The sequence below is a fragment of the Porites lutea genome, chromosome 4, assembly GCF_958299795.1.
Source record: "Porites lutea chromosome 4, jaPorLute2.1, whole genome shotgun sequence".
In the NCBI taxonomy this organism is placed as follows: Eukaryota; Metazoa; Cnidaria; class Anthozoa; order Scleractinia; family Poritidae; genus Porites; species Porites lutea.
This window is the reverse complement of record NC_133204.1, coordinates 49,254,785-49,397,578: the sequence shown is the minus strand read 5'-3', so window position 1 is coordinate 49,397,578 and position 142,794 is coordinate 49,254,785. Positions and strand designations below refer to the sequence as shown.

The 142,794-nt window shown below is 38.2% G+C and overlaps 10 protein-coding genes, 1 long non-coding RNA gene and 1 pseudogene across 13 annotated transcripts in view; 2 read left to right on the top strand and 10 right to left on the bottom strand.

The window, feature by feature from the left end:
• The window catches only part of LOC140933943 (uncharacterized), a 15,067-nt gene extending 257 nt beyond the window's left edge, over positions 1-14,810 (bottom strand). Inside the window, exons 1-12 of the mRNA XM_073383617.1 lie at positions 14,434-14,810; positions 12,786-12,866; positions 8,847-8,931; positions 8,523-8,596; positions 8,012-8,118; positions 6,335-6,426; positions 5,916-6,047; positions 4,319-4,438; positions 3,887-4,004; positions 3,440-3,591; positions 2,211-2,254; positions 1-1,998 (exon numbers count right to left, since the gene is read on the bottom strand). The exon at positions 1-1,998 is cut by the window's left edge and continues 257 nt beyond it. Of these exons, the coding sequence (XP_073239718.1) occupies positions 283-1,998; positions 2,211-2,254; positions 3,440-3,591; positions 3,887-4,004; positions 4,319-4,438; positions 5,916-6,047; positions 6,335-6,426; positions 8,012-8,118; positions 8,523-8,596; positions 8,847-8,931; positions 12,786-12,866; positions 14,434-14,529 (2,817 nt within the window). The 5' untranslated portion in view covers positions 14,530-14,810 and the 3' untranslated portion in view covers positions 1-282. The remainder of the gene's footprint in view (positions 1,999-2,210; positions 2,255-3,439; positions 3,592-3,886; positions 4,005-4,318; positions 4,439-5,915; positions 6,048-6,334; positions 6,427-8,011; positions 8,119-8,522; positions 8,597-8,846; positions 8,932-12,785; positions 12,867-14,433) is intronic.
• A 1,605-nt stretch (positions 14,811-16,415) lies between these two features.
• Positions 16,416-24,331, bottom strand: LOC140934821 (uncharacterized). The gene is made up of 8 exons (XM_073384383.1): positions 24,207-24,331; positions 23,793-23,918; positions 22,747-22,864; positions 22,093-22,271; positions 21,737-21,783; positions 19,612-21,208; positions 18,912-18,964; positions 16,416-17,864 (listed from the first exon to the last, which is right to left on the bottom strand). Exons 1-8 carry the CDS (start codon positions 24,295-24,297, stop codon positions 16,926-16,928), a joined length of 3,150 nt encoding a protein of 1,049 aa, XP_073240484.1. The 5' UTR covers positions 24,298-24,331; the 3' UTR covers positions 16,416-16,925.
• Positions 24,332-26,392: 2,061 nt separating this feature from the next.
• LOC140934017 (uncharacterized) lies at positions 26,393-28,595 on the bottom strand. Its single transcript, XR_012165105.1, has 3 exons — positions 28,525-28,595; positions 27,928-27,988; positions 26,393-26,574 (listed from the first exon to the last, which is right to left on the bottom strand). It is a non-coding gene; the product is annotated as an uncharacterized lncRNA (long non-coding RNA).
• Positions 28,596-37,301: 8,706 nt separating this feature from the next.
• On the bottom strand, positions 37,302-43,283 carry LOC140933942 (RING finger protein 145-like). The gene is made up of 2 exons (XM_073383615.1): positions 43,150-43,283; positions 37,302-39,738 (listed from the first exon to the last, which is right to left on the bottom strand). The coding sequence occupies exons 1-2, from the start codon at positions 43,277-43,279 to the stop codon at positions 38,174-38,176; spliced, it is 1,695 nt and encodes a 564-aa protein (XP_073239716.1). The 5' UTR covers positions 43,280-43,283; the 3' UTR covers positions 37,302-38,173.
• A 143-nt stretch (positions 43,284-43,426) lies between these two features.
• On the top strand, positions 43,427-53,820 carry LOC140933941 (poly(U)-binding-splicing factor PUF60-like). Of its 2 annotated transcripts, none has more exons than XM_073383613.1 (12): positions 43,427-43,523; positions 45,688-45,781; positions 47,406-47,614; positions 47,886-47,977; positions 48,384-48,504; positions 48,953-49,045; positions 49,593-49,720; positions 50,084-50,376; positions 50,947-51,111; positions 51,532-51,881; positions 52,577-52,766; positions 53,133-53,820. In XM_073383613.1, the coding sequence occupies exons 1-12, from the start codon at positions 43,473-43,475 to the stop codon at positions 53,240-53,242; spliced, it is 1,896 nt and encodes a 631-aa protein (XP_073239714.1). In that variant the 5' UTR covers positions 43,427-43,472; the 3' UTR covers positions 53,243-53,820. The 2 variants fall into 2 exon arrangements, with proteins under 2 accessions (XP_073239714.1, XP_073239715.1); XM_073383614.1 differs by lacking the exon at positions 43,427-43,523 and adding an exon at positions 46,347-46,416 and having other exon boundaries at positions 45,705-45,781.
• A 758-nt stretch (positions 53,821-54,578) lies between these two features.
• Positions 54,579-65,782, bottom strand: LOC140934820 (allene oxide synthase-lipoxygenase protein-like). Its single transcript, XM_073384382.1, has 11 exons — positions 65,776-65,782; positions 64,538-64,617; positions 63,127-63,551; positions 62,228-62,416; positions 61,080-61,558; positions 60,199-60,465; positions 58,211-58,704; positions 57,457-57,717; positions 56,585-56,907; positions 55,585-56,023; positions 54,579-54,841 (listed from the first exon to the last, which is right to left on the bottom strand). The coding sequence occupies exons 1-11, from the start codon at positions 65,780-65,782 to the stop codon at positions 54,662-54,664; spliced, it is 3,144 nt and encodes a 1,047-aa protein (XP_073240483.1). The 3' UTR covers positions 54,579-54,661.
• Positions 65,783-74,217: 8,435 nt separating this feature from the next.
• On the bottom strand, positions 74,218-83,987 carry LOC140933940 (glutaredoxin 3-like). The gene is made up of 13 exons (XM_073383612.1): positions 83,863-83,987; positions 82,067-82,175; positions 81,585-81,659; positions 80,741-80,863; positions 79,812-79,896; positions 79,068-79,157; positions 78,565-78,647; positions 78,025-78,086; positions 77,475-77,532; positions 76,897-76,952; positions 76,483-76,522; positions 75,440-75,532; positions 74,218-75,023 (listed from the first exon to the last, which is right to left on the bottom strand). Exons 1-13 carry the CDS (start codon positions 83,922-83,924, stop codon positions 74,979-74,981), a joined length of 981 nt encoding a protein of 326 aa, XP_073239713.1. The 5' UTR covers positions 83,925-83,987; the 3' UTR covers positions 74,218-74,978.
• A 1,607-nt stretch (positions 83,988-85,594) lies between these two features.
• On the bottom strand, positions 85,595-113,773 carry LOC140933938 (uncharacterized). 2 transcript variants are annotated; one of them, XM_073383610.1, is made up of 15 exons: positions 113,402-113,773; positions 106,839-106,958; positions 106,372-106,529; positions 104,242-104,351; positions 101,214-101,274; positions 100,997-101,125; positions 99,304-99,488; positions 98,532-98,737; positions 93,603-93,851; positions 92,310-92,375; positions 90,005-90,183; positions 88,635-88,972; positions 87,558-87,688; positions 86,598-86,657; positions 85,595-86,041 (listed from the first exon to the last, which is right to left on the bottom strand). In XM_073383610.1, exons 1-15 carry the CDS (start codon positions 113,439-113,441, stop codon positions 85,911-85,913), a joined length of 2,163 nt encoding a protein of 720 aa, XP_073239711.1. In that variant the 5' UTR covers positions 113,442-113,773; the 3' UTR covers positions 85,595-85,910. The 2 variants fall into 2 exon arrangements, with proteins under 2 accessions (XP_073239711.1, XP_073239712.1); XM_073383611.1 differs by lacking the exon at positions 92,310-92,375 and having other exon boundaries at positions 113,402-113,772.
• A 1,773-nt stretch (positions 113,774-115,546) lies between these two features.
• Positions 115,547-120,055, bottom strand: LOC140936033 (zinc metalloproteinase nas-15-like). Its single transcript, XM_073385610.1, has 7 exons — positions 119,898-120,055; positions 119,246-119,401; positions 118,829-118,840; positions 118,375-118,488; positions 117,730-117,945; positions 117,189-117,314; positions 115,547-115,716 (listed from the first exon to the last, which is right to left on the bottom strand). The coding sequence occupies exons 1-7, from the start codon at positions 120,034-120,036 to the stop codon at positions 115,712-115,714; spliced, it is 768 nt and encodes a 255-aa protein (XP_073241711.1). The 5' UTR covers positions 120,037-120,055; the 3' UTR covers positions 115,547-115,711.
• Positions 120,056-120,907: 852 nt separating this feature from the next.
• LOC140936032 (zinc metalloproteinase nas-6-like) lies at positions 120,908-125,758 on the bottom strand (annotated as a pseudogene).
• Positions 125,759-128,345: 2,587 nt separating this feature from the next.
• Positions 128,346-129,296, top strand: LOC140934819 (tachykinin-like peptides receptor 99D). The gene has a single exon (XM_073384380.1). It carries the CDS (start codon positions 128,346-128,348, stop codon positions 129,294-129,296), a length of 951 nt encoding a protein of 316 aa, XP_073240481.1.
• An 814-nt stretch (positions 129,297-130,110) lies between these two features.
• Positions 130,111-140,414, bottom strand: LOC140934818 (DNA polymerase nu-like). Its single transcript, XM_073384379.1, has 25 exons — positions 140,184-140,414; positions 139,185-139,327; positions 138,745-138,854; positions 138,401-138,516; positions 138,013-138,093; positions 137,870-137,930; positions 137,480-137,544; positions 137,327-137,362; positions 136,982-137,029; positions 136,743-136,835; positions 135,748-135,804; positions 135,358-135,411; positions 135,217-135,236; positions 135,037-135,082; positions 134,596-134,659; positions 134,057-134,134; positions 133,688-133,802; positions 133,136-133,218; positions 132,871-132,942; positions 132,514-132,573; positions 132,172-132,282; positions 131,781-131,859; positions 131,586-131,653; positions 130,432-130,493; positions 130,111-130,307 (listed from the first exon to the last, which is right to left on the bottom strand). The coding sequence occupies exons 1-25, from the start codon at positions 140,307-140,309 to the stop codon at positions 130,242-130,244; spliced, it is 1,914 nt and encodes a 637-aa protein (XP_073240480.1). The 5' UTR covers positions 140,310-140,414; the 3' UTR covers positions 130,111-130,241.
• Between the last annotated feature and the right edge of the window lie 2,380 nt (positions 140,415-142,794).

The following is a 142,794-nucleotide window of genomic DNA, read 5'->3' as shown; positions in this document are numbered from 1 at the left end:
TCTAAAATGACTTATGTCTAACACTAAGTCCTTCACAGCTAACAGTAGAATAAAATATCAAGTAAAATCAGCTAAACAGCTTGATCAGACAATATGTGTTATTACACAATCATATAACAGCACTTGCTATTGACTCAAAATTAATGCTCTTTTTTTTGTAGCATTGGGTAATGATTAATGTGCTTTCAAGGTAAAATGAGATTTGACTTCTCGATGACTTTTGTTCTTTCCGTGGTTTATGATGTACAGCAGGGCTAAATTCGACTTTTTTGAACAAGCTGATTAATCAGCGTCATAAGATTCTTCGCTGCCGACCATTTCTAAGTAGTTTGAAGGAGCCCAGCCAATTTCTCCAGTCGTGTTATTACGCACACACCACCATCCACTCTCATTTCTGAAAATTATTTCCATGACATCTCCCTCGTAGATGTCTATCTCTTCGCTATCGTCGTCAGCTTCATAGTCACAAATCACACGACAAAACATTTGTTGATGGTGTTCATCGTCATCCTCTTTTCCTCTGTCTTCCTCTTCTGGTGAATTGCTTTCCTCATTTGCGTTAACCTGATGAGCAGGGACAAAGTGTCCTGAAAAAGACCAGCCACGCAAACCGTCCTTATTCTGTATCAGCCAATAACCTGTAGACGCCTTTTCAATGACCGTGACAAAATCACCCTTGTTGAGGTAAATCTCTGCATCAACTTCGTGTGAATCAGCTGCGTAGTAGAGATTAGTTGAACCGTCCTCGTCACGTGGGGACACGGTGTTACTTTGTAGGTTGACTTCAATTTCAAAACTCTCTGTTGACCGCGCGTCATCATCCCTTAAAGTAGAAAGTCTCCCTTTGTCAGTGAGCTGGTCGTGCAACTCGTCGATCACAATCGCTGGTGAATTAGGAGAGTCGGGGTGAATAATTCGATTTGAATATAACTGCTCTTCATCGGATTCCGATTCGTCACTTGAACACCAAACTTGAATTTGCTCATTAAGTTCCTGCGCTGTTTCTGTTTCCAGAGAATTCTGGAAGATTATCTTTCGGTCGAAGTTGGACTTTGGAATTGTATGATTCTTACTCTGCTCATCTTCCGCAGATGTCTGTCTCTGGCCTCTAGGGTACGTATTTGGGGAAGGAGGGTTTCTTGAGGGAGGTCCCATTCTTGGGGAGTCGATGTTAGAGGCATTAGAAAGATTGGATGGGGAAGGGGGGCTTCTTCTTGGTGGCTGAAAATTAGCCATATCTTCGTCTATGGATGTTTTCTTGTAGTAGACATAATCACCAACAGGCTGCTTGCAGAATCCATCCAGGCATTCCATAAGATCAGTAAGTGTAGTGGTTTCTGACGAAATATCACACGAACCAGTGTCACTATCTTCTGCGTCTCCCAGAGTTGCAGTGGCCTCGATGTCGTCAGCAATCTCGTCCCGCGAGGTAGAAAGTCCGTTAGAGAGGTTTGGTGGTGCAAGCTGTGTATTGTATTCTTCTTCAATCTTAATGTGGTCTGACTCAGGAACTTCATGTAAGCAAGAAAGTGACGAGGACAAAGTGTTGCTTTTTTCAGGTTTCCAGTTTGATTCTGCACTCTGAGCTGCGTTCCTAGAGAGTAGGGACTCTAAACTTCGACTTTTGGATTTCTTTGCCTCTATATCCTCCTTAGAGTCGGCTTCATGGTTTCCAGCAGTTGCTTCCATATGGTGGGTAGATAGAGCCAAAGTGCTTATTGCTCGACGCTCCACAGTAGGCCTTGTGGAGTTCTTTGGCGATGGTTGAGAAGTTTTTCTTTTTCTCTCTTCTGAACTTGCGTCGGACGACCTTTGTTCGGATTGATTCAGCTGTAAGAAAGCGTTACTCATTTCAATCATATTGCCAATGGTTTTCTTTCTGGATGCATCCTCTGTAGCTTCTTTATCCTTGGCAAAAGATACTGCCTTTGGATCCTTTTTTCCCATTGTAGAGAAAACATTTTTCGATATCTTCCTTGGAAGAGACATTCTCTTGTCCTACAAGAAACAAGTATGGTTCATGAGATTAGATGGTGTTCTTCGGTGCATATTGAACTCAATCTCTATTACGCCGGGGTCGATATACTGATTCCTTATAAATTTTTCGTAACATTTAACATCAAAATTTTGGTCGGGATATTACTAAAAGCTGCGAGAGGCGGCAAATAACATCAGGTAATTTTATGAGATAGTTATGAAATATTACCAACCTCTTTATTTGTGTTGTATGGCTCAGTCTTTTCTTCTGGTATTTCTACATCAACAAAACGACAACAATTTATTATTACAATTCATCATTACATAAATATGCAGTGAAACCTGGAAAAAGCGGACACTCACAGGTTGGGCCTTGGCCAGCGTCCGCCTTAGAATACATTCTTGTTATGAAATTGCACAAAAAGGCGAAAAAGTAGGGTACTTTCAAAACGTTCTAATACTTTGCTGTTTGCTTGATACAGTTTTCACATTGACTCACTATTCCCAGTGGCGGATTAAGATCTTTAAGTAAGTGCGGGCGCTGCTCATCCAGTGCCTAAGATAAGAGGGGGGCCTGCCTTAAAAAATAATTTTCTTGACCCTGCGGGGCTCACTTTGGCCTAAGAGTAAGGTTTGGTTACCCTATATCCGCCACTGATTCAAAACCAACGATAATACCATAAAGCAAATCAGGGCTGTGAGACATGGCTTATAGTAGTAGCCTTTGAAGTGGGCAAGTCGTCTCGATATTTTGTGATTTGATGCAAGAAGACATTTTTAATGAGAACTCAATACTGACTACAACACTAGTACTAACAGTGGCGGGTATCTCGCTAGACGGACCCAACCGCATATAACGGACAATTAACAATTATTGGACGAGGTTGAGCAAAATATGGTGACTTGTCTGTGGCGAGCAGATCAATTATTTGCCTCAGCCTTCGGCTTCGGCAAATAATTGATCTGCGAGACAAAAACTGACAAATCACGATATTTTGCGATAACCTAGTTGAATAATTGTTATATCATTCGATCACCGAGTTTGTTTTTTTAATGAATATCCTTGGGAAGCGAAGCGATCTGCCATTTTCACGCAAGAACGATCGCAAGAAGGAGAAAGGCACGGTTTCCTTTACGCATGAGCAGAATATTATTTGCAGCCAAACACTGTTGGACGGCATTGCACATAAGCAGACCATTATTTGTAGGCAGTTATTTGCAGGTCACGTGGTGGGCTCTCGGCCAATGAAAAGAAAGAACAATTTGCTTCGAATGATAATTATGTTTGTCCCGACGAAAAGCTTTTATTTTTTCGCTAAAATTAATCAGCTTGATACAAACATCCGGAAAATACAGACACCATGGCATCTTCCCTTGGTGTCCATTTTAGCCGTTTTCACTGAACAATAACTTTTGAATTGAAGTCATGCACATTCCGATAATGGGATCTCAGGTTTCTTACCTTGAATCACGTCTTCTTCTTCCTCTATGGGGCTCCTCAGTTCAGTTCTAGAAATAATCCTTGATTTTCGTCTTGCTGTTCTTGAACCTCTTCGCTCGTTGCCCAACTTTCTGAGGTACAATTGTGGCACCCAGCCTTCTCTTCCAAGGTATCTGACGAAAACAGTGGGTATTTTGTACTAAGTACCAAACCAACACCCATTTTTAGTCACATTACTTAGGACTGAGATGGAAATACAGGCGCTAGAATGTCTTGCTGGTATCAACGATTAATTATTATTATCGTTATCATTATAATTATAATTTTTATTTGTTATTAGTATTTTTTTTCAGAAATGAGAAAGTATACGTAAGGTTGAAAATAGAAGTTTACAAAAAGTTATGAATTACAAAAAAAATAATTATTATAATATTTCGCTCATAACCCTAATAAGACGACTTCACTTACGAAGCTTTCCACCATCCATCCATGTTCTTTTCCAGAATTTGCAAATTGACACCAATATCAAACGACAACTCATCATCTTCAACAGCGACATAACGTTTGGTGGTGACGAATACTTCTCCTATGTAAATGAAGATTAAGTTCAAATCCCTTAATAACAAGACTCTTGGCAAAATCTAAGAGTTGAGATCCAGAAAAGGTCTATACGTAAGTTAAGGGAGGGAGGGGGTAACACTAATTTAAAAGAGGTTTGATTCAAATACACTTTTACTTGGATAGGTTTCTACCAGGGGCTGATTGTATCGTATCTTGATAATCCGCTGTTGTTTCCTTGCTAAAAGTTGGTCATGTAGAGTTTTCCATCGTTTGGTAAAAGCAATAAGTCCCTTGAAAGCAACGGTAACAAGTGTTCTTTCTCTGTGATATGATACGTACCCTTGCTAATAGGGAATCTTTGCACGTTTGATAGCTCAGTGTCCGACATTTCGTCTGCTGGTTCGAGATACAGAGCTGGAGCCCAACCCACTTCACCATCAGCATCTACCAGCCACCAACCTGTAAAGTCAATTTATGATACTCAACTTGATTATTCAGTGTTATACTGAGATACCTCAATAGGTTTAGACTGAAGGAGATGTGACTTGCGGTAAATGTATGTTTAAAAATCCAGTTCTATCAACTTTCTTTGAATACAAATAGCAAAACAAGTCATCAGCCTAAATGAAAAAGCTCCATTTTCAGCATAAAGTAGAGAGTTTGATTATAACGTACTTTCGCAAAATCTTGTCATTTTCGAATAATGCGAAAATTCGGCTTACTCCTTTTAAATGGTAATAGTACGTAATACTAATCAAGTAATGATAATAATAATAATAATAATAATGATAATAATAATAATGAATACATAAGCTTGAACTATTAACTTTAAGAAATGTGTGTTAATGTTTTTATATACATATTGTCATGATCATTATTATTATTATATACATATTGAGAAATACTCACCAAAAAGCTATGTCGAAAATTTTCGTACGCAAATTAGTTCTAGCCAATCAGAGGAGCGAACGATGGTTTTCACACGTGAAAAAAATGATACGTCCAATCAGAAGCCACAGAGATGTGCGAGTTTCGTGCCAAAATTCCCGCCTTTTATTGCAGCTTGTAGCGCCGCTTCGCACACATTCAACGAGAAAAATTTTACTCAGAGTTTTTCTCGCTAAAAAAGTGAAAAATATTTCGGAAATGGAGTGGAATAGTTTCGTTTGTTTCACTGTTGATAAAGAAGACGGTAGAGAGCCAGCGAAACAACAGCAGAAAGGGAAAAACAGAACGAGACGTAAGCTTTCGTGCTTTTTGTCGGAGCTACTTTGCCTTTAATTTACGCTTATATTGAAACCGGCCATTTTACTTAAATTCACTCATTTTCAATTGTGCATTGAGGACAAACAGTTAAGATTACTTATAGTTCTTGGATTACCTCATATCCTTTCCGTCACTTATGTTTTTAACAAACGTTTTTACCAAAAAGCTGATAATTCGTTTTCGTTGTCATTTTGCGGTAAGTGCGTAGCGGCGAATTTTAGCATTTTTGAAAGATTTAAAATAAAAAGGCCACCAAAATGATGAATGTCTCAGTATGTATATAATAAACACAATACCACATGGAAAGTGCTTTGTACGGTATTTACGCACTCGTTGTTTTTGTATCAGAAATCTTACTCGTTCGCTGCGCTCACTCGCTCGATATCTGATACGTCAACAACTCGTGCGTAAATACCGTACGCCAGCACTTTCCATGAAGTATCCTTTATATATTTAATTGTAAAGTTGTGGTTCTAAGTTCGAGAGTTATTCCACGTTCAAGGAGTTTTAACGTTGCTTAGTTATTGTTTAGGGGAATAGAGAGCCTGTCCATGACCAGATTCCTTATAGCTCGTGTGGTTTTAAGGCAACAAGTTTGTTGTTTGAATATTTATTTATTCATATATAGTAAGTGATATTTGTAACATACTAAATTTTTAGAATAACTCACCGCATTCTCTCTTCTCGATGACGTCCACAATTTTTCCTTTCTTCAAATTAATATCAGTCTTGGCTTGTTTTTTATAGTCTTCCATAACAACGAAATGTTCCAAGACAATAGGTGAACTTATGTTGTTACCGACTGGAAAATAAATTATGATGGTTACTTCCGATAATACGTAGAGTCAGAAACTGATGTAAAGCCTTACCTTGATAAGACCTTAATTTTATCTTCCCTATTCCCAGAGAAGCAATTGAACTAAAAATCTTTCGCGCTCCTCCAGCCATTTTAATCTGGCAGAGCTGGACGAGATAGATCTCCTTTTTAGCCTGTTTGTGTCAGATGTAGAGATAAATCTCAAACCAAGAGAGAATGAATAGTAACTTTGTATTCCAAGAAAAGGTAAAACGGTAAAAAATATCACTTACATATTTTGGTCGTCTTTCCAAACTTTTGCAGTCGCCCTTTCATTGTCTGCGAAAAGTTACTACTTCTTCTTCTGCCTCTATTTTTCTTTCCGCTAAATTTCCGTAAAATATAAACAAAACAGGAGAACTGCCTTACAGTTAAACAAGTATTTGGCATGCAAACTTAAGGTAACATGCACTGATGTTGAAGTCAGTTTCAATTTCCCATGACTATTGTTGCGTAATTATACGTCTTGCCAACTTTATTGTAACTGTAACATTTAGCTACAAAAAAAATTGCGAGAAACTTTTCTGAAAAACATTAAGGAAATTTTAAAAAAGTTAAAACCTTACGACGTTTCGACGTTTTCGGACGTCATTATCACGTACAAAAAAATACAGTGTGAATGTTCTATAAATACAAAAAAAGCAATAGTTCATTAGCTAATAGTGGCCGTGAGAACGCGAAATTGACCCTAATTCAGAAGATTTTTGTCACCGTGCAATTCTAAATTAAAAATGTTCACCGATAGCTGAATACTTTATGTTCAGCAATGCGTTGATGAAGGTGTCGGGCTGTGTAGCCAACATAATCCGCATCACACAGAACACATGCAAATTTATAAACAACGCAATGCTGACTTACAATACTCGGCTTAATTTTTTTCGGCTCGAGATCTTGCTCCAATTTTTGCTCACAAAAATAGGCTGTGAAGCTAATCTTACATGTTGAAGGTAATCTTACATGTTACACTGATCGCGCCTATGCTCTGTTCACCTGCGACAGAGGCTTTTAATGAGGAATGTGCCAAGTAACGTTCTATCTTCTGCCGACTTGATTATCCATTTGGCCTCATAAATTTCACCATTTTAAATATGTTAACTAAAAATATTACAACTAAGCCAGAAATGAAAACCGATGATGGCAACACGATAGTTCTTCCCTTCAAAGATCAGATAGCCGCTAATGCAGCCCGTAGGCAATTGCGTGATCTCAGCAGTAAGATTAATTGCCGTCACTTAACAGCCTACTATTGTGTGCAAAAAATTGGAGCAAAATCTTAAGCCGAAAGAAATTAAGCTGAGTATTGTAAGTCAGCATTTTGTTGTGTGAATTTGTATGTGACCTGTGTGATGCGGATTATGTTGGCTACACAGCCCGACACCTTCATCAACGCATTGCTGAACACAAGTATTGAGCTATCGATAAACATTTTTTAAAAGGGCACGGTGACAAAAATCTTCTGAATGAGCATCAATTTCGCGTTCTCATGAAGTGCCAAGGGAAAATTCGATTGCTTCGTTTACGAAATGTTATTCATCAAAGAACTAAGGCCTTAACACTCAGAGTGACTCCATCATTGCTAAACTACTTTGTTAAACTTGAAACATATGCTTTTCTTTTTAATGAACTTAAGATTGTTTTTCTTTTATTTATAGAACATTCACCATGTATTTTTTTAAATTTGTAAAAAATTTCCTAAATGTTTGTAAGAAAAGTTTTTTCGCAATTGTTTATGGCTAGAATGTTCAGAAAAAGTAGCTTCTTTTTAACTGTAACGTTACCAAGGATTTTGACGAGCTTTCATGGCTTCTTTCTTTGATCAATAGACGAAATACTATGACCAACTTTTTTTTTTCATAAACTGTTCTGGATTCGTTGAATATAATGGTTTCATGCCTTATCTTTTTACTTACCGAGGGGGCTGGCGTTTCGGTTCTGGCTCTAAGTCCTCCGGTCTTGGGGTCAAAAAACTCTTGATATGCTTTGACTGTGCCACTTTAGTGTCAAGCCCCACAATCTCCTACAACAAGAAAAGGAAACAACCAAACTTATTCAACTTGAACCAAAAAACAGAGTCCGCAAAATATACATCGCCCTCTCAAGAAACAATGCCACTAACTAGGGGAGTTTCATACTGCCTTATCAAATTAAGCGTCGCATTGCTTCGAATATTCCAGATTTCTAGTGCGGGGCACATTGCCATAGGCGTCAGGCCGATAAAGGTTGGGCGATACGCTCGTGCCAGTCCTACTCCCCATCACAAATGGCTTGAAGGGCGGAGTGCTGGCTTCATCGCCCAGCCGTCCTGGCCGACAACCAAGAAGAAGCCGAGTGCTTTTGTCAGAGGGCTACAGTTCTGATAATTTTTGATGGTGATCTATTTCGGCTCTTTAGCGGTACGTGAAGTCGCCACCTACTTCTTACCTTCAAGAAAGAGTTGACTTGCTCCATTCTCCTAAATATAGCTTCACCAACATTCATGCGGGTAGAAAGCGTATCTAAAAGGTACAATAGTGGCACAACAAAACTTAGGAAACAGTCGCTATAAATTCCAAAGAATTAATAAGAAGCTTATATATTTGCTTTGAAAAGTTCTGTAGAGCACTTTCTAATATAACTTTGATTGATTTTTAATATAGGTTCCAACAAAGAAATACTTATCACTTACAAAGGAATTGATGAGATGAATTTGCGATAAAATGGCTGAAGAATAGGCCAGCGGGAAAACGAATTTTTATTGCGACTCACCTGGAAGTGGAGTGAAGTGATTATGTTTTGAACATGTTGCGCCAGGCCTGCCAAGGGACTCAGGAAACGCTTGGTACAAAATAGTCTAGGAAAATGCAAGTAAAGTATCTCCTGTTTAAGTAAGGAATGAACACCAACAAGGAATGAAATGGTAACTTTTAGCTTTATTGACTGCTAACAATTATTGGACGAGTTGAGCAAAATATCGTGATTTGTCAGTGGCGAGTAGGTCAGTTATTTGCCGAGACCGAAGGATGAGGTAAATAATTGAAACGGGACACTGGCAAATCATGATATTTTACGATAACCGAGTTCAATAACTGTTTAATCATTCGATCACCGAGTTTACTTTTTAATGAATATCTTCGGGAAGCTTTCATTTTCACGCAAGAGCGATCGCAGAAAGGAGAAAAGCGTGGTTTAATTTCATTTACTCATAAGCAGGACATTATTTCGAGCCAAACACAGTTCAATGACATTGCGCATGAGCAGATAATTTTTTGTTAGCAGTTATTTGCAGGTCACGTGATGGGCTCTTGGCAAATGAAAAGGAAGAAAAATTTGCATCGAATGATAGTGCAGTGCCATTTGTTTTCATTCAATAACTCGCCAGATTTCAAAGAAAAAAAGTAAATACCGGTACTTCAACCATAGCCCTTCCAGTGACTCAATCTCTCGAGTTTTTCTCACTTCAACATTTGCACATCTCCCATAGCACATTTTGTTTACCCCCCAATCATTTGCAGAAGCATTGTCTTCCATTTTTTTTTGGTAGGACTGCTATACCCAGGAGAAATAAAAAACAAAGGTTATGCAAAATTGGGGGGGGGGGGGGGGGGGTGGGGGGGGCAAAACAACTTGCGTTATGGGTGATGTGTAAATTTGAATGACAAAGGATAAGGAGATTCAGTCGGGTTGGGGGGAGGGTACCAGCCTTTTCTTGCAGCTCATTGATATTTTCGCTTAATCCTGAGAGCAAAAGTCAATGCATTGCTGCAGTTTCTTTCGTTAAAAATGTCGTTAAGTTTTTTCCTGTTGCGCTATTTCAAACCAATGGACTTGATATTTACAAGGCAGTCGAATCAGCGGGCACAGTCTCAGCAAAGCGTGAACAAGGGTTTCAATCCCTCATCCCTTGGATTTTTCTTGGTTGGAGTATTTCCATTTTTTAAAAAAATTGCGTTCAGTTAATAGCCTACTCTATCGTCGTAAGACCCGGCCAAGTAAAGACGCCTGCCCAAACTTAAGTTCGTATTTCGAGCTATTCCAAATAGCGGTCGTGAGAGTTTATTTCTTTAAACGTAAGCTTTTGAATTCTTTGAAATGGTCACCCGAATCCTGTTGCCCTACTTGCTATTCTCAAACGTATGACTCTAGCGCTCATTGTTATTGATTTTTTTTTCCTGTGAAACCTCCCGATTGCGACAGGTGAGCAAAGAGAGGCGACTGTGTTGATCAGAATACCTTTCCTAACCCGCATAAATAAGCCGTATGGCAATAAAAGACGAACGGTTAAAATAATAAATATTCTTCACAACAATTTCAATGACAGTTCATAAAAGCAGATAAAATTAGTCGTATGTTTGACCGTAATTTCTGATAGTAACCTTAAACAATCTTTGACGCAGTTAATTACCAAGACTACGTTAGTAACTGACGATATAGGCCCTCCCAGTTTACACATTTTAATAAGTTTCCGCTTATGATTTCAAGTTATTTTTTAATTTGAACTGCTTGTATCTTCAATCGTGCTTCAAGTCAGGTAATCTGAAACTTTGTCAGACCAGACTTTGTAAATCTAGATTCTGCAAGGGGCAAAACCCGACTTGACGCGTGAAAGATGCGTCTCTAAATCGGCACAGCTTTCAAGCTCCCTAGAATTATTTTATTAATCAATTAAAAAAAGATGAATGGAAAAATAACATTCTTTTGATGTTCTATTAACAGCTATTCAAGTGATCTTATTCTTATCAGCAATTGTTTTTGAAAATCACTTGTAGTTGTTCCAAGACATTATGTTTGTGAGCCAATACTTACAAGTGCTCTTTTGAACGTTAAAGATCAATTCAAAACGGAAGGATGTGTTCAACCAACAGATACAGACATAAACAAAAGAGCAATAAACTTATCAGGCACATAAAGGAACAAAAAAGTTTATATGAATTATGGCGCCTTACTACAGGACTCTTTAGAGGATCCTACGTTAATGATCCAGAAGAAAAGTTTTGGCATTGCCTTCTGTATTTAAAGAAATGATATTCACTATTCGCGTCAGTTTTTGTGGAAGTGGGCTGGCATCAACGAGCACGAATGCAAGCACACGGGGCTATGATACTGGCTTATGTGTTGTTTTAAAACGTAAGCACTGTTTTCTGGTTAGCCTTTTTAAATTCGAGAGGGCTTTTTTGGGGTACCGACAGAAATTAAACGTGATGAATTGACTGAAATCCGGGATGAAACACTTTTCTTTAGATCACCGCAATAAATTGAACAACATTAAGTAACTCATGCCAATCCAGAGGAAATGGGTTGCCGGAATTACCGTCGTTTTAATAGTGCCATGGGGCTATAGACCAACCACTAGCTCTTGCTTTATTGTGAGAAGGCGGGAAACTTTATAACAGTTTTATATTTCCTCTGTCTCACTTCACTATGAATAAAATCTTCAAGGTGTTAAGAAATAGCTATAATAGTGATAGAATCTTGCTCTGCTGATTTATTTTTGTCTGTGAATGAGGCAAAGGTGAAAACGGTGAATGGTGTGATGTATACAGATACAAATACAGTCTCTTTGTCAGACAGTCAACTGCGGATGGTTTTTAGCCAGGGCTTTTAGATCTTTTTTGTCTTGTAGCTCCAGTCTTCCAAAGTAGGTCACCACCAAATATAATTTTCGGTGCATTAAACAACATTTAAAAGATTCTGTGGAGGGATTTCAGAACAGACAGGAAGAACCAGGGGCACCCAACGTCAATTTTCGGAAAATATCTGTTCTCAAGACGACTTGAGATCTAGAATTTTCGGAACATTTGTTGTAAAATCTCTTGCTTGTCTGCCTCTCCTAGGATTTTCGAACATCTAAAAGATGGTATAATTGTCCATTTTTAACGGATTTTTATCCTAGAAAGATCACCTAGAATCTTCTGGAGCCTTTTTTCTGGCTGAAATTTCGAAAGGGTAAGTTTTGATCCCTATAATTTTCGGAACACCAAACTTTCTGTTAGGAAATCCGAACAGATAAAAAATTTTTAGGGGATAAAAATGTGCCTATATCTACCGTTTAAATACTAAAATACTTTAAACAACAATTCTCGTTGGGTGCCCCTTAAGAACTCGTAACTCAGTGACAGTAGAACTGACAAAACTCGCTGTCTCCTACCAGTGTACGTTTTGATTTACTCACATCCGGCAGTGCATATCATTGGCTGGGCTTATTCTTAAGATTCAGCAAAGCGTATTAATTTATAGCAGATTTAAGCAGCATCCTCCACAATGATTTGTCGGTCAAAAAGATTGTTGAATCGTTTCTCAATTTCTTCAGATTGTCAAGTACAACCTGACTCAATATTATCTACTTCAGTGGACCCTCGATACAACGAAGGGTCAAGGTACTGGCAAGTTCGCCATTGATAACGAAGTTTCGTTATATCGAGGTTCTTTTCCAATGTTTTACTATTACTGGGGTGAAGAAAATCATTCGATATACCGGGCACTTCATTATACAGAGGATCGTTATATCAAGGTTCCACTGTACTTGAAAGTACGGGTTGCTTATCATGTGCGTTTTACAGACAAGATGGAGGTTTTATCCTTACAGGGCGGTGGTGTATTTCTACACTGAAAACCTGTGGTTCGAGCGCAAAACATTTTAGATACGTTTGAAAAACTGCGCATGCCCCGCTCTGCTACTTACAGCCCCTATAATTTTGAATAGCTTACCTGCAAGTGTAAAAATTCGCTGTACCTTCGATAAACCAAGTTGACAGTTCCATCAGACCATGTAGCCTTCACGCAAAACATCTAGACAAATGAAAAGACACGTGTTTTGTTCAATAATCAACTTCTGGAATACGAGTAGGGAGAGATCAAAGCACTCTAACAGCTTAATTTGGCCGATTTGAAGCTGAGTCTGGCCGCTGAAAACTCGGTCAGTATGAACCTAGCACAGATACATGCCATTGCTTAAAATTATTACTAGTTAAAAAGTTCAACGGTTCAATTACGTATCAAAAATACACAAATAGCTAAAATTATCATTATATAAGGATCGCCCTTTGCACTGTTTGAAAAACCCTTAAGCAATTTTTTTTTTTAAAAAAAAAACACCTTTTTACGAAATAATAAGGTATCTGGAATGTAAAAACTATGGTACTCATTTTTGTCAATATTTTGTTCAAAAGATTATGTTTCTCGGGATTGTTTCTAAAAAGTCTGTGACATGAGTCTCTTAGCATTGAACATCATGACACCGGTTTTTTTTGAAGCTACGGGAATACGTGATTTTACATTGTATCCTTTAACTCATTTTCGTTATTTACAAAATAGTAAAATTAGCATTATTGAAGTGGATTGTGATTGAATAAACAAAATTGTAAATTCTGGTTTCGGTAATTAGAAATTCAAATGCACATGAATCAAGCCTTGTAAATACTTGAACCTCGACGTCATTTTCGAGCGAAGAAACACAATTTAATAAGGTGGTAACAAAAGTCATATCAAATTTGCATTTACTTCGATGTACCGTTTAGAAAACGGGCGTCGACACTCCCTTCAGCCTTTTGATATGATACATCGTCGAGTTCTTCATTTCAGTAGCCTAACAGCGATGACGCGCATTTTTGGAAAAGCGCATCACTTTGAAGGAATCTTAGTGAAGCTATTCTTAGTGATTAATAACTGAGCTCACGCATTCCCTCTCACGGTTCTACTGAAATATTACTGATGCGGATCACTGATGGTGATCATCTCCGTTATTCTCCTAACCTCTGTTATTGATATACAGTATTGATACATTAGGTGAAAATTTACACTGATCACGTCTGAGTTTACGGGGCGGCTGAGGACAGGTAAAACCGTCTTGAAACTATCTTCAAAATGTTAAGCAAAAATTAGTTTTTCTAAATTTAAAGCTGTATTTCAAGCAAGCAAAATCTGCTTTTTCGTTCCTCTTCCCTAGTGAGAATTTGAGACAGTTGTCGTAACAATTTCATCGCGTTTTCCTGTGGAAAGAATGATGTCCCTTGCAAACTACCGAGACGTGTTTTCCGTCTTTGAAATAACATCTTAAACAGCCTTTCCGTCTCTAATTTAAACTCGACTATTTTCTTTAAACTAGGGTCAGACGGCGATGTAAATACTACCAACGGTAAAGTAGTCGTGTTAAAACTTGAAAGGAATTTACGGAATGATCTCTGGACACCAGTTTTGTCGAACGCAAGTCAATACTCAACCAGTGAATTCTCTTTACTTTTGGTACACGATTAATTCTTCGTTTACAACGGATTTTAAAGCACCAAGAATTATTTCCTGTCAATCTCAAATGTTCAAAGTTTGATCAGTTACAACACACAAATAACGTCAAACTTACGAAGTGTTTCTTTGGTTTTGTCCTTCGCTGAACTCCTTCAACGGAAGCCTCTTTCACACTCCTGAACTCCATACCCAACGACTGCTGATTGTCCATGAAGTCTTTGCGCGACGGCTTTCAATTTTATATTCACTTCGATTAAGTAAAGTAACCGCGGTCTTTCAGTAGCAATATTAAAACAAGGCATGCGGAAAGATCTTGTGGCGAAGACATGCAAAGCTCCTCATTAACAAAACAAAACCATTCGTCCTATCTATGCTTGGCTGAACAATTCGATACTCAACGAAGCAATGGCGTAAATTCACAGCATAAACAGGGCTTAATTTAAGGCATGCATTTCTAATTCTTCGATTGAAATGAAATTCGTCTTCGCCTCTCTGAAAAAAAAAAACAGTAAGGGAAACGCCTGATATGGCAATGCCATTCATTCTTTTGATTGGAGCACGGATAGTGTCCTGAGACTCTCATGGGATTAATCAGTTTAAAAGAAGCGTACCGAAACAACATAACAGTTATTTGATTTCTTTGTGACTGGTTAGGGGAGTTTTTCTGTCAGTATGAAAAATTTTTGTGGAACCTCGCGTGCGTCAGCATAAATATTTACTTACAATTGTTTGCGTGAATCAATATCCTCACGCACGTCAAAAAGAAAAGATATACAAAGAGACTAATCATGGGTAGGGATGTACTATCATGCTAATCAGATATTGATGTTATTAGTTTGCTATTGTGAAAACACGACAGAAGTATCCATAATGGTAACAGCACGAAGGTTTAATCGCTCTAGCGTTACTAAAGGTGCTCTGTTATCGTCAATTTTAAGCCATATAATCGTTCTTAAGGCGAGCATCAAGAGAAGTCGCAGCTTAGCCCTTGTGACCTTGAGCGGTTTAGCTGGGGTCTTCTGACACAAACCACAATGTTGGTGACATTGATATATTATTGTAGCTTATTTCGTACATGTCTTTTACTTTGCATAACAGTTAACTAGTAAATATAATACTTAAAAACACAATGCGTTTAGTTGTGCACAATACCAAAGAGCACGCAATGTATTGCTCTATTGCTTAATTTAACGGACAGTTTCCTTAGTAAAGTCTTGCGTCAGTGTTGCTAACTGACTGAAGTGAATCAAACCGTCTGAACTTAGCACTTTCAGTGAGTCGTTTGTTACAAGGCTTATTTTAATTTTTTCTTATCTCCGCCCACAAAAATTTCGCAGTCGGTCTTCTTTGTGAGCGGAACTGGTAATTTGTTTTATTGACAGTAAGCACGTGATTTTTAGAGAATGGCATTCACGTGCAAAAGTATGCGCTAACGCATATGGTGTTTGTCCTGTTCGGTCACATGACTTGTCATGTGATAACATCTTGAGTAAAAAAGATAGTGGTTTTCAGTGTCGCCTTTTCTCGCGTGAGGTGATTTTCACGCGCGCTCGCGTTCCGCTCGCTCTACCATCCCTAAGGAAAAATGGGGGACTACTCGTAGTCTATTTTCAGTGGGGCCAGTAGAAAACAGTGCAGAAAAATTGTAAAGCTTGAGCCTCATCCAAATGAGTCTCCTTGAGGCTTAAAACCAATTTTTTTTTACGCTCCTTTCTCAGCTAGCCTCCTATGCAGAGACGTCCTTAAGGCTTCGTCACGAACCAAAGGAACCTCTGCGTGGGAGGCTACTTCTCGCCCTTTTGAGCGGTAATCACCCCTTCCCCCCAACCCCAGGGTTGTTGCATGTATGTCGACACTGATATTGTTGCTATCAGACAGACGTATGCATGAATAACGGGTTTAAACACGTGATAGTAGATGGCACGTATTGGAATATTAATGTTCTTGCCTGGAAATAATTGACCTGAAAGACTTCCATGAACTGCTACTGTCTGAAAGAAACACTAGTCTTGTAAAGACAAAACCACAACAACAAACCAGTGAGGATCTGCCGGATCTTAAGTAGACCTGGATCAGTAAACTGATCCTTACGGCAGGCAGAGTGATAGAAAAAATAAAGAAAACAAAAATTAAATGGTGAATTATATTTCCCCGTTATTTCGGTTTGAAACACAAACCTTCAACGGGGGCTATAAAAGTAAAATGAAAACTTTTCAACTGACTATTCACAAATAAGATTAAAGAGTATAACTAAATTGTTTAATAAGTGACCCTTCGCAGTTGAGTAAATCCATCACTGTGCATGAAAAAATTTGAAAACTTACTTTTGTACCAGTAAACTGAATTATAAAGAAGCGATTCAAAAAATGGCTATAAAAATAGCGATAGAATATTGCTTAAAAATATTTTAAAAAATTTTATCAAACGTTAATATGACGACGTTTCGACGTTCTTGGACGTCATTATGGTTAAACGAAAATAGCGACTTGTTCTATAATGTCATTGCCATGTGATGGCAGGCGTTTGGATAATAGGTACAAGTTTTCTAGTCATTCGGGTATGGTCATTCCACACCGATGACAGGTGGCCCCTGGAACAGCCTCAAGATTATTTGCCACACCACGGAATTGGTTTCAGGAAGTTTGACGGTGCCCAGCCTTCTTCATGATCAATATTCACGTACCACCAACCACTCCTGCTTTTACGAATAACTTTTACTTTATCTCCTTCATAAAGATCAATCTCGTTTTCCGACATAGCTTGATACATGGCCATGGCTTGATAAGCACTTCTATGTCTGCGTCCTCGAGTGAGGTGTCCTGAGTTGTTTGGGGTGGCTTTGGGTTTATATCGATTTTGGTGACAATTTGTTCTTGTCCTCGTTTCCCTCCTCTCTCGAAGATTATACGGGGGAACTTCAAAATCACCGCACCAAGAATCACTTCGGCTGATTTCGTCAAACACTTCGTCATCTGAAGATTCACAGGCATTCAAATCCGGTGTAAACCAATTTCTGACAGCATAACCATCTGTAGTGAGAGTTCGACATTTTCTGCATAATGCCGGATGCCGCATCTTACTGCTGACCATAGCACTACTTTGCGAGACAGACTGTTTAATCGTCTTGAGTCCCTTTCTTCTCTCGTCTTCTGCGGGATATCCAGAATCATATGAAGCCACTCTTTGCTGTTTTATTAACGGAGATCTTTTCTTGCCACCCTTCCCTTTAGAGGCTGAATAGCCCTTGGCTTCAGGAAGCATAAAACCTTCCTCCCTGTTCGGTCTCAACGAGTCGAAACGGCGTCTCCCCTGACTCACTTCTCTCTTCTTATAACGTAGATTGTTATCGAAGAAGGCTCTGTATTGTCTACTATCTCTTCTTCTTGGCCTCGTACTATTGTTAGAGGAACTCTCTGTCTCGGATGAGCTTCTGATGACAGTACGGCCCCTGTAACTTGTTGGCTCAGGCCAAAAGTGGTTACTAGGGGCCCATCTCGAGGCACGTGTTTTCTTGTAAGAATCGGCCAAACATCCTCGCTTTTGAACCTTTGAAAGTTGGAAAAATATATATATATCAATAACCACTACAACGGACTAACAAGATGACATATTTTCATTCGTATTTTTCGTGGCCCTAATAAACGTTATGATGTATTTGAAAAGGATACATAGGACTGGGAACTCAGAATGAATAATCACTAGGTACACACCAAGATCCGTGGAAATGACTCTTTAAAATAGGGTGGCGATTTAAATATAACTTCAATACTTTTATATGGCACCAATACCTCCTTTTTTAAATTGGGGAGGTGGGAAATTGCAGTTTTTCTCAATTTTGTTCACTTTTAGGGGTTAAAGGTTTAAAACTGATGCAAGAAATTCTATTAGCACTGGCCCGAAAGAGCAGGATGAGGCGACTCCTGTGCTGACTGGCTAGCCGATTTGCCTTAATCTTGTCTACTAGGGATTTCTCGCGAGGAAAAAGTTGCCTCGGTGACCATATAAAAAATCCTTTATTGACCTAACTTGCCACCGTTCAGTCAAGGTAGAGACTAGATATTGGCTTATTATATGTTTCAGGGAAACTGCCCACCTACCCCTTCCCTTAAGCCAACATTTTGCCCTAAGTGAGAAGTAAGTGTTAATGTTGGCTTAGGGAGGAGTAGCTGGGTACTGTTCATAAAAATGTAAAAGGACTTTTTAGCCAGCCATCTTTACCCCACGCTAGGTCAGTAACGCATATCTCACATTAGTTTGTGCACTGTTTTTCTCGAATTTATAACTGACTATGGCTGGTAAAATTTCAAATTTTAATTGCGTCGTACAGGAAGGAAGGTTGGAGAAGTGATTTTATTGCATGTTCAGTCTGGTAAATCAGCTACGGCACAAAATAGATATCAGTTCTTGGCCCTGAAAAAAGAGTTGTGCAGGGACAGGCTTAATCATGTGGCATTAAAAACAAGGACGCTATTAGGATTTGCTCCCTATTCGGAGGGAAATAACCCTTAGTGTCTAGCGGGTCTGTTTATGATAATTACACAATTTAGAGGTAAAAACGCAATGGATATACTCTATTGGATGTTTTACACTTACAGCCGAAAATTGTCGCTGCTTCCAGGCGGCCAACCTCCGAATGTGTGCTCTTCCTTAAACAAATTCAAAAACACAGGACTTAGCAGATGAGTAATATTCAGTCATGAAATTTCAAGGGTTTTGTTCACGACGCAATACATATTAAGAATATTTAGCGGGTTGAATTGATTTAATAAAACCCACATACAACTCAAATCATGCAAATATGAACTGACATTACAAAAACTGAGACAATTTGACGGGGCTGGGTTTAAAAAAGGGTGGAATACACAATCACAGAACTAAAGCATTTCTCATTATTTTTGGCAATATTTTTACTACCCATCTACACATACTGATTAGACCAGAGACCACAAACTGCAGAAATGCTTTCAAATGCAATCAAGATGAAAATATCCCTTAATACATGAATTGCCTGCGAACGTTTAAGCAATGCAGTTTACACCTTTTTCACTAACATAAGGTGCAGACAACACCTCTGTTCGTGTTTTTAGGGAAATTTCTTGGGTCATTCAACTATTGTTAGCTACTTAAACAACTCATTTTAAGAGCTTCCTTGTTGGCTCCATGTGTTTAATGCCTCATGATACATAAAAAAGTATATATGAAAATGATACTAAAGACAATTTTTATGTTGAAAGGTTATTTTCAGGGGAAAATTACGGAACGAGTAAAAAATAAAATCATTTCTAAAACTTACTGCTGTCAAAGACGTTATCATCATTATCAGCATCATTATCATCATCATCATCATCGTCACATCTATCGCTGTCATTGCTATTCTTATCGTCATGACTATCGTATTCATCATCGTCGTCGTCTTCGTATTGACTGCCATCATCGTACTCACCACCACCACCACCACCACCATCATCATCATCATCATCATCATCATCATCATCATCATCAGCGCAAACAGCAGCATCATAACCGACGCCACGATCAACATTGTCATCTTCGTTACCATCACTGCTTTCGTACTCACTGCCGTCACAGTCTGGCTGCTTTCTTCCTTGATTGACGCCTGATTCATCATTCACAGGGCTATCCTCATTCTGATATGTGCTTGTTACGTCAGCCAGGAAATTAGAAGGTGCCCATCCAACTGCTTCATTTACCCGTACTAACCACCATCCATTGCGAGCTTTCTTTTCCACTTTTACCTCATCTCCTTTGTAGAGTGTTATTTCCCAGGGTCCCCGAGCTTCGTAAGGGCTGACAGCGTAATGGGTGATGTGATTTGCTTGGAATGAATCTTTCGAACCCGAATTTCTTGCTTCGTTCAATAAAAACTTCTCTGCTTGTACAGGAGTCTCCACGTCTCTCTCATCATCAGCGGTGCTTCTCCTCTGACCTAGCTCCATTCCATGTATTCCTTTCTTTAGCTCTCTTATTTCACAAAAATCCTCAAACGGTTCCTCAGCTTTTACTTCTTGAATATCGGAACGCTTGCTTACTTGCTCTTGTTTCTCTGTTGAATGATGTTTATTGTGTTTCTTCATATTCTCACAGGCTTTCAATTCAAGCAACCGCTTATTTCGAAACTCTTCATCTGGGGTATCATTTCTCTTCTCGTCTCCTCTATCAACCTGAATGACCGAGTTCTCACTAAAAAAATCAACTAACGTTTGGCATTCTTCATCACCCTGCATGCACGAAGTAACTGGGACATCTTCGGTATCACTATGGGACGGTGTTACACAAATTTTTGGCAGGGGAAACTTCATGCTGGGTTCTTCATAAGATTCATTTTTCAACTTCTGGACTGGGCTTAACGCAAAAGAACGTCTTCTCACAATTGGGCTTGATACCAAAGGTCTCGTTGGTAATTCTAGAAACGGTGCGATATTGTTGGTGGCATCTACGGTGTCACTAATTCCAGCTGCAACATTTTCCGCCCGCTTTTCTTTATTAGAAAGGTCCTTGATATTCCTCGAGAAAAAACTAAAGGAGGGACTGCGTGGACGGTGTTTTTCGTCCTTAACCTCTGCTTTGAGTAAACCACACTCGGACTGGGTAGAACTTTTCCTTAAGTTTAATGAGGTTAAAGATTTACAGAGCTGTTCTTCTGCTTTCTTTTTGCTTGCAAACTCCTTGAGGCCAACTGACGCAAAGCTTAATGAGCGACTTTGTTTCTTACAGCTTCCTTTTTCTTGAAGATCTGCAACGCGCAGGTCTTGCTCTGAAATATAGAGCCCGCGATTGGGCAGCGCGTCTCTTATGTCATTATAACTCATTGAACGACGATTTGACGCTCTGGTTTCTCGGAACTTTTCTGCTGATGAAAACAGCTCCACCTAGGATATAAAGAAGTTTAACGTTGGAATAATCCGAATAGTCAGCATTCTGCGGTATGTAATTTGACATTGCGTTGGACTCACTTTTTTTAGGTGCAAAATGAAATAAAACAGCATTAAAACAGAATTATAAGGGCGAGAACCCTAATGTTTAAGAATTCCACTAAATTGAAGCCCTGGCCCTGTTTAGGACAAAAAATTCCTAAAATTCACACCCTGTTAAGGACAAAACCCTCAATTTTATGACCCTGTTTAGGACAGACTCGCACTAAATTATATACCCTATTTTGGGAGGTGGCCTAATGTATTCAGCAGCGATAAAAACTGAAGTCCGTTGTTACTCGCGTTTTCCAATAACGTGTAAACCAACCTCTTCACATTTATAAATGGTGGGAAAAACAGTTCAAGTGGTTACCTCTGCCGTGGTGCTTAATCTTTCTAATACCTACTTCTTCAAGACCCTGAGTATTACACCTTCTCTAGAAATCAAACTCAAGACTAAGCTTCCTGGCCAGCTAATCAGCTTACCTCACTTGAACTGTGTCGTCGAGATCCATTCCAGACAGGTACTAAAACTGAAATCAAAACAGTTAAATCGTGCTAAACTTTTTACAAGAGATATATAGGCATTAACTGTTATTCGCGTTTTCTTATATCATTCGGCGCCGACGATTTTTAAGACACAAGCAGTAGGAAATGTATAGATTCCTCCCCGCACTGACTAGACATTCCATATCTAAGAATTTAACTTCTTCTGTGGGGTCGAGGCAGATAACTTACTCCTCTTAGAATGATTATTACGGTCACTCGGGACACGAACTAGTTTTTCAATATTAGTCACTGCTATTTCATGAAAGCAAACTATCCAATCACTTATTACTTACGGTTTGATGTACCAGCCATGACTCCGTTGGTTGAATGAGTCTCATCAATGTCGCCTGTGTTCTCTCTAAGCCACATGCTCATGCCAGACTTTCGCCGTAAACCCACTTGAGCAGTGCCGGCTGTGGAACCAAGCCTCTTCAGGTACAAAGCAGGTGCTAGGCCCTCCTTATCCATATAACTGATAAAGATCGATAATTAGAGATAGTTAAAAGAGACGAGTATGTCATATTGAATGTTTACTTGGCTTCCTTTAAACTCATGTTTGCAAAAGACAAGGTTAAAGTAATGACCCTTAATTTACAGCTCGTGTTGAATATGATCTCGCTGTTTCTGTCGTGTTAACCAAACTGAATGTCTCGTTTATGTATTCCAGTAGGCGATTTGCTTACGCAAAGTTTCAATACCGTTGTCTGTTGCATGAGTTAAGGTCACGATAAGCACTTCAAAGCGAAGCAAGAATACAAAAGTGAAAAAAAAATTGGAAGCAAATGACGGGCCATGAAAAATGAAAGACGAAAGCGAATAAGAGAGACCGGGGGGAACCTCCCTTAGCTATTACAATACTTTATTTCAATGCCTTGGGTACGCTTTAAAGATCGAGTTTCTGTTTAGAGTAAAGATTAACCTGTTAGTGCAATTTTAATCATTCTTACATTGCTCTCCACCACCCATCCAGGGTTTTTTCGATCACTTCAAGGTGTACGCCTATGTCAAAGCTTAGTTCGTCCTCATTCTTTGCCTCGTACGACTGAGTTGTCATGTGCAGTTCGCCTGCGAAATAAAGGAAAAAAAGGAAAGAATAGGAGACATGGAATCATGATGGTACTTTTGATATAAATGGTATCTTTTTATTCCAAGTCATATTTTACAATAACTGACCGATTACTCGCACGATGATTGGTCGAGAGCTACGGTCGATAAGAGTACAGACCGTGGAAATGACGTGATGGTGGCGCAGTTTGTTTTTCTCTTTCTTCGCGCACGATTTCCCGAGAAACTGCAACCTAAATGGACGTCAAAAACTGTAAATGCAGTTGTAAAAAACAAATCGACAACAATATTTCCAAGGTCTGTACTCTTATCGACCATAGAAATGAAGTCAAAATGTTGAAAACTTTGCTGTGAAACCACTCGTCTGTGGCTCGTGGTTCCACTTGAGTTTTAAAAGTTTTGAAGTCATTTCTATGGTCGATAAGAGCACAGTCCGAGGAAAATTGTTATCGATTTGTTAAACTTAACACAAATATATAGCCCTTTTCCTTTTTGGACTTAGTCGACGTCTTAGCTTGCATGGCAACCATTCATAAGTAGTCTGCCTGTAACCTCTTATTATTCAAGCTTGGCTGTATTGTTTTGACACAGCGCTAGCCTCATACTGATTTGTTTGAACGAGACTAGCTCAACCTCTCAGAGATGTGCGCATTGCATAATGGGTAGGTGGTCGTCCATGGCATTGCGGCGGTTGCCGCGCTGGATTCATACGCCTGTCGATGCCGGCTTTGGTCGACTCAGCTCTCAAGTTGTTTTATTCATATATGAAAAAACAGATTTTGGACAGATACTTCAAATTCTACTGTTATCCCACCCACTTACCCTCTACAGCACGAGATATAGAGTAAGAAGTTTATTGTACACTCCCCTGCGGAGCTTTTCAGTGATACCGTTTTGTCCTACAAGGAAATTATTAGTGAAATCCTACCTCGTCCTGGAGGAAAAGACTCAGTAATGATGTCGTCGTCATTATTGTTAGTTCCACCGGCTGTAGGCTGTATAAATGAAGCTGGTACCCATCCTATATCACCATCGCAATCTACAAGCCACCAGCCTGCAATAAAGAACACAACCAAACAAGTACTTAATTGACTATTTACATTTCTAGCCAGAGCAGGTTAGTTGTGATGTCTGCAACGATTTGTTTTAGATATTTTAGCATCTGACATTATCTCAACAAGTACTAAGCATTGTTGTCTTGCTTTAAGGTCCGGTCTCGGATAAGAGGATAATAAGAAGACAGCTCTAAAGTCAATAAAGAGCATTTCTGCGTGCATGATTAACTTGTTTGTTAAAGGAAGTTAATTCTCTCTTATGATTACAATTTTAAAAATATCCTTACCACTTTCATGCTTTTCAATAACATCCACTGTGAAACCATTAGTAAGTTTAATGTCGTTGTGGTACTGCTTCTTGTAATTTTTGAGAGCCATATATTGCTCCAGAAGCGCAGGCTCCCCAATGTTGCCTGAGGTTTAAAATAAAAAACAGAAAGGAACGAAGCGTTACCAAGTTATAAGGGTAAAATGGGAGTGTGACGTCTACTTGGAAATCGCCTTTTTATGTAGTAGGTATTTGGTTCATAAAAAGGCTTTTCTTTCAAATTAAAAGCGTAATTTGTTTTGGAATAATAATAGTGCATGACATAGCCCCTGGCAATCCAGATAAGAAAATTTACTACAACTAAACTGTGCTCAAGCCACTGAGACTACTTAGCATCTCCGTAGTATACATTGGGCTGCGCGTATTTTTTACTAGACAATAAGAAGAAGATAGAAGATGTCTTCAAAACCGACAAATTTGGCTGACCAGTAACCGAAAGATGTTACAATCACAAAAGACGGATCGAAATGCACCCAACATATTAAGAACCTTCACAGTCAATGACATCATCGCTTGCCTTATAGATGGCCAATATACTTATTGAACATTCAGATCAACAACTAGTCTAAGAGTTTTATTATTGAATTATCTGATTGTGACTTCTGCAAAGACTGTCAGTCATCGCCAAAAGACAGTTCTCGCGGTGCGTTTTCTGTACACTCCCAGGGGAAAATTCTAAATCGACGTAACCTTTCTTACCTGCTTTTAAAGATTTCCTTGTAGCTGAAATCTTTCTGACGAAATTCCGCCTTGATTTGGACTTCGCCTTTTTTTGATCCCTGCGGGTAATTATTAAGTACAGGAATGTTTCATATAATTTCTTCAGGAGGAGTGGGATTTCAAGGCTCGTAAAGGTCGACAAAAGAGTGCATGGTCGGCACCGGTGAAAACAGCAGAAATTCTTCGCGCTTAATCTAAATGAAGTTGCTTTATGCACCTGGGTTACACATCAGAGGGGGGAGTGTTAAATAATTGACCATTCTCTTAGCCTTCAAAGGCCATCTTATCTGAGTGACTGATCTTCCAAGACTAGCCTGCGAGCAAGCTCTCCGCGGTGTTCTGGCGGCGTGGCTTGAAAGGAAAGAGAGAGCTTGCAACTACGTCACTGGATTTTAAATATCTGCATAAAAAAATTCGATGCGAAATGCTGATTGGACGGAGATGACATTAGTAATGACGTCATTACCCTTGGCACTTTCTTTTCAATGTTTGTTTTCATTCGCGCTCGTTTCCGCTTCGCGCTGATTGGCAGAAATCTGACAGCTCACTCGACGGGGAGCCACAGGGGAATTCAAATTCCAGAGAGAGACGTACTTCCAAACTCTCCCTCCTTTTCCTCCCCGCCGCCAGAGCGTCCCGGAGAGCTTGCTCGCAGGCTATTCCAAGACTGAAAAAATGTAGCATCGCCATTTTACAGCTTAATTGCCTAGGATCCTAGTTTTATGACATTCCGCCTAACATGATATTGGCGGAAGCCTCAAATGGTCAGAAAGATTTCTTTTTCGTTCTAAAATGTTAAAAATATCCCCCACTTTCTGCGCGGCTTTGGTGGAAGGGATAGCTTAAGAGGCTACAAAGCCTTCCTTTTAATTGTGCCTTATCAGAAGAATAATGCTCTCTCATGGACGTCGGTTCATGTTGTGTCTTACCTTTTTAACACACCTCTCGTTGTTTTGATACTTTAGTGAGACACTCTTTCTCGTATTTGAATAAATACACGAAGAGCACGAAGGTCCTTTATGAACACCTTCACACACATAAACAAAAAATTTAACTTACTTAGTGCGATCAGATTCTTGCCACTCTAAATCTTCAATTCTTGGTGTAAACAATCTTATCACCGGCTGTGACTGGGAGATTTCGTCAGGAAAAGCCATCAGCTTCTTTAAAGTAATAAATAAAACTGAATTTCAAGAGAAGTGCCCACTCTGCCAGCAACTGTTTAAATGTAGTTAAAAGTCCAAGAATTAGACTACGTTCACTCTGTACCGTATAAAACTCCTATCCGATATGTGACCCTCCACCTTAAAGATCGGCGCGTCGCAGCTTCGCTTTGTCACAAAAATTGAGGCGCCACAACCGTTCTTTTGTGTGATCAGAATCCCTATCCTGTATGATTTTCGTGGCAGCACACTAGTTATCCGATGTAGTGTAAACACAGCCTTAAGCGCCAACAAATGTGAACATTTTCATTTCTCACAACCTCGTCTTTTGAATTTGTAGATCTCAAAAGAAGTAATGAGCTTGGACTTGCTAACTTACTGATATAAAATTCTTGATTTTTTCCTCCTTTTTTCGAACACTTGTTGGGTTAATCTTTCTCCTCTCTAAAACAGAAGGTTAGAAATGCTTTTAAAAATTAGCGGAACAAAATGTAACTATGGTCTGGCACATAAGGGGGCACTGAAGAAAACACAGTCTTAGGAAGAGACAATGATGCTGCTTGCTGCTGAATTTTAACAAAGTGCTGACATTCGAATGAAAATCCCTCTTCTATTTTCTCCAATGATCCCTTCTCATCTTGAGAGCTAGGCACTGGTCACTGATTGGTCACTTAATATAACAAAGATATGGACCAATGTATACCGTGAGAGAATGTCACAAGAATCTTCGTACGAAGGAAAGAGATGGGGGAACATGAAAATAAGGAGAACGAGAAGAAGAAACTATACAAAACCTTTTTCGGCATATCATTTAACTTCGGTAATGAAGATCATGGAAAGTGTTGGCAGTGGTGTGCAAACGGCTGAGCAACAACTCCCAACAATGTTAAGAATTGCAGTGCATTATGCCATCAATATTGATAAATTAAAATAATTCGATCGACAATACTTTACACACGTGAATGATTCGGAAAATTTTCGCGCTTGCTTTGCCCCAAAAATAAGGAAGGAGCTGTGTAAACGAATCTAACAATGTTACGCTACGCTTCGGGGATGTTTTTTAGTACTGGTATAGGTAATAGCATGATTTGTAGTGATATTTGGCATAAATACCACGAGTGATATTTCGAATTTGTTATACGTAATTTCACGAGCCGTTAGGCGAGTGAAATTTGAGATAATTTTGAAATATCATGAGTGGTATTTATGCCTAATATCACATACAAATCAAGCTATTATTTGTTTATACTACTACCCGCAAACAATTTTCACATGTAGGTATTTCAAATTAAGCTGAAATATCACTGCTTTAAGCCAATCAGATTGCAGAAATTTCCCATGTGGTAGTATAACAGACGTAATACTACTACATGAGAAAGGCAGGCAGCAACGCGCAAAAACACGCAGGAACATGTAACAAGGAGTGCAAACGTCGCCGGACTCAATGTAACATGTAATATCCAACAATGTTGGGAGTTGTTGGCCAACATTGTTGCTTCCGATTACATGGAGGTTTTGTTTTTGTCCACTCGTAGTGCTTTTCAACAAATCGTTTCCGATTTAAGCTACCCTTTTTAATGTAGCAGTGCAAAACGCCATTGCATTTTTATAAGCGCATAACTGCTAAATGAAATGCAGCCTTTCAGTGTCCAATCATTGGAGTTACAAAACGAAAAAGGGCTTTAAAAGGTAGAACATTTCTGTATTATATCCACCCTAATTACATGGGTTAAATACGTACAATGTGATTGAAGATCTAAATGATGCAGATTGTCATCATTACTCGTCTCTACTAACCTTGGAGTGAAGACGAAATTATTTCTTTCTTATAGCTTGGAAACTCTTCCAGGAGAGAAAGCTGTATTATTGAGAAGAAACAACATAACACAAGTAAGTTAAATTATGTTACATAACCGTACATAGTGGACTTCGGCTTTACACCCACCTCTTTCAAACTGAAAAACGCCTCGTTATTGCGACCTGCACTATTTTGAGCCAATTTTCAAGACAGCCAGTCATTTTATTTTCTGAAAAACTCTTTAATACAACCACACTTTCTGTAATCAGGGTTTAATTGCCCATAGTGGCGATCATATTAACGGGTTTCCCTCAGGCTGTACCAAGAAAAAATTTAATGCTCTGCCGGAAAACTGCTGGGCACGATCTCACCAAACCAAAGACATTGTAAAGAAAACTTATCGAACAATTCAATAGCCTCAGTGTTCCAGGCGTTCATATCGTGGGGACAGCGCACTCCACTATCCGAACGCCTGGAACAGGCTAACAATTCAATCAATAAACAACTCTATTTATTCAACAACTCCTGACGTATCAACTGTTTATTCCGCTCAGTACACTCTTGGAGCCAGTACCATTTTATAGGTTCAACTTCACCTCAAGTTCTTTAACTTCGCTGTATCTTCGATAGATAACATTTGCAGATTTATCCGACCATGTGACGCTGACTGAATAAACCTACAACGTAAGGAAAAAATGCCTGAGTCACGTTTGAACATTTTTTTTTCACAAACAAAGCAATAATTATTCGTCCTTACCACTCGATTGCTTGGTTTCTTTCGCAGAAAACCTTCAACAGAAATGTCCTTGATAGTCCTTCTTTGCATAGTCGATCCTGGAAGATGTCCTTTCGAAAATATCAGAAATAAGGCAAACCAGATTTTCAGCAGTACTTTCAGTACTTGCTAAACAAGCAAGTAATGCAACGAACAGGAACTTTAAACATTGAGAAGTCAGGGTAATTATCTATTGACTTAAAAATGCGTTTGATTCCAGGAACGTAATTAGAATACTAGTTAACACCTGTTTAGCACTTATGCAGTGTAACGAAAAATCAGTTTTCTTAATAGGTAGCGAAGGAAAACTGTGCAAACCTTATCAGCAATATCATTTTAACAAGGCTTACTATGGTTGGAAGCTTTCACTTATACCTGACTTTCGAGATCAATTTTTGTTAAGACCACATAAGTCATTTGGACAAAATAAGCTCTTTTGTGAAGTTAGAAAAAGAAGAATACAATGCCAATTGTGAACAGACTTTAATGGTCCAATTAACAGCTCAATTAACGATAACACTATATCAAGTAAATCGAATAAAATTTCATCATACAATGACAGACTTTTAAGCTTTTCGTTGGGCATTGTTTACTACTGTTACAGGCACAAAAGAGAACTGAAAAAATAATTATGATCAAGATTTTAATACAGGTTTGACGAATACTATGCGCACCAAAATAAAACTGACATACTATCCAAGCCTACGTAAGAGAAGCGGATGATTGAAGAGATGGATCACGTCCTGAAGGCGAACGGCAAACGTCAATTCGTAGCACGTGACCGAGGTTTATTGACAAATATATCTAATTTAGTTTTCGCACTGAGCTCATGCGCAGTAAGTTAGGAATTTCAAGAATCTTAGGGCCAGTTATTAAACGGAGTTTAGCCAGTGCAGTGTCAAAAGGTGTTCTAAGCCATTTTCAGTTTTTTTTGTCCGACACTTTTATCTAAACACCATTTTATCGTGAACAATTTTAAAAAAAAGCATATGGCGTAGACTGGAAAAGCACTTATTTTTTAAATTTTAAAATCCATTAAGGAAGAGATCTAGAGGTCCAATGATTTCTTAAACCGCGGCCTAAGTTAAAACCTTTGATAACTAACCGTCAGAGTTTGACTTGTTGGAGCGGGAGGGTAATCAGCAGGCTCTGAGAATGCTCATGACGGCCTACAGTCCAAGAAAAGGATATGCGAATCATCATTTAATAATCTAATAACCTAGCACACGCACGATGTAGTAGAAAAAAGAATAGAAAGAAGGATACAGATTAAAAGGTGTGAAGAAGACCGGAGCGAAACCCGGCATTGGGCTGATAGATTAAGACTTCCCTATAAGAACTAATTATAAATTAATATTAAATTAAACTGTGCTGCTGTGGCAGTTCTTCAGCCAACTGAACTGGTTTAATTAGTTATCATGAATAGATTTTGCAATTATACTGTATTTGTTAGATTCATGCAAATAAAGCTTTTGTCGTTGTTGTCACGGTTGTTTTCGAAAGCAAGTATCTCTTTAATTGAAGGACAGGGTCTAGGGAAGAGATGAAACAATAATTAAAAAATGAACGAAAACCTTCGAGTAATTAGGCAACACCATTTAGAGTTAAAGAATGATTATCATAGAAAAGAAATCCGCAAAAGGACCTAGTTTATACGGCCTTAGTCTCCGCGTGTGTAGGTCTAATATGTACTAACAGTACTAACCCCCTCCCCCCCCCCCCCCGGCTGGACGAGGTAGGGGTGCTGCTGAGTTTACTTGATCAAGTGAGGGATTTTAAAACTGATCCTTAACCGTGAGTCTTCCAGATCTAGGTTTCTGGTCCGAAAGAACAGAGGAGAACAAAATCTACAGATGGGAGAACTTTTGGGATGGGATTTTTAATTGTTAGCTACAAGGATATAAAATTCATTATGGTATAGGCGTGGGAAAAATGAAAATGAGCTGAGTCCCCGTCGGGCATTAAACACATGACGTCTCGGACACATTGTGGCTAGCAATGCAGGACCATTTAGCCCCAAATTGGGCTGATTTCGCAACGAATTGTTCAAAAAATAGCTAAGCATTTGTTTGAAGTTCCATTCAGAAAAATGCCTTGTTCATTTGCTTTCTTTTGCGTATGCCTGTAATTATCTGTTGCTCGTCATCGTCGAGATCAATAAAAGAATTGAACGTAATATCAAGCTTCTGGCACAGCAAAAAGACTGCATCTCAGTATTAAAGGATTAATTAAGGCAAGTAAACAAAAGCAATTAAGCGTTAGGCTTTATTTGCATTTAAATGGTGCAATATTTGAGTATCATTATCGTTTGCTATCCTCTTGGGAACATATCAGTTCATTTCGCAAACCAACCAATTATTCTTACGAGAGTTCTGTATTAGCATAGGAGGCCACAGGATCACGTACTATGTGTTTATACCAATAAGTATTCGACTGCTATTTAATGAAAACTGGCGGGGGACCTTAATAGGTAAGGGGCACGGCATGAATACATAATTTGTGAACACAAGAGGATGTAATGCATTGCTCAAACAACTTGGATAATCAGAAGCTGCTTGGCTGCAAATAGAAAGAAATCAGTAACTCTGGCATTGTTAAAACAGAAGCGTTAACGATACAAGCGACTTAATCCACGAGGAACCCAGCGAAGAAGTGCCATTTATTTGCTTTTCGGGTTGTTGGGCTGAAGCAGTTGGGACAGTGACACCTATACCCAAAGCTGGACGAACTTTGTTTAGCTCCCTTTTGTGCTACAGAGGACAAGTTCGCATAAGTGGTTACCACAGTGTTGAGAGCGGTTGATTAGCGCGCCCTGCAAGCATAACTGCAGGAAAGGAAACATTTTACAGAGACCCACGTTAAGAAGTCTACTAAAGAGGTCAAAGTTTGTTTTTATTGATTCTTTATTGCGTCATTTTGAGAAGAGAACTCAAACAAAAAAGGCAGATTACTCAGAAGTCCACAAATATATCTAAGCGAGAGAGAGTACTTCTTTGTGTGGGTCTCTGAAATCAAGCAGATTTAGACATTAGTGATTTTATCGCTTGAAGTCGCTTTTGGCTTGTCAGCGTCTCGGAGTTCTTAGAGTTATTCAAACTTTTATTCAAACTTTTATTGGATTAACAGTTTGTTTGCGCGGCAACCAAAACAAGCGGCTATATATGACGATAACCAGAAAACAAACTCCAGTGTGCCGGATTTAAGCAATACCACGACAGAAAGCTCAGATATTCCAAGAAATCAAGTGCATTGGTATACTACATAAACACTGGCTCTCTTTTAGTGGGTTACAGAAGGTTTGAACACAGAGTAAATAGCCTGTCTGTTTATTTGCATTGATCAGTGCCAGTATTAATTTAAAACTGATCATTTGTTATACTCGACCAGAAACTTTCTAGCTCTTGAACACGCCGCTGTTAGCAATGATGCATGCACGAAACACCCATCAAGACTGCGAAGCAACTGTGATCAAGGCAAACAGAAAACATCAGATTATTTTAAACTTGGAGGTCAAACGGATCGAGATGGAAAAGAAGATGCGAGAAAGGTATTTCTGCTTTGAAATGAGCCTCATAAGAGCTCGTAGGCTCAAGATAGTTGACCGACAAAAATCTCTAGGAATTTATCGTCCACAAACACTGGATGGAAAAGAAAAGAGGAAAGGAACACTGCAGGCGACGTCATTTTTCTTTACGGCGCGACCTGTTGCCATGGAAACCAACATCAAACTCCCGTCTTTGTTTCAAGACAGCCAGACTTGTCCTAAATTGCCAACTAAACTCTCAGAAAACTCCAAAATGCTTCAATTTTTAACGCATAAGAAGAAAAACAAATTAATTATGGATAAGGAGAAAACGAAGAGCTTTCCAAAGCAAACGATGAGAGCTAGGGATAAAGAAACGGGTAACAATCAATTTAAAGCTCAGTTCCTTATGAAACAAGGGTCACAAAAACTCGATGGAAGTAAAGTAGACTATCAGGAAAGAGGTAATGAGGTGAACCAAGGTGATACTTACAGTTCTAATCATCAAGATGAATTTGTAAAACAGTTGGATGCACTAAGCTTAATCAGCAAAGACGATGAGCATGACAGAACCAAAGGAGGAGTGTCTTCTGAAGATAAAGCTAAAGAGAGCAAACAGAACAATGCCAGTTTCGAAGACAGCAATTTAGTTCAACGTACCGCACGAGGAAGTCAAGTTACTGAGATTTCGATGGCAATGGCAAAGTCGGAAAATACTGTCAAAATTTTGCCGCTAATTGACCCGATTTGTTCAGAAAACACTTCAACGAGAGCTCAAATCAGTAGCTTAACAACTGTTCAGGAGTTACAAACTTGGCGTAAAAGTTTTAAGACCTTCTCAGGCTTCGATCCTTGTGATAACTTAAAGGGCCTAACTAGGACAAAGTCGGCAACGGTGTATCGAAAAGACAATGAAGTTTATAGTTTTAAGGTCAGACCACAGACGGCCTTTTCAAAACTGACAACATTTCCCACCGAGGAAAATCTAACCTGAAACTTGGATTGTTTGGCGTTCTCTGAAAAACACCTACTGCATGTTCAAAAAATGGTGATATATTTCTGATATTCTACCATCGATAGCACTTTGGCGCCAGCACCATGTTTTATTGTTTGCAAATAATACGGATCAATTTAGGGTTCTGGGAAACTGCCCACCTATCCCTTCCCTAAGCCAACAGTTTCCCTAAGCAGGAAGTAAGTGATAATGTTGACTTAAGGGAAGGGTTTGCTAGACACCTAAATTGATCTAATAATACTTCCTATCCTGTTATTGAGTAGCAAACTGAGGCAAATTATTTTCTAAGTAAAGCTAAAATGATAGTTCCTCTTAAACGATTGAAAAAAAAACAATTTGAATTGTCAATCTAAATTCAAAAGGTGGACTCATATCGAAAAGTTGAGTAAGTACTCCCAATATGGCATTGTTAATTGACCATTTTACAGTTAATACGATTAATTACTATGATTTTTTTATGTTCATAGTCCTTCATGACCATTTTACAGTTGTGCAGGGCTTTGTTTCCTGGCTCGGAAGTAAGAAAGGTTGGTTTTCGTCGGAGTGTCGCAACATTTTTGCAATTGGTTGTGCAAAAGGCTATCGCTTCGTAAACCACGCCGTGTTACTTAGTTCAGTGGTACGAGTCTTCACCTGAGCAAGTCAAATTAAATTCGTCGTCTAAATTGGACAGCACGTCACGTCGACGTATCGACGAATTTAGTGTAAATTAGATTAGACTGAATTACATTTGACGTATAAAACAGCCCTTGGTTATCTCCAGATTACCTACTGTTCAAATAATGATTATATGTTTTGCATTCTCCCATCGACTACACTTTGGCGGCACCACTACGTTTTAATTGTAAGCAAATAATAATTCCTCCTGACTGCATGTGTTTCGGTGTAAGGTTGTTAAGTTACACTTTTAAAGCTATTAACTTTGTATCCTGTCATTGATTAGCAAACTGAGGCAAATTATTATGTAAGGAAAGCTGTAATATATAGTTCCTTCAAAACCGCCGACTGATCATGATCAATTTTTAGAATTGTCAATTAAAATCCAATGAATGGACCCATACAAAAACATTGAATGAACTTCTTCCAATAAGCGTTGTAACTAACCTGCTCATTTGCTGAAATTTCATTAGATGATTCTGTCTCTGTAAAGCGCCGAAATATTGGACAACTATTTCTAACTGTAGTGAGACAATAAAATGGTTTCAGAGGGCCAACCTGACCCTCCAGTATTGGTTTTAAAGTGGCTACGTCACGTTATGTGCTCTGAAATGATCTGAAACAGCAATATCCTCATTACATATGGTACAGTAAGATATAAAAAGGGTTATCAATTCAAGAGGACACTGACAGGGATGTAAAATAAAACGATAATTGCTGCTAGGACGTACTTAGCAAAAGAGCTTTTCTTTCCGAAGTCCTCCTCCCTCTGAAGCACGCACCACATTCCTTCTGGATATTCAACAACTTTGAATGCAAACAATTATGGCCACTGTTATCAGAACCAGGCATTGAATTGACACGAACGTGGAAGCGTCTGCAAGGAGAGCGTGTGGCTTACACGAGGTCTGACCAAGCATACCACCATTACTGAAGCCACGTGCTGCGTTGCAACTTGGCCAGTTTAAGGGCCTGTTTACATGGAGGTGGGGGGCCCCAGGTAGCTGAGGTAACACGCTTGGGTGGGGTAACCCGCCTGTACATGTAATCTCTTATATGGTCACCCTACCTATCATGTAAACGTGATCAAATTAAAATGAGAGATTATAAGGACAGGTGAGTTACCCCACCTATTAAAGCGAGTTACCTCACCCACCTAGGGTCCCCCACCTCCATGTAATCAGGCCCTAACGGGGACGCTGAATATTGGATAGAGCAGATCTGAGATGGTCATGTTTGCGATCAACATATTTCAACATATTGACTGGTTTTTTCAAAGTTGGTGTTTTGTAAACAATTAATACAATGAGAAAATTTCCAGCCAGCGAGACAACAGCGATCAAACTGTAAGCAACTGTTTCCACGGTCTCCGTAAGGAACGCCTGGCACAATGACTTCCCTTTTGTGTCCTAAATACGAACAAAAATTCCGGGGGAGGAGGTACATCCCGAAAAATTGGGTAGGGGTGTGCGGCACGCTAACCTGAAACCCTTACCCTATTTCAGACCAAAATCTGTGATTTTCCCTACCCTATTTCAGACTGAAGCCCTGGAGCCCGGCGGGTGTCTGGAGCGCGTGACAAGCTATTACGGCACGTACACAGTAGTTGGCGGAAATGGTCTTATCGCCAAATGATGAAGAAGTAGCTAATTCTTCTAAAAAACATACCCAATTCAAGACTAGAGTGCACAAACCATTCCCTATTTCAGACCAAAATGGTCGAAATTGATATCCTATTTCGGACCAAAACGGCTCAAAAAACCATACAGGGGCACCCAACGAGAATCAGGAGCCGGTTAATCGGCTCCTGCGTGAATATAGTTCAAAGCCACTTAAACATAGCATTGTTAAAACGGTATTTTAGTATTTAAACGGTAGATATAGGCATATGTTTTATCCCCTAAAAATTTTTCATCTGCTCGGATTTCCTAGCTGAAAGTCTAGTGATCCGAAAATTATGGGGATCAAAACTTACCTTTTGGAAAATTTCAGCTAGAAAAAAGACTCCCGAAAATTATTGGTGACCTTTTAGGTTAAAAATCGGTTAAAAATGGGCAATTATATATAAAGGATTAAATTAGCTGCAAAAACCGTGAGCGAAGATCCTGCTAGTTGTAAACGTTGGATCTCTAAAAAAGAGATCATGCAAATCAGCCAAAATATAAGGAACCAAGAAAAAGAAGTCCAAAGACTACTGCAAAGCTGATTTAAAACAACGTATATTGTTTTTTATAACAATATTTCGGCTGGCCATACCAGCCTTCTTCAGGTTTACAGATGTTACTGAACTTATGTAGCAATCACAATATTATATAATATAAAACAATATACGTTGTTTTAATCAGCTTTGCATTAGTCTTTGGACTTCTTGTTCTTGGTTAATTATATATACCATTTTTTAGGTGTTCGAAAATCCTAGGAGATGCGGGCAAGCAAGAAATTTTACAAAAAATGTTCCGAAAATTCTAGATCTCAAATCGTCTTCCGGACAGATATTTTTCGAAAATTGACGCTGGGTGCCCCTGACCATACCCTTTGGCTCGCCACATACCTATATAGCCTATATAAGGGACTACCCCCCCCCGGGGGGGGGGCGAAAAACGCGTTGCAGATTATGAGTCTCGCTGCTTACGCAAGCGAGACTGGTAGATATGCGAGAGAAATTTCAGAAAAACCGTTGAAGCAGAAGTCCGTAACTAAAAGTCGCTCAAAATTCAGCTGTCAAATTGTTTTGGAATTTCAAAAATAAATTACTATCAGGTAGAAAGAGCCACCAGTTCGAATTTTCGGGACAAGTAAATTCAGTGTTTCCTAATTCTGAAAACAAAAGCCGATTGCCTGTCGTGCTATTCTTTAAAAGGTACTTTTTAGTTTTAGAAGCACTATAAATTGCTCCAAACCTAGCTCTGACGTCGAATGACTTGTTCTCGACATTTTTAAAATATCCCTCGGCAGTTTTGGTTCAAACTCCTGCTACATACATTTTGATGTATTGCAATGCATCCCCAACGGCTTTTTCTGCTCTACGTTGTTTCCAATTCAGGAAAAAGGTATTGGGATTGTAAGCTACCTTGTATCGAAGCTCAGAAAGAACTGTCCAGCACCTTTGCTTATGACCAGTAAATGAGCACGAGCGTCAGCTCTGCGAGGAATTCGCATCTCAGCCAGGGAGGACGAATGACAATGATGCCCATGTCTGCTTATGCAAAATTTTGGGGGGCAAATAAGGTGGATTATGGGAGATATGCAAGTGACGAATTCACAAGTTATTTCACACATTCCATAGCCCATAAGGACGCGTAATTGGCGTTATCATAAAAAAGTTAAATAGCTATGACACAGCCCCTTTAACTTGTTGTTCTTATCTCTTTTCTTTACTTCATCCCCACTATCTGACAACTGAAACAGGCTACTTTGTCATTACCTTATGAAGTCAGAATCATCAGAAAATGACACAGTTTATAATTAGTAGTTATACCATGAACAAAGTCTTCATAATAAGGATATATTTTTTAAACAAATGCTAATTCCTTGTGTTTATAGTTTTTGCCTTTTACTCACAAAAATAACAATATGTGGTTCCTGCACATGATCATAGTATCAAGTCCAAAATTATAGATCTTCCTTGGAGGAACAGTCCAGATTTTATAGCAAAAGGGGTCACCTTTACTACTGCACTATTTACTTACTCCCATTATTTTACACAGTTGTAGGCATGCTTGTTTCAATCCTACGTCTATATAAATATTAGGATTACAGAAACAGGATGTATGTTTTTTTGGCTACCCCAATAAAGCTGTAGATTTTTATTCTCAAGGTCTATTTAACAATTATTCCTCGAGCCTGAATGGGCTTTGAGTCAATAGCCCATGAGGCCGAAGGGCGAATGGGTTATTAACTCAGAGGTCATGAGGGCAAGAGGAATAATTGTTTTGGTAAAATCCAACAAGTTGGTCAAAAATATCAAGAATAAAAACCTTTTAGCCAGTTAAAGCTAGACTTTAATCCTTTTTTGTCGCCAAAAAGCCCACGCTTTTTGCTACTAGTGGGCTATAACATATAGCCTAGTAGTAGCTCAGCCAATCAGAACGCAGCATTGATAATAGACCACTAGTTGGATTTTACTAAAATGTATTATGAAAACTTCCATAACAGATAATTCTAACTAGCCACCTCCACTTCGGTGAATAACGGTTATCTATGCACCTGTTATTGAGCAACAGTTGATTCTAATTAACTAGATATCCCATATTTTCAGCATCTTAGCCATTGTATTTACAATGACAATAGCACAGTATGACACATGGGACATTTGTTCTGTACATTCAGCCATTTACGAAGGCATAAGCTGTGAAAATAATGTTTGCATGGAGTAACTTTAGCAGCCTTCAACTCTTCTAAGCAGATTGAACAGACATCCTCTAGTTCATCAATTTCCTTTTCAGTTGCTGAGGGCAAGGAATTTAATCTTTGATTCACCTGATGTCGCTGTTTAAGGCTCATCCAGCCTTCTTTGGCAGGTGTCCAAATATTAAAGTAAAGATGAAGCACTGCCATGACCATCTGGAACAGAGTCCACTCCAGACTAAAGTCACAGACTCGATAGAACAAAACAGCTGAAATGACCACAAATTCAAACACTTTGCATGAGCCATTGATAAAGTAGACGTAGTCATCAAGTGCTTCCCATATTTGACTTTGGTGCGATTCATAAACATACAAGAAGTACAAAATTAAAGCAGCAATAATCTGAGCAATGGTGATAACATTAGGAGTAATAAAAGGTATTTTCTCTTTCAATGAGTACAAGTTGATTGCCAGATAAATAGATGAACCAAGCAGAAAAATACAGAATGATAATATCCTGCAATGCTTGCGGTAGGAGATACTTGGCTGCGACGCAAGACCCAAAAGAATGGGCTCAGCTATTTCAAACATAGACCTCACCAATGCCGACACGATGAGGTAAAATATTAGCTCCAGAAGCACCAGTTTTCTACTTATGGTTGAACTTGAAAGACCAGTGTATAGTCCAAGAAAAAAGAAGCCGAATCCTTCTCTAAGGCCTTCTGGAGAGCTGTATGGATCAGTAGGGGGGGCTATGTTATCCTCTTGATGGTAACGCTTTACTAGATTCAAAATATACCCAGACAGCTTATAAATCACAAAACAACAAGATGTCATAGATAATACAGAGTTGCAAGTCAATGCCATTGTTAAGTTAAATGCCTGCAAAGTTGTTACAGATTCACTAGAGAAAAGTAAAAAATTTGTACTGTGGTACAGGAATAACCACGTCCATAAATGAATCATGCAGGTTGGTATCTGTACCCTGCGCCAGTGGAACACAGCAGTGACTGTCAGGCCATACATGTGGTACATCCACTTAATAATTTGCACTGAAGTAAAAATATGGCAAGTAATGTCATAAACACACTGGTAAATACACATAAGACTAGCGTAAAATGAATAGCCAAAACAACAGCAGAGCCATAATGGAGGATCTTCCAACTGGTTTGATGGTGACATGTAACGCAACATTAGAGGAAAAGTTGTTAACGAAAAAAGCACTGGCTTGATGGAGTGATATACCCTGGAATAAAGCACCAGCGATATGACATAAACAACCCAAGCTGCCATGATTACAAGTAGTAATGACATTGCACCATGATCAGCAAGACTTGATATTCCTTGCTCTTCCAGGACAGCATATAGATTGTAGCTATTGTAAGCATTCAGGTACAAAGTAAATGTCACAACAGTAATGAACAAAGCATGACTGTAGAAACTGATCAGCTCATCTCGGCCCACGAGGAATAGTGCCAGACAAATAACAATTCCTGAAATGCAAAATAATATTCTTAAAATACTTAAAATTAAAAAATATATATTTTGCAATATAAATTAAATTTGAGTACAATTCCCTTGGCCAAGAAAATACAAGGCCTAAAGGTTATTTGAACAATGAACAAATCCACAGATCTCTTAGAGCAGATCAGATCACCAAAAGAACAAAACAGAACATAGCCTATTTTATACGTTGTTTGGAATATAAGGGGAGGTGATGTCACCTGTATAAGCCAGTATAGATCAATACGTTCTTCTTAGCAAATCTTGCAAATTATGATACTTAATATAGTGATCTCACAGTAGAGAGAAAACAAACAACTAAATGCCAATACATTCTCCTAAATAAAATCTGGCAGATGCTCTGACAACTTTCAAAGCAGTCATTGACGAGGTCGTCAGCAGATACACAGGCGGATCATGAGCTTGCCAAAATAGGAAAATATGTCAACACGTGGTGGTTGTTATGAAATCAAGACCTGTAAACAATGGTAATGAAAATGTGGAGACGGAAATTTCAAAATGTGTTGTAATTATTTTTATTATATAGACACCAGTGTTTTACTGGAAGATATACCACTCGTAAAATTCATAAAAACTACATCCGGGACCCGAGTGCTTTATTTTCCATAATCTCACACATGAGATTATCGATGACGTAATTTCGGTCTTTTCCCTCTATTATTTTATCGATGTCTTTTTGTCTATATAATAAAAAGAACATTACCTGTCGGCTTGAAGATATGAATTTTGCACATGAAAATAAAATTCATATCTTCGCGCCACCGTGTAATATCCTCTATATATTACATTCAATTACAGCTCAGTGCCATAAAGTAATGAATTTTTTCCTCCTTTCTTTTCAGTAGCATGAACTATTACAGCAAATTTTTCGCATTTGAGTCATGTGTCTACATGTTCTCTTATCCCTTGGTAAGAATTTCCCATTTGGATAATGCTTTCTCAAAAATTCTTGAACTGAAAGAGAGCCCAATGGAAAGTTAACAACAGCAGCTGAAGACAAGAACAGCGAAAAAAATGGGAAAAGTCTTAAGAGGTTGGGTTCAACTTTTCTGTACGCCCGTGCGTAAAAAGTCATAAAACAGGATGCTGGTGCAAATAAAGGCATGCTCTCATGTTTCATTTTGAGTAATTTTGACTCATAACTGACCAGAAATTGTCCAAAAAGTGCGCAGCTTTTCAATAATCACCACGTGTCAATGGGTTAAATAACTCTGTTACTTAAGGCCACTTAAGGGTTTCCTTTTCCCTTACATCTCCGTCAAAAACAAACTCAACTGTTGTTTTTTGAACAAATCATCTCTCCAAGCTGTGACCACTTTAGGCGCCATGGCGACTAAAATTTTAGTACTACCAACTTGATCCGGAAAATAGTCGCCAAGTTGGTGACCACAGAAAACTGATACTTGAGGAAAAGAAAAAGATAATCAATTGTCTTAATTGTACTGAAATGATAAGGTCCTCTGTGATATCCCAGAGAGAGAAGATTAGAAGATGCTGTCGATATTCACTCAAACAAATGCTTGCTTCGCTAAGGTTTCTACTAAAATATTGTTCTGCTCCACTGAGCTCAAGTAGGTTATCTAGCACGTAACATTTTCTTAACTGCGTAATGCATGGCAATTGGCACGCAGTCGATTTGATTTTCATAACTTTCCCTCGGAAACTGCATGTGTGGCTAAACTGGAAAGACTATTACAATGCAAATAAATATATATTTTGGGGGTTAAAATAAATGGAAAAGCAGAAAGTTAAAGTCGGCAAGAAAAATTTTAAAATAAATTTGTGTAACATGAAATGTTGAATCATTTTTTAAATACTAAAAAGCGACCATTGCACACCAGCACAACATTATCACCAGATGAATCTAAACTTCATAAAAAACAATATTGTCTTAAATGTTTTAACCAAAAATAAATAAAAGGTATTTATTGCGATCCCCCAAGCGGTATTTTTGTTTGTCATTTTTTGTGGCCAAATGTAATTAGGCAAAGTTAACCTCGAAGCAATGCTGGTCTGCAGTCTCCCCAGCTATACTAGGGGTGGCCCGCTGCCTATAGCAGGGGCACCTCATGACTTATATATGCAGTTGCTTGCTTGCAATTCTTCGCACCCAAGCTCATCCATTCTTAAGCCCAAACTAATTGTTAACCAATTATTAAAACTCTAATTATTAATACGTACTTGGTGCCTAAAAGAATCCTTTGGCAACTAAACCAAAAGAGTTGGTCACCAAATGGCCACCAAAGGAAAAATTGAACTTGGAGGGTTCCAAATTGTTCAATATTTCCGTTTTTTTTTCTACTTTCATTTTCTTTAGTGCTATTGGCAACAGAATGAAAACTATAAAGACCGACAAACAACTCGACCCATATGTTGAATGATTATCAGCTCGACCAATAGATTGATTGACCATCTTATGACTATTAACCGATGTTGAGTGATAACTCGGACAAGTATAAACCGACTATCGACCTATATATCAACTGATAGTCGACTGATACTTGGTGAATTATCGGTGAAGTTATGGCAAAGTGTCGGCAGGGTATTGGTGAGCTAAAAGATAATTATATTGGCCGACATATATCTAGACCAGTATGTTGACCGACTGTCGACCGACTGTCAAACGACTTTTGACCAACTGTCAACCGACTTTCGACCAACTGTCGACCGACTATCAACCAAGGTTGACTATCAACCGATTATTGACCAATATATCAACCAACATTTCAGTTGAGGCTACCTACAGTAAACATGATCCAACAAAGTTACACTACACATGCGTGAGTATACCAAATTTGAGAGAGTTGCTCAAACTACTAAAGCATTTCAAGAAATGCTGTGATGATTTTGTGACAATTTCTCCTCAACAAGTAACAAAATCCATGCGCATGCATGACAGAGTTTAAAACATTCACAACATCTACTCTCATCAAAGGTGAGGATATTTGGACAATGCCTTGATAATTATTTTGTTTCACTGGCAATAGAGACATCAAACAATACACAAATCACAATTCCCAAGGGCGCATATCCCCCCGACGTGGTGGTGGTGGTGGTGGGGGTATTCAAAATAGGGAGACCTGCATTAAAAGATCAGCTTAAATTAAGCTAAAACAGTAAGTTATCAAGGCAATCGAGGAAGCTTTAAATCAGTGACATTGTTTACCTTTTGCTTCGTTCACAGTGAGAATAACCCTTAATTTAAGACAAACATTTCTTGAAAAAGGTTACGTATATAAGACACATTACTAAACAATAAGCTTAATTAAAATTCCATGTCGAAATCAACGAATCGATCTTTTTCTCACTCAGTATGTACAACAGCGAAGTGTGATCAGCAGAATCACCACCGCGACAAACATAAATTACATCTAACTCACCAGTTAGCTGAAAAATTCTTCCATAAGGAACTAAATCACTGTACTGTTTTATATCCAAGCACAAAAGCCACTCCAAAAGGACAAGAAATGGCACCCGTAACAACACTTCCAAGCGCCCGCTCAGCGCCATTTTCTCTTCCGGAAATTGTGAGGGAAAGTGAAGTGAAATGCTACAAGAATTCTGATTGGTTAAGTTGTAACCAATAATCAGAGCTTTTACAAATGTATTGCTATCTTATAACAAAGGATTGGATTGGATCAAACAAAGGAGCTGACTGATCCCATCCCAGAGTGCTTCACTTCCAGTCATCACGAGTAGTATAATGGCGGCGGCTGTTGCTGTTCTAACGCAAGAAAAAAAATTGAATGGCGAGGTAGGTTTACTCTACGTTTTCTTAATACTTTGAAGTATCAATCCAAAGAATATTACTTTTTCTTATGTTTTTTTTTCGGATTTCAGCTTTCGTTCAGCAAGAGTTCTATAAACTGTTCAATGAAATTGTTTGCGACACTTGTGTGCACATTGTCAGACGTTGTGCATTGACTTAAGCTTAATTTAATATGCGAGGGTTACAGATGTCTTGTTCAGCTTCAGCTTTATTTCTGTCCAGCTTTTTCTTTAGACTCGAAATAAAACTTGTATATGGAGCTCCAGATGATCAAAATACATTTCAGTTGTAGTTCCACATACAACGTTAACGTCTGAGAGAAAATGGAAATTCAAGAAATAGACGTGGTTACGACGGCGACTTCGGCTGCACGGCGATGTTTACCGTCGAGACAATGTAGCTGACTTTTGTTTTACACTAACTAAACTTAACAGTAGAAAAGTGAAACATTTAAGAAGTAGTGTAATAGCAAGTAAAAGGTGGACACTAGCAGCTCAGTGAGTTCAAAGAGCATTGATTATTTGGTTGCAGTTCACGTTTTACGGTCATTTCGTTCCATGGTCAGATCGTTCCAATCAGTAGTCAGATTGTTCCATAAAATAGTCAGTTCGGTCCACAAAATAGTCGGCTCGCTCCACATATGTTTTACCTATTTTCTAAATGTGTAAATGTTATCCGAATACAGAGTAGCAATCAGAACATGGATGAAAGTGTTTTTAGAACTATTTACATAATGGTGAGAGCATCCTATGTTAATTTCACCATGCATTGCCGAACGATGTGAGAACTATTCACACAATGGTGGAACGATCTGACTATTGATTGGAACGATCTGACTTGGAACGATCTGACCATGGAACGAAATGACCGGATACCCAGTTCACTTTTCCAAATTTTTCCCTGGCATGGGATAAAAGAAAATAAAATTGGTAGGCCTGAATGTCCCCTTAAAATTGGAAAGCCTTGTAAATTACAGAAGTGGGGAATTAGTTACTTGTTTTATTTGTTTGTTTCGTTTTTTGTTTTTTGTTTTTTTTGTGAATGCAAACTTTTCCATCTGCACTAGGTTTGCACTAAGTTAGTTTTTGTAGGTAAGCTGACTGCATGATTCTTTTCTCAGCTCATAAATTCATCATCGTTGTTTTCTTAGACCATAGGTAGGAATTAAGATTAACTACTTGATGGCTTGATTGTCTCTCCTCTTCCTGATTGATAGTTGTGTGCTGATCATCAATTATAATCGATCATTGATCGAAAATTGTTAAGCAAGGCGACAATCGGTTATGGATGATGACAATCGATTATTGCAGACAAATGAAAAAAATTATTGATCACAAACAAAAACACGAAAACAATTTTGTGTCGTATGCACATTTTAATCGACTTGTAACAGCAGCTTCCACCGAATACCTCTTTCTCCTACATTTCATATATTTTTAATGTTTTCCAAAACTTGGCGAAACACGCTCGCACCAGGCTAGGCTTTCCATTTTGTATTTTGTTCACATTTGATAGTGCGTATTTCATATGGAAAAAACTTACCTCAATGGTTCCCTTAGAAATTATTCTTAATTAGTAGCTGGCTGTAAAATACATTTATAGATCCACTTACTGCAATCAGAAAGGTTACAAGAGTAGATGAAAGAAAAACAGATAAAAACGAAGGTTGAGTGAAACTCAAGTTGGTTCCCAGGGTCCCCTCCTCGTCATCTTGTTTTCATGTTGCCCACAACGAACATTGTGGCTGAGTTTTTTATCAATACACTGTAGATTTTCCGAGTATAATCGATGTTCGATCGGTTGAGTCAGTCCGATTATTTCCGATGATTGATGATAAAATCTTGGCCGATTTCCATCACTACTGATTGATGTATTATATTATATATTGTTGCTATAGATTGCTACTTTGTTAAGGCAAAGATAGTGCATACCACAAAAACTACGCAGATTGTATATTATAGGGTTAAAAATAGCAGGTTTATTAAAGATATTCAGTAAATCACTGTAAACAGAACATCTATCAAGCAGCCAACCTTATTAAAGCAACTTGGTGTTCCCTAGAGTTGGTTGCTTTATATTAGCAATTCAACCGTAGCCATATTTACTCTACTTATCCTTACCTTGACACTTTCTACACAATCATTGCTAGGTTGATGAACAGTCTGAGGACAAAGTTAATGTTGAAAGTGATAGTAATCAGAGAAGACGACGAAAGCGTGGCTTTGATGTTGGTCCCGGAGAAGGTCAGTTGGTTGAAGTTGTGTTGTTAATATTGGCACTTCCATGATGGCGTGGATTAACAGTGTATTCTAATCTTGTATAATAAATTATTATTTATTTTTTTGTTTGCAGTATCCATGCTCTCAACCTGTATGAAACTCTTTAAACACCAATATACAATGACTTGTAGAACTAACACGAACTTTCTGGTACACTGCAATAAATGATTCTGTTATCAAAAGCAGTTGTAGATGCATCTTGCTGCATTCAAGTTGCGTTACTTTTCAGTTAGTTTTAACCAAGCAAAAAAGAGGTGTAGCATCCATTGTAGTCTTTGTGATCTACCCTCAGTTTTGAAACAGAACAATACCTTTTGCATTAAAAATAAGCTGCAATGTGGTGTAGCTTATTTATAATGACAGTTGTTCTTTCTACAGTGTTGAAAGTCATGGGTACTTACTATGAAAACTGTGCTACCGTAATTGAGGTGTTTTGTCCAGGTTACTTACTTATGTGTTGATAACCATTCTGTTTCCTTTCTTTCTTTTTCTCTTTCTCTGTTTTTTTGTCTTTTGCATCCAAATCAAGTTAGTACACCTCAGCACAGCTCAGTGCAGCTTTGGCTTGATGCCAGGATAACATGACTCGATCTTTGGTGGTAAAACATCTGCATGATGAGTTAAAGTAATATGTACCTTTAGTAACAATCTTAAGATAATTAAAATTTCTTCCAATTTTTTCAATGAATGTTCCATTAAAACTGCATTTTGCAACATACATGTACTGATTTGCCTGGTAAATTTTAGCCTTGTCTTTTTTGCAATCATTCAAAAGTTGAATGTGCTTGCATCCTAAAAAGCTGCCAGTGAATAAAATGCAGTATTTTCTTGTGTTTTGTTTTTTCTGTTTTGCTAATTTGAATGCTATGGTGCAAGAGTGTATTCACGTTTTTGTAAATAATGATTCTGATTAAAAGAAATAATAAACAAAGAAAGAAACAAACATACAAACAACTAGAAAATGTCCTGACTTAACACATTGTCTCAGGATTGTCTTTTCCACATGCTACATCTTGATCAAAAAACAAATGTTTCACCCTGAATTAAGCCACAGGTGATCTACATAACTTTGTATGAGACGATCTATTTTGAGCCTGTGCAAGTTGCCTGAATGTAAATTGGAATTGCTCCCAAGCGCCTGATGTTTTGCTACAAGTCCACATGCAGACACTATTTTGATCAAAATTAACTTGTGTAGAAGTCAGTTTACATCTTGGATATCGTACCGCTGAACACAAACAATTTACATTTGTAATCATCTTGTGCCAGCTTGTTTTCTTTATACAGTTCAAACTCAGCATTGAAACATTTAATTGCATATCCACACTGTAAAAAAAGTTTGTGATTTTTTTGATTTCCTATTTTTTTTGAAAATCTTTTTTGATTTTCTTGCACCAGGCCTGTAGGTAAGATTTAGAATAATTGTTGAGAGTAACCTGCTCAAGATGGCAAGAAAGTCTACTCCAGGAAAAGACCCTGATTTCTGATCATTAATATTTTACTTTTTTATTCTGGATTGTAAAGTGTCCATGGTGAACTGTAATGTAGCATCTTTTCTGTGTAATTAATACTTTGTTCTACTTCACAGATTCTTCAGCAGCCAGTGAAGTGAATGGAGATGTAGAAGACCAGCCTGTGGATGATGGTTCTAAAGGTGAGCTTGTCATTGGACCAGGAGCAGGAGGAATGCAACCACGCCCTTCAGAAGTGAAAAGGGCATTGCCCCCTCTTACCTATCAACAAGAAGAGATGCTGAAAAAAGCCAAGCGGTTTGCTATGGAGCAGTCTGTTCAACAGGTATCCTGAAATACTACATGCTGTTTTTCTCACTAATCATCAAATTAAGCTTGGTTAAACACTGCTTGATCACAGATGTCTTTGTCTGCCATTGCATCGTGGGTGACAGTCTTTCTCTTAAACACCAATGTCTTCAACTAGTTAATCAGTCTTCCTCTGCTATACTCACCATTTACAGCTTGTGTTCCATAAAATGTAAAGATCATGGCTCATAAATAAATGCTGACTCTTTAAGTGCATTTTGTTCTGATGTGTTTTGTTGTGTTTTAAGGTGCTGGCAAAACAACAAGCACTTCAGCAGCAACAGATGTCTGCCTTGCAAACAGCTGCTCAGAGGCAGAGAGCATTAGCTCTTATGTGCAGGTAGAATACATTTTTTATAAGTTATTTTGTTTTTTCACCATTTACATAATTATTAAAATCCTCAAGTAGCTAACCTTGTTGAGTTATCTTCTCCCTTTAGGGGAGCAACGTTAAAGAAATTGTAGCGTGCACATTGTAGCATGATGTAATCTTTCTAAAAATCAAATGCCATTTCCCATCTATTATAAATTTAAGCTACATCCCTGCAGTACACCTGTGTGCTTCCAAATGTTATTTTTATAAGCAATCCCATCTGCTTTTGTACTTGTGCAGGTTTCTCGTCATTCTTTCTTGGAGCTTAGCATTTGTTGCTAAATCATTATTTTCCCCCAATCACTACATTTCCCAGTATCTGGAGTGCTATCTTGCAGGGTCAATACATGTTACTCGTTTTGCTTGTTTGCAGGGTCTATGTTGGAAGCATTAACTTTGAGCTACGTGAAGAACATGTTCGACAAGCCTTCATTCCTTTTGGTCCAATAAAGAAAATTGACCTGTCATGGGACCCATTGACAATGAAGCACAAGGTGGGAAATGTCATGATTATTAACCTGTCAGAAGGGTTGTCAGATTTAGTTTCAAAGTAGGTGGCTTGTTTTAGTCATCTTTTACCAAAGAATCAGAGGGGGCCTTATTTTTGGAGGGGCTTATACATGGAGGGGGTAATTTTTGGAGTTTTACGATAGGTCTTAAAATGAAGGAATGATGTTTTAGAACTTAGCTCCTAAATGTCCCAGCGAGGATGGGTCCACCTCCCTCTCTCCACTATCCCCTTCCTCCCCCAGGAAAGTGCGCAGCCTGTGGCACATATTTTTTGCCTTACTGGCCATGAATGGTCCCTTACCTGCTGAGCTAAAATTTACGGAGAATACTGTACCGGCTGCCCCTAATTCTGTGTCACTTATCTTGAAAGCGATGTCATTCCTTTTGTAGCCATCTTTACTAACTGCTTTCTTGTGTCCTATGATATTACAGGGATTTGCATTTGTAGAATATGATTTACCTGAAGCAGCACAACTTGCTCTTGAACAAATGAATGGTGTACTCCTTGGTGGAAGAAACATCAAGGTGTGTTATCACTAGTTTTAATGTCTGCTGGCTGGAAATACATTGTTTAACTATTTATAGTACAACATTACTGTACCTAAGTTCAGTGAACCTCATCCACAGTCAACTACCCTGCCCTACACTTGTAGTAATGTAGTCTTTGATATTCATTGCTTGCAAAACTCTAACATTTGGTAGTTTGTACTTATCTGTACCTAAAGCTTTAATGCAGCTCATCAGTATGTTATTTTGTTGTGCCACCCACTGCACTCTACAGCTGTTTTTTTGAAAAACACTGTTAATTAAATGTGAGCACTAAAACGTGGCAACCCCTAATGCAGAAAATAATTCTTGCCCACTTCCTGAACAATATGTACTGTATGTAGCCTTCTTGTCATTTCAATTCATTATCACTTTAATATGTTCAATTCATTTATGAGTGCACATTTTTTGTTATTTCATTTTGCCCTTAAAAGTCTGTAGGTCAATATTATGGCTTTTGGGAAAATATTAATCACAAGATATTTGAAATCCTTACTGTGTTGATATTTTTTCATTGTGGTAAAAGGTTGGTCGCCCAAGCAATGTACCACAAGCAGCACCACTAATTGAACAGTTTGAGCAGGAAGCTAAGAAGTATGCCAGAATTTACATTGCTTCAGTTCACCCAGACTTGGGTGAAGAGGACATCAAAAGGTGATTAAGCTAATAATAATTTTCTTTTTAGGGCTAGTAGCACTAGCCACATTCTTGCTTCCTGCTTTACAATATTAATGTTATATCATTCTAACTTGTGTGTGTCAGCTTTTGCATGTAGGTTATATGCCCTGCAGTCAATTAATTCTTCTAAAATCAAGCGAGTGAAACATGTGAAATCATGGATTATTGCTCTGTAGGAGAATATATCTTTTAAACCAAGGAAAAGAAAATAATATTATTTCTCAATTCCCCTATCCTTTCTGCCTTCTCAGCTAAATCTCTTACTCACCCATAGTCTGCTTGAACAGTAATAACAATTTTAGGCAGGTCTCATGCATCCTTGTTGTATCTACACCTTAGTGTATTTGAAGCTTTTGGTCGAGTACAAAGCTGTACACTGGCTCCAGACACAATGCCCGGAAAACACAAGGGTTATGGCTTCTTGGAATATGAAAACCAGCAATCTGCAACAGATGCTATTGCATCAATGAACCTTTTTGACCTTGGAGGGCAGTACCTTAGAGTTGGAAGAGCTATCACACCGCCAGCATCAGCTCAGACCAGTAATGGAACATTGCCACCTGCTGCTGCTTTGGCTGCAGCTGCAGTGTCTGCAAAGATACAAGCGCAAGAACAGGGCCTGGCAAGCACTTGTAAGGACTACTCTTCTTTCTCATAATTTTACCGCAGTTAAACTGATTGCTAAGAATGCTGCTTTATACTAATAGAAAGTTCACTTGCTCTTAAAGTTATTAAGAGTCATGCAATCCTATATGGTGTTAGATATATGTATGATTAAGACTCTAAGGTGGACTTTTGTAGTCTTTCCTGGCATTGTAGAGTGATTGCAACAATCATCAACATTTATGTAGTCTGTTGAAAGTTTTGGTTTGGTAGCATTTGAAATATTTAATATTATATTGTTAAAAAGTTTTGAAAATGGAAAGAAGGTTTTGAGGCAAGTTTATACCGAGATTCTTGGTTTGATTTTACTGGTTTTAATTATTCCATTTGAAGACTGTAATTTGTTTGGTGATTATACAATGTGAAAGGGTATATAGTTGTACTTGTTCCCATTCCTGCTTGCAAATGCATCCAGGGCATTTTCAAGTGACTGTGTTCCAAAATTAAGCAATCATAATATTAAGAAAATTGGTTCAATGCATATATAAAATACATGTGTTTAACATGTTAACTGTATTATCTCTGTGTTTGTATTCCAGTTCCAGCCATTACTCTTGCTGGAGGAAGCACAGTCATTACATCTATTGTTGGAACAGCAGGCCTGGTGGCTCTTCCAACAATGGCAGCAGGAACTCTGGCACCTGGTGTCATGTCAACCAGTATCGCAGCACCACCAATCATGACATCTACTGCTTTGTTGGCAGGTAAATGTTTGATGGACTTTTTGTTGCCGACATGTGAAGTAGTCTAGACTGTGAATAGTGATAATCCTAACCCTAACCAATGTTAGCATCCTGTTAGAGATGACTGAATTGTTTTATTAGGGCTACTGTACATACAATGTGGATTGCTTAGTCGGATTTACTAGCCTGCATAACAGGCGTTATTTTTTGGCGTTTTTCAGGCATGAAAAGGCAAAAAAATAACACCTGTTATGCAGGCTAAAATTGACATGCAACAGTACCCCTTCTTGGCATTTTCTCCTTTGTCTTTCTTTTGTAGGGGCTTAAGCAGCCCTTGTCTCTCCCCATTTTACGCTTAAAGGTGTATTTTCATTAAGTGCTGCTAGTTTTGTTGGGGGTTCTAGTCCTTTTAGCGTTTACTCACTCATTATAATTGAACAGGAACACCAACAGCAGTCGTAGCACCAATTCCCGCCACACATGTGATGACCAACACAGCTGTACCTGTGCAACCTGCAGCAGTTCAACAGTTACAGCTTCAACAGCAACAACTTCAACAGCAGCAGCTTCAGCAACAGCAATTAACACAGCAGTTACAACAACAGCAGCTACAGCAGCAGCAACAGTCTGCGCAGGTCATTGCAGCACAGCAGGCTGAAGTGCGCGCCAAGATTGAGGAAGAAACACAGAAGAAGATCGCTGAGAGTAGCATCAGTCACGAAGAAAACATGTCCATATCAGGCAGTAATGCAAGATACATGGTTATGCAGAAACTATCGCGCAAAACTGAGGTGAGAAGAGGGTGCCTAGAGCTTTCACTCTCCTGTGTATCCATACAGCTCTACAGACGGTCGACTTGACCAAACCCGGTTTAAACTCTCTGTACACACACAAACCATTTCCAAACCCGACCAGCTCCATTTGCGGCGGACACTTTCCGTTTCCCGAGGGTGTCTGCTTAAGAGCGGCCCCTTAACTGTACTCATACGGTAATAAAGAACTTAGAAGCGAAGTCCAACTTTAATTTAGGTCAAATAGGATCTGCGGATAACAAGGAGATCGTAGGATGTAAATGCAGTTTAAAAACGGCCATTTGCACGATGGCGTCATTTCGTATTTCTTTTGAAAAGTGAAATTTTGTAATCCCATAAAAACAAAAGCCCTAATTTGCTCAAGAACGCACAACCCTGGAGGATTCTGGTTATACTAGTAAAATGACGTCTCCTCGCTGCCTAGTCCCTGATCTCGTTTATTCCGCGCGGCAAATTCGTTTCGGGTCACGTGGTCCAAGCGAAGAAGTGACCCGTTCGCCTTGGATACGTCACCGAAGTGAATTGACCGATAAGGCCTGGGAAAACGTCGTACAGGGTCTAGGCAAGTCATCCCTCAAATGACCTATTGTTTTGGTCTTTCAAGCCCAATTACTACCTACCTTGATAGTTATTCATTTGTGACTGTAAATGATATAGTTGGCTTTGGTTTTCAGTCCAAAGTGCTTGTTCTGCGTAACATGGTCGGAGTTGAAGATTTAGATGAGGACCTTGAGCATGAAGTTACAGATGAGTGCAGCAAGTTTGGCATGGTGAACAGAGTTGTTATTTATAACGAAAAACAAGGCGAAGAAGACGACGCTGAAGTCATTGTCAAAATCTTTGTGGAATTTACTCAGCCTGCAGGTAAGACTCGAAACTGTACCATTTTGTATGATAAACTGACCCCTTAATAGAGGTTTCATCATCCTCAAGTAAATCAAGATAAAAGATTGTGACGAAGAGAAGGATCCCGTCCCCAAAAGACTAACTAACAAGGGTTTTCTAATACTTGCGCCAAACTAAAAGAAATTTCAGACAATTTACAAAATTTCAGGCCAAACCCATATTTAATGCTTTTGTACCAATTAACTGTCACCGCGAGTCCGAGTCTTTAGTAAGTGACCACTGGTGGTGGTGGTGCTGCTGCTGCTGCCTTCTATCCTTGCTTGCCTACTTACTGTATGATCGGTGGGTACGGTGGTATTGATTGCCTATTTTCTCTGTTTATAGAAACTGAAAAGGCAGCAAGTGCCCTCAATGGAAGATGGTTTGGAGGACGAGTTATCAAGGCTGAGGCTTATGACGAACTCAAGTTTGGTGCTGGAGATTTATCTGCGTAAAAAAGCCTTGGTGTTGTCTTATAAAGCAAAGACATCATCATTCGTGCTTAGCTAGTTCTGATGTCACCGTTTCAGTAATACTACTGTATTATTATTTTGACGAAACTTTGACCTCTGTCGTAAAAACACTTTGCTTTCGAAATTATTGGCGTCTTGTAAACTACCTGTCGCACATTACTGATTTGTAAAGTGTGTAGAAGATCTGATTTCTCCCCCCCCCCTCCTCCCACCCCCACCCCGCTATTTCTTTCAATTTATAGCAGTAAATAAGGCTTAAGTGAAACGTTAGAAAATAAACCTGAAAAGCCAGAGATGTCTAGGAAAATTCGATGTATATAACTCAATACAAGACAATTGTTATCTTGGAATGTGAAATCTGGAAGTATCATCAAAATAGGAATTTGCTGCCACTAGTTAAGCAGCAGTTAGGCTGTATGTTCATTTCACTTTTGCGGAAACGGCGAAATGAACAGTATAGTGCAAATCATGTGAAACAAAACCGTTTTCCTTGTGAACTGTTAATTTCCTTTGATTAGCTACAGAATTGTCTTCCTCGGAAATAAAGAAACAAAACTGAACCTGTGTCGTGTCTGTAGTACATTTATTTTTGATGTAGACTATCATTTGTACATAAAAGATCATTTTGCGAAACAAACGGGATATTAAACTATAGTCTCGAGACTCCCAGATACCTGGAACCTTCAAGGAAAATTCAGGAAAAAAGTTCGAGTTATCGTTAAAAGGACATAGAGCTAATACTTCAACTAATGGGATTCAAATAAATTCTCGCAACGTAAACCAGGAAAATGGTGGGGAAATATCAGAATCGGATGGTAGGTGGTTGCCGTCATTACCAGGCTTTTAGGCCAAGGCCAAACGTCGAACGTTTCGACGCGTCCGAAGTTCGACGCCTGACCCAACTTGATTCGTCTCATGAAAAGTTCGACGTTTGGCCTAGTCCTTTGAGCGGTTGAACAGAAACGACAGGAATGTCTCGTGAACTCCTCCTCACTTTTTTTTGAGCTTGCTTTTGTCTTTCGCACGTCTTAATTGAGAGCCTGAAACAAGCTTTTCTGTCATCAATCCGCTACTCAAACGACAACTTAAAAGCGATTTTCGGTGATGCATCTTATTGAAAAGTAAGCAGATCGAGAGATGCAGTCAGACACATCAAACCAGCGTGTTTGACACACAAGACCTGATCCGATGCTTAGAGAGATTATAACTTCTTATTCGATTCACGTGTTTATGTGGTCGAGTACAACCCTACCTTATTCGATACGTCAATTGGAACTAAATGATTTTACAATTTAACATGAAACGCACCAGAAACTCGACCCCTCATGAGTTTCTGAACACACGCCTTCAGAGTCTTTGATTAACTAATAAATTTACTAAAAAGTGATCTTCGTCTTGTTTTCAAATCGCGATACTGTTGGGAACTCTCTCCGGTAACAAGTAAGTGTAAGGAAATTCCACTAATGCATTGCGTTCCTTGATTGCGTCAGAAATCCTCTGGAGAGAAGACTGGAAACGAGCGATAGCACCTTCCACTTCTTTTCCTGATAAAGGACTTTGGGAATAATCTCCAATGAAACGCTGCCGGCAAAGAGAAAGAAACTACAATTATCAAGAATGCATTGGGAAGCACTGAACCGCAGCATAATTTAACGTGTTTTCTTCCAGTTGCATTTATTGTTTTCTTCCAGTTGCATTTATTGTCCACGGTACAGCTTCGTTGATGTCAACTTTTCAAAATACATCAACAAATGAGCACTTTTAAAATTTATTTAGCCAATCATAATCTCTATAATACGCCACTTGCACATCTTCCATAATGCACCTTATTTGCCCCCCGCCCCTCCCTTCAATTTTGCATAAGCATTGTTTTCAATTTCTCTTGGGATGGCTGTAATACCCAGGGGAAATCAAAAACAAAGGTTATGAAAAATTTTGGGGAGCAAATAAGGTGCATAATGGGAAATGTGCGAATGATGTTATATGCCATCCATCTTAGGGCCTGTTTACATGGAGTGGGGGACCCCGGTCTAGTGGGGTAGGTTTCTTTTGTCTTGTGTCCCCCAGAGCGTGAAAACAAAAGAAACTAACCCCACTAGACCGGGGTCCCCCACTCCATGTAAACAGGCCCTTAAAATATCGCAAAACCTATCGAACCAGTTATACCGATTATACTAACCACGATACAAAAATATAATATGATATCAATCAGCTATGATGATGAGATGTAGATATTCGTCCTTTAGCCTTCTTTTATAAGGTCCCTTTCCCGACAACAGCTTATTTGGTCCCTATATACTACTACACTTTCAATGTTATGTTACCTCGTTTTCCGCTATTCTCGTCAGAGTATATACGGTTGCAATATGCCAACCTGACTGGCACTTATTAGGCAGTGTATCCATAATGGTCTTCATGGTAGCCTGGTTTTTTCTCGTGGGTGGTGGAAGGCGCATCACAGGCGGCACATTTGGAACAAACGCTGTGATTTCCAGTTGAGGAAAGTTCACAGCTGCATGTTGACATGAGCACCCGAATACTATACAGGTCAGCAAGTGAACAAGCTGATCACGTGTCTGCAGGCTCATGGGAAACTCGTGATCAACGTCACCTTCTCTCACAGGGAAACCATTTTCGTGGATGTCAACCAACCAGGCCCGCAGCTCGTTATCCCTAGAAACATCTTCATCTGACTGATAGAAAATGGTGACAAATTCCTCTATGAAATCAGAGATGGCTTTCCACATAAGAAGTCCGTCATCCCTAAGGAATTGATAAGGTACAGCCAGGAGAATCAAATTAGCACAGACGTGAAAAAGGCAAAAACACTAAAAGGCGTTTTATTGGGTATTGCCCACAGCTGTTTGCTTGGGTATTTGTATGCAGCTCGAAATTAATGTATCTATCCTTTATCTTAGCAAATGTTGAAAATTTACTCGAAAATTTCCTTTAATCATTGCAATACGATTGTCTACTAAAACAACGTTGGTAGCTGTGGACATCAACGACAAGAGGTGATTTTCATAAGTATTCATTAGAGATTGAACTTGAAGCATGCATTGAGCGTACTTTGTTTTAATTTGTACAACATATAAACGAAACTTTACAAGGTGAATATCTCTCTGGCAACACAAAGCTTTGCAGACTGTTGTTGTTGTTGTTGTTGCCCGTAAACTCTTCCCAAAATGACACCAAAATAGCCCTGAGGTCTTTAGTAAAACGGCCTTTGATTTTTTAACTTCCTCTTCGTGACAAACGTTACAAATTGTTACACATCCATAAAAATAATCGCATAATCACATTTTAAATCAACCTGAAGCTAACCTGTAGAAATAGTTAGGCAACTTTTCAGCATCGTCCACACCTCTTTTCTTTAACATGTCAGGTAAAGAAAGCATCTCAAACTTAAAATTCCTGTAAGTCTTTTCTAGGAGCTGAATATGACCTCCACCCCCAAGGCTGAGAGTTTTGTCAACAATGCCTCCTTCTGCAACCAGTTCATTTCTTCCGATGGTGTTGATTGCCATAACTGAACGAAGGTGAGGAAACAAAAGCTGGAATATTGGGTGGATCGAGGGCAACTGGCGCCAAGACGCAACAGCAAACGCCTCCATCAGCAAATGGGTTTTCGTTAAATGAGTTCCCATCTGTAAAAAAAAAAAGGAAAATATACAAAACTTACAACCTATCAGTATGCTCTATTATTTATGGGGACAAAGCAGCGTCTGCATAAGGAATGATTTGGAAGTCTTAATGATCTCTCGATTCAATGTATAACAGTAAATAGCAATGCTAGCAAAATTATACCTGTGGTGGCGGACCGGTGTTTAACTGATGCCTCTTTGCCTTGTTTTTTTTTTTCTTCGTTCGGGAAACTATTTGGTCACAATATATTCAAGCAGGAGCGGATAATCGGCTCGTGATACAAGTGAAATAGCCAAACTCTCTTAATAACACATTTTAATACAATAAACCAAACATTCAATGATAATTTTCGAAAAAGAGTACATAATATACTGGCTATGTCTCCAGATTCAGAGTTAAGTGAAGAAAAAGTGAACTGTCTCGTAACACTGCAGTTGATGGCGAACGCCGAATGAAGTTGGTAGGTGACTCTAACCATATAATAAAAAGCAAATGTTTGCTTAAATATGACTGGCATGTTACTCATATATCCTGTCTTTTCTATTACTGACCTGATGTACTTGATGGTCAGCGTTGCGAAACCACATTTTTGCCAGCATCCAATCACAATGTGTATCGTCAGGGGTCCATATTGGGTTAGTGTCGGAAGGTTCTTGGAAAAGTTGAATAGCAATAGGTACCAGGTCCCCTGAGCTTTTCACGTAAAAAAGACAAAGTGGTTCTGCAGTGTAACATGAATTAGAGTTGCTGTCCTCACCACTGCGTTTGATTCCCTCGAGTTCCTTGTAGTCAACAATGTAAACATGACCTGCCTGAGTAAAAGCAGAGAGAGAGAGAGAGAGAGAGAGAGAGAGAGAGAGAGAGAGAGAGAGAGCGATCGAGTTATCATGGTACAGGGTTAGGTGTCTATAATGACACAATATATTACAGATACAGCCTGATCATCAACTGGATGCTATTTTTTGTTAGTTGGTCACTGACCAGTCAGGGATCCGTGACAATGGAACCTACCAATCGACCATCCTTGGGGACTCAGAGGCACCTTGTAGGCATCATGGCATTTTCATGGGAGAAAGTCTACAGCATGAACGAAACCTTTCGCCCTGCGTGTCCGAGGATGTCTAGTCTACTTTCACCGTTAATTAAAGGGGAAGGATCAAATACATTCTTTTTCAAGACAGTGAAAGGATAGCCACCTTTTCAAGTCAACTGAAGATAGTTGTGTTGTTGTGAGATTTTTTTTTAACACGGCTGGGTGGTAATTTAGTAAAATTAGAGAGCTGGCCCTCGCAAACTATTCCATACCTTTATTTCTTCACTCAATGTCATTCCTCGGTCGAGGAAGTTTTTTACCATTTCATCTGTGACCGGGAAGTGGTTTGGCAATTCCTTGCACCGTTCAATAACGCATGGGTTGCAGCCACTGAGGAACTGCTGGCCAAAAATTCTGTCCTCCATCCACAGATCATTGTGAGAAATGCGAGGTACATCGCCTGTCCAGCCGGTGAAGATATTCTTAAAGCAATCGAGGCTGTCCCAGCTCTCGAAAAGGGTGAGAAGATAGGAAAGACCAAGATTCACAAGCCCGCGAATACTGCCATGCTTAAATGAACGGGATTCTTCGTCCGAGAACTGTGCATCTCGAGGTAGATCAGCATGTTTAGGGGCGTGAATAAAACCTGGCAAATCATTTATACCAGGAGGAAGTTGTCCCCAAAGATACTGCTCTTTTCGTTGCTGTACCTCAAGAACTCGCTGGCACCTTATGGCTTCTGGTTGGTCTTGAAATGGAAGAAGAGCTGGGAACGACAATAAGAGAAACTAGAAAAGAATTTATAAACTATTCCTACTCTTACAATGAGACATGTGCTTTCAATACGTGACTCTTTCATTAATCAAGGAAATGCTGAATACGTTTACTGCGGTGATTCGTTCTAAATAGTGTTGCGCTTCTAAAAATGGAATTTGCGCCACCGCCATCACCTCTTTGTAGAGAAGTATAGCGGGAATCGCTTGCCGAGACCTGGGCTCGAGCAAAAAAGTTATGACGTCGTCGGTTTTAATCTATTCTTCGCAAGTTAATGAGATTTCTGCCCCAATACAGGAGTAACTAGAACTTAGGGTGTGTTCCTTTCGGTGAATCCAAAAACGGATTTTAGATCTAAGAACGGATTTCGCGTTCCTTTCGGCAAATCCAAATCCGGATTTTTGATCTGGTGAATCCTTTTTGAAAAAGGATTCATTGGATTTGAAATCCGAAGAATCCAAATCCAGATTAACGGATTAGTAATCTACGCTGTTCCATTCACAGTGGATCCGAAATTAGTCAGATGATCCAGCGGTATTTCCAGTTGAAGTATTCCCATAGAGGCCGTAGAGGTTCCTCGTTGCTGTCATTTGCCGCAAAACATCTGAAAACACTAGAAGATTGTTCCTGGTACATTAAAATATCCATATACTAACCATTTGTCTCTAAAGATGGCATGCTTGAAATCTGAAATAAGTAAAAGCAACAAATGGACTGCTATCTAACTACAAACTCGCCTGTAGACGCGACAGGCACTCCATCGTGTTACATAAAAAAATCCGAGCTATGGAACTGGATCAAACTGGCCGACATTCTTTAGATAATTTTCCAATTTAATGCGCTTCTTTCTTCGTATGTTTTATATATTCCATTGTCGCTATTCGAACTGCCGACCACTAAATTCTGCGCGGTATAATCGCATAATTTGTCAAAGAGTAAAAAAAACGTCATTTTTTTAAAGGCTGTCGTGCATATTGCGCGCTTTGGCGAAAGGTTACCAAGGTTACAAATCCACTTTCGGATTTCACGTTCCTTTCGACCGCGAAATCTGGCAAATCTAGGATCAAAAATCCGTTTTTGGATTCGCTGAAAGGAACACACCCTTAATGTACTGCAATCACCGGAGAATGATTCAAGTTAAAGTGGCTTCTATGACGACAGTCAGTGCTTGAGGATAGATAACAACAGGACGCTGAAAGCCAATCAAAGCTGTATGTACCACGTACACAAACGTTTATTTCTACTTATCAGAAGGATATCTTACGGTTTTCCTGTTTAGTCGCGTTTTATTTCGCAGTTAAATTGTAATGAAGCAAAGATCATATTGAGGCTGAAATTCGAGAACGATAAAAGCGCCATCCTCTCGACTCATTAAGTAAGTTCCCCCGGCGCTAATTCTCTTACGGTATTTTTACATGTAGTTTCTAAACTAAGGATATACATGACCCTTTAAAGGGTGTAGGATCATTTTTTGGATAGTACTGACCTTTTCCTTGAATAACAGTCATATCGGATACCACCCAGCGATAACAAGGAAATTCAAAGGCTATCGGTTGCTTTGAGCTCGTCACAGTGATCTTGTTAACGAACCAGTCAGGATTCTTGTACCACGAATGTGAACCATCGTTGTAAAGATGGATCATCAGAACCTCTCCAACATCCATGGCTTCCACGGCGTACTCATCTGTGTGCCCAGCTTCAAAGTCATTGCTCCAAGATTTTAAACAAAGCCTCTCTGTTTTTCCTCTGGTTCCTAAAACGTTGTGCAATTTCAGAAATTTGAAATGTGTTTGTTGGGAAAAGTTAACATTCGCAAAACAAATGTCATATATATATAGCAACAGCAAGCGTACAACACGGAGTTGCTGGAGTCTGGTGAAAATTCTTTGAAAACAAAAACTGAAAACGCAAGGTAGGCTTACCGTACACCTACGAAAAAGTAACATTCTCCTATACAGCGGTTCTTTATTTTCAATAATAATACTGCATAGTATTCAGACTACATAATGCCATGTACTCTAACATACTACTTTTAGTTTTTAGATCATTTTGCATCCTACTTACCAAACAGTGCTTTATAAGGCAAGTACCCTTGTGTAATATAAATCACACCTTCACCCTGCTATAAGGTGAAGACACTGGATGTGAACTTAACACTATTTAACCTCATCGTGTAGTTTAAACTTTTGTGTGATGAGATACAGAATATGATATGTATATATATATTTATATATTATATTATGGGTGATCGCGTTTCTTTTCCATGATGTCATCCAAAACGATGGCCACTAGATGTCGTAAAAAGGCGATGTACAGGGTAAACATGAATTACTTTTAAGATAAATTGAGATTAAATGAATTATATACCTGTAAGCGATATAGAAATATTTGCATTAGTTCCTGCTCTTAACTGGGAACCAGTCTCCACGCTAATAATGTATGTGACCACGTGATCTGGCTCAACCTTTGAACTCCTTGCCAATCGAATTCTCTGGGTCCTTGCGTATACCTCATTTCTTATGTGAGCTATGCAGTTAGAATGGTGAATACTGTGAGCTGGTAGCAAGTAAAGTGAGTCGGGTAGGTTACCGACGTTAAACATGAACCTCTCGGAGACATTCGGGGGAAGGAGAGCAGTCAGTGTGACGTCAGCAACGTCTAACCAGGGATGGGTAGCCTCGTTCCAGTATCTCCCGATATTCAGGATGTCTGGTGGGTCGGATGATTGAGCCTCATGGAGCGCCAATTGAAGCTTGTACTTGATTGGTCCGCGAGAAACTCTCTCTTTGAACTCTTTCTTCAGATAATCTTTTGCTCTATTCTCCGATGGGAGTCTCTTGTACTCCCTTCAACAAAGAAAGTCATAAGAACATTTTAAGAAAGTTCGAATCGACCTTCTCCCGATGGGTCTCAAGGACTAACGAAACAATTTTGCATCTTAATTGTGGAAACATTTATCCGAAAAGGTTTGCTTGTATAAATTGTTAAAAATTGTTAAATATGTTTCCTAATTCTACCTGTATCAATCAAATGAATTAATTGAATGGATGGATTTACTGTGAAACTCACAAAACCGTGAACAGCAGAAATATTTATGGAAAGTTATTTTGCTGGGAGGAGAAAGCCGATACGGCAAACAGCAACGGTAATTAGTTTATAACGGTTTTGTGGTTTGCTGGCGTGTCCTGAACTTTATTAACCTGAGATCAAGCGTTATTATTATTATGTTTTTTGCTTGATCCCAGGCTAGAACTTTATTGGGATTGACCACTACACAATAAACATTCCCAAAATTTATCAGCTGTTCACGGTTTTCTGAGTTTGACAGTAATCGTCCGCCCGTGGTCTGCCTTTACACTTAAAGGTGAGAATTAACCGCTCACAAGAAAATACAAACCATGAACTATGTTTGTAGACGATCAGGGCCCGTGTGAAAGAAAGCATTTTTAAGAGTGTGACTTCATACGTGTGGTCAAAAGAGAAAGAGGATGTCTGTGGCGGATATATAAACTTACCAAAGATTTCTTTGATCATGTTCTGACAGCAAACCGGTTTCCACAGACCCGTCCGCTGGAATCAGTCGAAATCTGGCATAACGCTCAATACCATCAAACGCTTTGAAGCCCAAGATTAATCCCGTGTAATACCGCTGGTCGTAAAACGAATTTGGTGCACGGCGCAGACCGTCTAAGTTACTAGCTAGTCTGTTATTGAAAAAACAAAAGAAGGAAGCTGTGAAGTACAGTATTTTTCCTTACACGAATATCTTCGGGGATGGACGCCTTTAGCGCCTTACTCCAGATCACGGGTAAAAATCGCCCAGTTTAGAGCTATCCCGATCCTTTTCAAAGATTTTTGTGTGTCAGGGACATTCAACAATGGCACCAGTCAATGTAAATTCCGCATTCCCTGTCTAGCGCTCACTGGTAAGGTTGTAAAATGCTCCGCACCCAAAGGCCAACGTTTCCCTATAACTGAAATTATTGATCCCGGCTCCCTGGGTTGTAGCCACAAGCCAATGAAGTCATTTAACTATTTTCATCTGGAAATTTAACTCTAATTTCACCCATTCAAAATGCATTACAGCCCAGCAAGAGGAACGTACACATTGGTACTAGCTTAGATAGGGAAATCTGAGAAGATGAGAGGAGAGAGGGGAGGGTTACCTTATCACTGGTCTTGGTATCCCACAAAGGAGTTGCCAACAGGCTCCCTTACTGTAGTTACGTATTTAGATTCGATGTAAGTTATATAGATTAGCCTAAGTGTCCAGTTAGCCCACTATGTCTGCTGGTTCTATGGCAGTTGTAGTGAACAAGTATACAAGTTAAGCCTGAGACCAAAAATCTTATTAAACGTTTCCTGAAGTCTTAAGTTGTCTCTTTTTTAATAAAAAATAAGCTTATCGCCTTACCGATCAGGACTACCCATGTAGAACTCTTTCAAGTTACCGCTTCGATTAGCTTTAAGTGCGTCGTAAATCGACGCTACATTGGTCAAGACGGCTGTCCTCCCTGTGGACATGATAATATCCAAGGGACTGTCTTCCTTATAACTATCAGCAAATCTTATTGAGGCGCCCATGAAATCCAGCATCGCATCATCTATGGATTTGAGAGTGGCGTGGCGAAGGCAAACGTTGAAAGATCGCCCTGGAGTAAAGAACTCACAAAGAGGAAAGACTGGTTCAGATACGATCCTTGCAACGCCCTGGGCTGCGATGCCAGCTGAATGAGTAGGCCGCTTACTACTGAACAATGCAGCCGCACCAAAGAGAAATTTCACTTTTTCCTTTTCCAGGTATAGATTAACGCCATCGAAGATACTCGTTGGTGGAATCTACAACGAGGAAAAGGCTCAGCTTAAAATTCAGAATTGTGTTGTCGCATTAGTTATAAATGAAAATATCTTAATTAGCGGTTCACGGCCAACAGTTCCCACATGTGTTGTATGGAGCTGGCCCTTAAAGGAGCCTTATAGATAAGCCAAGCCGATGAGCCCCAGTGAAAGGGAAAGAGTTGTTCATGGCTGCCCAAGGTTGGTGGCTGCCACTGCCCAGATGATATGGCTGGGGGCATGCGTTGTTGTACTGTCCATCCCGTGGTGTTTTCTAGTGTGTGCTTCCTTGCTTTTTTAGTTTTTTTTTACTGAAAATCAACTGACTTGACAAGGGGTCTCATTATTCCTCGCAGCCTATGCGCTTCGGGTCACGTGGTCCGTGCGGGAAGCTACGTCACGAAAAATACATTGACAGTAAAGGTCTGGTAAGACGCCGAACAGGGGCTAGGTTGCGGCTAAGCAATATACCAGCTAAGTATTACTGCACTACAGATTGATATTTGCAGTCGGCAAACATATTTTTCATATTCTCTAGAATAGTCCAGTTTCGAATTAAAAATTACCGCTGAATATAAACATTAAGGACACATTTATACACGGTTAGCCTCGACGTAAAGTAAAAAATTCAGAAATTTTGGCAAGTAAGTGTTTGAAATTTGAATATACACAATAGACAGAGTAATAAACAGGTCTTTTTCTCGTTGGAATTTGTGAATGAATATATTACTTCAGCGAGAGGCTACTGTAAAAAATGCGTCTTCACTTCTTTTCAGCGGTTATAGCGAACTCGAAAATGGACTATTACAGACTAATTAACTAAGGTTGCAAAACAAAAGTTTGCTTCTGGAGATCGAATAGCCCATATCGATGATAACTTACATATGTAATTAATGGGCTACGCAGCTGTTCCCTGCCTCTTTCTCCACTTTATGATACACTGGACATTTTTGCAAAATCTTGATAAGTTTAAAAGTTAAAGCTCCTACCGTATTTGCTTCTTTTAGCTTTCTTTCAAACTCCTGTTCTCCTTTAATTTCCTTGTAAATATCATGGGCGTGGTTTTTCCCTAGAAGAGGGTTGACCAGGGTTGTTTGGCGTTAAACAAATCATTTATAGTCACGAACTTCAACTTTAATTTTACTTGCGAGATATTTGGGACACTAGCAGGGATTGTCTATTGGGGTATGTTTCAAGTTTAAAAGCAAGTGTGCATTGATCGAATATTACTACTGACGCAGACTCTGGGAACCGAGAAACTTGTAACCTATATGGTTTTTTTAAATTCATTTGGTAGCATTAACGCTATTTCATTAACGCTACATCTTTTCAAAAAGCTAAAAGCACCAATTGAATTCGATCTAACAAGTTATGGCTCTTTATTCTAAAAATATTGGTCCAGTTCTGTTATTTTAGAAGATTATATTTAGGGATTAAAACTGTTTCCTGTCAGCTGTTTGTTACGGATGACAAGGATGGTCATGCATTGACTGAAACTCGCAAAGACTGGGCCAATTCTTTGTCAAGTTTTAATTTAACACCTGCAAAAATCACCGAAAAATTATATAATTCTGGTTAGTTCTCCCTGATAGAATTTGTTTGCTGTCCTTTTATGACTTAACAAGAGCATTATGTGTATGTTTTAAGGCACTAAGAAATAACAATAGTTAGTATAGAATTAACCTAAAACGTTCAGCAATATTCTCTTGACAAAACCAGCAATTCAACTGTCAACATTCTTGCATTGGTACTAGGTATAGTGTACTGTAGGACCACTTCTAGATGAGGTTATGTCATATGTTATTCAGTGAGATTCCAGCTTGTGGATAACTTGACCTTTAGAATCGATTTTCAAATAAATCGAATGAAAACTAGCTGTTATATCTCTAATCCCAGTTTTGGCATAATTTTCTGCTTTTCGTTTTCTCCCAAATAACGGAAATTGGTGCAAATGACGATTCTGATAACACAAAAGCACAGTTACGCTTTTCTGCCTCTGTCAAATCATCAGTTCATTGGCCTTCGATAGTTTAAAATGTTTTTATTAATTTCGTTCGACATGAACGTTAATTTACATCATTCCGGACCACAACCAGAACTGGATACATGATAACGTCACCAAACTTTTCAAAACAGCTGTGGCTTTGAATAAAAAGTGAAGCGTGAATGTGAATAAAGTGGCGTCCTCTGAAGTTTTGGGTGTTCTTTAGAGGTAAAACATACTTACATTCCATATTGATTTCTTCTTAATCTCCTGCAAGAATAAATATAATGAGTAGTCAATGTAAACAGATTCCAAATTGCACCCTTTCTTTGCTCAGTCTTGTAAACCTGTAAAACTCTTAACCTTTAAACTCACTTCACGCAAGATATACAGAATTAAGCATCAGGAACGACAGACTAGGGGCGCTTATATTAACAGAACTGGCCAACTTGACCAATCATCTTTTTTAGTAAGTATTCGCAAATCAGTTTTGCCGTGTTTAAGAAATAGGCAGTCCGCCTTTTCTCTTAAAATCCCTCTAGTTCTTATCTCATCCAGCGCGATTGCAAACCACGACGTTATTATTACAATAAGGGACTGAGACCAGACCAGAAAAGACGGACTGCTGACTCTTTTGTAGTTAACAAACCCTCGGTCAGCCCAGAAACGGAGTAACCGATTGGTCGATTGCACAGCTGTTGACAGATAATTGACTGGTCTGTGGTAAGCTTAAGATTGCACGCGTCACAACCAACTCCAAACAATAGCGATTCAAGCAGTAATCTCAGTAATAAAACTTTTAAGGAGATTTTACAGAAAGAAACTGCTGTAAATTTCCTCAAGGGAAACGAATTTAAGGCAATCTTACCGGATTTAAAGAAACTGTAATTTTTCCAGTTGTTTATGTTCTATTTATAAATCGTTTAAAGCCCCTCCTATCATGTTGAAAGACGTGCGCTTTACTACCTTGTCTGTTGCGCAATCTTAAAACTCTGTCCATACAGCTCAGCGTAGCCTGTGAACAGGCTCTCTGTTTTGGGAGGGGGTGAAAAAATCGCGTGGAGAGGGAAGGAAAAGGGTGAGAGCCTGTAGACATTCAAATATTGAGCCCGTTATTCCGCCTTCTTGTCTTGTAATTGCCGATCATCTGTCAACAAGATCGTTATCTGTCACTTGGATACATTGGAATGTAATCAATTTCGCGTGTAAAAAAGGGGTCGGTAGGCAACACACAACTTTTACCTCGTGCCAAAATGATGCTTTTTCGAGTTTTTTCTGCTTTGGAGGGTTTAGTTTTAAATGAGAAAATGTGATTTTTGCCGCTTATTTGAGAGGTCGTGACATGGATATTGATTTTCTGCGGTTATTGTTTCTGGTCGGCGTGATTTGCCCTCTGATGCAAGAACATTCATTGCGGCTAAAAAAGCTCATCAGTCAAGCGCCAGAAGACGCCATGTTCAAGATCAGAAGATTTGTTTACAAGTGATTATTTAAATCAAATCGCGTGCTACGTGCCGACCAAAAAAAGCGATGTAGATCAAACCTGTCAACAGGCAGTGTTCTCGCCAATGGGAGCTTGCATCAGGATCTGATGCACGGCGGTTGCCATGAAAAGACGGTCCCGAATGTTTGTTAACACTCACCCTTTCCCTTCTCTCTCCTCGCGATTTTTTCACCCTTTCCCCAAACAGAGAGCCTGTTCACAGGCTAAGCTCAGCGATGCTCGGAACTAAACGATGTGTACCTGATAAAATTCAAGTGGTGACATTCGTCAGCAAGATTAAAGGGGCTGTATCACCTGGTGAGCTTGCGAGAAAAAAACAAGTGCTTTGTCTCGCAGAAGTGCCAACAACTGCATCTGCTAAATAGGTCGACAAAAATTCTTACTGGTTGCCGCGTTGGCGTTCTTCAGACGATATTAGTCACTTTTATATAAACTTTGGGTGTGAGTGATATTAGTAACATCCTTTAACATACTTTTTTTAAAAATAATTTTACCGCAAGGCTCCTCCAAGTCTCTCGTACTGATGGATGTTATATCCTTGCAGACTGCTCTTTGACAGCTGTTAGCAGCTGAAGGGACTCTATCTCAATCTGGAGGGCAAATCTACGTGAAAGAAGAGGGAAACCTTTCAGAGTAGTAAAAGCGAACACTATCAAAATAATCAATGTCAAACCAGTGCGTCTCGACGTAAACCCCGAGACACACCCACCCCCACAGCTCCAGGAATTTGATGTGATGATGGCATTATTCAAGATTAAAAGACCGCCACTGACCCTGATTGGTTGCCGTTTTGGGTTTGGAGGGACAGTTGCACAACCCTAGCTCCTGTGGTGACTGCTCTGTGGAACAAGTCCTAGAAAGTATTTGAGAAAATTCTGACGGTCACCCAATATGCGTATAGGGAGGCGGCTGCAGTTTTACGGACGCCTTGATTCAAGTACAGTATAATTACTTAAAGACACTTGATGATAAGGATTGTTATTATGTTAAGCTTTTTGCTATGGATTCGAAAGCCTTAGTTGGGGAAAAGCTAAAGGCTCTTCATCTCAATCCAAATGTTGTTAACTGGTATCTAAGCTTTCTAATGGATAGGAAACAAAGACTAATATTTAAGGGTGTTACCTATAAATGGCACTGACTGTGAACAAATGAACAACACAGGGTAGTGTAAATGAGGCCCATCTTTTTAATTTTTAATTTAACAATTTGGCCATTAGAGATAATGACCTTACCAGCATAGTTAAATATGCTGACGACACCACCCTGCTAGTCAAAGTATGTAAAAACTGAAATAGATCTTTCTCAAGAGGTTGTCAATCAGTTTTTCAGTTGGACTCAAGATAATGCCTAGCATGTAATTCCAAAAAATGCAATGAGCTGATAGTTTGTAAGAAGGTTACTTATGATATAGACCCTGTGAACAATATAACACAAGTTTCTTGTTTAAAAGTGCTCTTGTTTAAAAGTACTCTTACAAAGTAATCGCAGATTTAATGAGCATATTAAGGTTAAGCTGCAGGAGGCCAATAAGTGTCTTCATGCGATAAGATGTTTACGTAAAGCGGGATACCAACAACCAGATGTTGATTACCTTTTTAGATCAATTGTTTTACCGAAACTAACGTAGGTCTTCCTATATACGCCTCCTCAATACCTGAATTAACGACGGTCCAGAATTTTCTACAGCGCTGCTTTAAACGCAAATATATTTCGTACTAAATTGACATATACTACATATTAGAAGAGGTAGATCGGTCACTATTCAAGATCTCCAGTATGCCCGGTTACCCTCCGTACCCTTCCGTCCTCAAAACGAAAGAAAGTTCAGCGCGCCTCCGAGTTCCTAGCAGTCAACTTCCGAAGGTTAATACCCAGCGTTTTAAAAATAGTTTTTTAATAGGATATTTTTCAATACAGGTTGGCTATTTAATGTAATATGGATCTTGAATGTTAAATTCAATGCTTCTACGTGGAATTTTTTAAGCCTTGTAATTCTCTCTGCTGTTTTCAATGTACTGTCTTGGTTTTTTACCATGTATTTTTGGTTAAAAAAACATTAAAGACCTTTTATTTATTTAGGCTATGCTCATGCTCATTTTTCAGATTAAGGTGTTTCGATACAGTTTTTCAGAGGCCATACCGATATTTTTCCGTCTACTTAAAAGTGGTTTTTCCTTGTCCGATCCGCTTTAAAATTTTCAAAAGTAATTGGCTATGGATTGAAATTTGTGAAATGTAGTTTTAAGTAAAATCGATATTAATATGACAACAATAAACAAAAAACTTTGAAATTAATAAAAGCCGAATTTTGTGTGATCTAGACCAGCTACCGAAAATCCAATACTAGGGACTTAAAGTTTGGTGTTAAGCAAACAATCTCCATAAGAAGTTAAAAATTCTGTATGTTTGAATTCGACTAAAACGAAAAGATATTTCAAACCTTAAATTTTCAATAGCTCTGATAGATTATTTAATAAAAACGTTATAAATGACTCAAATTATTAGTAAGTAGCGTCAGAATGCTGCTTAATATCATATTTCGATGCTAGGAAATTTTGGTGTATTTTCGTTCTAGCGATCTTGAAAACTAACCCGTTTTCTCACCACCTGTCTAAGTGCAACTTCACTCAAAATTTGGACTTTTGGCGCGTTTTTGTGTATCTCTGAAACGATTAGAACGAATTTTTTTAAAATCTCTTCACATAATCTTCATAATGTTTATAATAATGTCTGAAACTTTCATTGAGATTGATTCACTGAAACACCTTGAAATTTCTAGACAAACCTATCCTACTTACCGGTCAAAAATGATCTGCGTTACAACATTCACTGTTTTGACGTCATGCTAATTTTTCCAAAATAATGCGCACTATTCATACCTCCATGACTAGTACATTTTAGTTTGAATTGATCGCATCTTTTGAATGTAAAATATTGACATTACTCACACTGAAATGTGCTAGTCATGGATATATGTATTGTCCGCATTAATTTGGAAAAATTACCATAACGTCAAAACAGTAAATGTTGTAGCGCGGATTTTTGACCGCTTCGAAGGACAGGTTTGTCTTGAAAATTCAAGGTGTTGCAGTGAATCAATCTTAACGAAAGTTTCAGACATTATTACATACATTATGAGGATTATCTGAAGGGATTTCAGAGATATACCAAAAAGCGCTAAAAGTCCAATTTTGAATGAAGTTGCACTTAGACAGGTGGTGAGAAAAAGGGGTTAGTTTTTAAGACCGCAAGAACGAAAATACACCAAAATTTCCTAGCATCAAGCAGCATTCTGACGCTACTTAAGAATACGTTGTAATGAGTCATTTATAACGTTCTTATTAAATAATCTATCACGGCTATTGAAAATTTAGAGGTTGAAACATATTTTCGTTTTAGTGGAATTCAAACATACACAATTTTTTACTTCTTATGGAGGTTATTTGCTAAACACCAAACTTTAAGTTCCAGTGTTGGATTTTCAGAAGCTGGTCTAGATCGCGCAAAATTAGGCGTTCATCAGTTTCAAAGTTTTTTGTTTACTGTTTTCATGGTAATATCGATTTTACAAAAAAACCTACATTTTGACAAATTTTAATCGATAGTCCGATTATTGGTGAAAGTTTTATAGCGATCAGACCATGATGGAATCACTTTTAAAGCGGTTGAAAAATATCTGTATGGCCTCTGAAAACTGACTATATCGAAACACCTTAAAAGAATTATTTCAAGTGAAAAATGGTTTGACTGCGTCGTTTCTTTTTTTATGAATATGCCAAAAATTTGGGTCGGTCGGACGACGCTAAACAGAGAAAAAAAAGAGGATGGCCTTATTTAAAAAAATTAAAATAAACACTATAATAATTTTATACAATATTGCAAGAAGATACAAGAATACAAGAAAAATACAAGACCACAAAAATACAAGAAGGCTAAGATACGCTCAGAGGATAAGACAAGTGAAAAGCTTAAGATACAAAAATTAAAATGAAAAAAAAACAAAAAGCAAAAAACAAAAAACAAGACAAGTGTACTACGCCACTGGACGTATACAGCTATTTCGAGAGAGGTTGTCGGAAAAAATGTGCACGTGTCAATCCCCAAAGGTAATATGGGATATAATCAATACACTGTTCCTGACGACTGTAGCTGTCGAACCTACTTTTGTTGCTTTCCTTTAGCATTCGCAAACACATTTCCATGGCCTTTCGTGCCAATTCTTTCAAATTTCTTTGAAAAACAGAGAACTCAAAACCACCCACAATGCCTTTCGAGATTGTCGCGTGCACTTTTTCCGACAACCTTTCTCGAAATAGCTGTATACATAATGTATAGAAGGTCCTATGCGGCTCCTTCGAGCACTTCAGTTGCGAGGTGATAGCTGTTAAACAATAAAAATGGAAGCGATGGAAAATGTTCGCAGTGCGCACGTTTTTGACTTCACATTATTAAAGGAATTTTATTCGGTGTTTGGGATTTATTGCAAAATTCATTCGTTTCGGGAAATATTTATAGGTTAAGGAAAAATATCATAAAAAGCAATTTGACTCATTTTACTTGGTGTTAACTCCTACGCATCAGCACTGATCAAACGACATCCTCTCCCGAAATGAGAAAATGATTTCTGTTGATTCATTCTCCTTGGTCTTGTTGAAGGAAAAATGTCGATTGAAGAGTTACGTTAGCCACTTGTGACAATTGTTACAATATATGTTTATAGTGGAGTTGTTGTAAGCGTTCTTGTTGATTGGTTTGAGTAAGCTACTTCACTACTAGTAGTATTGGTTTTTCTAAGTTAATTGATGATGGATAGAAAGTTTCTCCTGACATGAATTCGGTACAAAGGAGATGTACCAATTTGGTACATCTCCGCGGTAACACTTCTGTTCACGAGATATGTTTAATTAGAGCCTTTGGCAGATGACAAAGCTTTGTTTATATTAAGTATGTCGTCTAGGTTAACATTTTTGACCTTAGTTTGGTCTTCCTTCGATATTTACCAGGAAATAACTACCCTCCTTGTTTTTAAGAGTTTTAAGCGTGTTTCCTCGAGTTTTTAACCGAATTCTTGGCAGTGGATAACTTTAATTAAGCTTAGTGGTTTTATAGGTGTTTTTGTAATCAAACAACTATTGTTTTAAACTCTGCCTTGTACTTTGAACTGCATTTTTAATTTACCCTTTTTAGTTTGCGATCACGTTCGTGGTTAAATTATGGAAAAGTTGTAGCCAATCATCTTCGATGAAGAAGCTTAACCCCTTCTGAAAATTGACAACAACCTTAGAATTTCAAACTGTAATTTTAGTACTTTCCTGTCTGTTAGTATGAAAAGTCTGTTTAATGGTATATACCTTGTAGTTTTTATATTGTTCTCCTAGTTTTATATTGGCCAGTTGACTTAAGCTTAGCAGTGAAAACTTCGGTTAAGAGTCATTTCGACAAAGCAATTATCTCGAAGGTTTCATGCTAATGAAACTGTTTTAACCAATCGGATTAGACTTACGTCAGCATTCGCGTTGCGCTAAGCAGCTGGTTTCCTGGCTGATATAAAAATGCGTGTAACACTGATCTTGTAGAGAATTGTAAAATACAAGTTGCACTAACTTCGTGACACCTTACGGAAGAATTAAAGAGAGTCGATTGAACAAGAACTCGTGTGTTTGTTGTTAGAACCTGCTAGTACCCCCAGTAAGGTTCTTCAACACAGCACTATTCGGCCTTCGGCCTCTGGGCTATTGACTCAGAGCCCATTCGGGCTCGAGGAATAATTGTTAATTATAAGGAATATCCAGGGACTGGGTTTTGTCCCCTCGCGGACCCTGGTGCGCAATCGGCAAGACTCCACTCCACTCGCTCCCCCTCGTCGATTCCGGAATGTCATACGAGGAGAGATTTAGCTGAAAGCATTCCTCTTATCATAAATAGTAATTTATATATATATATATATATATGTATTTTTTTTTCTTCCCTTGCTCTTTTGTTTTGTTTTTGTTTTTTGTTTTTGTCATTTCGCTTTTTTTAGCCTAGAACTATGATTAGTACGACTATCTAATATACTTATTTTAAGATTTACTGTAGCTCTGCCATTGATTTTCCCGTGTGTAATTATGATAATATTTTGTTCTAATTATCTAACTGAGGGAGCCAATTCCTTATAAGCCCGTGGCTTCTCTTGGGCTTCCTCGCCATGAGAGTTTAAGTAATTAGATTTTATTTGATTTGTACAATTTTTGGCAAAAAAAACAATAAACAATAAACAATAGAACTAGATTAGGACAACAGCGAAGCAAAATTCAACGGCATGACCTTGTAGTAACCCCATTTCCTTCAGTCCAAGTACGAGTCCGAGATTTACGTGTTTTAAAAAAAAAGACACCGCGGAAAGCTTCAATTCATTTTACTTTTTTTAAACCAAAAAACTTAGTACGGCTATTTATACTGAAGGAGGTTAAGCACTCTCCCGATAGCAAAATGATACAACTTCTTACATATGATAACTTGTTCCCGCCACCACGACATTCTCGCTAAAACCCGTCAGAGTAGAATGACGACGGCTATTACGTTTTTTCTGGCTCACGCTCGTGCACTACTTAGTAACTGAGAAAATTTCGTACTCGTAGTGCTCTCTCGTCCTCGAATCTAAAGTTCTCTATTGGCCCGGAATGGTGACGAAAGTTGCTAATTACTGTCAGAAGCGCGAGTGGTGTTCTCTGGCCAAAGCAGGAAGGACGATTTATCCGACCATGGGCTTTTTGAAGGGTAGACCTTTACAGATCAATAGTGTTGCTTGCATCAGTCACCTCTTGCAAGTTAAGACTGGAGCGCGATGATGTGGTGATTATTTCGCCCTTCACTGTTATGATGACATTTGCTAGCTAGGAAGCAACTTTGTTTTGTTTTTGTGGCGAGAGAGTATAGTAGTACAACCGTTCTGACTGGCTTACTGTAGACGCATTTATCGGGGCTTATCAAAGACCTGAAAAATTCTCGTTGTACAATTGGCTGCTTAAAAGACAATAACCGGAGGCAAGGGGTGGATCTCGCTTTTTCCTTGAAGGAGATGAAGGTATGCATTGTTCCTTTTTTATGTGGCCCTTTGTCTTTTAGGATAGCTTAAAATATCAGCTGTTTTCTTCTGTGAACAAAAAGTACTCGCGGCAAAAGAGAGGCTCTCTTCACTATACATTCAAAAGATTTCTCAACAATTTAATTCCATTGAAAACCTTCTACATTAAACCAGAAATATCTTAGACCAGAAAATCGTAACTTCCTTATAATTATCATAAACTCGGTTCAAATGAGAAAGACCAAACTAATCTCTCACTAAAAAATGAAAGCTTTATAGCTACAGTTGTGCGAATGTTGAATAGCGCTATCCACCTTTTGAACAAGTAGGGCCTGGTAATCGCAAAGTTGTGTTTTTCGTCATCCACCTTTTCTCAGATTTGTGAACATCTTTTCCACTAAACACACGCAGAGCGTTTCCATAAGCACAACACCTAAACTACTGCGCTTGTCATCCTGTCATGGCATTAAGCCGGCAAAAGCGAAAATGACTACGCTATGGATGCTACTTAAATGAACCCAGAACCCAGAACCCAGGCGGATCGCGTCAATCGCACGGGACGTCTCAAAAATGTGTTCAAACGATCAGGAAAATCATATAGAGACACCTTTGATACGCATGCGCCACGAATTTCACGACGAGAGGGCGATCACAATCCCCTTAACGGAACTGAAGTCAGAACCAGGTTTGAAAGCACAGATTAAAACAACTTCACGACACTTGTCACACGTTTGCACGGATATTTGTTTACTGCTCTGTCTTAAATTAACTTTCTTGCACCCAAAACGTCCAGTTAAAAATAACATTACTGCTTGTTGCCTGTTACGATTTTGTTGATCTTGTTAGCTGTCGGTTGACCAGGACTGATTTTTGATCTCAACCGTTCAGCGCGCTTTCGAGTTCACCACCTTGATCTAGTTCCTGAATAAATAAAAAAAATGAAACATACGTCGTTAGACCGAAGCATAGAGGTAAGCCGTTTTCGTGTAAACAAATTTATCAAATTGGAATAAGCTAAAACTGGATGATTAAAAGACAAACAGACAATCTAATGAATTCTAATCACTGAGAATCTGAAGCCAATACAGACGTCTCAAAAAAGGAGAATGCGACTGCAGAGCTGACATTATATTTTTTAGACAATCAATACTCTCCGTAAATTCAAGGTACGCATAAAGTTGCTTGAGAACTGTTCCATCATACAAACTAAAATCTGAAAGGGTTTTTTCAACTAAGATATTCCCTTTAAAAAATAAATAAACAAACAAAAAAGCCTTGAGACTGAGGAACTGTACACTAGATCTTCTTGTATTTCAAATGAAAGGAAAGCATATTACCGTGATGATATCCAAGCCTCCGATAAGTTCTCCATTCACGTACACTTGTGGATATGTAGGCCAGTTGGAGAAAGTCTTCAGGCCTTGACGAACCTGATGCCGGGTGATAATAGACAGATTTAGGGTCACCAATTTACGGAAAATGGCAAACGTGAATTTGTACCAGGTGACCACGTTTTCCCTACATATCGACGTTTACCGTTCAATATAACTACTCGTAAATCAGTAGATTCACGCCAGTTTTATCCATAAGAATTATTTCGAGCTGCTCATGTTTTTATCCCCTCATTTTCTATTGTGAGAATTTCTCAACGTGAATCTGACGTTTGCTGTTTACCGTACGCGGGACTCTAAATCTCAAGGGAAGACTAGAGTAGGTTGTAAGAGACACGGGCACAGTGGTAGTTATTAAGGGACATTATCTCGGATACAAAATAGTTTTTTTAAAAGCAGGGTTTATTCCAGAGCGCGGCCTTGCGGGATTTCCGCAATTTGGAAAAAATATGCCGTATAAAATTTACGTTGCCGCGTCAAATGGGGCGCGCAAAAAAAAAAATAGACCCAAGGAGAAGAAACTTTTTTTTTTAAAATAAAATATTCGAAAACATCACTGACAACAAGCTTTTACGCCCACGCTTTTACAGTTGCCCAGAATGTTCCAAAATGGCGGCAAAGCGTCAATAATCTAAATTCATTTTCTCATGGAGCAGTATTTACCACTATAAAGTTCAAATATCTTTTCGGGAACCCCCTTTCTTGACCCCCCTTTCTTGAAAGAGGACCCCCTGAAATTGCAGAAGGGGGCCCATTTGACCCTCATTGGCCAATTTCTAGAATAAACCCTGAAAAGTAAAGCTGTAAGGCATTAACCTTGGAAATCTAAAATATAAGAAAGGGTATTTTAGTAATGACACCCCTGTACCACAATAATTAAGAATATTGTTCAGTGTTGCTGCCTCTACCCAGCCACCAGTATTTTTCACTCAATTTTTAAACAATAACCAGCTCATATGATTCTGATCTTGAAAAATTAAAATGCCTACCTCTTGGTCTTCCAAAATATCAAAAGACTTGAATTGGACACTAAAAAAAAAAACCACGGTTAAGAAAAAGAACCAACACATGCGCTCCCGTAAATCTACAAGCAGCCATGGGTACACACGAGAAGAGCTGAAAGAGTTTTACATGCGATGTGACCACTTGTGTATAATTTACGTCCCGTTAACACCAAAGGGGAAGCTGTTTTCCAAACACTATTTAAAATTGTTTCCTTCATACAGGCTGATTACTGATTTTTGTCACTTTAAATAAAGCACAAATGAAAGCACAACGATAAGTTTACTTGAACCGCATGTGAAAGCCAGTCTTCAAGTTTTGTGAATAGGATTTAAGGTGTATTGTAAGATAACTTTACGATCCTGCACACTGGGAAATTATCTGTTTCCTGTACAACTGACCTGGGGTATTTTTTCAAGATCTCACACATCTTTTTGCTGAAACCACACCGTGGAGCCTAAACAAAAGATTCACTTCTATAAATATAGGCAGAGAAATTGAATTCTAATCTGGCAAAATGCTCCTGGCATTGCGGAAAAAGGAGACATTAACATAAACACATGTATACAGTGTTCATACAGATTTTTGGATCCAAAATTCAAGACTTTTTTCCATATTTTTTTCCACACTTTTTTTGCAAACAATAATTTCTTTTTCCAAACTGAAGGTTAATGAACTGCAAATGTAAGGGCGATATTGAATAAGATTTGATTAAAACGAGAATTTCACTTATAAAGCACTTGTTGTAGCTTTGAAAAAAAAAAAGAACCCAAGACTATTCACCATTTTTCCAGACTTTCTCCGAGGTCTGGAAGATTGCTAGGAAAATTTCAATGAATTCAAGAATCTGTACGAGCCCTACAGAATGAATCACAAATACAAGTCAGTTAATAGTCTGGAAAAGATACGACACATGTGATATATTTTTGCATCTAGGTATTCATTAACAACAAATAATCAAATAAGATACTTCTGATACCTCTGGATTTCCTTTCATGAACACCATCACTGGAGCAGATGAAATCAATGACTGCAACCTGAAATACAATGGTTAGCAATATGGTTTGAAAAACTGTGGCACCATTGTAATAGGCCATTTGCATGATGGTGTGTGGTGTACTAAGTACTAGCATCTGGGAATTGTAAGTTAAGCGGCATGTTGACCTTATGTCTGACTGTTTGATTGACTTAGTATCTACTGGTGTCCTAAAACACTACACTGTGTCATTTTACTACTACAATCAGAATCCTTTTCATTTTTCCTTTCATATTTAAATTTGGTAATCTCAGCAAAGTTTAAAAACGTCAAAAGCCCTGCAACCTATAATTTTCACAAGAAAGCAAAACCCTGAAGGATTCTAGTTACAGTAGTAAAATAACATCATTGGGCTAATGGCCTATTCACAAATAAAAAAACTGTTGTCTCACATTATGACTGATGATTAAGTAGAATTTAATGGCATAACTTGTTGAACTTTAAACAAGTTCTCTCATTTTTCACTTCCTAAATGAATTACTATAGTTGTTACCTTTTGTTAAGATCGTTGTCTGATGGGAGTGTTGACGCAAGTTCCCCACTTGCTGCCAGTTCCTGAGACAAGAAAGATATCATACAATATTATTGCACTAAGCAGCTGTAGTACTTGTGTACTTGAATCCTATACATACTGCATCTATACAAGATTGCTGTCTCTTAAGTTAAAGAAACTATTGGAAATGGAAGAGGAAATGGTGCCAGTTTTTCATCTCTTCCAGCTGGTGGGTGAACTGCAAAAGAACCAGAGAGGCGAGATTGGACATCACTGTGTGGCGGCCACATCAGTTAACTGGTATAACATGATGAACAGGAAAGCAGTAACTGGGAGTGAACAAGGAACACAAAATCATCAATCTGGAGTCCATAATCCATCATGTCCTAAACTCTGGGTTGGCAGTCTATCCACTAAGCATTAGAGGTACTCTTGGAGAGCAAGGCCATATTAAACAAAATTATAAAATATTAATGTGATCAAAGAGTTGCTGTCGCTAGAAATGAACACAAGACACAATTTTTATGATAAAAACTTTACCTTCACGATATCCAGACCTCCCATTAATTCTCCATTAACATACAGCTGTGGATATGTTGGCCAGTTGGAGTAAACCTTTAAACCTAAAGAACATTATTTTAAGAATAAATTTTTTTGAGGTTAGCTGACTCTTTAAACCTTAAATTTTAATGTCAGTTATCAAATATGTGTCACTCTCAAATCAAACCAATGAAAGAGTTCCAGAAAAAGTCTTGCCAGGCTGTCCAAAAAATTGCTTTTTTGGGTCAGTGTTGGTATGTGCCTAGTACTAGATAATAGGCCTTCTTATCTTGTATGTTTTTTTACCATGTAGGTCAAGTATAGTACTCTACAGAACCATTAATTTTCTTTCAAATTTTGTCCTATTCAAGTGCGTAATAATGTATGTATAATTTATGAAAAGACAAAGGGGCAAATTCCCCTGAGATCTTCATAATTGGAAAAACAAAACAAACAAGCTAAAGAAGTCTATTACAATCACTAATTATTCATCAAATACATACCTTGTCTAACTTCATTATCTGTAAGTATGTCAAAATGACTGTATTTTGTTCCATGTGCATTTAATATTTCCACCATCTGTCTGCTGAATCCTGTATTAAATGTAAACAAATGTGATCTTACAGGTCCAAATTAAATTCACGACAGGTTAAAATTTTTCAATCTAAGTTGATTCTAAATTTCCTTCGTCTCCTAGCCCTAATTATTTCATGAATTAGGACTAAGAGACAGAGGAAATTTACCGTTAATTTTGACCAGTAAATATAGACACATCAGCTTGAAGTCCAAAAGTATTCCTGAATTTCATAAGGCTATTCCCATGGTGAGGATGTTGCAAATAGAAGAGAGCAGGGAAAAATGGAAAGGGGGGTAGGGTGGGGAAAAAAAGGAGGATATGGTTCAAAGAGAATACCATGACTCCCTCCTTTCTCCCTCTCCAACTCCTCAACATTTCTTTCTTTCTATCTGCTCTCCATTTTGTACCATTCTACACTATTTGAACACCTGGAACAGGCTAAAAATTCAGAGAAAAAACAAACAAGGTGTTATTTTGTGTTAGCAGTAGCTCAGAGTATTTTTTTACTAAAACAAAAATAACAATCAAGCTGAGGAAGTATATCTGTATTCATGAGTATGTATAACTACTATGAAGGTTTGATACAAAAATTAAAAGAAAGATGGCCAAGAGCAATAATATATAACAGGAAAAGGCAAAAGCACCAAAAATAAATTATAATGACACAAACCACAGCGAGGTTCCTGTGGGGATCCCTTCATAAACAACACACAAGGAGCTCCATTTATGATGTTTTTTAATCTTGTATTTATGTCCTGTGGAAATAAACAAAATTACCACAATAATAATTACAAATGGTATAATTCACTTGATCGAAAAACTTTGTACTAAGGCTGTGCTCCAATCAGAAGGAAGCATAAAGTTCAGAGCCTTAGAAATCTTGAGTGCCCGTGCAGTTTCTGTTGCTATCTACTACACTAGAGAAATAAACCAAAAAGCATGTGGCAGGCTCTTAGTCAGTGCAGACTACTTGGTAAAAGTGAAGAACAGCTCCCCTAAAAGTCTGTCAGTGGACTATTGGTATACTGTCGGCAAACTGTCGACCGACAGTATACCAACAGTTAACCAACAGTTGACCAACAGTAAACCGACTCCTAAAAAGTTGAGAAGTGTAATGACATCACTGTCACTTAACCCTTACCGTTCTATTAGAATCAGTTGCGGGGTAAGGCGGGTAAGCAGTGAAAAAGTAAGTGAGTGAAAACAGTGAAGAAGAGGGAGGGGGCGGGGGGAGGCGGGGAGCCTGAATGCCAAAGGCAGCTTACTACCTTGCCCACTTCTAGAAAAGATGTTCCTCATGTCAAAATGTGAAAATGTGTAGGAGAGTTTCACAAGCTCGCCATGTTCGTTTGACTCTATGCGTGGAAAGCCAAGTTTGGCATAAGTGTTCACATAAACTGTCAAGATTGACTAATCATAGGGTATACCAGGGGCTGGTATACTGGAATGAGGTATTGAAAATAATGCTTACAGTCTCCACTTCCTCCTCTGTCCCCAGTCCCTAGACAGTTTTTACCCAACTTTTCTCCATCTGCTATAAGTTCCTTACTATCTTGGGGCATTGCACAGGCCATAAACCAAACACTAAAACAGATGTACCTTCTTAGTTTCCTGTTGATTTGCTGATGTAACAGCTGGTGTGATGACATTTGCATGATGTTGTACTTTCTTAGTCAAGCTAGGGGCATTTGCTCCATCCAACCGATCAACAACTTTCTGGTTCTAAACAAAAAGAAACAATGTTCATCTTTTGAGAAATCAATGTACATGTATTAACAAGCATTTTAAGCATCTTGTTCTATGTTCTCATGATTTGCGCCATTTTAAAAATATTTTTTTTGAGGACTACGGTAAAATTTTTCCAGGGCTGAAAAATCTACATCTTTCAATCAGTTGTTGGAATTTTTCATCCAAGTTACTCAATACTAAAAAAATGTTTCATATCCTTGAAATTTTCAGGTGTTTCTTGGTGAACATTGTGCATACTATTGTTGGTTCACTTTTGTTTTGTGGCGTGGGTATTTTTTACAATCTTTTCAATACTTTGTATTATGTCATTTGGTGATCAAACCCATCCACAACACCAAGAAACTACTGAAACGCGCAAAAAGCAACTCCGGGACTTTTCAAAATTTTCCAGGGTCTGTGCTTACCCTGTCACTAGAAAAGAGAACAACTTTCACAAATAAAACATATGAAAACTATGAGTAAATTAAAACTTTTCAAAATGGCTACTAGTGGTAATAATTCTTCCCTTGCAGTTTTTAAAATTACAGGTGAAACTGGTACTAATTGAATTGAGCTTTATTTAAAGATTCAATAATTGGTCTGATCCTTCTGCCAATCTTTTTGATGAAGAAATACAAGTACTACAGAGCTATCTGTGAATTTCCCTCTCAAAGGAATTCCCATGCTCTGCCATAAAAAGACAGAAGTTACTTACCTTAAAAAAAAGAAATGTGGGAACAGCACTGATTTCATATTCATGTGACACTTCTGGTAAATTTTCTGCCTCGAGCTAGAACATTAAGAAAATTTGACGAAAGCAATCAGATATGTTGTTTGCATTACTTAATGCAATGTATATATTAATATAATATGGCATATTATTTATTTATTAATTTTAATAGAAAACCATTTAAAATAGGTTTCTCTATTTCTAATAGTAATTAGCCCCTTCACTACAAATAGCAGCCAGACTGACTGAGATGCTTAACAAATTCACAAACATAACAAAAAAATCTTGTACAAAAATCCTCAGACATAAATCAATGGTATCATGAAGAAGTTCTGCCAAAGACGTTTCACATTTTGAATGATGATTAATACAGGATTTCATCCACAGATTAAGAAGTTAAGTAGACAAATTATCTTGCCATAACTTGTTCTAAGAGTCAAAGGGTTATATAGTAGGGCTACATTTACCTTATAAAATTTAACATGTGTGTTGTCTTTAGCTAGTTCAGTCATTACATCATTCATCTGTGCACACTGAGCAGCCCATGATGCATGAAAATGAATCACTGTTAGGAAACTGTGAAAAAAAAAACTCTTTAAGAACCTTGACATAACGCTGTTAGTACTCGGTAGATAACTACGTGCAGACTGACCCTTACCCTGAACACTGATGTAATTAAACACATCCACATTAGGGCAAACATAGACCTTTAACCTAATAATCACATACAAATTCTCTAGACTGATTGCCATACATTTTCTCATTCAACTGGCTGAATGAATTTGTTCAAAGATCAAAGCATTTGCCATTATTGCATAATTTATTCTCATAACCTTTTCTGTTGATTGGAGGAAATTGATGTTGGTCACTACTTTAGGGTTTTAATATACACATGGTTCTTGAGGTAAAGAATTTGGGGTAGCGGTTTCAGTTAAGATGACATAAACATCCATAGATTTCAGCAAAACATGTAGTGCTTGCTGTTTTCATATTTTGTATACATAAGAGGATTATTAGAAAGTGTCTTTTCTTGCAATTGTCACTTTTTTGGGGGGCATACTATGTGTTACTGCCTATGAGTGTTTCTGTACAAGTGCGTACAGTGGTATTTCCCCATAGAGGGGACTCAATTCACGCCAAGTGAGTAAAAAAAAACCTAATCCTGGGTGCCTGAAGTTCTTTCTTTATAATTACCTAATACCAATGGTTTGCATTGAGCCACGATAGCAAGGTGTGAAGCACCAAGAAAGAAAAAAAAACTGTCTCTTGGGAGAGTTTTGTCAAATCATGAGCACAGTTTGCTTCATCCTAGGTATTTAGAGAATGGACCTGTATAGCTAGGGTACTATTAAACTAACTTGGGAAATTGGGAAAATAACCTTCATTAAGTGGCCAGCTCCTATTACACTCTCTATAAAAGCAGCCAATTACCAGATTCCTGGACAAAAATATTGTGAGTAAGTTACTGTACCCAGAACCCCTATAAAAACCCTTTCTTTACACAAATGTACCAGTCAATGACTGTCATATAATATAAGGAGTGGTCAGTTCTGTGATGATTAATTATTGATCGACTTAAAATAACCATTCCCAGCCTTGTACAGTAATTTATGTTTATGAATTTAAAACCAACAAAGTTCCACAATAAAAAACGTAGATCACTGGCACTTCAAAAAATAGACCTATAAAGGCAGTTCTTTGGCATGATATGCAAACCCCATAGCTTCGTACACATGTACAGCTTTGGGTGTACTTCTCGATCATACAGCTGAGTAATTCACAGAAAAATGGCTATATATTCTCCGTGTTGACCCGCTTTACTAATGTATGTATGCCCTGTCTCCCACGTTCTTTAAGAATATACATATTTTTGCAAACCATTGTTTAATTACTCAGATCACTGCAACAATCTTAATTGGTTTTGTCTTAACATATTTGTATTAATTTTATTTATTTTATTAAATAATTTAAGTGATCATAACAATTCTCCACTGATCCAGTCTGCGAGTTGAATAAAAACGCGAACTCTCCTGCTAAATTTCTTTTTGAGACAACGTCATCTTGGGCAGTTCGCTTAAGAGCTGAAAAGAAAAACTCCTTAGTATGAACTATGTTCCTCAATCCTCTTTTCAGCTGGGTACGTTTCAAGACCTTTTTCCTTGTCGCTCAATGAACTTATTGTAAGACTGTACTATCTTGACCGGCTTGGTTTTTAAATTAATACTTTCTACATGGATGTACAAAAAGATTGACGGTAACTTACCTGGAATAATCAGCCAAAATTTTATCGAATTCCGCGTTATTTTTTACCTCCTGTAACTCCATGATGTCTTGGATGAAATGACTAATCTTCTGAGCTTACACAATTTTCAACCAGCACCAACACCCATAAACCCATGCGCACTACTATAGTAAATGACAGAAAAGAACTGGGTACAACTACAACACGTTATTTCCTCGTATCGCGTGATAATGAACGAGCCAAAGCACGCGATGTCACCAGATCGAACTGACGATGAACGCAGGACATTCATAAAAAATAAAATTCCCTTGAACTCTTTATAACCCAAAGAAGCCTATAAATTAATCAGGGAAACAATTCTTCCTTCCGCCCCTTCTCCTAGTTCCTAGCCTGAATGACGTCCCTCTCGGGAGCTTGCAACTCGAGGAGACGACTGAAATTCAGGCTACGCCCTTCCCTGAAAATCAGAGACAGGTGGGAAAATGAAAGACGCCATGAAGAACACGTTAACCTTGACTCATCATAAGTTAAATGGCCAAACAGCTATTCAAAATGCCCCCCTCCCCCTCTCCCCAATAGGGTGTAGTGATCGCTCGTCTGTTTTGCACGACTTTAAGAGTGATTTTAATCTCCAGAGGAATGTAAAAGCTGTCGGCACTTTTAATACTTTCCTCTCTTCTAACTGAACAATACAGCAAGATTGTTCACCCAAAATGTCGTAAGGCTAATCTTTAAGCGGTGGTGCTCCTGTTAAGTTTGGTATGTCTGATTTGCAGATAACTTTTTCGTATACTTCACTCTTGTACTTCTTTTTCGTCCTACGGGGTAACGGTCTGGCTAGACTTGCCACAAGTCGGCCACACAAGTTTCACTTCAAGTAGGACGAAGGAGTTTTTCAAAAGTCCAGGATCTGGTGGGATAGTTGTTCTATTTCTCATGTTAAAAGGGATGGGGGAGGGAGTGTGGTTTTGGGAGATTTAACATTGTAGGAGAGGCCGTGTCCTATTGTTTTTCCGTGTATATGAACTTGTTATGTATACTTTATCTGCAGACAAATAAATACTAAGTCACACAGCACTATGGATTAGTGTTATGAACTGCCTATTATTTTGTATTCTCTTTTATATTTGATAAATAATTTACTCTTGAAATTCACATCTTGTATCTTTTAGTGACATCCATAACTATTTTACAGCCATGATCATCTGTTCAATGCTAAGTTGGAGTTGACTTAAGCTTTTATACCCAAAATTGTTTGTAGTTTGGAAGCGGCAACATTACATAACAACAAGCACACAATTAAAACGTCCCTTCAAGATTGAAAATTCTCCAAAATTACTGAAAATATGAAGCACTTCGCACCCTATTTTTTCTATTCTGTACGCAAGACAGCGCGAAGACACTGAATACAACCTTACTCAAGATTATAGTCTAAAGAGACCGCGTTCCATATTTCGTCAGCGCCAAGAAAGCGCACGTTCTATTTTTCAAAGGCTCGGTCTTCAACTGTGGATGAATCGATGCACACGAAGCGATATTAAATGTGTAACATTTGAAACCCAATTCCCCTTAGTTTAGGCCCGCAGATTTTTCTCGGCCGAGCTTCAACCCTAATCGCGAAGTAAGGAAAAAAGCCGGCATCCAGACAACCACAGCTGAAGACCGAGCCTGAGCTTTTGTTAACCGTAGACGCGGGATGTAGTAAAGCTCCCGCATTCGTTTTCAGTAAATGTCTGAACACAAAGACAACTAGTCTATACGCACTGTTATTCTTTACATAACAATAGCCTGACATTTAGCAATAAATACATCTTCAAGTATACTTTGGCTATACAAATAAACACCTGAAACAATCACGCTTCACGAAAGCTTCCGCTGATAAATCTTAAGCTCTTATAAAATAACAAGATTCTTATATTTACACACATAAGAAACATTACACCTAAAATTTAAACTCTGTTTATAGAGAAAACCTCCACTAGAACTGAATTTTCTCAGAGACATTCTGTATTTTTTTAAAATTTACATGATCTGTACTTTACTCTTTCAATAAATAATCTATCAATTCACTAAAAATTCCAGCTAAGAACTTTTCGCACTTTTTTCTTTTTTGGTTTCTTGTCTTTCGAAAGTCCTATATTTCTAGTTGATCGGCTGTCTTCTACAACGCTTTCATCCAGATCTCCACCCGGCGTCAAATCTGCAGGAAAATAAACATACACCCTTTCATTTTATAGACCTTTCCCGCATTACGCTCCAGTAAACAAACATAAAGAAATGAGGACAAGGCTCGGGTGGACAATTTAATACAAATCACCGTATTTTGTCCACCCGAGCCTCGAGTTGGTGCCTTAGAGGAATGCAGGAAAGGTCTATTTGCAGATGACATCACACCTAAAAATAGTTTTATGGCAAACAAACAAACAATCAACAACAACAAAACATTTACTTCCATAAAAAGTTAAAGTAGATGCCATAGTGAATAGCAGACTGCGAGTTCAAACCAACTATTGCTTTATTATCAAGACTACAACATGAACGTACTCGAACTTTGCTCTGGAGGCGGTGGACAATAAGCCACGTAAATCAGCCGGTGTGAATAAGCCACGTAAATCGATCTACTAACTTCGACAATCTGAGCAAGTCACCGACATCTGTAGCATGTAACCCGTACTGATCACTATTGTTGGAGAACGAGTAAAATTTTCACGAGTCATCAAATTCTAACCCAGTCACAACTATTCACGTCACTTTACCTAAATCTTCAGGAATACTCTGATTCTTGGATGCTTTCCTTCGGCCTTTTTTCTTTGCTTCTACAAATGAAACAACAACAACGACAACAAAAAGTATTAAGCTACAACCAAAGTTAAAAACAGAACGCTTATAGCACCAGAACACCATAACAATGTGACGAAAGGTGAGAGGCCTGTGGGACATTCTTGATCACGTTTTTATCTTCATCGTCTTTGTCGTAATTATCCTTATGAGGTAGGAAATCAACTTTTTCCAACGGAGGCCTGAGCCAAACACCTTAATCATAACCGGCTGTTGTTCATTTTACACTGTGCCGGCGTCTCGCTTTCTCGCTCTCTTTCTGTTGCTTCAGGGTGCCCACGTGGGCGGTGTGCACTGCAACCTCTTCTTTTTTTGTACCTTATAAATAACCAATCCGTCCCTATCATTCCTATACCGTAAATGACCTAACAGGCGCCCAAATAAACGCCTTTTTATAAATGCCCCGTCTACGCTGTTAAAACTGTATTAGACGCCCCTCTAAAGTTGACGCCTTCTATGAGAATTACTCCAAAATACTAGGAATTAGCAACAAGGAGCACAATCATTTAATTCATTCAGTTTCTTACTTGATTAATAAGGCTTTGCGTTTTTCATCTTGTTCAATGTCAAGTTAAAGTAAGGAGAGGGTAACGATGGCAACGCAATAACCCTGAGCTAGGATACTGACATCGATGTTGGGATTTGAAAGAGTGATATGGATCTCTAGACGGCCTAGACGTATCAAATGATGGAGAGGAAGACGTCAGCACCTTTTCGGTGGACAATTTACCTTATCAACTCAGTTAATAAAACCAAATTTTTGTGTTTCACTCCCCCCATCAGCTAGTGCAGTACCACAGCTTCTTTTCTTAGTGAGAAATTGACCTCTTTACTCAAAAATTTCTACTAGACTGTTCCTATAATTATAACCACTTTACCTATCTGGTCTTGCCTGGAGCCCTGCACCTGTGTCACGTGACTTGACTTATCTAAAATGACAGGAAGCATCTGGCCAGCGGTACTCCCCGCTATTGGGCGTTTTTCTTTTGCTTTATCCACATTGTCACCACTAAAAACCGAAAGCAAAAGGCTAACATTAAGCTCTTAAACACCTAACAAATCCAATAATAAATTTTTAGTTTTTTTTTTTTTTCAGTTTTACAAGCTTTTCTGGACACAGGCCTGCCCAGAGGGAATAGGCACAAACGGGACTCAAAGGTCCCATGCAAGGTGCCATCCCTACCCAATCCCACAACCCGTTAAGGTTGGCCACACCACCGGGGTCTACGTCCCCTACTCTTTTCCAACAGTAGTGTGGGTTATTTTACGTCCCACAAGAACAGATCAGTGAAAGTGCTGTGAGACGGGAGCTACGGTTTTTCGTCCTTATCCGAGAAGAATGAATGAGAAGAATGAATATGAATGCTCTGCAGACTTTTTTTTTGGCAAACAAGGTCGACGCCAAAAAAACCCCAGCTATATCCCATAAATGGATTGAAACTGATACCAGGGTTCTACGCAGAGTCTGGCTGTCTTTTTGGAAAAGGAAGACGACTGCAAAGTGATCATCGGGAACATGCAACACTTTCAAAGCAAGGAGGAAAGACAAAGCACAATGTTCCAGACTAATATATGACAATTACTTTACTATTTACCTAATGAGGGAATTCCGGGAAAATTTGGGAACTTAAGCAAAGAGCGACGTACGTCAACAAGAAGTGGACTTTTTGCATTCTTGAGCACTTGTTGTGCCTACATTATCAGGGGAATCGTCTCTATAAGAGTAAAGACACCTAGCAATACACATTTGGTAGCGTAAAGGTATATTAAAAGAGAAAATGTCTCACTTCCGGTTGAGGTGCGTTGCTCAATAAGGTCTTTGCTTTAGCTCCTTACTGTCTACCCATACCCCTCCCCTAAATCAATGCTAGCAAAGGCAAAATGTTGGGTCTCAGGGGAGGAGTAAGTGGGTCATTTCCCAGAATCTTGTAAATACTGTTCTCATGGTTACAAACCTAACGGGGGAGAGACTGAGAGGATCAGACTTGACCTTGACTTTCCTGGCCCACTGTTTACCATTGTCAGTACTTTCTGGAGAGGCGACCTCTCTTGGGCTGCTCGATCCACTATGCTGGGATTTAACGTTCAAAGGAACCGGGCTCTGCTTTACTTTAGCTACTTTGAGTGGAGCTAACGGTGCTTCTGTTGACGGGGAAGGCGGTTTGATATCCATTGGGGTGGGCTTGTATGTGTTACTGAGTCTTAATCTTTCTGGCATTGTCTTGGATTTAATAGGTGCCAAAGCTGAAGAGGTACCCGGCCCTGAAGACCGTACGAAAGGCGACACTTGGTCCTGATGAATAAAGCAAATATTACATTTGTTTATTTTCTCAATCAGTAATTGCGTGGACCTAAAGACTAAAACGTACGTAACAAGATCTAAACTCATTCAGATGACACTTTTAGTGTTCTGCATACTGTACTTGTGAGGCAGATCATTTTCTACGTTAATAATTGCTGAATACTATGAGGTTACAACATTTTGATAGAACTTAAAAAAATAATTATTACAATATTGAAAAGGACGTCTCAGAAGCCTTTCTAGTCTTATCAAGGAGACTCGACCCAGTCACGTGTTTAACGTGCAGTGCAATATACAGACAAACGTCTTCAGCCATAATTTCTATCCTTGACCTCTTAAGGCATGAGTACATCCTAACAACTTTCTGGTAGCTACCGAACATTCATAGTACACATATACATCTAAATGACTGGAGGTTCTTACACACTTAATGGGTACCGAGGGAACCTCAAACTTTGGACTCGTCATTTTAGACCAACATTTACCATGAAGAGTTGCTCTAGAAAACGTCCAAGATACACAGGAATTTTGTTCTAGATATTTCTTACCCTTTGATTATTGAAAAGCTTTATTGCATTTGAAATATTATACAAGGGTTTAGAAAACGTCTCATTTAACGATAGCCCCATTTCAGATCAACCCAGAGTTACTAAATTACGAGCTCATTAGGTGGTCCATAAAGGACACCCCTCCACATGGGAGCCACACAGTTCAATTAACTATTAAACAAAAACTGCCCTAAACATTTAGTGAAAAAAGCACTTAATTTGAGAGTGTCAAGGTATTTAGTACTAGATTACTGCTTTTTAGGCTACTATTTTTAGGTGGTCATCTGAGCCACTCGAAGGCTTAGCCCTTTGCAAAGCAAAGGCAGTACTTTCACTTCTCAGTTATTTTAAGACCCTTAGTATTGGTCTGGTCCCGGGAATCGAGCCCACGAAATCCTGCTCTGCTGTCAAGCGCTCTACCAAGAGAGCTAATCCTGCTATTGAACCAATGGGGATACCAGTGAAAGCTACCAACCTCAAAACTAAACCTTGGCAAGATAGGTGGTCTTTTTGGGTTGTTATGATACTGATCCTCTGATGGAACAGGTGAGCCAGGTATGGGTGTAAGTGCCATCTGAGGGGGATATCGACTGTCCTCCTCACTGCTATATCCACTTGTATCATTCTCTCCATTCATGTTTGGGTGAAGGCAATCTAAACAACACAAGACAACTGTGAGCTTTAATTTGTGCCTGGATTACAGTGTTGATTAATGATCATTCCGCTGGAACTTTACTCAAGAAAATAGACGGTCAGTATTAAACTAGGTGTCCCAAGGATGTGCTCTACGAAGAATTGTTAGGAGCCCAAAAAGTTCTAAATGTGAAAATAAGGGTTGTCGGGAGCCACCAAACACTGTCACAGTGATATTTCCTTTTTTCCTAGCCTTGTGCTGCACTCACACCTTGTCTGCAACTATATATTCACTGTGTGCTTTGCTGAATAACAAGTTGCTATAAGAATTTATGTACGTGGTTTTAAAAGCACCTGTTAAAAAGTTGACATATTTTTTTTTTTACGTTTTGCTGTTGCCTTTTTTAAAGTTTAAATTCAGAGGGACATCATAAACACACCGAGAAGAAAGAGAGCGACTTTTAAAAACAGTTTTTAAGAAACTAAATTTCATTAATACAACTGTCCTTAGGCAGTTAGCAAGCAAGGTTTAAACTGCAAGCATAATCATTAATATGCTGTTAATCACAAAGCAGTTTTAATAGCATAGCACTGGTACTACTTGTAAATGCAGTGGTTACATGTATGTTCAGTGGACTTCAATTTCATAGTCCTGCTTCGGTAGTGGGTTACCACATATAACAAGGAAATGTGTTCCACACTCTCTCTCTTGCTACTAATAATGGGTACCCGAGGAACAAAATACTAAGAGAAATCTTTTGGACGCAAAATTCAAGACTCCCCCCAGACTTACAGACAACTGATAGAAACGTTTAAAAAATACATAAACAATGATTTCCCATGATGCATTGCAAACATACGATAACCAAACTGCAATAGGACATGAGAGCGTTTTAAAACTTCTCATTCTGTGATTATAATTGACTACTGAGAAAAATTGCGCTTAGAAATAATCAAGCACTTGTTGGGGAGTTGCAAAAAAAAAAATCCAGACTTTTTACCAGACTTAATTATGTTATCTCTCACACTTATTTCAGGTCCGAAAACTTGTTTGCAAATTTCAAGACTTTTCAAGAATTCAAGACTCTATAGAAAACTGTTAGACTATTTCTCTGCCAGGCTACTATAAAAAAGGCCAAGTTTTATTTTTTTTTTCATTTCATAATGATTATAAATGGTAGATTATAAATCACAAACAAATGTTAGAGCTTAAGTCATAGAAAGTTTACATCATTACATTTAGAAACGCTTGTCATCAAAAGAAGAAGAAAAAAGTGGACAAATATTAATAAATGAATAAAAAAATAGGTGTTTCATTAGTATTGAGCGAGGCCAAGTTAGATGGATTATTTAAGTAACAGCATCTACAAGGAAGTGAAACGGCTTTATAAGTGCAAAAAGCTATAAACAAAGAAGACCAAACCATGTATAGAGTTCATGCTCATAGTTGCATCATGGGTAATCAGGGCAAGATGGCGGGAAATTAGAAGATTTGTATTAGAATTCAAAGCCGGCTGTTTCTTCCTGAATTCATATATTTGATGCTTTCTCTTTGAAAACAGTAACTTACGAGTTCAAAGAAACAATACACTAAAAGAAGTGCATGATCAGTTTTTACAAAACCTCAATTTTTCCATACATTTTCTGTAATTTTGATACTGTTGAACTACAGAAAATGTATGGGAAAATCAAGGTTTTCTAATAACTAATCAGGGACTTCTTTTTGCACTCCAGATTTAGTGTATTTTTTCTTTGAACTCGTAAGTTACTCTTTTCAAAGAGAAAGCATCAAATAATGAAGTCAGGAAGAAATATTTGGCTTTGAATTCTAATACAAATCTTCTGATTTCCCTCCATCTTGCCCTGATTACCCAAGATGCAACTATGAGCGCGAACTCCTCTATTGTAGTCATAATAATATCAAAATCACTTGAGAACCGCACAAAGTAAAAGCTTATAAGAGTGCTGTTGTCTGCTGCACATTTTCAAACATTCTCACATACTTATTAGGCAATCAGATTTTGTGTACCAAATGAATGCAATATAATAATTGGTTCAGCCTTCTTCTTTTGTCTCCGGTAAAATGGCAGTATTATAAAGACCATTTAATGTTAGAGGTACATGTATCATGGTGTGTGGTATCTTACAGGGTGATGCCGGGGGTGTTATACTGGGCCATGCACTAACACCTTGCAGCAATGAAACCATGTCCCCTGTACAAAAAATACCTGGAACATTAGTCATGTAAGTTTAAAGGATTTACATGCAAACATAACATACATATAACATAACATAACATAACATAACATAACATAACATAGCATAATACAACATAAAATAAAATAAAATAAAATAAAATAAAATAAAATAAAAAAAATAAAATAAAATAGAATAAAATAAAATGGATGTAAGCTCTGTGTTCCACAGTTTAGTATTTTGCCAGTGCTTATTGTTCAAGTTTATACTATGTATTATTAAAAACTGAATCATTGGATAATGCAATTCTAGAGCTCTGATTGGCTTAGCCATCATGGTATATGAGCCATTATACTATGCTCTCCAAATATGGTAACTGTACCCGTCTGCTGAAAATTATTATTTTTTATTCCACTCATGCTTGTTGAATATGAGATGATTGTAGCCAACTCATACATTGTATCCTCATTGTATTCCTGAACCTCACAATAACATAATCATTGTAAAGCGCTATGAAAGAGAAGCTGAATAGCACTATATAAATTATTATTATTATTATTATTATTATTATTATTATATTATTATTATTATTATTATTATTATCATTATCATTATTATTATCATCATTATCCAACGTGCACTCGTGGAATAATATATTATTAATATTATTATACCACCAATAAATACCTCTGGGGCTTATTCACTACTTCATTTTAACTAACTAGACCCAGCATCATAGTTTTATCTGGGGCTTGGAGTTTAAACTAGCAGATATGTGTGCTGATGAATAGTTGATTAAGTGGCCTCCTATTACAGTCTGAAATGTAACTGCGGTCACCACAATTATTTTCAAAATTACAAAGATAGTTATATTTTTAATTAATTTTAAAAGCAGAACAAAGCCCTAAGTAACACTTCACCTCATGTTGCAAAGCACTCCCTTCATTCAAAAAGAATTTAACAAAAGGAGTTTAATTTGATTAGGAGTCAGTCAGGGCTTTTTTCCAGGAACTCTATCATTTATTATACAAAAGTCACTTATATATGAGCTTTAATTTTTAAGCATGAAATAAATTAAAATTCATATAACCCACAATGTTTTACATTGTATGATTATTTATTTGTTATGTCTGTTTTCAACTCAGGATATTTTATCTTTGATGATTAGATTCTTTATTCTCATAGTAACAATAATTTTAATGTTGGACAAAGTTAGGAAACAGGCCAGACAATGACGTACTAACCTACATGATCTACACAGCTGTCTGGATCATCATCAGCATTCATCTGAACTTGAACCTGAACAGCTGCAGGAGCAGCAGAATTGCCAAAAATCTCCTGAACCTCACAATCACTGAGATCTGCTGCCGCAGCCTGATGCTGCTGTGAGTCAAAACCATTTGTTATGCCACCATGGTTTTGATCAAATGGATGCATACCATCCGATCCATGCCTACTATTATCAGGAACGCGAAGACTTTCCGAGGGAGATTCTACAAAACAAAATACAACAATAATAGAAATAAACCACTAATGATGCTATAGAAATATATGTAAATTAGTTTATGACTGTGTCTTGATAATGACAAAAAGGTTTTGTACACAAAATAATGTAAATGTATCGCATGCACTGACAATGCTGCATGAAGTCTACAATGGTCATCCATTCTAACAACTTTTGTGACCAAGTGATAACCTTCACGCACTACATAGTTCATGCAGTTGCATGATTTCATGCAACACATACAACAACAAATGTGACATGATGAACTTTGCAGTGTGGTTGCATATTCATGTCTTAATGGGAAGGGGAGCCAGAAAATGTTTTTCCTGAGGGTGTTAACAAAGGTTCAACTGTTTTATCCATTCACCCCAGAACCACCCGTAATGACCAGAATTAGCTTGATTTGGTCAAGAAGACTGGAGAAAATGGTAAAAACCCATGTAACATTGACCTAAAAATTCCTATGAAAATCTTGTTCGACAACCCACCTACCTTTCCTATCATCTAATCCTAAGATCCTTAAGCTTTCCCAAAAACATTTCCCTACTATAAACGTCCAGCAAAAGAAAAAAAGGCAAGAGAAGTGAAAGAAGAGGGGAGGAGAGAAAGCGAAAAGAAACAGTCAAGACGGCTGTGGCACTTGTAAACATACATACATACATACATACATACTTTATTGACTTTCCCAAGGGGCTTTTCAAAGACAATACATGATCCTATTTACAATTAAGAAATGTTTTAAAATATATATAAAATTAACCCAAAAACTATCTTGAAATTATGCTTTCTGCGCATGCTAGAACTTCGGAAACTACTTTTGTATCTGGATCAGCAGCCCGCAAAGTGTATGACCTGAAAATGGCTGTTTGGTAAGTTTTAACTCTTTATGGCCGGACAGTGACCAGAACGGCTTTTTTGGCGTAATTCCCAAGGGCAAGTGGGTTAAAAAGCCAATAATTTTAATAACCAAAGCTGAGTATGACTCAAAAAATTAAAGTTTAAATAGTGACCACAAAATAATGACAAACATGGGAATTAGGGCTATAATATAAGGCTCTTGGGTTTCAGTAATCTGTGTTACAAAAAAAGGACAAAATAACAAGGGTTCTAAACATGAACAACACATTCTAATTCTTGGTCGCATATTTTAACTCCTCTACCTTGTTTAATTTAGATTGAGAAATGAGTTCATCCCTACATATTTTTAACAAAAATAAAATGACTGCTTATTAAAATAAACAGAATAAACTTAAAACCCTTAACAAAACAACTAAAAGTTGGTTTGGGCCACAAACAATAATAATATTGCAATATATTTTCAGAACTAAAGCATTACTCCAGCTAATTGCACTGACTATAAATTTAAATCACGTCATGTTGAGTCTTTAAATGCAAGAAGTACTAAATTACAAGCATCCACATCAAACCTGACCATTGGATAACACTTTTCACTTCACTGTAAACTACAACATTATTAAGTATTATTTTGTTCCTTACTTTTAGCATTCATTAGAACACACACCAGATATTCAATGTACAAACAAAGAGAACAAACTTCTGCATTAATGAGCCCTTTACAGCTGAGGGAAAAGATTAAAATTTGCCATAAAGCCATAAAAGATTTGCACTAGCGACATGGACTTTTAGAGATTTTTAAAATAGCATCTATTGACTAGAAAAAGCACACTCATCTGTTTAAAACACAACAATCGGGTTCTCTTGTTGCAAGTGCCTTACATAATACAGCCTCTGATCTCTAAGCACTGGTAATGCCACATATTTATTTTACATAACAAATCAAAATATATTTAACTACTTACTTGACTGCACAGATCTCAAATCTAAGAAGAAACCAAGGAGAGGAAACAATAACCGACTGATCAAATTTTTGAATATTAAACAGACCGTACCAAAGAACACTTGATTCGACTTGGTCCAAAATGAACACTTTATAATATTTTGTCAAATCCCAGTTAAAATGACTAACAATAATTAGAAACTGAAAAAAAAGCTATATTACAAATGTCACAACAGAACAAATAACATTAGGCGATAAAAGCCCTTTTTAAAATCCAAGAACCTTTCTTATTTGACTGAAACGAAATTCTGTCAGCTTTGGAATAAAAAATGCAAAATACAATGAAGTGTTCCATTTCAAATACAGTCCAAATAAATGAGAGATGAATCAAAATATAAATGGACAGACATGTGTGACTGCTTCTTAATAAAAAATGGAAAAGAATCTAATAAATAAAACAAAATGTGTAAAATATAATTATTGACAGGTTTTCACAGAAAAATATAAAATTAATAGGCAAGGAAATACCTCTCACTGATTTTTTCTCTCAAATAAAATACTAGTAATTTAAGTCCTTTTCTGGACTAAGGCTTTGCTCCAATATGACAAATCAAACATTAACTACATTGGAGGGATATTTGACAACACTTTTTTCTTCAAATTACACAGAATTTATCTCCAGGAACAGGTGCATAATTAACATATCAAAATGAAAAGAAACTAAGAAAAACGTTTCTGGAAGATAAGCTTACATATAAACCTATCAGAGAGCAACATTCTCTTCTTTCACACAAAAAAAATATTTTCAAAGCAAACATAAAAAGAGAAAGAAAGAAAGAAAATCCAGATAGCAAGCTGCAGTACAATAAAGAAATTTCAAAAATCATCTTTTTGGATCTTAATCAAGCACTCAAAAAATTATAAACCTACTTGTTTGGAAACTTACTATATATGAGCAAGGACTAAAAAACAGGAAAGGTTTTAATTTTGAGTTGAGAAATCAATAGATATAATTGTCATTCTATTTATATGCAGCACTGTCTGTCTATAAAAGGGTTTGTCATATTCCTTTCTTAGTCTGCTTGGAAGAGCAAGATTTTCAGATCATTCAAGATCGTTAGGAAGGAAGATAACATAAAATCATACATTTAAGGATCCTTTTCAGTTTCACTACTTCAGACTTTGAGCTATGATATTAATTATAGTCACAATGGTGATTGTACTCACACTGTTGAGTAATAACCACATTTTCAATCTGATTGCATACATTAAACAAGAACTGTGGCCACCTCTATTTTATAACATTTACTCATCAGTTCACTGGTAAATTTGTAAACTAGTATTTTCAGTTTCAGAAGAAACTTATATGAAAATCATCTTATTTTTCACAGAATTGCAAGTATCAATATTGCACTGTACGTCCTTAAAACACTAGATAAGACACTCCTCTTCTCCATTAAGAAAACCATACCTTCTGGGTGTTTTCTGTATTATAGTTGCTTTCACAACTTATCACCTATAATTTAGCGAGCGTTATACAACGAAAACAAAAATTTGAGACAAGTTCTTTTAATTAGATATTATCATAGTAATATTTGTTTACTAATTAAGAACAATGAACTGAAAAATGGCAGCAATAAGCCACTGGCACTTTCTAAAAAACTATATTAACTTAATCATGAAATTTTTCAAAATCAGATGAATGGCTAAAATATTACTATACACAGACCAACAGGACATTGTATTAAAATACCTGGAAACACTTCTTCATGTATCTTCTCTTTTGCACTACTAGTACTTTTCCCTTTTCAAGATTTTAATAATATTGAAGCACTGTGGATATACAAGCTTTCAACACACCCATAGTCTTAAAGTGGAAACACATACCAGCATAATACATACAAAACACATATAATTACCTGAAAACACATACTCGGATCCACTAAAGCTGACAAAGACATAAAAGTAGCACACCAGTGATGATCAGCTAGGAGACTATCTATGTATTACACCTACATGATTGAATGCTAAGCAAGTGACTTCCGATAAAATTCTCTATTCTACTTACAAAATTATTAGTTCACCTGACTATCTTCAGCTGGTGAGTTTGTGTTTGTGACTAGCCTTGCTACCATGGAATTATCATGTCACAAGAGATCTTACTATTATTACAGGAAAAGGTTTACACAAGTTTTGAATGTCACCAAAATCTGCTCCATTTTTTCATGTCGTCACCTTTTTAATGATATCACTCTCAAGTAACAAAATAGACTTTTGTATGCTCACGAAGGGCATGATGGAAAATTAGACTTACTTTTATTATCTCAACCATAATACATCCATTCCAAGTTAATTTTTATCTATTTTGTCACAAGTTGAGAATGATGTCATAGCAACACTAACGTGTTGGGCAAAAGGTTTCCTGCTAATTCTTATTCTCAAGGTGTGTAACAAACCTTATTTAATTCAAACATTATAATAATAATAATAATAATAATTAATACATTATAATATTTTGATTTTGAACATCATTTGGAAAAAAAAAAAGTGACAAAATATTTTAGGGTAACATTTTATATTTTATAATTATACAACATGCCAGTTCCAAGAACAGATCTAGATAAACCTGATTCTTTTCCCAGTTTTACACTGTACAGTATTAGTGTCCCCAACTCCCGGCCCCAACTACAGTAACAATTTCATTGGAGACACTTTCCAGATCAAACTGGAACTTGGAATGTTGGTTTGTGAATGCAAACTGTCAATAGCAACCATTCTTAGAGTATGATGGTATTAGAAAAAGGTACATGTATAAGAAAACTCTGCCCACCACCTTAATTATTGCTTGCAATCAGCTACCGTTAATAGTACCTTTTCCTTGTGGTATCTGCGTAGCAAGAGGGTTACTTGGGTCATGATCTATCAGCAGCTTACAGCATGCAGAGTGGTAGCCCTGTTGCGCATACTGTAGAGGTAATGCTTCATGTTTGTCTTCAGTATTCTTATCACTTCCAAGTCTTAGCAAAAGTGCAACACAATGAGCATGTCCAGTTGCTGCTGACCAGTGTAGTGGAGTTCTATTGATAGTTAAAACCAAAAATATAGAATAAGCCAGAGGTTGGATTCATGAAACCAATGTCTTATGAAAGCAAGGGTGGCACAGTGGTGAGAGCATTCGCCTCCAGGGCTCATTTGGCAAGCAGCTCTCACATTATACTTACCTGAGGCTACTTCTTACTCACCTTTGTTAAATGATAAGTTAGAGGATGACTGGCCTGCTGGATCCCTTCCCCATCGGGCACCCTGTAAGCTTTAAATACTTTCCCAGTAGGAAAATCCACTAGGACTACCAAATGGGATTATTTTTTAGCCCTTCCCTCCTATCAAAAGTTTTCAGGGTTCAAAACCCAGTGTTGACACCATACATGTGTGTGGTTTGAGTTTGTAAGTTGGTTCTCTCCCCATGCTTCGAAAGGTTTTTTTTCTAGGTACTCTGGTTTTCCCATCTCCTCAAAAACAAACATGTCCAACTTCCAATTCAATGTGGAACACACAGACATGTTTAAATGAATTCTTAAGAACTCCTACGTCCTTCACAGGTAAACACTTATTTACAATGTATGCAATGAATTTTAAGTAATACCTGCCCTCATTGTCCAAAGGTTCAATGTTTGCATATGGCACTGCAGTGAGTCTGATAAGCACATGGTATTGCCCTGCAGCTGCTGCTAAATGAATCGGTGTTCTTCCAGAGAAATCTTTTCCATTCACTAGGTTATGGCAATCAGGAACCTCTAACATGGCTTCACAAGTTGAAACAAAGCCATTCTGTGCATTTAAAGCAACAAGGACATAAATATACAGTAGTTAGCCAGTTAGTCAAGAAGAAAAATTGGACTTGTTGATATTTAACATTATATAAAAGGCGCTTATGAAAATAGAATTATTATAAAATGTTATCTTAATGAATATAAATTAATAGATCTAGGTGTAACCATTTTTCTCTCAAAAATGCCTTAACCTAAAAATATCCAAAAAACATCTTTAAGTGATAATGAAAGATGTTATTAGTCTCTTGCTTGCCCAAGCAGCAAGATTCCTAATCTGCAATACGTTTTCGCATTTTTGTTCGTATTTTATACACAAATAGAGGTTCATTGTGCCAGGCGTTCCGAGCGGAGACCATGGAAACTTGGGCTATGAATCGTTGCATGATCAAAGTCACACATGTTTAGGAAAGATTAAATTAAGAGCTTTTCGGAAACGTGTCGGTCCACAAATTCTATCGCTTCAAAGCGTTGATTACTTTGGAACAAGTGAACACTACTGAGTAGATGGAAAAAAAAAGAATCTTAATCAGCAAAACTGCACTGGTCGGGTGTTGTAAACTTATATGGGTCTTGTGACGAGAATGAAGTTTATTTTCGGCAATGATTGAAATGACGTGCCATGTAAATCACTTTTTTGATCTCTGACAATGACGTAATTTCTCTGGAATCAAGGCCCTTAAACTTTTGTGTATTATTATCATGCATATAGCCTGCGACTGCAGACATATTTCCAGTTGTCGCTAACACCTGTACTAAATCAATTCAGAAACAAGTAAAAACTATCCACGTCAATAAAGTAGGAAGTAAAAAACCTATAGTGAGCAAATCCTGTTTTGTGTAGAATTAATCCCCTCCTCATTTCTCCATCTAATCTCCAAGCAAGTGGGACTGAATGCAGCTGTGAGCACGTTCTTGTTTATTGTGGTATGTGAATGATTGGACTGTTTATCCTTTCTCTCGTGGTAGTCATTACTGCACAATGTTTAAATATTATTGTATACTGCTGGTCCTTATTAGGCAAATGCAAGGGTGTTGATTTGTTGTGTGAGAATGCATCACAAACATCACTCATGGTCCATGGATTTTGATCATAAGCATTAACTTTATAAAGCTGCAGGGTGAAGATTAGAGAGACTCAGGGCAACAGAGGAAATTCCATGATGGCAATGATAGGCTCAAACACGTTGTACAGATCCTATTAAAGTTCAACATGTCAACCTCTCTAAGCCATCACACTTCCACAGCAATACAGTACATATAACAGTTGGTACAATATGGTAGTGGCATATTAAGGCAAGTAATTAATGACAAAAAAAGAGAGAGGGGGTGGAACAAACATGAGGTCACATGGAAGTGATGGTGATGGTAGAGTGTGGCAGTCACTTGGAAAAAGTCAACATTATGCATGTAGTCAGCTACAGTACTATAAGTTGACTCTTCAAGTCAGTGTCTGTAGACAGTAGCAAATGTTAAAGAAAAAAATATATCTGATGCTATTAAAAACACCTGTGCGGCCCAGTGAAGTGGTAGTTTTCCATCTGTGTCACGTGATATCAGATCAGCTTTCTTCTCCACTAGTTTCTTCACATGACCTGTTCGTCCATGGAAAGCTGCCCAGTGAAGAGCAGTCATACCCTAAGAGAGACGCAAGAAAAAAAGTTGCAAAAACTAGAAAGACCTGTACTTATACAGTGTGATACCCCATAAGAGCACATTCACATACTTCATTATCCCTGGCATCTATGTCTTGTAATGAAAGGTGCTGCAAAAGGACTTCAAGGGAGCTGCAGAAAGAAAATAAAAACATTCAAATACCGTAAACTGACACTTATAAGCCCTGGGTTTACATGTAGATATTTTCGTAGGGGGTTTAACTAAAAGGAGAGCTTTTACGTGCATATAGAGGGGCTTATATCCAAGAAGGGTTGAAACCTGAATATTCCTAGCAGAAACTGCAGTTGGTTAGAAAGTGCAGGCAAACATGTGGGTTTACCTTGAAAACGGTTTTCATAATTGCATATGTGAATCAGAGAAAGCCCTTCTAGTTCCAGTGTCAACAAAAGGGATCTTGGTGGATCATGAATGTGGAAACTGGATTGAATAACACAGTAAACAAGACTCATAATTATTTCATTTTAACGATTTTACTCGCAGTTGCTTAGATACTATTAGCCTGCAATGAGAGACGGCTGTATTCGCAGGCAAAGATACAATAAAACAGTAATGTGTTCAACACAAGTAATGCATTACTGCACCAAGTCTTATTATTAAATCGAATATTCAATCCATGTTCAATGACCAAAGGCTGTTGATATGCAATAGCAAAAAACCATAATGAGACAGCTTGGTTTACCACTGGAGTTTAAAGCTTATTGAAGGTTTTGGATGATAAGCAACGTAACATACTTGGAAAACGTATAAGAATTTATGAAAACCGTGCACTGTAGTAAAACCTGAATAAACTTAACTTCAATGGATACATTGTATTTTCTAGGCTTTGCTAACTCTCGTATCTTAGCGAAAACTTGTTCGGCACTAAGCTTAGATCAGGTCTACTTTCATTTTCCTGGGTAAATAGATTCCCAATCGGCAAGGCGAATCGAAGTCTCACATTTAGTACAGTACTTGACTACCTGAATTATGTGCGTTTGCGAATTGAATAATGACTGTTGTATCACTTGCAGGAGCATTCACATGATTACCGTGCAATTTACTGGTTTTTAATAAACCTTCAAAACGTCATAATAAATCAAAATCATTTTAATACATTTCAAGGGGGGCTTCTATCTTTGTGTGTGTGTGTGTGTTTGTGGGGGGGGGGGGGGGGGGAGCTTATAAGTGGCAGTTAAGAGTAATGTTATGCAGCTACAACTGTAAACAGAGATGACACACAGCCAAAGATTTAAATCTCTCAAGGTTGCTGCCTAGGAAAATTTATTGGGAGCCCTTTGGGCTCCTAAAATAAAATTTTAGGAGCCCAAGCCAGAAACAGAAAATACAAATGTAGTAGTGGGAGGTTTTTTTTACCTACAGCCAACTCCCTTTATAGCAGACACTAGCTGTAGGGACCCTCGATCCTCAAACCTCGATTCATACACTTGGAATCTCGATAATTCACTCAAGTTTCGAGATGAGTGAATCAACTTTTGAGTCATCACAAGTTGCGCATTTTGAGAAACCAGTATTCTTGAATATTCATCACTTGAAAGGATGTCGGGAAAACTATTTAATTCTCAAGAAAAATAACTTTCCGCTCTTACAGTGGTTCACACTGACTGACAATGTGTGGTTCCAGAAAATATCCATACCCCCCCCACGGAAGACCATTGGAAATTCCGAGGGGGAGGGGGGGTTCAAAGGCAGTAATTTCCGAGGGGTATGGGGGGTTCATGGGAAACTATTTTCCAAGGGGTGACAGACCATGTACAAAACATTGAAAGCAACGTACGATCGATCTCAAGCACAAAAACATACCTACGTACGTTGTTTTGAAAAAAAAGTCGGTACTCCTGGCCATTGACATGAGGTTAACATCATTAGCTTTAATGTTTCTGTTTTTCTTTGAGTTCGCTAGCGCTACAATCTCCAGAAGAACGATGTGTCTTTGGAACGAAGTCGAAAACGATTGAAAATGGCGGACATAACTGGAGTCTTCTCTTCGTCTCGTCTTCGTCCGACCGACATTAAAGTGCTTTCACTTCTGTTCACTGAGTATCCCTTTTCGCTTCCTTGACATGCATGACACACATTTTTGATAGGTTTCATGTTTTATCAGCGTTTACTGTGCGTGGAAACTCATGAAAAATGCGATGAGACGAGAATACTTTCGTTCCCATTTCTTGCTCGACCTTCACAAGGCCCGGCTACCTGGCTAGTAAATTCTGCAATCGTCACGACGTTCACGAAATCTAGCGCATTGGCATGTACGTGTTGGTGAAGTTTTCGGCCCTTAAATAATAGTCAACCTGAAGAAACTGACAAAATCTGTAGAAATAAAAACAGCCAGACAGGAACCTTGTAAGTTTCTGGGTTTTTCTTGCTACCGTTTGCAAAGTTGTTTAAGCGGGTGAAACTTACATTTTCTTCATAACGGTCGTGTCGCAGTAAACACAAAAACGTAGAACAATCGACGTTTAAACTTTGCAAACCAAATGTTTAAGCTTAATTTATAAGCTTACAAAAAAACAACACAGACATAATTTGCAAACGTGATGGCGAAAAAGCTAAAAGTTTGGCTGAATAATAAACTTAACAAACGTTTACGCTGCACTGTTGTAATAAAATTCTTCCGTATTTTCATAACTGAGTTAGTATTAACTTTCTTTGTTTTTAAGTGCCCAAACTACTTTGAATTTCTAAAGTGTGGTAAGCGAAGTCCCCATTTTAAAATTCTGGAAATTCCTGGGGGGAGGGGGGGTCATCAAAGACCCCCTGGAACGGAAAATCCTGGGGGGTGGGGGGGTGCAAATCAAAGTGTCTTCCGTGGTGGGGGTATGGATATTTTCTGGAACCACACAATACTTTCATGTACAATTTCAGCGAAGTTAAGTTGGGCCTAAAGACCAAACATTGAACTTTTCATGAGAGGAACCAAACTTAGGGAGTTAGGTTCATGAAAAGTTGAACGTCTGTCTCAGTCTGGCTCCTTATGTTTAAAATTTTAGTCATCTGTGAGCAACTTGTAGGCACCCATTAGGCAGCAGCCTTGCTATAAGACCAGCTTAGGCACACGTACAAAGAGGTTAACTTACTATTCATTACTAAAATATGTAGCAGCATGAAGTGGAAGCCTTCCACAGTTATCAGCAATCAAGCAGTTGGCACCCTTAGCCAGAAGATAATACAACCCATCATGCCAGCCCTGCAGATTAATAAAGTACAGTAAGCAAGTACTGTAAAGTATGTATAATTACTGTAATATAGTCAGTCAAACAAAGTGTTTGATATTATAAGATGATGTGCCTTTGCTCTCCTGTTAATTTCAAATAAATATGGCATAGTAATCCACAAAATCTTAAATAGAACTCCATCAAACATAAGGGTCTTTTGCTTTGGAAACATATGCAGACCTCAGAAATACACGTGTGTATGTATCTGGCATTGTTGAGATCAAAGATCTATATGTGCTTTGAGATGGGGGGGTGGGGGGGGAGAGAGAAATAGCATTAGCTTATATGCACTTTTTACATGATGTGACCTCAAAATGATACTTTTTTTGTGTCCAATGCAATCAACTCCAAACAGTCAAGTCAAGTCAAGTCAAGTTTACTGTGAAAATATGCTTAGCTATTTGTGAAAAATACACTAGCTACTTTGCAGGTATTTCCCATTTAACAATAAAATGAATATGTAATCATAACTGAAACTGTACATAAATTAGCTAATTAAAAAGTACATTTCAACATACACATAATTATGCAATGCACAGGGGGTTCATTAAGGTTTTGAACAGGAGGGCAACTGAGTTTGACACCCAGGCAAAGAATTGGCAACTTGCCCTCTAGGGGGGTCCGGGGGCATGCTCCCCCGGAAAATTTTGAAATTCTATAGTCGTAAGGATGTGTTTTCCTGCATTTTGAAGCTGCAGACAATGACTTTCAACAACCAAAAAAAGATAACTTTTCTAGACAATTTAATCATGATTTGATACCAATACCCACCACACAAATTGGACTTTTTGGTTCTCTTTTAATAGCTCTGCTCATAATAATCTTTACTCAAACTCACCGTCAGCAGCTGAGTCGTAATCAACTTATCTTTAAAATTTCAATGACTAGACGGGAGGAGCACTGCTTTAACGTGAACGCACCGAAAATTAATTCATTGGCGTAAACCATAAGACGAATAAAAATCACGCTTCGCTTCGTTGAACATGATGATTAAGCCATTCAATATATACAGGCAAGTAAAAGGTTAAATCACAAACAAGTCTACTCATCTCTTGGTCTTTTCTCTACTGGAGGCCCTTTGGTTAAAGTCGAAAAATAATATAATACGCTATCGAACGCGTTCTTTTCTGGGCCGCCATGCTCACGTGCTCGCAACACTGATACATTTCAGGTGGTCGTTTATGAAGCACAGTTCTTTTCGCAATGTGTTATGGGGCGATTCTTGTTTTTAACACACAAAGAACGAGGGGATTTCATGCCGCGTGTAATAAAGTGGAAATTGCACGGCAAAGTATGTTTTACACTCGATAAGACTCATCAAGAAATGGGCACGATTGTAACTTAAAACTGTTTTTGATCGTTCCTTGTATTAAAAAGAAGTTCTTTGAGATGTAAAGCAGCCGGGCAAAGTCGTGTTCACAGCCGGTCAATTTGCCCGGTGCCCGGCCCTTAATGAACCCCCTGAATGCACCTGCTTAAAACTGTCAGGTTGTTTTGTCCCAATAAAAATTTCATAGTGCTAAGTTATTTTTCTCTTGCATTACCTTTGTGATAGTCACTAACTTTTATGTGACCTGAGTGAAACACTACCATACATGTTTTCCTTGCTTCAAGGTGCAAAAATAATTACAAAACTATTGTAGTACAGCGAAACTAAAACCACCTCATTATTACAACCATACTGTTTTGACCCATACATAAAAAACACCGAGTCCTTTTATTATTAACTTTTGAAGACCCTGTTAAAATGACCACCATGCGTCACAACCAGGATTTTATGGTCCAGGGGTAGTTGCAATAACACCAGCCCAATGTACTCAAAATGACCTCCATATAGTCACCATTAGGCTAGTGGTTAACCTAATACCAGGTACATTGTACGTTACAGCTGTATGTTCACATAATGAGGTGATAACCAGTACATGTAACTAACAAATAATTGAATTACATACTACGCTAATCTTAAGGGCACAAAACAATGTTGGGCTATACCTGATAAGCTGCCAGTGCCACTGGAGTTCTTCCAACATCATCACGTGTATCAATATTTGCCCCTGATGTAACAAGGAACTGAACACACTCTAAGTTATTGCAACTGACAGACTGAAACAATGGGGTCATACCCTGACTGTTCCGGCCTTCTAAAAGATCTGCAATAAACATCATTAATCAAATAGTGATTCAGAACATGTTAATTGATGATTACATGCATTTTTCATCCAATTTCATATCCCCAGTACTGTACTTCTATTCTTTTTCATTGAATAAATAACCTGGCTGTCAATTATTCAACACTGTTTCAGGTGATTAAAGAACATGATTGTACATATGTCAGACATCTCAACAGCCAAAAAATGCCATGTTCAAACAAAATCAGAATACAGCGCACAATGAAAACTGTCTCTGTAAGAAAGCTTTATCAATTTAATGGCGGAGGTATGACATGAACTAGCCCTTACCTATATCTTTAGCTATCTCCTTCTTCAATTCTTGCAAATCGCCTTTCAGCACAAGTTGATGAATTAACATCACTCTCCCAGCAGTTGTTGTCTGCATGAGGGGTTCACAGACGGAACCTCCTGGTAGAAAAATAATTTGGAAGAAGGAGAATTCTTATTAATACATGTATCAGAAAGCTCAGAAAAAATTCTGAGCTCCAGGTGAGAATCAAACTCACGACCCTCCAAGTTCTAGTTTGGATGGTCAAACCACTGAGCTGCTGTGCATGTAGGCTCTATATATATGGCCAGCAGAGTCAGAATTTAATTATAACTACACCAGTCATAAAGGACTGCATTGAGAACTTGCTCGAAATTGGCTGAACAGCAGCATACAAGACCAAGACTGTACGCTATACCTTAATTTGGAAGATTAAGGAGAATTCTTACACCAGAAAACTCAGAAAAAATTCCAAGTTCCAGAAATGTTAATAGGGACCTTTAGCATCAGGTTTTTCATGGGAAACGGCAAACCGCAAACCACAAAATGTCACGTGACCACGGCCTTTTGGTCATGTTTGCAGTTTGCGGTTCATGTTTGAACTGCAAGAAGGGCTTCCAGCGGTAAGTAATTTACGGCAAGGTTTTTTCCCACCAAAAATTATACAGCCTCGCGTTTAAAGGTATGAATTAGCTTTTTATATCCATTTGCGATGTGTTTGTTGGATTTTTGATCTCGAATGAATGAATTATTGCTGATTTTTGGGCGATTAAAGTGATGCACTTCGACTTGATGAAAACAACATGGCGGCGCTAAACAATGAACGCGTAGTTCAAATCAACAGGGCTTCTGATATTTTGCGCGGTCGCGGACCCGCGAAATTCAGGTATTTCCGCGAAATCCCGCGAAATCCCCCAGAAATATTTCCAAATACATGTCGGCAAAACATATTTAATACTTATCTTGGCTTTTAGACCTGTTTTATTCACCCCAAACGTCCAAATTTATCTTGAAACTTCGTCACTGCAACGAGTAAACAACGTCCCAAAACTACCAGGCATTCTTAGACTAATGTTGCGAAAAACTGGGCACTAACCATAATGTTAATAGCTTCAGCATTCACTCATTTCTTGAGCGAACTATTGTTGAAAGAGCAAATGATTATCCCTGTTAAAAAAACGTTAAACAACGCTGGTCATATTGACGCAAAATAAATTGATCGATTTTAGCGAAATCAGCTGTTTTTTACTGATTGTTTCTTGGGGAAGTTTCCCCCCCCAATTTCCCGTGAAATCGGCCGATTTTTCTAAGAACTTGCCCCTGAAAATCCTTCAAAATTTGATTTTTTTCCGCTAAAACCCGCGAAATTGGCCGATTTTTTCTGCGAATTTTGACTATCTCCCGCAAAATCGGCCGATTTTTCCACGAAATTTGACTTTTTTCCCGCGAAATCGGCCAATTTTTTCCGCGAATTTGCCCCTGAAAATCCCGCGAAATTTTTCTTTTTTTCCGCGAAATATCAGAAGCCCTGAATCAATTTTATATTCCTTTCTCCTGTACTAAGGAAAGTATTCTGTTCCAATCTAGAGTTAATTGTTTTTTTTCTATCTTGTCACTGAATTCATAACTTAACTCAGTCTCTGTTTGGTTCCTATTTTTAAGGTATCACTCCGCGAAAATCATTTTATTTTGCTTATTTCTTTGAGACTGGGGAGCCCAGGCTTCATAAAGCCTTCTGGTTTCTTCTGGGCTCCCTCGCAACCTTACAATTCCTATTTGTATTCTTGTATTGTATTGTATTTTGGCTAAATAAAAATGAACTGAACTGAACACCTTGCTAAAGTTTGAAATCTCGGCAACGCGAAACTGCAAACGGGTAACTGCAGTTTGCGGTTTGCGGTTTACCTGATGCTAAAGGTCTCTAATAATGAAATTACTGTTTGAAGTACAGTGTAGTTTGCATCAAGTATACTTCAAGTATACTTTTTTTAAGTACACTTTAAGATACTTCCTGTAAAGTATACTTCAAGTATACTTTTTCAGTGCCCAACAATTTAGTACTTTAAGTATACTTTTGGTCAGTGTACTTTGAGTATATTTAAAGCACAAATGAATTATACTTTTAAATGTCTTCCAAAGTACACTTTATTAAATATTCTGAATTTCTGTAAGGGAGGTGAGAATCAAACTCATGACCCTCTGAGTCCTATTTAAGATGCTCTAACTACTAAGCTACTGGAGGCACTATGGCGACTGGGGTCAGAATTTACTATTATAACTACACCAGTTATAGATGATAACCACTCAAGTGTTTTCTTCACAACAGAAAAAAAATAAGGCAAGAAAAGCAAAGAAGAGGGAAGGAGAAGAAAGGAAAAGAAAAAGTCAAGACTACTGTGTTTAGCTTTAAACCCAAACACTATCTCGCCATTTTGCTTTCTGCACATGCCCAAACTTCAGAAGCTACTATTTTGCATCTGGATCAGAAAGCGCTAAACCTGTGCAACCTGTTGGCAGCTTTGTGGCAAGTTGTAAAAGTAGCTCTTTTAGCCAGACAGTGACCAGAAAATGGCTTGACTAGCTTTAAAACTTTTTTTTCACCAAAATTCACAGGAGCGAATGGATGAACTGAGTTGATAAAGTAAACTGGTCAGCATACTCTGATGTTTGGTAGGAACATGCAAAATGTGAATAAATAAATTGAATGAAAAGCATTTGTCGAGTTTTACCCGCTTAAGTAATAACCATGCCTCGTTCATGCAGGGCTTCTGATATTTCACGGAAAAAAAAAGCAAAATTTCACCGGATTTTCAGGGGCAAATTCGCGGCGATTCGGCCGATTTCGCGGGATTTTCGCGGGAGAAGAGTCAAAATTAGCAGAAAAATTGGCCGATTTCGAGGGATTTTAGCGGAAAACAGTCAAATTTCGAAGGATTTTCAGGGGCAAATTCTTAGAAAAATCGGCCGATTTCACGGGAAATTTCGGGGGAAAACTTGGCCAAGAAACAATCAGTAAAAAACAGCCAATTTCGCTGGATTTTTTTTGGCAAATTTTGCTAAAATCGATCAATTTTGCGTCGATATGACCAGCATTGTTTAACATTTTTTTAACAGGGATGATCATTTGCTCTTTCAACAACAGTTCGCTCGAGAGATGAGCGAATGCTAAAGCTATTAACATTATGGTTAGTGCCCAGTTTTTCGCAACGTTCATCTAAGAACGCCTGGTAGTTTTGAGACGTTGTTTACTCGTTGCAGTGACATGACAAAGTTTCAAGATAAATTTGGATGTTTGGGGTGAATAAAACAGGTCTAATAACCAAGATAAGTATTAAATATGTTTTGCCGACATGTATTTGGAAACATTTCTGGCGGATTTCGCGGTAATTTGCATTTTTGGGGAATTTCGCGGGATTTCACGGAAATACCTGAATTTCGCGGGTCTGCGACCGCGCAAAATATCAGAAGCCCTGTTCATGTTAAACAGTCCCTCTGTATAATGTATTTCTAACTAATTTATGCTAAAGGAGAGATCGATAAATACACGGTTGCCTACAGCACATCCTCCCCCTCCTCTATGGAAGGTCACCAAAGGAAAAGGGAAGGAAGGAAGCATTCTTAAACTTAACAGCCAAACTTTTTACTGTAAGATACGATGATACACAATGCAAACTGTAATCTACAGTGGTTGGTGGGAGATTATCCAAATCCCTTTCAACTGGTTGGGAGGTAATGTTAGTATTTGGGAGAAATAACAAGTGTTCTCTTAATCCATGCCAGTAAACTTGCTGTGAGATTGGTCATAAAATAACATTTGAAATACATGTTACATTCAATATTTTCCAAAGAACTGAAATATGAAATTAATGATCTGATCTGAAAATAATACCAAGGTGGTTTCATTCAAACAGTCACATCACAGGACTAAAAGTGAAATTTTCACAGGATTTTGTCTACAATGGTAAAGGTTTAAATGAAGATACGATCGTTGCAGTGGTAACTGCGATTTAAGCAATGGCAAATTAACTTGAAAAAAATTTCAGGACTTTAATAGGATTCAAACTCATGGCCTCTGCAATTGCTTACATTGTAAATTGCAATTGTTGCAATTTACAATGTAAGCAATTACAAATTGACCCAAAAAATAGTACTAATGCAGAGGCCACGGGTTCAATCCTGTTGAAGTCCTGAAAGTTTGAGGGGGGGGGGTTAATTTGCAATAGCTTAAATTGCAATTACCACTGTGAAAATCTTCTCTTCACTTAAATTTGTATTTCCGGAGTTCACATTATCTTTATTCAATTTTAAAAGCGAAAGCTTCATTGCATGACTCCATAAGAACAATTTTGTCTCTGGGAGTGGCACAGCTGTTGAAATGTAGGCCATAAACATGTAACTTGTCCCCTTTATTAAGCAGAACATAATGTATATTAAATTTGAAGGAGTTTGAAAGATTATATTGCTTTCGTGGGAAAATCAAAGAAGCTTAGCAGGTGCTAAGCTCTAGTTAAGATGATACCCTTAGGGCTACATCTTCCCTAAGTTTAGCTTCTGCAGTTCGGACTTTCATTTTGCAGTGGGGAGAGTGAACCTTAAAAATTCTCACACTTAGGATTACAATAACATACATGTAATCTTTGGAGTTGGTATGAATTTTGAATCTGTTAATCTACTGTACTTTGATATCATGTAACCTGGCTAATATCATACATGTAATGGACTGTATTAGCAAAGGAAGTTAGAACTTTTTCGTAATACAATTCATAATAGTACGTATTCTATTTTAAAATTGACAAAATTTGCATATCACTAGTATATCTAATAAAACTAAATACTGTAAAATTCTGAAAATAAGCCGCTCCGTGTGTAAGCCCCTCCAAATATAAGCCCCCCAAACCAGTAATGCAAGAAACCCTCCATTAAATCGCCGCTCCAAATATAAGCCCCCCAGGGTCTATGCACTTGGAAAATTGCCCTCAAATACAAAGTAAAGCAAAGCAAAAACGGTAATTTACTTCCAAATATAAGGCTAGGCCAATCGATTTTGAAATGCAAATTTCCCTCCGTAGATGAGCCCCTCCGAGTAGAAGGCCCTAAAAAAGGGTCTTTGAAAAATATAAGCCCCAGGGCTTATTTTTGGAATTATTTTACAGTATCTTTCTCATCATTATTATCATTGGTCTCACTGTCATCACTTACTCGCACGTTTCTAGCAATATTTTCTGATTCTAATGTAGCATTGTTTTACCCTTGAAGCTACATTGTACTAAAAGCCAAGGTTTTGACAGATGATCGACCCACTGAAACAATATTGTGAGCCTGGTCATTCTCTGTCACATAGATACTATTAATGAACAATATCTGTTGCAAAGCAATTTTGAATTCCTCTTCCTGTGCCAGGGCTTGAAGAACACCACCGTCCAAATCACTATAGAACTTCAATGAGGTGTTTTTTTTTTTGGTAAAGGTGACTTTTGAATGTGAATTTAATGGGCCATAAAACTATACTATACAAACTATTAATACATACTACATGTTCTACAGCTATATATCAATTTTGATTTCATTAGTTCATTAAACATCGGTGTGAGGTCATTTTAATTTTTTGTTATTTTACACACCACAAATGTGCTATAAAAGATCAGTTCTACAGTGTAGAAATTGCTAAGCAGTTGTCAATTTGGTTTTTAAGCGGTTCTTACTTTGCAAAACCTGCATGCATGTTCACAGTTCTGCTCTGAAAAAAGGTAAAAAAAGAGACCATCTACAGTTCTTATGTTTGCGTTTAATTTACTCAAATCTGTTATCCAGAGTTATAATGATTTTGTTGCTATGGGCCGAATTCCCTTCAATGTTATTTGGTTTATAAATGAAGTGAAAACAATAGGGCACTGTGTGAGCTTGCGCTTGCAGAGTTACTAATTAATGTATACAGTACTTATAAACCTTAACAAGTCATGCCTTTAGTTTAGTGCATTTAGCCCGATAGCATCATAGCATGCACCCATCTACAGTATTCACAAAATGTGGTCACTTGCAAAGACATACAACAATATGAACTGGGTCAAAAACGATTCAATAGAGCGCAGCTTTGACAAATTTTAATTTAAGCTTTTAATCATAATATCAGAGGAGATTTGCCTGAGGAAATCCTCCGGCAAATCGAATTTCCAAAACAAAACGTTGAAACGATCACATTTGAAAATTCTTGTTAACAGATAAGACAAAAGAAATGTTAGCGATTTTGCTTGTACATATCGTGATAACCGAAAATCTTTCACGGAGTAATTTTATCGAAACCGTATTATCTGCGTCGGATTAAGCCTATATTGTTCATTTTACTCCAAATGATTACATCGCTTGTCGTTTTGCTCACAGCGGCGAATTTTCAACGCGCGCGCCACTCCGAATAACATTACCCCTCGTATGAGTTGAAATGCAAAGTAAATATGTCCAGCTATACAAAAATTACTACGTCAAACTATATAAACTTAAATTGCCAAGCCAGCGCTAAACATCCGCTATTGAGTTAGCAAGACAAAGAGAGCTCTGATATTCAAAGAGACAATTCGCAATAACTTACTTGGACGATCTCTTGGGCCTCCAAACGACGGATTGGACATTATTACTGGAAGTCGATTGTTTTAAGGTCGTCTTTGACGTGCAGCCAACATGATTGAGCAGCGTCGAACTTCGACAGAATACCAGAATCGCCAACGGATACGGAAAGCCATGCATATGAAAGTTAAAACCGCGCGAAGTTTGCCTTCAGAGTAACGAGGCGAGCATAGCTCGAAAATGAGTCGTAACCTTCCAAGAAACGTCCACGAAGTGAGATCAGGAGAGACAATGCAAAATGAAGCTTAACGAGTGAAGATTACACAAAGCTCATCACATTTATCTCACTCGTAATTGGAAGGAGATGCAAAATGAAGCGAGAGTCGCACTCCACCGCGCGTAACACAGCTGTCTGGCTTCTGATTGGTCCGAAAACAATTCCCATTGTAAGTGAGTCGAACACCTGCCCCAGCCCGTTTTTTCCCTGTGTAGTTCTGTGAGGATAAAATGATGGACTTGGAGTTCAAAGGTACACATGGATTTGGGATTTTGGCGATAGATTAGCAGTTGAACGAGAGAATCGATACACTGGACGTAAATTTCATGTTCGTCCTTCTATATTCATTGCTATGATTGACTGCGGCTCAAACTAAGAGCGGCGCCTTGACTAGGAAGAGGCAACACGAGGCACTTGACCCCTACGTTTGGATGGGAAATATAATTCTTACCTTGAACAGAATTTATTATTTCTGAGAAAATACCTCATGCAAAACGCTGAAAATCGACTGGGGGCATCATCATCATCTGTATTCACCCCGCAAACATCAGATATTTTCAATATAAATTAATATTAATATTTGTGTAATAAAAAAATAGCCGACCAGTGGGGTCAATTTGGTAAAACTATTACAAGTGTAGCTTACAACGGTAGCTATAATAATTGCTTTAAGATACGTGATATTTCGCTGTATTAATTTGGAGACGGTGTCATTTTGCGTCTCGGATTGAAAGCGCTGTTAAAAGTTTATGAAAATTTTACTTTATTCCGATCATTCTCAATAGCGGTAAATCAATACATCACAGATATGGGCTGACCTAGTTTATTACTTTGTAAACTCAGTTTGGAGAGCCCAAGGAAACAAGCCAAACATGTTCAAATGAAAATAGGCCTCCACTACGCTGGCCGAGTGATACCACGAACAAAAAAGGGAATGTTACATTAGCTTTTTTGTTTTGGTATCACTCGGCCAGTGCAGAATGAGAGCTTACCAAAAACCACGTCAACCCAACGTGCTCTGGAGTAGAGAAGTTCTGGATACGTAACATTTCTTCACCATGCAGCTGGCCAACTTTTATATGAAAGTTACACTGAACTTCATTGTGAAACCGCCAATAAAAGATGTTGGAAGAACCTTTCCACAGATAGCTATTGAAAATTGTTTCTCTGGCCTTTTTGGTATTCAGCCCTTAGAATACCGTATAATTTTCCGATCATTAGTCTTGTTATTTAGGTCAATAAAAAATCGTTCCCCCAGAAAGCTTTTTTCTACAATAGGGAAGTGCCACAAGTGTGATTTGCTACGGGGTTTGCCTTCAAGGTGCAACCACAAAACATCCAGTCAACATCATGGCTGCAGCATGCATTCTTTCAGTCATGCAAGCATAGTCGCAGTGCATCTGGAACAATTTTCCACCTGAAAAGTCTGAGGATCGAGGCGAGCGATATATGCGAGTTCAATAGTTGTTTTATTACTCAGCCGGTATACTTGCTTTGTTTTGTGATCACTAGAGTAAAGCCGCCATTGTAAACCAAGACAGAGGCCAAACGGCGCAGGAGCGAAGGATTATCTATCGTTTGTCTCACGGTACAATACTTTAAAAAGGTAAAAGGGGTAGGACTTTACAGTCTCTGGTGACTCAAAAACCCAGAATACCTAATCTGGTAAGAAACGCCTCTTGTGGAGGGAGAAAAATCGGAGTACCCACAGCCTACAAGTAAGTTTCTTTCACCTTACGCATGAAAACTGAACAGACTGAAATAAACTCCCATTGTTCTCATGAACAACCTTTTCAGGTAAGTGATCTATGACTGGGTCTTTATGAAATTAAGTTAAGAGTACTTTACGAGTTCCCAACGCATGAAGATCCCAGAGGGTTTGGAGAAAGAGCATTGCACAAGAAGAAAATTTCTTTATTGGCAGTTTAAATTCTATCCAGAACTAAACAACTACATTCTAATGTTGGTCCCTTGACAGTAATGTCTCCTTTAGTTGCCGTAGCATGCTGGACTCGTTTTCCTTCCATCGTGTTTCTGTTAACTTCTTACCAAAGAAATTCAGCCTATAGGGGAAGAACAATACATTCCCGAATGTAAAACCAAATCGTTAATGTTCATACTACAACAATAACAATAACAACTTTTATTTAAACACGGTGACCGTCAAAGCTAAAAGGTTGTGGAGGCCGTCTATACCACAAATGAAATCTAAAATGGTAAAATGATAGTCTAAATATTATCTGTGTCCGTGTAATGAGTCACTGTGGGTACCTTCCTTGCCAAATTCAATCGCTTAAGAGCTTTTGGTCCCAAGTCAACCGAGTGAAAGCTCTGGTGTTAGTGCAGTATTCTATAGTGAACAACACCTGATAAATAAAAGGGAAACCAATTGCGTCATCCGCTGGATAAGCGCTATCCACCTTTTGAACAACTGGAGCCTGTTGTACTTATACCGTTAGTTAGATTCTAAAATTTGTTATTCCACCTACTGGACAATTGTTTACCCGGCGCGACCGGCGCATGACGTTAAGCTACTCAAACTCAGTGTAGGATATTGAACTGTTCAGAACCTTTTGTTCACCGTTTATTAATATAGTCTGGCTTTTATGGCTCGTGATTTGCCCTTGCACTCTGTTCAAAGCTACCAGTACTAAATGTATTTTGGGCTAGCTTTTTAACTACTATTTGAGGGACTTTATAGCCGAGTGCTATGAGTAAGAAAATTTTGTTATCTATGCCCCCAAGAAATGATCGTCCGTACGTACGTCCACCCTTTCATGTTAGCGGATGTGAAATGGCACACTTTAATACTGGCTAGGAGTCCAAGGCGTACTATATGTGTGTGTTTAACTTGGTATTGGACATCCATGTTATGGTCAATTGCCAGCTGTCAAAAACGGGTATCCGCTCACCAGTGTCGCATGACTGTATCGCGGGCTTAGGTCTACAACTCATGGAGGTGGTATATTTTTAAAGATTTCGGCTGACCTGTTTTTGGTTTTCAATTGATTGCGGGCTTAGGTCGATTTTTCAAAGGTGGAATTCAGTTTACTTTCTGCTTACGGCAAAAGCTGAATTACTTGAGACAGACATTTCTTAAAACATCCCTCGAGAGATTCGGTTTTGGCCTTGGCTAAATCTATACAGCTATTTCGAAAAAAGGTTGTCGGAAAAAGTGCACGCGACAATCCCGAAAGGTATTGTGGGTGGTTTTGAGTTCACGAGAGGCCTTGGAAGTATGTTTGTGAGTGCTAAAGGAAAGCAACAAAAGTAGGTTCAACAGCTCAGTAGGTCAGGAACAGTGTATTGACCATATCCCATATTACCTTTCGTGATTGTCGCGTGCACATTTTTTGCGACAACCTTTCTCGAAATAGCTTTACATTATAATAACTGTTCGAAACATCTACTAATCGCTAAACCCTTTAGTACCAATAAACTGGCATTGATTTTAGGAGTGATTGACTACTATTGGCTTCTTTTTTAAAAGCTGATGAGACTGAAATCGTGGCCGAATAACAAACAAATGACTTACTGCAGAAGCCGCAGGTGTACTTGCAGACCTCTTTAACGTAATCAAGGTAGTTGGGGTCTGTGCACATGCCACTTTTTTTGTAACCGGGGCAGTACTGAGGGTATACATCTAAACAGTTTCCTCCTCCTAACCAAAAGACCAGAAGTAAATAAAATAAATGCTGTTTACAATCTGCTATGTCGCTTATCTATTTGAATTAGAAATGGGGACAAGGAAATGTTCAAGAGCTGAGCAGCGTCACGCGCCGCATTTTTTCTTTGATTCGTTATAATATACACGGTCCAGACAAAGGAACTCGACCTCTCAAAGAAGGACTATGGGTATATACCAAAAGCTCGACTTAAAATGGCCCTTTCAAGATTTGCGTCGTCGTTTTATTTACCCCCAAGAAGATAAAACTTGCAAAGAACAAACAAACAATGAATCATGCTGGTAGACTGCGAGCAGTCCCTTGGGATGGTCACGCGAGCGAGGAAAGCGCGAGCGAGGAAATCGAGCGAGGCGAGCGAAAGCCGAGGGGACTGTACACTGAAATACTAACCACCGCAATATCCGCAAGTCTTAAAACAGACTTCTTTCATGTAATCTTGATAATTAGCATCATGACACCAGCCGTTGTTCCTATATTCAGGGCAATACTTAGGATACACATCTTTACAATCTCCAGTTGGCTGAGTGGTAGGTTGTGGCGGCTGAGTTGGAGGACGAGGAGTAGGTGCCTCTGTGCTACCAGGAACGGGTGGCTTAGTTGCTCCACCTTGAAAATAGTCAAAAATACCGACAAAAGTTTAACTACAGCTTTGAATTATGAAGCTAGACCCGGGTGCTGTTGAGGAAATCGGACTATGAAGAAATTCGACCAGATTTTAAATTGCGGCGCTAAAACATTTAAGTTTCGGGGAGCTGCAAACAGGTCGTTAGAAACAAGTTGGTGGTTTAGCTGACCTACAAGAAAATCCAATCTCAAATTCAGGGCGTTGCCTCTTCCTATCCGTGTAGAGACTGGGAACCAGGCCAAGAAAGAAGACTTTCATGCAATGGGGAAAATCCGTCACGTGCATACAGACAAACTCACTAAGTATTGTATAATTATCTCATTAATACTAATACTATAAAAGAAAAAAAATAATACTGTTTGCTGCTGGCTTATGCAAAAATTTGATTACTTTAATCTAAAACTGCTAACCTGTGCACTGTTTGCATGTTTTCTCGCAATTGGTGTTCATCCAGCCTGGGTTCTTGTCACACTCACCGGACTGGCCCCATGTTTCACATGCTACGGGGTATAAATCTTTGCAGTCTACCAAAGGAAAAATAGGTGCAACACACACTCCGTAAGATAGTAATAGTTCTGTAATGTCAACTACTTCATTGCTTGGTAACCACCTTTGTTTAGCTTATGTTTCCTCGAGTCCTTTTTTTGGCCAAACCTGGTTCTGCAGAACGCTGCACTACTTATTCTTAAAACAACCTTGACTGCGGCAATACAGAAGTTATTTTAACTGTTACTAGCCTGCGAACCGCAGACGTATTTCCGGTCGTCGCTTCTCTTCCTCCGGGTGAAACTAGTACCTGGAGCCGAAAAAACGGATTTTCTCGCAGGCTATACTGTTACATAGAGAAATAAAAAAAACACTCACCTGACGGGGGCTCTGCAAGAAAACAAAGCAAGCATCTAAGTAGATGGTGAAGCAGAAATCAAAATCACAGTGCGTATAAAAATATTATGTAAAGAAGAAAAAAATGGACTCAGTTTGAAACGCTCAAGTTTTTTCCTTAACAAAAATTATCATTCAGTCATAAAACAATTGAACAAATAAAAGAAGGCCTACAGATCAAGCTCCAAAAGTTCGGGGACTTAGGAGAAACGAATCCATGCATATTCGTAAAATATGCATTGTATTCCGTTCAAATACTTTTTTACTCTCTAGCCCGTAGTCTCTTGTTCTATAAAGAGTAACAGAGGCCACAAGCTTTACCAATGCCTCTTGTTTCAACAAAATATTTGATGTAACTTAAACGAGCATTTATGAAGAATCATGAGATAATCATTTTACCACCACAAGTCCTGCAGCTCTTTGCACAGTTAACAGACATCCATTCAAGATTGAGACCACATTCACCAGAGCTGGCCCAGTTCGGGCAACTAGCGTGGTTATCTTGACAAACAGGTTCTGTAGTAGGTCCTGTATACGGTGGTGGTGTCGATTGGCCTTGAAGATGATAAAAAGATGGCTGTTAGGTCTGAGTTCGTGTGATTTAGAATCCCAGTAGACGTGCTTGCTCAATTTATTATATCATAAGCATACAGTATGTCAATCGCCACTCACAGGAATAGAGAAAAAGAATAATTATAGATCATGACAAAGAACTTAATGTAAGATGCACCTTGTACTTCAGGTCAATGCTATTCAAATTGCTTGCTCTGCTTAGCTTCAATGTTACTTTTGATATTATTTGTAAGAATAACTATTTTGGACGACTTTTGTCTCAGTAAAATAACGATCATTTTGTCCTGTGCGATAGATTTGACCTCCCAAGGGAAACGGGATATCCCTAGAAAACTACCAACAGCCCCCTTATCATCTTTGTAAACTTAAAAAGTCTGAAAAGTTCTAAATTTAATGGCAGATTAGGTTAATATCCCTGGAGAATGACAAAAAAGAGGATGATGTATCATAAATAATGAAATAGGTTACTGCTGTTTACCTGGGCATTGGTAGCATGTCCTTTTGCAATGTTCTTTCATCCACAGAGGGTTCTTTTGACACTCTCCACCTTGGCCCCAGCTCTCACACGCCACAGGATATAAATCTGCACAGTCTAACTCCAGCAAATGAAAAAACATATCACCTCTAAGCACCTTGGCATTTTCGTGTAGCCTTCTGGTGGAGAAACTTTTCCTGGTACATTATAAAGTTCTACAGGTTTTTTGTTAAGATTTTGACGCCAAACTCGGGTCTTTGAATAAAGACTGGGCAATCCTCAATTAAAATATTAGTACACGGGAAAATTTTGCTTAAAATTTAGTTTTATCATGGTTTAAAGTTAACTGTCTATCTAGGCTCAGACTTTAGTGCATGACATGTGCATGGCACAGTTACTTGAGATAAGCTAATAAGGGGCAACAGTTATTTCGTCATAAAAACACTGAACTCACCCACCTGAAGGTGGCTCTGCAAGGCAATAGAAAGAAAATGGTGTCAATCAAAATAAATCAAAGGACTAAGTGGGACTGGAGGTTCACGCACTTTGGTAATTTATTAAGTTCGTGTGAGGTACAACGTCTGAATCAATTCAAATTCGGCTAATTGGATTTGGATCACCTCGGCCGTTATTCACACCTGGCCCAGCCAGGAATAACGGCTGTGGAGGCGTAGATTTAGACGCCGAACTTCCCATGAGCTAAACCAAACCGGCCTAAATTAATTTGAGTCAGCTCTGAAATTGGAATTCGACTCAGCTCAGGTGTACAGTACGGCGTCTGAACCTGGCCTAAATCAATATTAATTGGAAGACATATGTCTGATAGCAGCCAGAGTTGATTGGTTGAACGGATTGATTCAACGGCTCGTTGGAAAGCAGTTTAAGATGAACTCTTTTCCTCTTTAATGGACGATATGAATGTGAATTTCATTTTAATCTGTTGTGTCAAGGTTCCTTACAACCAGAAAAACCTCTCATCTCGATGTACATTTTGATAAAATAAGTAATGTAAAGTGATATTCTAGAAAATAAATTGGAGAATAGGCTTGATCTTCCGTTTTTACATACAGTTATCAAAGGCCAGTTAAATATAATAATGGCATACCACCACACGTTCTACAACTCTTGGGGCAGTTGGTAGACATCCAGTTGAGGTTTAAGCCACATTCGCCTGAGTTGGCCCAACTCTGGCAGTCATTGTATTTATCCTCGCATTTGCATTCTGTAGTAACGGGAAAAAATGAGAAGATTGTTATAGTGGAAGGTCATTACATATACTATGCTCCTGAGGTTATTTTTGATTGATTCAGTTTTCCAGCAGAAAAAAAGCTTTCGAAGGGAAAGGAGTAGTCGCACTCGATATGACATTCGACAGAGGAAAAATAATGATAACAATAACGCCGAATGTCGTCACTCAGAATGAACTAGTTATAGTTATAGCTTGCTTTTTCCTCACCGTCACCGTGAGTATATTTGCACCAAGATAAAACTTAGGAGAAATTTGATTGCATGAGAGATACAAACTTACGAGATGGATCGGGATTTCCGCTGCCAGGTAAGACTAAAAGAATGGATAAAATAGAATACATTTAGACAGTTAAAATATACGAAAACAACCAACAATAAAATGTTGTAAAAGACTTAAAGTCGGAAAGTAACCAGTTACCAAGCTAAGTATCAGGTTCGTATACTGAGATACTAAACAATGAACATTATACTGTAAACGTTGTTGCAAGTCAAAAGATCTTAGCTTACCCGTTGGAGGTAGCTGGGTAGTCTGACAGTTATAAAGCTTATTGATTTTCTGAATGTCTTGAGGGCTGAATTTCCGCAAATAAACGGGTGTCACCTCATAAGAATAGTCATTCTTCACTAACATGGTCGGGCGACAATAGCCATTGGTGAAGGCTGAGTTCTCGTAGTGCATAATAGAGGTCAAGTCATACTTAAAGCCCTGGACATCAGCTTCATCCCAAGTGTATTTGTAAAAAGCGTCCTTAAAACCTATTATCAATGAAAAGACAAAAGTTCCGTCAATTGAGCTAACAGTCAGTACCATTACTAGGGGTTGCTCTAAATATTTGAAAGTGGAACATTTCAACTTCCTTCGAACTAAACCTTTGGCTTACAAAAAAAAAAAGGATTATATACATAAAGCCAAAGAAATGGCCGGGTTGAATATCGCTGAGCCTCCGAGAACCGAGATTCGAATGAGCATTCCAAAATTTCTTACAGTCATACCAGTTCTGAAAATTTATGATATGATGGGAAATATGCACTGCAAAACTTAAGTGACGATGACTGCGATGAGAAAGAAAAATTTGAATTACCAAAAACTACCAAATTACCTTCATTTCAGTACTGAATATCAGAAAAGGTCTGAGGTCAGCTTAAAAAATGTTCGCAGATTTCGACTATATAAGAACACTTGTCTTGTCTTTTGCAAAAACGTCGTTCACCTTTCTGTGTTTTTGGTAGCGAAATATATAAGGCTGACTTGCAACCTAAGACTTTATTCCAACCACGGATGCCGAGATAAAGTAAAATAACAAGTTGATTTATTTCCTAGCTCACCGTACACGATGTTGTCCCACATGATTTCTACTGTATCGTCACGGTCTGGTCTGTTGTGTTCGTGATAGTAGCCGATCGCATGTCCAAATTCATGAAGAACAAGACCCACGTACTGACATCCATCGCCCATGTTCAGAATTTGCTCTCCACCAACAGCACCCACCATTGAGTTACACCTGAAAATTACAATACAAATAATGTGTCGTGTTTATGTAGGTCAGGAAACCTAATGGTAAAAATTAGGAGTTGAAACTTCACTACTTAATTCACCTAAATCTTAGTTCCATGAGTAGCAAAAGTATAGCCTTACTAGCCTGTTCCAGGCTCCAAGATAGTTAGGGAGTCATACAGTAAAAAGTGATGCGACAAACACGCAGCCCTTGTCTTTATCATGCGCGTCTTATTTTCGCTTGGCTTATTTCGCGACGTCCCCACTATCTGAGAGCCTGGCACAGGCTATAGCCATCACTGGCTAGAACCTTGGGGTCTAAATTTCCTATAAAAAGTCCTTCATCGCAGGGTTTAAGTTCTTTTGCACTGCAGCATTCTTTTGAGATACTGGGTAATATTAGGTATTCTTACTGCACTCACCCTGACGCTGGCTTCATTACTCTGATGTAATCTTTTTCAGTTGTCCTCTTTACAAACCGCAGGCACGTGTACTTGTGATACTCCTTGATTCCTTCAGCGATCTGGGATGCCAAATGATCATCTGCACCCCAAAATCAGTATAATTATTGCATGGAGTACGATTGAGAGTCAAATGCCGGCCTTGCATTACGAGCACTTCACATTCTACTGATATGACAAATAGAGCATTCTTCAGCCATCTTTTTCAGATAAAAACTCCATCACGTGATCAAAAAATGAGCGCCTGTCTATATACTTTGCCCGATTTTCTGACTGTAAAGTTGAAATAACCACAAAAATCCCAGTTCTAATTTGTAATAATTTTGTTATTTGCTATTGAGTAACCGTAATGAAGAAAAGCTACCTATTAACCTCCACCCCCGGAAAATTAATCTACTCTTTCACGCTTTTGCAGTGATCTTTTCATTCAATTAAGTCGCATAATTTGTAACATTTGGCACCGTAACAGGAATTTTACATTCAAATGTATTTAAGTTAACGGGCGTGCGAGACGTAGTTTTTTTGACGAGGGACCTTTCCGTTAGACTGCAAGTTAACCGCAAGTAGTCTCTTATTTCGCCTCAGTCTCCCTGACATTTTCCTCTCTCGCATGTTCAAGTTTCCTTCGACGGCCTCGACGGACTGACTTCTATAAGTCTCTGAGTTTATATTCTTTGCGTAGTCGACAGCTTTGATTTTGATTGTGAAAGCAAAGATGATTCGAGAAATTAGAAAGTGAGAAAACGGGGTAGACATAAGGCTGAACTGAACAAAGTGGGAAGTGAACTAAGGGCGGGGACTGTTAAACAAGTTTTTCAGTCCCCTACTGTATTTTTCAAACCATTTTTAAAATTTTTTTCTAGTGTTCTTGCTTCCTATCAAACGCCCCAATTTGCGAAGCCTTATCTTAATAGTGTTAGTACTCACCAACACTTGAATCCAGAATGTAAGGTACTACCCCCCTTAGGCCATAGGTTAACATTCTTCATGGCGTTTCTTTCTCCTCTGTAAAGAGCTGCGTTCCTGTTGTCCAGCATAATATCACCTTCAACTACGTCTAAAAGCAAAAAAATCGTATATATTCATCCTTTTTTGCTTCATTATTCGGTAATTTCTGATTTCTAGATGATTATTAAAATTAAAACAATAATTAAGTAGTAACATATAATAGAAGTGGCTGTTTTGGATATTACGATGGGAGTTTTTGGACCAGCAAGCAACTGCGAAACCATATATGGCGTCGTGCGGCGTCGTCCTGCTGTGAGGTACGAAAAGAGACGTTTGGAGGCGAGTGCTTTTCCCTTGCTTTTCCAGTAACACGTGGGCAAAGTTACCGATCCCGAGTCCTCCTTTTTTCCCTGCAGCTACTACAATCCCGCACAGTCTGGCTAGAAACAACTACTTTCTTCTCATATCACTATTGGTTAATTAACAATATTATTCCTCGAGCCCGAATGGGCTGTGAGTCAATAGCCTATGAGGCCGAAGGCCGAATCGTACTATTGGTCTATTATCAATGCTGCGTTCTGATTGGTTGAGCTACTACTAGCCTATATGTCATAGCCCACTAGTAGCGAAAAGCGCCGGCTTCTTGGCGGGCAAAAAAGGATTAAAGTCTAGCTTTAACTAACTGAAGTTGTGTTGTCTAGATATTTTTGACCAACTAGTTGGATTTTAATATACTAATATATAGTAGCCCTCAGGAAATAGCAGTTCAAGCGTCAAGTTCTCCAATCGAATACGACTCAAAGCACGATACCCATGCATCAAGTAACTACTTTAATGTCCAAACAAACATTTTTTCATTTATATCAAAGAAACTTTTAAACCTTGAAGTTGATTGTTACTGTACCTCCAGCCTGCAAAGATGAACGTGATTTGAAATTCTCTGTGAAAGGTGTAGTGAAGCCTGGTGGACGAGGAGACTTCAAGTTACCTAAAGGTTGAATAAAAAAAGTATTAGGTAGAAATAGTCAGTTAGCTATGGAGAAGGTTTTTGATGATACATTTTATTTTCCGTTGAAATGTTTCAGAACTAGATCAAGGTTCGGGAAAAATCACCTCTCATTTAACAATACCTTACTTTTAATCGGTTTCTATTGATTCATCAATAATTTTAAAGCCCTATTCTGTTTTTCTTTCACTTCTTGTCATCGTTGGACAGTAAAAATGAAAATAATTAGATTTGATAGAGTCAGGAGCCTATTGCTTGATGGCGTCTAGCTGAAGAGCTGGGTGACTTAGAAGTCACGATCAAGATGTTGCATTCTTCAAAGAGCTATTTGACATAGTGTAGCATTGCTTCGTACGTCGAGTAGTTGCATTTATACTTACCATAGGCAGAACAAATCACTGCAAAAAAGATGAGCCCGGTCTTCATCATGACCTAGTTGAACCGACAAGGAAGGAACTTGTGGAGTAACTGTTGAGCCGGGCGGTTTCCTTTATGACGGACTTTCAGAATTGTGCTCGACAGTATGTTAACACATCTGCACGAATGTTATAATGGAAATATAATGCTCTCGCTACTTTTCAAAAATATTCCGTAAACATTGATGAATTTTATTTTCCTTTTTTCCCTCAAGGATACACTTTGAAGCAGCTGTTCAAATGCTTGTCAATCGGATTGTATGTTCTTGTCTTGGTAGTAACTTTGACAAATCATAAAGACTGTGGATTGTTCCTTTTGTGAAGTAACTCTTAAAATAAGCTCACTAAAAGAGGAATTGATTCTGACATAATCCCTAAAGATAGCCTGTTCCAGGAGTATAAGTAATGAGGACAGCGCAAAGAAAAGTGGGCAGGAAATTATCGGAGAAGGGGTGGGGTAGGGTGTGAGAGCGAAGGAAAGTTCCCTCCTCTCTCCCTCTTTCTACTTTATCTTTTCCCGCTCTCTCTGACTTCGCGCCGCACTCCACTATCTGAAAGCCTGGAGCAATCTACCTCTAGGGAATGCCAGCCTGATACTGACTCAGGATGGTACGAAAACAATGCTCGCGGCGCAGGCTAAGTACAAGGTTCTTTCTACCATTTGCTATGAAGTAAAATATTTCTCTGCACTTGTTTCATTCTGAATGCTTTATCACAGAAAACAAACTCTTTTTACAATAGAGAGATTACGATTCACGCTTACGCCAAACGGCAAAGGTGAATTTGTACCACGTGACCAAGTTTTTCTCTCTATTGTCGTTAACTTTTTATTACTTCAACTAAAAAATAAGTAGTTTCACGCCAGTTTTATACATAAGAATTGTTCTGGACTGTTTTTATCTGCTTATTTTCTATTCTGAGAAATTCTCAACTTGAATGTGACGTTTGCCGTTTGGCGTGAACGTGAATCTTAATCTCTCTAATGACATGAGGTGACTACACAAAATGCAATGTCAGATTTGGGCCGCAGGAACCTTAATAATGTTGGGTTCTGTTGAGATCTTCGAAATCACCATAAAATTTGATGAACAGGAACATTGACAGTGGAAAACAAATGAAACTCCAAAATCCTTACACCCTGGTTTTCTTTGTATCTGATTTTAAAACTTGGCAGAAATTGAACTCTTCACCTGAGGATCCATGCGGGAAAAAGAGAAACTATGAGGCGTATCTGACTTGAAACAATCTAAAAGCGCTAGACCGTAAAAACAAGCCAAGAGTATCGGCTATAGTTACCTTCGCTGTAAGATCAGCTGTTCTGAGATCAGCTGAAAGATTGTGCTCATATTACTTCTTATGTGTGTTCAGTGATCACTGCTTAAATACCTATTTGTTTCGCAAAGGTTAGGTCCATCGAATTTCTTGCAAGGTTTATCTCTGTTATCTTAGCTGTGTTAGCCAATAGCAGCGTGTTTACATCCATCACACCATTGAACGCTGAAAAGACCTCACTGGTTACCAAGTTTCGATATCGTGTTTATTTTAGTTAAATTGTTCATAATTTAAATTATATATTTTTGTATAGCTGAACCGCGAGGGCGCAAGTTGAAGAGAATCCTGTGCTCTGACTGATTGAATGAATACCCTAGCAGTAGCTGAGCGGGCAAGATGTGCCCAATCTTTCCCGCTCGGGATAATCCGGTTTATATGTCAGTTTGGTCCCTCAAGGAAAAAGCCTCCTCTTCTCTTCATGTATAGCTCTCAAGGAAAAAGCCTCCTCTTCTCTTCATGTATAGCTTGACAACTAAATATTTAATGGACTTACAGGTTAAATCTCTGTTCAAGAACTTAAGTTACTAACTAAAAGCATTCACAAAACTAGTTGTTGCCTACCCTAGGAGGTACAAACCTACTCTGCACACAACAGTGGCGATATTATATTAAACGTTTGGTCATCTTTGAAAACACATTTCCACGATACATTAGGCTACTTAAATTAGTCACTAGAACAGTTTCGAGTTAACCTAGACGGCTGGAAAACTGACTTTATGATAGGTTTTCGTACTCAGCGGTTCTTAAACTTGAAAGAGGATCCTCTTGTGTATACAGGCGCATGAAGTGTCACCCCTTTTCGGGGACCATGACAACTGACCAGAAAAAATTACCAAGTTAGATCGTTAGCTTAAGATCACTTGAGATCGTTACTTAAAACAATCGTTATATTTTGAGCTAAGGAATGGTAGGCAAACATTGTTAAGGCAGGAAGAGATTTTGTCTCCTCTGATAGGCTCATTTGCATTATAAACTTTAACAAATGAAAACGCTTAGGTCCATGCAAAGTAAGTTTGTAATAATCAACACAATATGTCCACCAAACGCAAAGATTATAAACAATCGACAGAGCTAATTATCATTAAATTTGGTTTATAATAGACAGATTCAGAATCATATTTCCATAAAACTTGTCCAGTGTCACATGGCCAAGGTTTCTCTTTACTTTTCGTTTACTTTTCATTCGGTCAACACAAAATTATAAATATACAGTAAATCTTTGATAGTTGTATGTCAGTTTTATCCGATAGAATTAAGATTTTGAACATTTTTTAATGTGCTAATTTCCTAATTTGAAAAGACTGTTAATCTGAAATTGACGCTTGCCGTTTTCTTTAAACACCAATCTTATCTCTCTATTGGTGGAATTGATCTCAATTTTATTTCTTAAATAAATTTCTGGGAAGGACAGTGTAAAGAAATCCTACAGCTGAAAACACACTGTTTCTAATAACTCTGCCATAGCATCGGCTTTATTCACAGGGACTCCGTCACAAAAGAGCTCGCTTGGAAAAGGACTTTTCCACTGTTTTTTCCTAGACAGGTATGGAAGCTTTAAATTCTGTAATAAACGCATTGCTTTACAGTATTCTCATTGTAGCAGCCTTCTTGGGAAACTTCCTTGTGCTATTGGTAGTAGTAAGGAATCGGTTTATGCACACCACTACAAATTTTCTACTGGCTAACCTCGCCGTTGCTGGTCTGTGGACTGCAACATGGAGCATTCCTTTCGTTGTGGCTACTTTACTCCCCCATCATCTGGGAAAGGTAGCAGATTTCATGTGCAAATTTATCTCCATGAACAACCTAAGCGGGGTATCCATTCTTGTTTCAGCGTCTACGATGGCAATTCTAGCTCTGGAAAGATACTTTGCTTTACTCAAACCAATGGATACACAGATGAGATTAACGAAAGGCGATGTAAAAAGAGTTGTCGCTGGTTTGTGGTTGTTTAGTATACTGTTAAATACGCCGACGATAATTTACGCGGAATATGACGGACAACAGTGCGTATACGTTTTGGATAAAAAAGCATATGGTCTGCTTGTAATTCTCTTCACTACGCTGGCTACTTGTATTATCACATTCTGTTATTTTAGAATCATCAAAGAGCTGTATTTCAGTAAAACCGTTTGTAGAGAAGACGTAGATCCGTTGAATGACCTTAAATCCAAACGCAGGATTGTCAAACTTCTTCTAATCCAAGTTACTGGTTTCTTTGTGTGTTACATACCATTTGTAATCGTTGAATTTGTCATTCCTCGTAAAATGCCCAAACTACTTTATATTTGTACTTATTTGTTGTACTGCAGTGCAGCGGTCAATCCGATTATCTATGCATTCCGAAGCTCCAATTATCGCAAAGCTTACAGGGAAATTGTATTGCACTTGAAGGAATGGATATGTGTTTGCTGTTTTAAAAAGGAGGAACTTCCAGATCATCTATCTTCAACTGATAAATGTAAAGTGGGACGTTTTGAAATTACCTACTGCTAAACTCTGCATGCCGTGAACATGTAGAACGCTAATTCAAAACTGAATCTGACCCGATTTTTAAGATTTTTTTCCGTTTGTGCAGAGAGAAAAAATATTTCAAGAAAAGCCATGAATCACTTCTGCAATCGCCGGTTGAGCTGTTTTGTGTTGCTCGAAGTTGGCCATGTTAGTATCTCAGTAATTTTATCAACAAAATTCTCTCATTTAACAGCGGACACTTACGTGGTAGTGGAAAACAAGCAAATGGAAATCTTTTACTTCCACTTAATGATTATTTGGAACATGCATTATAAACGACTATAAAATTATTTATCCAAAAATTTAGCACATTTAATTAGATGAGGATATTAAGTGAACAACGTCCAGCCTTCCAATAGAAAGTATTAATGCATTTTGTACAAAAAAATACTCGATGGGCGTAAAAATTGAATTTCAAACAAACTTAACTGTAATAATTGTTATGGCAAGATTGTTCTTGTTCTATGTAATCAGCAACTGTATCAAGTGGCAAATAAAATAACCTCAAATTAAATCATCCTTGTGTTACCATCGAAATCAATAGTGTTAACTTAAATAAGAAATAGAGCGACATTATAGGGCCTTAAAAAGACTACTTTTTAAAGCCTGATTACTCAAGAAAAACATATTGGAGATGTTACAGTAGTGCAGTGCCTTTAGTTATATCGTAAGGCATGCTTACGCTCGAAACGTGAGCTCGAAAATCCCCTCTTGTAATATAGCAGTCAATCCACCCGCCGCAAATTAACTCTGATTTGCTGCTGAAATAAAAAATGGCTTTTGCTGAAAAAGCAAACAAACAGGAACAAGAACAACTAGATTGAGAAGCATTTTCCGTTGTCCCCGGAAATGTTGAACATTATACTTTGGCACTGTTCATTAGGCAAGCCTGTTTGATCTCACTGTGTATGAGTGGAAAGATCAGTGTCAGCCAGAGAAGGAATCCATGTGGCCCCATGTTTTCCCAATACTGATCGATACTGGCAGTGGTACCTACGGGGATAATCAACCAACCAACAAGTAGTTTTAATAGATGTTGGCCATGCAAAATGATGATATTACATTATTATGAATTATTTTAGTAATACATTCGGTAAGATAAACTACGACGTGTTACCTTTAGCTTGACTTTTCCACCACATAATTTCTCAGTGGACTCCATGATTGATTTCACGCTTGCTAAAATCACAGAAACGAATGTCAAGTTTTAAAAAAGATCTAACCATCAGTTCACATGAGTAATTTGGTGAACGTTCGTTTCTAAATGCAAAGTCATTTGTACAGCCGATCTCAGCCAGGACGAAAAAAGTCATCGGAATTAATACAACTACGAAGAAAGTAAACTCCCGGAAAAAATTTATGTGTTTTTGGATAATCATTTGAACTTTGGCCGAATTCATTTTAGAAGACGGGAAACTCGTCACAGACGGAATTCCGAAGGAGAAAATACCGACTGATATGAACCTACTTTTGCAAGGCATGGTTTTACAGCTGATACAGCCGAAAGCGATCTAGACTGTCAGTATTACAAAGAACATCAGGGTAAATTAATTACAAAGGGCGGATCCAGAAAATTGAGAAAGGGCGGCGGGGACACTTGCCAGCTATGTAAATACTATTTATTTTATTATAATTCTTTAAAAATAATACAAATTTTTACAGAAAAAGAAGTGGCCGCGGTCTACCTGGCCGCCCCCTAAATCCGCCCATGAGCGCATGTGTTCGTTCCTCTTTTCATCCAGACTTTGATGTTTCTCTCGTCTGCTTCTTGTGACCTTCTCCTTGGGCGCCATTTTTTACCCAGAAACAGTTGCTGACTTCATTCCATGCTGATGAGCGCCAATAAGGACGAAACAGCTGTCCATGGCTGCCAGTGCCCGGGTGACATGGCTGTGCGCATGCGTGAGGTACTGGCCAGGCCATGGGTTGGTGTATTTGTGCCCCTTGCTTTAAGTTTGTGTTTCTAGTTCCAGTCTTTTCCTTGGGTGCAAGTGCAAAACCGTCGTCTTGACTTTCACGTCTAATTTGAATTTAAGACGATCTTCCGTCAAAGACGAATTTCCCCTCTTATGGTCCCGTCGGTTTAGAGGGAAATATAGACGGATAAATTTGAGACCGGAGGCTCGACTCGTCTTTAACCGGATTTTTTCGTCTATAGACGAATTTCCCGTCCAAGACGGTTTTCTGTCTTTAATATGAATTCGACCAATGAAATTAACACTATGTACAATCCTAGATCTCTTCGAGTTCTAAAAGCACCATTCACTGTACCTGTCACTGTGTTGATTTCATCTTCAGGAACCTCTAATAAGAGTTCATCGTGTATCTGTAGAAGCAGCCTGTCAGGAAATAAGAATATCGCTTACATTGTCACCTTGTCAAATCTGCTGCGCAATCAAAAATTTACTTGAAATGCAGCATAACTGGCCGTGTCACTCTCGATGTCACAAATTATTGAGACTTTACCTGGCGTGAACAGAGGCATCCGCGCTTATAGAGGATATGACCTGGATCATGGCTGCTTTACATATGTCTGCTGCCGACCCTTGGAATTTAAGGTTGATATTTTAGTGATATTTTAGGAAGGAAAGAAAAAAGGAAGGAATGAAGCAAAGAGGGAAGGAGGGAAGGAAGGAAGTGAAGGTACAATATTAGTTCTCTTGTTTATTCGTTCTGAATGAAACCGTTTTAAAATGAAAGGGTCTGGTAAACACCTTTTCTGCATATTGAATTTTTTCACCAGTATCTTCCGTAGAGTCACTTGAAAAATATTTTCGCTGGGAATAACTTTTAACAAGCTCCATCAATACTCGAGGTTTGACGAAACAAAAATTTGTTTCTGAAGTATTTTACCAACCCTGAACAATGAAGTTGACAGCCTGTCGTTCAGCCTGTGATCGCTGGGCAAAATCAACAGAGTTAATATGTGGCAGCCATCTTCTTCTGTTAAAAATAGTTGTGACGTATCCTGTAAAAAGAACACTTAAAGTTGATAAGCGTTCGGGAAAAGTATCATATCTCTCTCACGTACAAATGAAGAATGTGTGCACACATACTGGGCTTTCATTCGAGCACCAATAGATATAATTAGCGCGCTAGAAGTGAATTCCGTTTGCCACTATGGGGGTCACTAAGGCGGCTATTGACAGTTTCAGTGCTTTCAGTATTAAGATTCTATAATCAGGGGCTTTACACTCACCGTTCTTCCGGCAACCATCAATACTGCGACGTGTAAATTCTTTTATTCGGGGAAATCGCCCTGAAATGGATTGACGCATAATAATAGGTGATTGACGCATAATAATAAAAGGTACGAGTGAAGTACCCAGGGGCGGATCCAGTAAATTCAGAAGGGAATGGCAGGGACAATTGCCAGCTATGTAGATGTTATTTATTTTTAATGCAAATTCTTTGAAAATAATAGTAAATACAAAATTTCACTAAAAAGAGGGGTGGCCGCAGTCCACACTGCCAATTCCTTTATCTGCCCAGGGTACCTTATTAAGAATCTAACGAACTGAAGACTGTCATTCATTTATTTCGATTGTTGGTATACCTAAAAAACTGTCCATGAATCCCTTTGCTTCATCTGAAGTCACTTTAAGAGTTTGACCAAGTTTTTCACTTCCTGTTAATCAGACGAACATGCAAATGCTATTATGACGCACTTTGTTTTACTGATAATAAGATGTACTTTCCAACTAAAATCAAACAGCATATATAAAAGAAAAAACTCCAGCAGAAGCTAGCGGAAGTGCACGGAAAGCGCAGCTTCAGTAAACTATATAGATCTCAGTTGAAAACTGAATTATCTTCCTTACCGACACCGTAGATTACAGAATAAACAATTCGTTTGGTTCTTTCTCTTTCTTGAAACTGGACATCATCACAACTTTTTCCCAACCTAAAATGCACGAAAAAACTGCCAGATACATCTTAAAAGAGGACGATAATGTATTATGCTTGTAGACTCCGTGAAATAAATCGAGTGGAATAAATCTTATAAATGACCAAACTCTCGGAATGCCCTTTATGGAGTGCACGTAACCACTACTAGTGAAATCTCCTTCTAAGAGCTTTAGTCAAATGCTGCAATATATTTTGAAAGCGACTAACAGTAAATATAGCTTTCAAGAAGCTTTAAGAGAAACATTCCACATCTAATTAAAAGGTTAGGGGCTGAGCAGCTGAAAAAATCAGGGCTTCAACGGGATTCGAACCCGTTGAAAGCTCAGTTGGTAGAGCAACGCACCGGTAACGCGGAGGTCACGGGTTCGAATCCCGTTGAAGCCCTGATTTTTTCAGGCTTCTTCTTTCCAATTACTTAAATTGGAAAATTTACTGCGATGATCATTCTTCACTTTCACAATTACCATTGTGAAGTAAGGGTTGTAAATACATCTGCATTGTCCTTGTCGTTGAATATATGTAAAAGAGATGGATCTTCGGACACATGAGACAGCAAACGAAGCTCGATGGACTGAAAATCTATGGAGAGCAAAAAGAGTTAGAGCCGTATTTAAACGCATGCAAAGGCTTCCAATAAGTGTAGAGTAGTAAAGGAAAATCGATACTGCATTTGTTTTATGGGCCCGATTTCTGGCTAGGTGCTTCTCATTACGTCAGGCAAAGAAAACGAATCATATGTTCAGATGAACGGTTTTCATTGTTTCAGAGCTAGTTCTAGTTATGTAACTACAAGAAGCATAACCAGACAACTAAGATACATTCATAGGAAATACCTGCCGCAAGTAAAAACCAACCCAGACGACTCCTGTAAGCTGCTCGAGGATTAATGGTTATCACTTCTTCTGGTTTTCCTTGAATATAAAAACAATTTGGCATTGTGAACTCCTTTTCCGGCTCTTAGGCAGTACATACCGATTGCTAAACTTTAACCATTTCGATTCGTGGACGTAACATTAACCTGTACCCAAAAATCATATGGATGCTTATTGCAATATTATTTTTATAGTACATTTATATAATGGTCCCTTACGGCATGTCGTCGTTTGCCACCAAACGTTCACTTATGCTTATAACACTATTAATATTAACATTAACAAAAGTACGAGATTGCCAAATCAAAGCCTCAGTAAAGTAGTAAAAAAGATAGCATTTTCCTCGTTGTTAAGTTGTTCGATTAACACTTTTTACTTGTACTTCATACCTATTTATGGCGCCTTGTTTTTGTTATTGACCCGAAGTTTACTAGTTTATGTAACTTTTTCGCCCTACTCTTCTTAAATTAAGTGTATTTTTATTAAAATTTGTAACTTGCCTACAATGAGTTGTTTCTTTATTCCAGTAACTTCGATCACTTGTTTTGGTATAGCCTGGAGATTCTGTTTTTTATTTTCCGAAAAGAGAAAAAAATGATCACATCAAAATCCTCTTTATAGTATTGTAATCGAGAGTATTGTAATCGAAAGTGAATGGGTACGGTAAAAACTGTATTTGCGTCTGGAGAACTTTCAGTTCCTTCCGGCCTTTAATGGGGGCGGATTATATTCCTGCTAAATCAATGGCGAGTGAATATAATGGGATGGGAGGGGCTTATTTCAAGTCACTATGATTCAAAGACAGACACCGGGCTTTAATACACCTCTAAGCACTTGGACGAGATTTTCATTTTATATAGGGAGGTGAGGAGGGTCAAACTGGTCCAGGGCATAAAGCCCTAGGGACCGGGTTAAAGGGATAGCAATGAAGCACCACGTACCGGATTAGCTGAGGTAAGTCGTCCTGTGGCAGCAGCTGTTTGGTCCCTGCAATTAAAATTGTGTCATTTCAGAACAGACTTTGTTGCATTGTTTTGTTTGTTGCATGCCTGGAACCTTTTTTAAAAGCTGTACACTAGGTGGCAAGCAATAAATTGAAATTCACAAACGGCCTCACTTACCAGCTAGTAAAGAGAACGCTCTGAGATAAAAACAAACAATGATAAACATTTAGGAAACGATCACGAAAAAACAATGCAGTACCGGGGCACAGGTTCAGGTATTAAACTGATGTTAGCTAGTGAAGGTAGTTATATAGTTACCTTACTGACATGAGAAAGAATTCCGTCGAAATATGTTGACTTTAATTTCACCAACTGTTGATAAAACACAAAAATGCAAACAAAAAAAAAACATATAAATGACGATAAATGGTTAACAGTGCTTTGCCAAACACGTTCGAATGAACTGTAAAGTTTTCTTAAAAAAAGGCCAATTTGAGATCTTACACTGAGCGTTGTCGTAAGCTCGAGTATGAGACTCGTTAGTTGCCAGCATCATGCAAGATAGCCTGATCACAGACAAGCTTGGTGCAGATTTTTTTTTCGAATGGTCAATGATCGCTGACATATTCTCATAGGACTGGGAGTTTTTGAAATATATTTACGTATTGGTTAATTTAGTAAGGTCTAGTAAGAAGAACTCATACACACATGTCTGTATTGTAGGACAAGTCTTGGCAAAGGGTGAAGATCTTGTAAGTGAAGCAACTGTTAAGATTAGAAAAGAAATAGATAAAATGCTTAACGACTAAAAATGAGTTGGAAGGCGGTTTTACTTGCAAGATAAGATAAATTTAAGCAGCCTATAAAACTTGTGAATTCTTGGTACCGTAAAAATTCCCTTTTGATTAACCCGGATAAAATATATTTTGTAACGTTTTGTTAGTTTCACAAGAGTATGTATATTAGGTTGCATAATACTACTGAAGTATTTAAGGAGTGCTTGTATGGTGTCTCAAGGGGCTAGTACAATATTTAAGGTTTGTTAAGCTATGCAAGAGCCATTCGAGGCATCTCTTTCAACCCTAGTTTTTTTATTTTATTTACTGTTGTAATTTTCTCTGAGTTTGTAAAACTGTAATGCTGTTTTTTGTAACGCTTTACGCTCGCTTCATCAATAAACGAGATGCCCGCTCCTATTCTGTGTTTTACGACTATTTAGATTAGCTACAAAATATTTTATAATCGTTTCAGTGTGATTAGAATATAAACCAAAGTTCTGGCAGTTGAAGTGTCACAAGTCCCGCAGAGACTGCCATCATTCAGAACAACATTCCTTGACAAAGAAATATCAGTCGTGCCAGTTGTTAAAGACTTAGGCATTCAGCTCAATGGAAGCCTCTATCACAATGAGCATATCACGAAGACTGTTTCTGTCTATTTAAACCCAAACAAAAGAATCTTTCGGACAGGAAAATGCTCTTGTTACTAAAAGTATGTATGTGTGTGATGTTTGTATGTTATAGGTATGATTGATAGAGCGGCCAAACTTTATGTTTCCTTTATTTTTCTGTTCGACCAGGTGAGCTGAGTTGTATAGATCGACGTAGCGAAAGGTTGAAAGCAGAGTTAAACTGGTTGGTGTATTTAAGCTAAGAAGAACACATAGGAATTTTAGTGGAGTTTACTCAGTGTAATTTACATACTACAGCTTCTGAGGTAGACTTCTGATTCTTAATTGATGTCCTTGCCAACTTTTTCTTGCACTGTTGGTCAAGTTTCAACTCTTCAAACAGCACCTGAGTAACAACAAGAGAAAAATGCAAAGATTTAGTACATATTCTTTATAACTGACTGAAAATTAGATGAAGTTAAATAGGCGTTAAGTATATATAAATATACGAAATTCGTAATAATAATAAGAACGAATTCAGATTTGATTTACCTCTCTTAATTGCTGTGGACTGTTAATGAGAAAAGGATGTCCTGCAGCCTGCCAATAGAACATTTGAATTCATTTTCACTGACATCACATTCCCATTCTGAAACTATGATAGTTAAATTTATAAAAAAGATGACAGTAGTTTAGTTGAGATAATTTGTTGGCAGGCAGAAGCTCTTTCGACCTTCAACTTATTCTCTTTCATTCTATCCCGCTTTTTTACTCTCTCGGTTTAAAGAGATTTTCTTAGTGTAGAGGGAGTACCTATTTACAGCGTGGAGCACGCCATTTTACGATACGTTAGAAAATAAAACTTTGTTAGTTTAATTTACCACACTTTTACCTTACCTTATGGGCCTCTCCTTCGACCTTTTGTATTTTTATCTGAAAAAAAAAAGGAAAAAAAAAAAACTTTCGCGCGATCAACTTCAAAAGTTCTTAAAATAATTGAGATTCATAATAACGAATTGTTCTATTAAAGGTGGAAAAAAAGTCATTTACCTTAAGGGTGTTGCTCGCATCAATTAAGACTTGCGAATCGACGCTAATTCCTTGAATCTCCATAACTTGAATCATAGAGGAGTAAAATTCAGTTGAACGCATAAATACTAGTTGAGAAACCCTCTTGAGTAAGAGAGCTCTTGTTCAAGGAAAAAAACCCTCAGCCGTTGCAAGTATTATAAAGGAAATTAACTCGATTGACATTTCAAACGATCTCCAGTTAGACTGTTCCAGGCGTTAGTAGGCACGGCGCTTTTTTTCCTCCGCTCTCCATTTCATGCAACTCTCCGCTATCTTAAACAGGCTAATCTCCTCGAAGCCCCCAATGTCACTCTGATTGGCACAACAGAAGGCTGTACATGAACTGATAATTAACCAACCATTACGTACCTGCTAGCATCGAGCAAAGCGGACTCTCGACATTGATAAACAAGTCCCAAAGCGACAGCATCTACAAGAACAAATAAGTCGTGCTTAAAAAATTTCCGCTTGTTTGTATAATTTGCGCACGTAGTTTATTCCCTAATTTTTACCTTAAGCTTGTTAAATTGTTTCAACATAAGAGGACCAAGCATTGCAATGTCCTCGCAAATCATATTATCCTCATGTGCACCCTGTGAAAGAAAAAACGTATGAATGTTTATCGTCGCTTTTCATTAAACCTGTAACGTAGCTTTAGAAAATATGTATGGGTGTAATACAAGTAATTAGACCTGAAAAGAGGGAAAAATAGTGAAACCTGCACACTGATTTGGGTGGGAGAAAAACTTTATGAGAGTTCTAAATGATTACCATCCATGGAATGTTATAAGTGATTTTTCATATCCAGAGTTATGTTTTTCTAAAAGCTTTGCACCTTATCACAAGGTTTATTCAATGTTTTTATTAGCTTCTTGAATTGTGGCTTACATGAGCATGTACCTCTGGAGAATGGAGTTGAACAAATGTGAGTGCTTCAGCAAAGGACTGAGGAGGATGATCCGGATTGAGTAACCAAGCAGCCAGTTTTGTATCAAGAAGTCGCCAATGAAGACAAACTTAAAACAATGGGATTAAAGTTATCATTATATTGTTGACAGAAAAAAAGCTAATGTAGAAATGCAAGTTACATAGACAGCTATATATATGAACTGGCAGTAGCATTCGGTCCCCGAGCGATCTCGCCATAGTTTGAAGAGTTGATTTTAGCTTTTCTTCCTTTGGCTATGATAGTATGAGAAGTAAATGACTTAAGTAATCGTCAACTTCTTAGTTTGTCAAATCACCTTTTCTGACATCGTAATCTTGCGTCTCTATTAAATGTCGAGCTATCTTTTGCGCATCGTAGCAGATTTTTCGTGTTGTTGAAGATGCCATTAGATCATCCACTAGTTTCCTAAAATTGACAAGATCGAAAAAAGGGTTGCCTTAAATATGTGACCAAAGTGCAAGAAAAAGCTAACAATAAACTTACGATATTTATCACGACTGCCGATACACTGTATTTGGGAGAGAGACTAGTTACGAGTAAATACTGACTAAACATGGACAGCCCTGAGTAGTAGAGAACGATGTTATAAACTGCTCTGTAAATTGTGTCGGTAAGCAGAATATTAAAGCCCCGACATGCAAAGCCTATACAAACGTAACAATATCTTCGTATGGTTTAAATGGTAGCCTATATGTGGATATTAAACCTGTCATCATTCTGTTTCAAACTATCTACCTGCACCACTTTGCTAACGCTTCCTCATTTGAATCTAGTGGTATCTCCACGACCGTTAGACGACTTTTGCGGTGTTGCGCAGAATCAGTAGTTGTTGTGGCTGCTTTTAAAGACCATGGTAGTGCAATAACCAGCCCAGTAATCTGAGAAAAGAAACATGATCTATATCACTCATAATTACGTTTCTAAATCAGGTACGCAAACTTTACCACCACCCCATGGGATGCTTATTTAATTGTTTGTAAAAACTCCGAATGCTTTTATGTTATGTGCCACCTAATTTAAATGATTATCTCTGAAATTTTACCTTTTCCTGTGCAACAGCTCCTGATTGTTTCTTTGTTTTCTACAAGAGTTGATTAACATGAATTTTAGCAACGGGAGATGCTGAAGAGCCAGCTGAACAGCGTAAGGCGGAGAGGGGCTTACACAAACCAAGTGACTGTCCGAGGAAATGTATGGATATATTGAAGGGGTTTATATTATCATAATATAATGAGATGAATATTTACCCATCCCTGCATAAGATCAAAAGAAACCATTTTTTTGCCTGAAATGTCGTCAAGAGCCATAATGGCTCTTGATGTCGTGTATTATCATTCTTGTCACTGCGAACGGCGAATTTTGAGGGATATTGCCGGTTACGAAGGTTTCTAAACAGTCACGTCCAGCTCAAAACAAACACAAAATTGATCTGGCCTTCATTTTGGATCGCCCCATCTTTAGAGACCTTTACCCACCCATTGCCTCTGTCACACATCATCTTAACTTGGCTTTCGATCATTAATGACTGTAAGTGATCGCTGAATGGAATATGGCCTTAGCAGCAACACTGTTTGTTCTTGTCATCTTGATTACTCCAATTCATGATTGTTGAATTTATTTTACATCTAGACTATGTAGAATCTGCCGGTACTGGATAACCCTTAAGAGAAGGGAAAGTGTAATTACTCATGGTTTGTAAGACACCCGTGAGTAAGCACAGAGTTATTAGTATACCTGAGGTTTAGGTCTCAGCAGTGACCATCCACCCTCATAAACAAGGGTGCAAGCGATCTCATGAGCAGACTGTAGGTTGTGTTGAAATTCCTCTCTTTCACTTTGGTTCATGGTATAGAGTTTCATTGGGCAGGTTTCAACAGAGGACGATTTTTTCTGATGCTCTGTCTCAGTGTCACGATTTCCTTTTTCTAGTGCTAAGGAGACGATACCCGAAAACAGAACAATCTGTTACCACAAAGAATATTAGAGATACTGTCCATGTTTTCATTTTGGCTCCCCTTTCCCCGTGTACCTGCCTATTTTAAGTAAAACATTTGAAGACTGATACATAAAAGAATCAGTGAGTAGAAGAATCATGAATTGAATTACAAAAAAGAAACACACACATGCATACATGTTCAGGACGTTTACGTGGATCAAAGCGAATTATGTCTTTTTACCCCTAGTACAAACTAAGGCCCGGTTCAGCTTTGAAAAAAAAAACAAAAAAACAAAAAAAAACAAAAAACAGTAGTTTCACTAGCAACCTTTGTGGCATTACAGGTGTGGTATGGAATCCCTAATGAAAGGGTTCCCAAGTCTCCACTAAATAGTGGGTAAGGTGGGGAGGGAGGGTGTGTGTAAATGAGAGTGTTGTAGGCATAAAAACAAATAAAATTGGTTAATAGTTAAATAGTTAGAAAAAGCACCAATACTGAGCGACCAACAACTGCAATGCAGCCACGTCCAACACAAATATACAGTGCAAAGTAAAATGTTAAAAGTTAAAAACACCGATATTGAGCGACCAACAAACTGCAATGCAGCCACGTCCAACACAATACACAGTGCAAAATAAGACAAAAGGAACTGAAGGGTTAATATATAATATAATATAAAGTTAAGCACCTTGAAACGAGGGAAACAGGTTTCTAGGGCAAATAGATCCATTAGCTATAACCGTACCAAGATGCCTGCAGCATTGACACATGAAAGTACTGAAAGGTCTTGGAAAAAAAAAGAAGTAAATGATTACTTACTCTAAAATACTTCAGATAGCCACTGCAGTAGACCAATTAGCGAGCAAAAAAAAACTTGGAAACTCCTCAGCTAGTAGACAAAAATTCCTCTTCTCATGGATGTGGCCCACAATAAGTAGCAAAAACAATTTTTTTGCTGCTCGCGCCATAGTTAATCGTCAGCATGATGACGTACAAAATGAGAGGAGTCTGGGGACGAACTTATCCCAGCTGAATGAAAACGAAAATGGATGGAAAAAGGGGGTTACCCTACTTAAAAATGACTTTATAAATAGATAAATAAACAAAAAAACTGCCATCCAGAAAATATAATTATCTATAATGTTATTTCGTTCTTAAAACTTTGAAAATAGTTAAAAAGCCAGTTGCTGTTCTAGTGGAAAATGGGAGGAGCATGGGGATGAATTTATCCCAGCTAAATGAAAAAGGAAATGGGCGGAAAAAAAAAAAAAAAACAAAAACAAAAGAAAAGGGGGGGGGAGGAGTTAAACCCTCTTTATAAATTGTTATTAAAGAAGATAAATTGCTAACCACAAAATATGATGATCTATAATATTATTTCGTTCTTTAGAATATTGAAAATAAGGAAAAAAATTTTTTTAGCTGTTCTAATTAAAGGAGGGTGTTAAAAAAGAACAGGGGACTCAAGTAAAATAAAATAAAAAAACAATCAAACAAAAAAACAAAAACAAAAAAAACATCTACCATAAAAAGAGGAAGTGAGAAAAGAAATAAAACATCAACAGCAACAACAACAAGAATACCCATCCTGAATTACTTCGTTCTTGAAACTTTTTAGTGTAAAATTCCAGGAAGTAGAAAAAGGTAATTAGCAGATAAAGGAAACATGGAAGAGTAGGAAAGAGAAGGCTAAGAGACCCGGGTATATTGGGACAATGGATGCATCGACACCAAGGCTCTAAAAAGTTGTGAATCATCAGGGGCATAGCACAACTGAGCAGGAATGTTTCTAACCCGGTACCAGGTCATATGCCCGACATTCCCGTGTCGAGTCCAGGAAAGAAGGAAATTGAAGAAATAGAAAAAGACTGAGAGAAGATGCAAAAGAAAAGTTGTACTTGATAGACTCCACATTTTATTGCTCAAAATAATCTATCTCGATCTCCTGTATAGGTCAAATAAAATTAATCTAAACAAAGTAGAGTAAATAAATTAGGGAACAAAATACATATATATTGAAAAATAAATAAAAGGCAATTAAAAAATAATTATAATAATAAAGAGCTAGTGAAAACTATATGAAGTGCCAGTGTGGGAGGAGATAGTAAAAATATGTAAGTGGTGTGAGTTGTGGGAGATAATGATTAAACTATGTCTGAGTTAATATGTAGTTTGTGCTGAAAAAATTAATACTAGGAAGCTAGATTAGTTGAAAATAAAATATAAAGTGGAGTGAATGGAAGTATGTGAACACCATCAACCATTCAAAGAGTTGACTAGTACCCAAAATGGTACCTCTACTGTTAGGTACCCACCATAGCTTTGAAAAAAAAACAAAAAAACAAAAAAAAACAAAAAACAGTAGTTTCACTAGCAACCTTTGTGGCATTACAGGTGTGGTATGGAAT

Bases quoted from the DNA above. Each gene is read 5' to 3' on its own strand.
- LOC140933938 (XM_073383610.1), bottom strand. From the start codon at position 113,441: ATGTCCAATCCGTCGTTTGGAGGCCCAAGAGATCGTCCAA. The intron at 92,376-93,602 runs GTTAGTACGTCA...TTTTTTGTACAG, and splicing joins CAGCTGTGTAGATCATGTAG to GGGACATGGTTTCATTGCTG. The intron at 86,658-87,557 runs GTAAAGTGGTTA...TTTCATTTGTAG, and splicing joins CTCCAGGCAAGACCAGATAG to AAGCAAAGAAAAAAGGCCGA.
- LOC140936033 (XM_073385610.1), bottom strand. From the start codon at position 120,036: ATGTTTTTTCATTTGCTGGAGTTAGACTGTGCAGATTTATATCCTGTG. The intron at 119,402-119,897 runs GTAAACAGCAGT...ATCATCTTCAAG, and splicing joins GACATGCTACCAATGCCCAG to GCCAATCGACACCACCACCG. The intron at 117,946-118,374 runs GTTAGCAGTTTT...ACTATTTTCAAG, and splicing joins AACATGCAAACAGTGCACAG to GTGGAGCAACTAAGCCACCC.
- LOC140934821 (XM_073384383.1), bottom strand. From the start codon at position 24,297: ATGGCTCTCAAAAATTACAAGAAGCAGTACCACAACGACATTAAACTT. The intron at 22,865-23,792 runs GTAGGATTTCAC...TTTATTTCGCAG, and splicing joins GTCTTTTCCTCCAGGACGAG to GCGAACTGCACATGACAACT. The intron at 21,209-21,736 runs GTAAGCTGATTA...TTTATATCCTAG, and splicing joins GACGACACAGTTCAAGTGAG to GTGGAGCTGTTTTCATCAGC.
- LOC140934820 (XM_073384382.1), bottom strand. The intron at 61,559-62,227 runs GTAAGTTTATAT...TCTTTGTTGAAG, and splicing joins CATGATCAAAGAAATCTTTG to GGAGTACAAGAGACTCCCAT. The intron at 56,024-56,584 runs GTTAGCTTCAGG...TCAATTCCTTAG, and splicing joins TTGCCTAACTATTTCTACAG to GGATGACGGACTTCTTATGT.
- LOC140934818 (XM_073384379.1), bottom strand. From the start codon at position 140,309: ATGAAACTCTATACCATGAACCAAAGTGAAAGAGAGGAATTTCAACAC. The intron at 139,328-140,183 runs GTATACTAATAA...TTCTTTTCTCAG, and splicing joins TGCTGAGACCTAAACCTCAG to ATTACTGGGCTGGTTATTGC. The intron at 137,030-137,326 runs GTAAGGTAAAAG...TTCTATTGGCAG, and splicing joins TCGAAGGAGAGGCCCATAAG to GCTGCAGGACATCCTTTTCT.
- LOC140933942 (XM_073383615.1), bottom strand. From the start codon at position 43,279: ATGGCGCTGAGCGGGCGCTTGGAAGTGTTGTTACGGGTGCCATTTCTT. The intron at 39,739-43,149 runs GTGAGTTAGATG...TTTGCATTTCAG, and splicing joins AAGAATTTTTCAGCTAACTG to GAATTGTTATTTGTCTGGCA.
- LOC140933941 (XM_073383613.1), top strand. From the start codon at position 43,473: ATGGCGGCGGCTGTTGCTGTTCTAACGCAAGAAAAAAAATTGAATGGC. The intron at 43,524-45,687 runs GTAGGTTTACTC...AATCATTGCTAG, and splicing joins AAAAAAAATTGAATGGCGAG to GTTGATGAACAGTCTGAGGA. The intron at 49,721-50,083 runs GTGATTAAGCTA...TCTACACCTTAG, and splicing joins GGTGAAGAGGACATCAAAAG to TGTATTTGAAGCTTTTGGTC.
- LOC140934819 (XM_073384380.1), top strand. From the start codon at position 128,346: ATGGAAGCTTTAAATTCTGTAATAAACGCATTGCTTTACAGTATTCTC.
- LOC140933940 (XM_073383612.1), bottom strand. From the start codon at position 83,924: ATGGAGTTACAGGAGGTAAAAAATAACGCGGAATTCGATAAAATTTTG. The intron at 76,523-76,896 runs GTCAGTTGTACA...TTTTTTTTTTAG, and splicing joins ATCTTGAAAAAATACCCCAG to TGTCCAATTCAAGTCTTTTG. The intron at 75,024-75,439 runs GTAATATGCTTT...TTATTTATTCAG, and splicing joins GAGGCTTGGATATCATCACG to GAACTAGATCAAGGTGGTGA.